This window comes from Podarcis pityusensis, assembly GCF_964106645.2.
Source record: "Podarcis pityusensis genome assembly, chromosome: 1".
NCBI classification, from domain to species: domain Eukaryota; kingdom Metazoa; phylum Chordata; class Lepidosauria; order Squamata; family Lacertidae; genus Podarcis; species Podarcis pityusensis.
In genome coordinates, this window is record NC_138028.1 from 4,116,626 (window position 1) to 4,257,724 (window position 141,099).

Sequence of the window (141,099 nt, forward strand, 5' to 3'; positions counted from 1 at the left end):
ACCGACTCTGGGGTTGCGGCGCTCATCTCGCTTTACTGGCCGAGGGAGCCGGCGTACAGCATCCGGGTCATGTGGCCAGCATGACTAAGCCGCTTCTGATGAAACCAGAGCAGTGCACGCAAACGCCATTTACCTTCCCGCCGGAGCAGTACCTATTTATCTACTTGCACTTTGACGTGCTTTTGAACTGCTAGGTTGGCAGGAGCTGGGACTGAGCAACGGGAGCTCACTCCGTTGTGGGGATTCGAACCGCCGACTTTCTGATCGGCAAGTCCTGATCGGCAAGCTCTGTGGTTTAACCCACAGCGCCACCCGCCTCCTGTTGTTTTGACTTACATTTCCTTAAAATAGCAACCAATTAACAACAACAACAACGTTGTTGGCCCCCTGGGTAACCCGAAGGAACATTTCAATGGTTTATCTTAGATTGAAACTAAACAGAGCCTTTGCATTTCACACGTACTTTTTAAAAAATTCAAATAGCAGCAGCTACTACTGGAGGGAGCCCCTTCCCCCACTAGAGCCCAGCCCTCAGATGCCATGGGAAATGAGACTTCCCCTCCAGATGCAAGCAGCAGCTTCACAGGAGCACCTTTCATCCAGATTGCAGCAGGGCTGGAAAGGGTTAAACTCTTTGCCCCACCCCTGCCTGTGACAATTACAATTAGCAGCCCTGCCAGCCCCCTGCTATCTGACTGTCTTAAAATATGCATATTAAATGCAGAGAAGAGGTTCAGCACCATGTCTTTAGAGAAGCCCACTTCCTAAAAGAGCTGCAAGCCTGAGCTCTAAATGTCACACACAACCTCTTTTATTCTATTAAAAACATGGACTTAATTGGGACTTGTGGGTTTATATTCCCACTATAGTTGATAGCCAAAAAATAGCAAGGAGAGACAAGAAGGCCTTCTTAAACAAGCAATGTAAAGAAATCGAGGAAAACAATAGAATGGGAAAAACCAGAGATCTGTTCAAGAAAATTGGAGATATGAAAGGAACATTTTGTACAAAGATTACCATAATAAAAGACAAAAGTGTAAAGGACCTAAAAGAAGCAGAATACATCAAGAAGAGGTGGCAAGAATACACAGAGGAATTATACCAGAAAGAACTGGATATGGAACAGCTGATTGGTTCAAAATTGGGAAAGGAGTACGGCAAGGCTGTATATTGTCTCCCTGCTTATTTAACTTATATGCAGAATTCATCATGCGAAAGGCTGGGCTGGATGAATCCCAAGCCGGAATTAAGATCGTCGGAAGAAATATCAACAACCTCAGATATGCAGATGACACAACCTTGATGGCAGAAAGTGAGGAGGAATTAAAGAACCTTTTAATGAGGGTGAAAGAGGAGAGCGCAAAATATGGTCTGAAGCTCAACATCAAAAAAACCAAGATCATGGCCACTGGGCCCATCACCTCCTGGCAAATAGAAGGGGAAGAAATGGAGGCAGTGAGAGATTTTACTTTCTTGGGCTCCATGATCACTGCAGATGGTGACAGCAGCCACGAAATTAAAAGACGCCTGCTCCTTGGGACAGAATCTTAAAAAGCAGAGACATGACCTTGCCAACAAAGGTCCGTATAGTTAAAGCCATGGTTTTCCCAGTAGTGATGTATGGAAGTGAGAGCTGGACCATCAAGAAGGCTGATCGCCGAAGAATTGATGCTTTGAATTCTGGTGCTGGAGGAGACTCTTGAGAGTCCCATGGACTGCAAGAAGATCAAACCTATCCATTCTGAAGGAAATCAGCCCTGAATGCTCACTGGAAGGACAGATCGTGAAGCTGAGGCTCCAAGACTTTGGCCACCTCATGAGAAGAGAAGACTCCCTGGAAAAGACCCTGAAGTTGGGAAAGATGGAGGGCACAAGGAGAAGGGGACAACAGAGGATGAGATGGTTGGACAGTGTTCTCGAAGCTACAAAAATGAGCCTGACCAAATTGTGGGAGGCAGTGGAAGACAGGAGTGCCTGACGTGCTCTGGTCCATGGGGTCACGAAGAGTCGGACACAACTAAACGACTAAACAACAACATGGTTGATAGCAGAGCATAATACAGCATAGAAAGAAATATAGTATTGCTTCCCACAATTACAACTGTTAATGGACCACTATTCTTCTTCTGTCAGCATCGCCCTAGAGCCAGTGCACCAACTGGACTCTTGCACCTCAACCCCGACTGGGCTAGGCGAGCTGGGTAGCACCGCCAGAGACCTCCTTCTCACAGGAAATGGTCACAGTGCTGTGGACTCACAGCTCAGAGCTGAGAGCACCGGATTCACTGTCTCAATAATACAGTCGTTGCGCAGCAGAGTTTTGCAGAGTCTTGCAGAGTATAAACCACTCGGAGAGCAGCTCTGTAGAATATCTTCCTTTTATTCTATAACTCCAACTATGATACAAAACTATATACAGAGCTGAATATTCTAAGCATAAATCAATGCTACACTGAGAGTCTGCAGCTGCTCTAACAGCAATCTTATCTCTAGGATCTCCAACACTCTCACTCTCTCCGATACACTGACTGACTGACTGACTCTCTCTCTCACACACAGACAGATATGTTGCTGGGCAGAATAAGTAGATAGGCAGGACACGCCTCCTTCTCTCTGGAGAGTCAGCAGAGACCATCAGGAGATGATCAGGAGATTCTTGTGTATGGGAGGGGTGAAATCTCCTCAGTACACATCAGTTGGGCTTTTCCATGGAAACCCCGAGGTTTTATTCTTTTAAATTTATTTTTATTAATTTTTACATAACGTATTTAAATTCAAACACATCATTCACCTCCTCATTTAGGATTATCGGAATCCCCTGACTTCCCTCCACCCTTCCATGGTTACCATTGTCATTCTTTTTTTCATCTGCTTATTTTCTTTTCTCTAATTTGGTTTTTTTTTTTAATAGTCTATTTTCCCATAGTTTTTCGTACATTGCAAGCATTACTCAAATCCTGCCAAAGTTTTTAGCTGTTTACAGTGTTCTCTTAGATACATTATATATTTCTCCCATTCCTTCTTAACCAAGGAGACAACATCCCCACCCCACCTTCCCACTATATATAAGGTCTGGTGACTTCTGTTTCAGTGTATCTGAAAAAGTGTGCATGCACACGAAAGCTTACACCTAGAACAAACTTAGTTGGTCTCTAAGGTGCTACTGGACAATTCTTTACCTTTTTTATATATTTCAACATTTCATCTGTCTGACCAAGTGCCCTCAAGTCCACGAAAGCCCCCCAGAAGGAATGGATCTGTTGCTCTTTAAGGTGCCACAAGGTGTGGGGAGCCACCAAATTTTTCTCTTTGCAGGCTGTGGAAGCAGCTCAGGAAGCCTGCAGAGTCACCCTGCAACCCATGGAGTGGAGCAAGGAGCCGCTCTAATGGCTCGGGGCCCAGCAAACAACAAAGCAAGGCAGGTCATGGGGTGTGTTTGATGTGCAAACAGATCCAGCTGTTGGCATCGGAGTCTTTAATGAGCCTGCTTATATGAAAGCCTTTCATACCCAAGGCCTCCTGTAAATGACTGTCAAAGCCACAGGAGTTCAGGCACTGTGGAAATAACCTTTTTTGTTACAGCCTCTTCCTCCAGGGTTCAAACAGCCCTACGCTTATGCTTACGCAGGGGTCAGCAAACTTTTTCAGCAGGGGGCCGGTCCACTGTCCCTCTGACCTTGTAGGGGGCCAGACTATATTGGGGGGGGTGAACGAATTCCTATGCCCCACAAATAACCCACAGATGCATTTTAAAGAAAAGGGCACATTCTACTCATGTAGAAACACACTGATTCCCAGACCATCCGCGGGCTGGATTTAGAAGGCGATTGGGCCAGATCCGGCCCCCAGGCCTTAGTTTGCCTACCCGTGGCTTAGCCCATGGGAACATTTTGCCTGCCAGCTTTCGCCATTCTTTTTTGTTTTTACTTTGCAAAGTTGTTGTTGTACTTCACCAGATCTTAAACCTGTTACAGTATTTGTAAGAAAGGATTCCAAATATCATTGAATTTGTCCATGGCAAGTCTGCGTTTATATGTAAGTTACAGGTATAAGTTGTTCATATGTTGAGAGTTTGTAGGTCTTCAATTCAATCGGAGAAGGGAATTGCAGTTTTATTTTTCCAGTTCATCAGTATCCGTCTTTTTGCCATGGTAAGGGTGCAGAGAGTCTACTCTTATTGTCTTTTTGTAAGGTTCCATGTGTTGGGTATATAATTCAAAATGATATTTTGCTCTGTAAATGTAAGCTTGTTCCGTATAGTTCTGTTGATAGTTTGTTACTTCTGCCAAAAATCTTTCAACATAGGTTTTAGAGAAGCATTATTCCTATTGCATCTCCAACAGTTAGATACCTTAGACAGCCCTTTTAAAAACAAATGTAATGGGATCCATTATAATCTAAATATTTTTTTGTTGTTGTATGAGCCTCAATTTAAGGTCCAGAGATGCCCCTGTTACAGCACATAAAACAGTTTCCCACTGTGTGGTCGAAACTGAGATCTCTAATTCTTTATTCCATTCCTCCCTCAATACCTGTATATCAAATTGGTTTGCTAGTAACAAATATTTATATATGTTGATGGTCACTTTTTTTGTTGCTTAAGAATTAATCAACTGCTTCAATATCTCTGGGGTCTCTGAGGCTGTAAAAGCTGCTGGTCCATAGATGCTGGTTAGCAAGTTTTTTCATCTGCCATTGAACATTTGTAGGTAATCTGTATTTGTGTCTTAAGATGGTATATGTACCTAACAGAACCTCAGCTTATTGTCTGCTATCTTCTCCGACCTTCAAACTTGAGACAGTGACCAGATGCAAAGTCCAAGACTCCACCATCAGCCAATTTTCCCCACCCCTGGCTCCCCATCTAGACCAGTCTCCATCAACCTGGTGCCTTCCAGTTGTTTTGAACTACAAGTCCCATAAAACCCTGATCAGAATGGCCATTGGTTGACCTAATATGGATTTTGGAATTTACCCCAAGGGCTAAAATAGCTACCTTTTAATGTCCATTTATCTTATACAAGTGTGGTTGACGTTGTTATTGGATTTACCTCTGCTCTTCTTTCCTAAGTGCAATTTTAAAATTTCAGTTTCTACAACAACGCAGCCTGAAAAACCACGGCAACAACCTGTGGATGATGAAATCGTGGAAAGAAATCGGACACCCATCCTTTAGTTTGCAAGAGGCATGGCAGACCCACGGCTGGCCATTCAGTCACCATCTTGGTGGGCAAATATATCTCAAGGTATAACATTTCACCGCACGCTTTCACAGAAGCCCTGAGTGGGTTGGCTTGACTCCATGCCCTGCAGAAATCTGTGGCAAAGCTAGGTACTGACAGACAAATCCGCATTTCCTGTTTCCGAGGTCTGTGGTCTAACCACAAGGTTCTTGTTCCCTTTTGAGTACTAAGGTGCCGCCCCTAGAACAAGTCATTGTTCCTATTACTTTCCCATCCATGCGGGCATCAAGGGCCATGCCAGCGGCTAAGCTTGCACAATTCTCCAGTTTCAATCAGATAATCATGCAATTCGCAAGATCCCAGCTGTTAAATCGGAAAACTGTGATATCGTGTGTGCAATCTGCTCAAAGAGCCATACATTCAAACTTCATTGATTCGTTTGGAGGTAGTTATGGAGCAAATGACTCCATCATTTATTTTTAACTGCTGGTTGCAGCTGATAGGAGTTGCAGCCCTATCATGTGGGGGACACCAGGTTGGCAAAAGCTGGTTTTTCAACTGTAACAGGATTTTCACACAAGGAATGTATCGATAACACAATGCTCCTTTGTTTCCTTGCTAGTTCATTTATTTGGATGTGAATCTGGCTGATCATATTGAGTGGAAAGCAGTTAAAGACCCTTTTGTGCACACAAAAAAATGCAGTTGAGGTGCATAACAGGGTTCCTTGTGTGCAAGGGCTCTGCACAGGATCTGGGTCGAATCTTGATTGAACTCCAGATTGAACCCACAGGACGCCAATGCTGCTAACCCCAACATACATAGAATAACAAAGTTGGAAGGGGTCCTGAGGGTCATCTCATCTGACCTGTGCAATGAGGGAATCTCAGCTAAAGCATCCATGACAGATGATCATTCAACCTCTGCTTAAAAACCTCCAATGTAGAAGAGCCCGCTATCTTCCAAGGGAGTCCATTCCATTGTCAAATAGCTCTTATTGGCAGAAAGATCTTCTGGATATTGAGTTGGAATCTCCTTTCTTGCAACTTGAAGCCATTGGTTGGAGTCCAATGAAAACCAAAGAGAAAACCAGGAGAAAGCAAGCTTGCTCTGTCTTTTATGTGACAGCCCTTTAGATATTTGATATCCTCTCACTCGCCTCTTTTCCAGGCTCAACATCCCCAACTCCTTCAACCGTTCCTCATAAGGAATCCATGGCAGACAACTGCAGTACCTAGAGACAGACTGTCAGGTCATGTGTCCATACTAGCGACCAGAGGAGGAGTCCAGAAAGAAGAAACACCATGGTACATCTGTATCAGCACAACTGGATGCCTTCATCTGCCCCAGATGCAACAAAACATGTCTCTCCCATATTAGTCTCTACAGCCACAGCAGGTGCTGCAACCTTCCAACAGTTTGACTTTACTCACAAAGGCACACTCCTCCATTGTATCCTGAGACAGACGTCAACAACAAAAATGTTTGTATCTTTGCATTTAGACATTTCTTAAAATATCATTACCAAATTTTCCATGATGATTCCTGAGATTGAAGATTCCTGAGTTTGAAGAACAGGTTTTATCTATGTTTGGATACAACTGGATGACATTTTGAAACAATATGGTAGACAGAACCTTTCAGCACTCCTCTCATTTTAACCAGGGATTTCTGATTTTTGGGGTTTCTTGGAATTCCCAAGCGACATAAGGCACTTTCTGCTGAAAATAAATGACATTAATGTTCCTAATGTGGAATCTCTTTCAGCCGGATGGGTGGCCCCATTCTGATGTGGGCAACGATACAGGTGGCCACATACTAGTGGTGGGCAGGACAAGAGGCAGAATTAGGTAGCGCAATGGATGCAGCTCTTACCTTTGTTCAGTAGGTCTTGGTCTAGCCATGCAAAAGTCAGACAAAAGTCAGACACAGATCTCCATCCTAGGAGAGATGTGGCATTATTACAGTTCAAAGACACATTGCAACCAAGCGTAAGCACTTGAGGAGGGCCCAGCGCAGGAGGGTCAGTGGGGGCTGTGGAGTGGGGAGAGTGCATCACCAAGGGAGAGTCTTGTGGGTCAAATTGAGAGGCCTGGAGAGCCACCTTCTGCCCATGTGCCTAAGGTTCATCACCCCGGTGTAGGAACAAAAGCACCATCAGCTGCCCCAAACCATGACAGAGGAAAGGTCCCATGTGGGGAGGGGTCTCTGTGATGGAGAGGAAGGTGGGCCACTGGCACCCTGGTGCCCAAGAGCCCACAAACCCCTGTATCTGATCCCCAAAGTAAGTGATAATTATGAAGGCTAATGCTTTGCATAAGCAATGCCTGTGTAATGAGGAATGAAAAATGATGAATCTGATTTTAAAACTGGCCATCTGTTACAAACTATTGAGCCAGGCTGTGACACTGAGGTGCTGAGCAGCAGAAAGGGAAAAAAGCTTTCTTATATCAAACTTGCAGAGAGAGAAAGGCAGAGAGCCATAAGACTGTCAGGTCCAGTAGCTAAACTGAAGCCAGGTCTGGCTGATGTAATTTATGTCAACTTCTGAGCCCTCTTGTTTCAGTACCTTATTTGGATACAGCTGCCTATAAAATCCGAGCAGTTCTTGCAAACAAATGGGAAGAGCTTACAGCTTCTTAACAGCTCATGACGCAAGTTGCCTGAATTCCCAACCTTGCCTTCAAATTCCAGGGTGCAATTTCCAATCTATCTGGAGTTGCTGCTGCAACTGCAGAAAACTGCAGCAAAATGTATTGTCCACACACTGCATTTCTTCACACGATCCACCTATTTGAGGATGGACAGAAAAATCATGTAGAGAAAGCAAGTGACAAACTAGCAGGAGTCAAGTGGGCATCAATCAGACAGGCCTGAAAATGACATGTTTGGCTTGGGCCTAATTTTATATTTGAACAGTGGTATTGAAGGCCTGTGGAAATACTCCCAGCCCCACTTGTGGTCCTTCTATAATCTAGGAGGCTATAAGGGGGAGAGGGCTGTTGTGCTCAGGTCCTGCTTTTGGGTTTCCTGTAGGCATCTGGCTGGCCAATGTGAGAACAGAATGCTGGAATAAATGGGCCACTGGTCTGATCCAGTGGGCAGGCTCGTCTTAAACCCTTAGATTTGTCTTGTAGGGGCTTGGGCAAGAAGACCTTTGGCATCCTTTCCAACAATTCTATGGCCCTAGGATGATTTACAATATAAAATTTAAAACCAACTATCATGAATGAATTAAAACATATTAAAATAGCACAACAAGCATAACATCAATTCAGTACATCAGGAGTCCATAAAGTGGAATTAGATTAATGCCTCCCCCTGCCATGTCAGCGCAAAAAGATATTTTTTTGCTGACATCAGAAGGAAGCCACCTCTGTGGATGGGGAAAGTTCCACAGCCTGGGAGCTGACGCTATACAACGCAATGGATGGGACAACCAGCCAGGCCTCCCCTGCAGAACACAAGTCCCAGACTGGTCGATATGGCAACCTGTTGCCTATTGAATTAAATTTAACATTTAATGTAACACATACTTTGTCCCACAGATGACCAATTTATAAAGCAATGTAATGCACAACAGGATAAACGCTACTTGGTAAATTATCAGCCCTTGGGAGCAAAGAGGGTTTCTTGCCAGTCTTCTGATTCTTCTGGGAGACTTTCACCAAGTCCAGAGCTCACTGAGAACTTGGAAGTAAAAGATTATAGAAGTTAAAACTTCAAACTGGCCTCCTTTGTTTTTGCATTCAAGCTGAGAGAAGTTATGCAAGTAACAAGCTTGAACTGTTATAATTCAGTTTTCTAGGTTTTAGGCACACACAGCAAGGCATATGTTAGTCATGCAAATCTTCTTTCCTCCAGTTGTGTGTGCTATTGGGCAAAAGCCTTTTTCACATGACAACTGTACAGCAGCCAATGAACACATGGAGGGAAAATCAGGTCGCACCTGCTCCCCTATTTCTGACCTTCATTATTCAACAGAAACTCTGAACAGAGCCAGGGATATACACACCTAGGCTCTGTGCACCTTTTGAAGGATTCCTGGTCACATGGGGAGCACCTATATTTGGCCATTGTACATCTATGCATATATGCTGGGAATGAGCACAGTGGTTGCAATCAAAATCCTCCCTCCACAGGTTCCCTGAACATGCAGAAAGAGCTAGATTCATACAAAAGTTTTAGCCCAAGTTGCCAGTTTGGCATTTGAAAGCCATTATTTCATCAGCTAGCTATGATTAGGTCTCACCACAACTGGGGAAACACAGATTCAGCCAGGATGTGGTCATCTGCTGTCTTGACACATACTGGGATGCTCACAAGATCCACCATGCTCTCAGCACTACCATTGCATGGCACTGGTTGTCTGAATCCATGCAATACAAAAGTTTTACGTGTGCAGAAATAATTATGCCTGTTGTTATAAATGCATTGTTTTCAACTCAAATACAACTGCCTCTGAAGTAGTTTGCAGTGTTGAGTTTATTTAATTATGTACAGCATTTATATGCAACCCAATAATAATGTTCTATGTCAATCAGCCCCTCCAATTCATCTAAGGTAAAGGACTCCTGGACGGTTAAGTCCAGACAAATTCGACTTTGGGATGAAGCACTCATCTCCGCTTTCAGCCTGAGGGAGCTAGTCAAATTGCTGACCTTACATTCGGCAAGCCCAAGAGGCTCGGTGGTTCAGACCACAGCGCCCCCCATGTCCCTACCACCACCACCATTGCCTCTCTTTCCCGCCTTCCAAGCAAGCAGGGCAGATCCAGAACTCTTTCACATTAACCTCTAAAACACACTGTGCTTTGATGAGTTATGCATTTTTCTGTAATATCTGTTACGTTGCTGCTTGGTCTAGATCTGTTGCAAAGCCACTCTGAGCATAAGGGTGGCAGGAAAGGGGCATATAAATAAACTTGACTGATACTTTCGGAAAACCGAGGCTATTTCAGGAGGATTCCACCACTGACCCCAAACTAGTAATAATGCAATTAGGGCCCTGCAATGATGTGATTACCCTCGGTTAAAAGAAAACAATCACAGGGTGGGATGGGGTCACGTCACTCCACTTCTCTCCCGGGGCAAGCTTGTTGAAGTGAAAACACCGAGAAAATGTGTGTGGAATTAAATCTTCAGGGTATCAGTGCTATGTGAGACTCTTTGAGACGTTATTTTGGGACAGATTGACTCCCTCGGGGGAATTTTTTCCATAGGACTCCTTGATCCCAGTCCCACCCTCGCTGACATAATGAGCTCTCTGTTCTTTCCTCGCTGCACTCTTGGTTCCTATCCAGTCTCTATATTGTTACAGCTGCTGGGTGACCCTTCTTTGCTAAGGTGATTGCTTATTAATAGTCACGAACAATAGGCTGATGTTCCCTCAAGAGGAACTAACCGTTGGAGATGTTTTCCCAGATGGGTAGCTTACCTGCAAGACGGCTTCTGCAGCCAGTTCTCAGCCAGCGTTGTCGTAGGGGAGGAAAAGGGCCTGCACATTGAGCCTGCGACAGAGAAGAGAGTTCTTATTTGGAGCCGACTTCAACCCCCCAAGTATGGTCTAAAACTAAAGGTACATCGCTGAAGCTAGGCAGGTGCAGGTGTGGTCCTTGCTTGGACAGGTGAGCACTGCAGAGAAGTCTCGAGGGCTTTGCAGTAGAAGTGCCTGTTTGCTTGCATAATTGCATATGTTTATTATAAAGGGGAAGGGACCCCTGACCATTAGGTCCAGTCGTGACCGACTCTGGAGTTGCGGCGCTCATCTCGCTTTATTGGCCGAGGGAGCCGGCGTACAGCTTCCGGGTCATGTGGCCAGCATGACAAAGCCGCTTCTGGCGAACCAGAGCAGAGCACGGAAACGCCGTTTACCTTCCCGCCGGAGCAGTACCTATTGATCTACTTGCACTTTGACGTGCTTTTGAACTGCTAGGTTGGCAGGAGCAGGGACCGAGCAACAGGAGCTTACCCCGTCGCGGGGATTCGAACAGCTGACCTTCTGATCGGCAAGTCCTAGGCTCTGTGGTTTAACCCACAGCGTCACCCGCATCCCTTATGTTTATTATATGGATGCCGTAAAGCCTCCTGCTGTCTCTTGTCCAAAGAAAACCAAATCATGTAGGGCTGCTTCTCCAGAAAGAGGGAACGATATTTCTGCCTTGATATCTTCAAGGCCTATGGGGCTGTCACACTGCATCCATACCATTCTCCCTCCAAGCCAGACTTACAGGTGAAACTTTAAAAATTAGAATATTGTGGGAAAGTTCATTTATTTCAGTAATTCAACTTAAAAGGTGAAACTAATATATGAGATAGACTCATGACATGCAAAGCGAGATATGTCAAGCCTTTATTTGTTATAATTGTGATGATTATGGCGTACAGCTGATGAAAACCCCAAATTAACAATCTCAGAAAATTAGAATATTGTGAAAATGCAGTAGCTATTCAATCCATAACACCTGCAATGGGTTCCTGAGCCTTGAAATGGTCTCTCAGTCTGGTTCAGTAGGAAGCACAAACATGAGGAAGGCTGCTGACCTGACAGTTGTGCAGAAAGCCATCATTGAGACCCTGCATAAGGAGGGAAAGCCTCAAAAGGTAATTGCAGAAGAAGTTGGATGTACCCAAAGTGCTGTATCGAAGCACGTTAATGGAAAGTTACGCGGAAGGGAAAAGTGTGGAAGAAAAAGGTGCACAAGTAGCAGAGATGACCGTAGCCTGGAGAGGATTGTCAGGAAAAGACCATTCAGACGTGTTGGGGACTTTCACAAGGAGTGACTGAGGCTGGAGTTAGTGCATCAAGAGCCATCACACACGGATCCTGGAGATGGGCTTCAAATGTCATAATCCTCTTGTCAAGCCGCTCCTGAACAAGAAATGTCAGAAGTGTCTTACCTGGGCTAAAGACAACTCTATGGCAGGCATCTTTTCCCTTACACTGGTTTCTCCCCTGCTTCTTTATCATTAACATCCTCACTACACGCCCCGTGTCTAAATTAACTTCCCATTCGTTTCTTGAGTCAAAGGCAGATGAAGATGATGGACTTTGGGGAGCTAGCTGACCTGACCAGAAGAGTCCGCAACCAGGAGGAGGAGTACCAGGAAGAATGGATGAAATTTAAAGAATATTTAGTTAAATATGCTAAGAGAATTTAAATAGAAACACTTGCAAATACCAGATTGGCTTAGGATATAAATATGTGATTTTATATAATAATATGTTTAAAGTTTATATGAAAAGTAAGAAAGAAGTTAAGTGACTAAGTAAATTTTATGAGAAATTAGTCTTGGAAAACTGTTACAATGATATACATTGAAATTCAGCCAGGGGGATTTGAGGAAGTCACCTAACAGTGTTAATAATTGTGGAATGATTACAGTTAGGATTTATGTGTGTTTGTTTATAAATTTGGAAAATCAATAAAAAAATTTGGGGAAAGAAGAGCTGGGAGTCAAGGGAAGAATAGGAACATTAGTAGGGATCGCTTTGAAAATCTATAGGTATCAGACAGTAGTCATAGCAGTGTAGAGTTGGAAAGGACTCTGAGGGGTCATCTAGTCCAACCCGCATCAGGACTCGAACCCACAACCGTGAGATTAAGAGTCTCACATTCTGACGACTTAGCTATGACCTGTTTATTGAGCATTCACCCTCATTTGTTTGCAGGGACCCGTGCCCCACACTTTCCCATGCATTTCCCTCTCACTTGTCATAAAAACAGTATTTTGGAGAAAGCGAGCTGTTTCTGCAAATTTCTGGTTATGACCTGAATTTCCCATTAAGCGATAGTGGTCGACCTGCAACAACTGGAGGGCACCAGGTCGGCAAAGGCTGAAACACACACACGTATCTATTTATACACACGTATATCTATGTATTTATTAAGAAACTGCCCTTCTTGCTCTCAGGGCTGCCAACCAGGTGTCTCTTCGGGCTGCTTTATTCTGTGGCTTTGTAATTGTTTTGTTTTATCGTGTATTTTGTATTCTCATTGCGCACCTTTCTCCTGTTAACCGCCCTGGGATCTTCGGGCGAAGGGCGGTTTGCAAAGGAGACGAAACGAAGGCGGGTCAGTTACGTTAAGTCGGCAAGATAAAGATTTTGTAAATGAAGAAAATCTTTCATTAAAAAAAAATAAAGAAAAAGAAAAAGGGGTTGCATTCCCCAGACCCCATCATTGGCCCCAGAGACCACAATAAAAATATAAAACGTTGACATCTCAAAAAAGAAAAAAGGGGGGAAAAGAAAAAGTTTCCCCAGCCAGGCAACCTGATATGAAAAAAAAGGATCACAAATGGGTAAAAGCTTAATGGTAAGGATTTGCTGAACTAACAAACTGAACTGGAATACAAAGAAAGGAGGTACGAGGAGGTCTGGGGAAATAAGTGTAAGGAGGATATGCTAGGGAAAATTGATGTGTTTTTAATTGTTTTTATTTTGTATGTTCCTTTTTATTTTTCATGTATTCTTTTTTCTGTATTTTGTATTTTCTTGTATTTTTACTTTCTGTTTTTGTGTAATTCTTGTATTCTCTGAAATTTTAATAAATATCATTTAAAAAAAAAGAAAGAAAAGAAAAAGTTTCCCCAGCCAGGCAGCCTGACTGGAACCCCTCGTTGAAGACCACACAGCCCGGCGAGGGTCTCCCCGCAAGCCCCCATTGCTGTGGGGCGGGAGAGCGACTGTGAGGTAAATCGCCTCAGAGCGGCGGCGTCCCGCGCTTTTCCCCTCCCTCCCTCCTGCTTCCCTCCGGAGTCCCGGCAGCCTCCTCCTCCTCCTCCTCCTCCTCCCCCCGCCTCCCCGCTCCTCCTTTCCCGCCCACGGGGGAGTCCCGGATGTTGGCCCCGCGCCCCCGCTCCTCCGCCGTCCGCTTCCATAAAAGGGCAGCGGCGCCTCCCTCCCTTCTCCCCCCCCCGCCCCGCCTCGGGCCTTTCTGGCCGCCGCCTCCTCCTCCTCCTCCTCCCTCCCCTCAGGCGGCGCCCCGGGGGGCGGGGAAGGCTCCCGTCCTGGCGGCGTCCGCGGCGGTGGCCAGAAGCGAGAAGCGCCCTCCGCCGCCTCCTCCTCGCAGCCCCCACGAAGGGACGCTCCCCGGCCGAGGAAGAAGAGGAGCCCAGCCCGGCAGGCGAGTCGGGGCGGCGGCGGCGACGGGGGGCGCGGAGAGTCTCTCTCTCTCTCTGTGTGCGGGAATTTGTGCGAACGTGTGAATGGTGCGTGTGAGGGAAGGCGCCGTGTTTCACGCGCGTGTGTGAATAGGACGGGGCTTTGTGTCTGCGAGGGGTTTTCGTATGTATGAACTCGTGGGGGGTGGGCTTTGCTTCCCCACCCTTTAAAGATAATGGGAAGCTGAGGGGGTTGCCTTTTTTTCTCTCCTCCCCGGCCCACTTGTAGGTCGAGGGGCGCATCCCTGCACATGCCCATCCTTAAGGCACCGCGTTGTGGGGCTGGGCTGGGTGTGGGTGCGAATGGGGGTCGGGGTTGTATATGGCTATGTCTGCCTGACCCCCCTTTCCCTCTCTCTCCCCTTCCTTCCCTCCCCCACCCACCCATTTCCCCCCGGGTTTCTTTTCCAGAGTCTCTTCCCTCTTTGCATGCGACCCTCCTCTGGATGGAGGTTATTGTGGGGCAAAGACGGGTCTTCCTCTCTTCCTTTTTCTCCTTTTCCCTCCATCTCCTCCACCCCTGCCTCCCCATCCCTCTTGCACAGCCGGAATAGAGCTTCCCTTGTTCCTTTCGGACTCTCACTCTCTCCGCCCAAGCGAAGTCTTGGCTGCTATATAGAGTTGCCCTTGACTCGCCTTTAAAATACCATTAATAATAATAGTAGTAGTAATAATATCTGTATTTTCTAGGAGGGAAGGGCTAAGGAGACCCTTTTATGGGTCAAGGGGTGGCGCTCTTTTTCCGGCGGAGGGGTACTATCCATTTCTAATTTTTCGCGCACCCCTTTTAGCACAGATGTTGGAGGGGATGTGCAGACTCAGGGTAATAAGGAGGGAGCATGTCACGCATCCGTGTTGAGTGCCCTGGTGAAAATTGATAGTATGGATGATGTGTGCCACACACAGAGAGAAAGAGAAGATGAACAGTAAACAAATAAGGAAAACATTGTGTTGTAGGTGTAGGTGAGAAGCTGAATAAGGGCATTGTAATCCCTCCTCTAAATATATTAGGCAGAGTTGGGGCTAAATAAGGTTTTGGTTTGCATTGCCTTCATGCTTGCGTTCTTCCAGCAAGTTTGCAGTCCGACTCTGCCCTCCCCCACCAATTGCCTCACTAAGTTCTTTGTAAATTGAGCCATGTGTTGGGAGCTCTCAGCCTTTTCTCCTCTTCTTCTTTCTTCTTCGCAGCTGACTTAGGGAAAGCTTGTTTGCCTTCCCTGGATTTGGCTCCTTCATGCTTTTCCTTCAGTAAATGGGAAGCAGGGAGAGGCGTATGAGCTGCGAGTGTGAGGCTTCTGCTTAGCTAATGAATGCCGTTTCCTCTGCTGCTTGCTTGCAGGAAGGAGGAACGATGGCTCTGGACGGTATACGGATGCCAGATGGCTGCTATGCGGATGGGACGTGGGAGTTAAACGTCCATGTCACAGACCTGAACAGAGATGTAACTCTGAGGGTCACAGGAGAGGTCCATATTGGCGGCGTCATGCTGAAATTGGTGGAAAAACTTGGTAAGTTGTAACTATTGGGGGAAAGGTGTGGCCTTTCTCCTTGCTTTGGTGGAAGCTGGAAGGCGAAGCGCTGGGTGTGGAAATGAAATTGCATATTTGCATCGCACATGGGACTGATTTCAGAAACCCATAACTATTTTTAAATGCCAGGTTTTTTTGTTAGAGAAACTTGATGTTGGATCTCTTTCTCTAGCAGGCAGAATACAGGCCACATCTGAGTCTAACCCTTCTGGTTAGCTACCATACCTTTCTCTAGTTTTTACAATGGCTGCTGGGTACTGTACAAAACTTGCACATAAATACAAGTGTGATAGTATTTACAGGGACATGTAATGACAAGTAGTAGAAAGTGCCATCCTGGGTCAGTGATGTGGCAGAGACAAAGGAGTCATTGGTCTAAGGATCTTGATTTGACCATACATGTGTTTAAATGTAAAGGCTGGTTTTTGCAGTCAGAAGAACTGCATATACTGCTTGTATGTTCAAGCTCCGCATAGAGGATTTACCCATAGATGGTGTGCCCCCCCTCCTCCAAAACTCCTGAGCTTCTGAGATGGGGATAGACTTCACATGTAATACCAGAAATGCACTGCACGTGACAGAAGGAATCTAGGCTAGCATTGTTTTCACTGCAAATTAGGGGAAGTTTCTCAGATATGATAGGTGGTTTCTAAATTCTAGATTAATGAATGCTCTATTGTATGTGGCTGTTCCTTTTCTTTGGACTCATTAAGTTCAGTTTCTAGGAGTTTAGACCAAGTGATAGGAAAGGAGGGTCTGTGCTAGTTATTACAAAAACTTTAAGATCGTTAAGCAGGGCGATGTTTACTATTGTAAACAGTTATTAAAATGCTCATTCCTCCACATGCCCCCCCAAAAAACTTCTGACTTTCTGAAAGAGTCATTGCAGTGTTATTACAGCTAGCTATCTCTCTTAGGCAAGTGTATGGTGTTATGGCTTAGTGCAGCCTCCTGCGTTAGAGAGTGTCCTAGGCTATGTCAGGCACCTGTTAATGAGACATGGTAGCTGTTGCTATACAGCAAGTTGTACACAGTACTGCCATTAGAACATTTCTGCTTGGCACATTATGCCTAGTGAGCTTTCATCAATGTGGTCTGCATTTTGTGGAGTGCACTGTGGTTCAGTGCTAAAGTTCCTGTGCTGGTAAAAGATGCTGAGGTTTATACAGTTGGTAATCTGATGCTTTCCTTCCTTAATAATGCATTTGAGTCTGAATAGTATACTAGTTTAAACACAACATCCTTATCAGCTCCGCAGCACACTTATGGTGCTATGTAAATACTTGATTTGCTGGCTAGTTATGTACACAAGTCGTAGCTGGTGCAGCTAAAAAGAAAGAGTTGTCCTGCACTGTACTAAAACTTTGTACTGATGTAATAAGGAAGGAAAAGCAGATATAAATACTTGGTTCAAAAGGAAGTTTGTGCGTGCGTGAAGGACTTTGTGGCTTGACATGGCTTGTGGGACTGTAGAAAATCAGTTTTAGAAATATATTTTTTGTCCTTGGGTTATGAAAAGAATGTTTCAAGGTGATTGCAGGCCTCAGCACTTAAAGTTGTTCAGCCTCTTCAAATATTAAGCGAAGAAGCACCACAGTCTCTTACATAATGAATAAGTCATGCCTTCTATTGGCTTTGCGTGTCATTGATGAGAATTATCCACATGTGTATAATTTGCTCAAAGTATAGGATGGAATTCAGTGGAGACAGCAAATTTTTAAGATGCTCTGTGGGATGAGTTTAATTGCCCTCCGCAGGATAAAAGCTTACTTGAAGTTCAATCATATACTTTGGGAGGCCATCCTCATTCTAACTCTTACGGTTCTGTGTAAATGTCTCATAATGAGGATCATGCGTGAATCTCTTTTGCAGTGGGCTTTATAAAGCTCCAGAAGCAGGTTGTGTAAGTGTGCTGTTTTGATAATGTGTAGATCATGAAGGAGATCGTGTTGGGGTCAAAGTCCCCTCTACAAGCCAGATGAAAATAGTGGAAACTTTTTTACAGTACCTTTGACCTTGGATGTAGGCCAGGTTGTAATATCTATCAAGTTAAAAGCTAACAGGACCATACAAGTAAAAACAGTTCTGAAACTTGGGATAGTTATGGCAGCTGTGTTTTTTTTAAAAAAAATAGAACTACATTTCTTTAAACTGGCCTTTAAAAGATAATGACTGTAAACTGAAACTATGAAAAAATGTTATATTTGCAGCGTTGTCTTTTTGTCCATCCTGTTTGTTCTGAAAAATCTTGGGATAGCAATGTGTTTGGAATAGAAGTACTTTGTATGCATCTTCTCATTAACTCTGTAAACAATGCAGCTTTCTGATTGCTTCCATTTAGCAGAAGAACATCTGTTTGTGGAGGATAAGTCTCTAATCAGAATGACAATAAATTTGTAGTGGTCACTTCTGTAGCTGTAGCTCAGTGGCTTTCCTTGCAGAAGGTCCCAGATTCCATCCCTGGCAACTCAGATAGGGCTGAGACTATCAACGCCAGTCTGTGAAGACCAGGGGTTCCCACACTGTGGCCCGTGAACTTTGTCAGGTATATTCATATATACATTTTAATTGTATTCTTGTTTTTATTTCTTACTGATTGTACTGTATTGTATTCCACGTTAATCGAACTGTAATACAATAAATTTTTATAAGAAATAAGCAGTATATACAATTAAAATCATACAGCATCTAGCACAGTGCAGTTCAACTGTTAAAAACAGCCAGAAAATTTATTAAGTGGTCAACCAAGGTGAAATGTTTGGGAACTACTCGTGTGGACAGTATTTAAATGGATGGTCCAGTGGTCTGACTCGTTATAAGGCTACTTTCTATATTCCTAACTAATTCACTGCAAATTAATGTTTGCTTTGTGGGATGGCTCAGGGGTAGAGCACATGCTTTGAATGCAGAAGTTCTCACATTCAATCCCAATCATCTCCAGGTAGGACTGGGAGAGATCCTTTCTGAAATCCTGGGAAGCCACTGCCAATCAGGTGGGACTGAGCTAGATGGAACAATGGTCTGACTCTGTATTAGGCACTTTCCTGTGTTCTCTCTCATTGTTCACCTGTTGCATATAACAATTTTGCACTGCAATCCTAAGCATGCTTCAAATCCCACTGAGTATGTTTCAGGTTACTGACAGTAAGAAGATGCCAAGTTATATGTATAATACGGTCCATCCTTTAAGATGAGGGTCAGAAACTTATACAGATGTAGCCTGTGGTGCTTTCTCATGCAGCTTCCATCCTCCCCGCCCCCAGTAGCAGTTAGGCTGGAAAACAGACTCCCATTGCAGCCATTGGCATTTGTGGAGAGGGGTTTAACTGGACAGGAAAGGCTTATTCCTCTCTGTGTCTCTGTGACTCACTCTCCCCTCTTGAACCCTCCCCATGTGGCATCTAGGCTTGAAAAGCAGCTTCCCTAGCTGCCAATGGAAAGCTGTTTTCAAGCCTAATTTTTTTGTGAATGAATGTGTTGTGTTCAGAGTTAGCTTTGTGCACATTGCACCTGGGAAGGGAAGGGCTAATGCTCCACTCCTCAACTGCTGTCTCCATGAAGACTGCCACCCTCTGGCATTTAGACTTGGGGGGAGGGAACTGAAATGTGTTTTTCAAGCCCAATTCACATGTGAGTGAATGAATATGTAGGTGTGAGTGCATTAATGGATGTGTACAACCTTTGCTGTCATATGGCCCCTGAAAAGTTAGGCACAAGGGAATATGGCCCTTAGGCTCCCCATCACTTCTTTTAAGAGATAAGGGGGGGGGGGAATGCCACAGGGTTCCTGCAAATGGGTGGAAGACATGGGCCTCCGTCGTTGTCATAGAAACAGGGATACCAAGACAAATCCTTTACATGACTAGCAATGCTGCTTTAATTTTGTGATATATTGTGTGGGCTTTCATATGTGGCTGTCTGCTTTGGTTATTTAAGCTACATGGTAAGCTAAGGTATCTTTGATTGTTGCTCTTTGCTTTCAATGAAACTGTTAATTGCATAAGTAACCGGCAGCTACAAAACTTAACAGAGATCACTTTAGCAAATGCTGTTGTAGTTGCTACAACTGTGGCACCCTGTGTAACTGGTAAGCCTTAGAAAATCACTTGAATTGCTTAACTGATGGGTTCAAGGACTCTTTCTGCTTATACTGTAGCTCTGTGTGTGAAACACACTGAGCCATCTTGCCATTTTCCTCAGTTCAGGGTCTGTGACATTAGCCATGGAGAAGGCGTCCTTGTGCAGAGGGATATTTGTCTTGAGATTGGAAGGATGTGGTGTTGATGAGCAAGAATAAGCCCTACCTTTACTCAGTAATCCTGTTGATTAAATACATTTTGCTTCTGGGATTAGGAAACTGGAGAGGTGGGACCAAGAACAGTGTAGGTGAAAGAGAAGAATCATTTCCCTTGCTCCTGCTCTCTTAATTCCCTGTTCCATCAGCGTACATACATACATAATTTTATTTGTATGCCGCCTTTCCACAGTTCAAACCATTCTCAAGGCAGCTTGCAACATTAAAAATATGTAACTATACAGCTTATAAAAGTAGTCCTAAAGAAGAAATAAAACATTAAAAAATACACAGTGAAATTTCCACATAAATCACAACAAGATCTAAAATAAATACGGTTTAGTGCAGCGCATGGGGATTTGCTGAGCGGGCAGCTCGGTTCGGGGGCTGCTCATGGGCCAGTTAAACAACCCCTGTGGGCCGCTTGTGGCCCATGGGCCTTAGGTTGTCTATTCCTGGAATAGCTCCTCCAAACTCGATTGAAATTCCAAGTTCAACCTAACCTGTAGTTAGGTTTTGTTCAGGTCTGGAGCCAAGTGGAAATAGCGGTATGGCAATAGAGACTACCACTGAAAAAATCACCATGCACACGACCAGTGTTAGAAACTGAGATATGAAAGCTAGGAGCTAAATGGCACCTTAAACCTAGGTTATGGGTGCAATAACGGAATGTAAGTGCACTTTTTCTATAACAAGAATACAAAGCTGAAAATGAATGCACTGCAGCTAAAATATTATGTTCATTTTTCACATGGTCTAGTCCTTCCCCTGCCCACCCCTCTAATATTCTTAAGAGGGTCTCTTCTCCAGTCTTCAGAGAGTGCCTGGAAGTGGGGAGGCAGAAAAAGGTCCCTCCTTTCCTCAGAAACTGCTCGCGCTAATGAAATTCCCTGCCTAGAACAATGGGAGTTTTGAACACTGCACATGACAAAACCACCCAGCCACCCCCAAATTTGATAATGAGCTTCCACACCAGCGATATCATATAACTAGTTATCTTTACTTCACAATTTTCCCACAGTAATTGGAAATCCAGATTAAATGTAAAAAATATGGGCCGGCATTTGATGATGATGTCATTTGGACAGTGCAAAAAAGTTGCATGCACAAGCAGCACCTATTTCACAGTAAACTGCTGTCTGGAAGCATTCTCAATGCGTTGCTAGTGATTTGTCACACAGCTATTGTACTAACTTCCTGCTCTGAATCTGACCAATGTGGAGAACAAACTTAAGTTACAATGCTATTTATAGAAGATTGGCTGTCCTATCTGGTGCACGTTTCGAATCATGAATAGAATCCAGTGGTAGCACAGATAATGTGCAATATTACCTTTTGCCACAGGCTGGTTCAGGAATACTTTCATTTTCTGATTAAGTAATTAATGATGGAAATGTGATGTTTAAATAGCCCAATATGCTGCTTGGGCATGGATGTTATTTTGGAATAAGGGAGACAGCTGTGGTTTATGATCTTTTCTTTCTTCATTGTCATTCTTCCATCCCTCGTTTTAGACATTTTTTAAATTTTTTATTTTGGTGGAGCTTTTCAATCTTTCAGCTGTTTTTCGTTGAACTTTTAATCCCTGCAAATCAGATAGATAGTCTGTTCCTTCAGTACCTTTCTGTTACTGGAAATCTGATGATAGCAAGCTCAAGTGTTTCTCTTAGGAATAAATGTGTAAATTCAGGGCACAAGCATTCATTTAGTGGTGGATTTCTCTCTTTCCCATTAATGTGGGGGTTGGTAAGAGAAGGAAGGTTTATGAATAAAACACAAAGAAAATGCAGTGTTATTGATTTACCAGTTTTGTGCGCACTTGAGGTTTTACTGTAATGGAGGGAATGCTTGCAGATTCATTGAGTTGAATCTGTAATGAACCTTCTGTAAGCAACAGAAATAAAAACAATTCAGTCCAAATGGTCAGTATCACAGTTTTTCCATTTAAAGTTGTTATAATTTCAATGAACAAGTCTTCAGTTTTCTCTGTTGCCTTTTATATAACTTCCTTTCATCACTCAGCCCTACCTTTCCCCCCCTCTTTAATTTGGGTTTTTGGCTCAAGTCCATAGATGGCTACAGGGAGATCTGCATGCAAATTGCAGTTTTCTTTAACATTTCCCCAAATTCCCCTCCATTCTTCCACCCCTTCTGCATTGCAAAAGGCTTTTAAAGCTCCCCTGGGTATAAAATAAACAATTTGCATTGTTGAATAGGGGACTGTAGTTTGGGAAACTGAAACAGAAACCCCCACTGTGATATCCCCTTGGGGGGTCTGCATGTAACTGGGCTCCTTGATTCGTATTTTGAATGAGGGGAAGCCAGCTTGATGGTCAGCAGAAAAGAAAATGTACTTTGAAAGCACATACCTAGGAGTAAGCCTCTCTCTAAATATCCTGAGATTTACTTCTGAATATGCATAGGATTGTGCTGTTGATGTGACTAAGAGTCTGGCACTTCTTGCTATTTAACAGAGCTTTTATTAAATCTCTTTGCTTGCTCTAAGCTAGCCTTCACCAGCCTGCTGCCTTCCAGACTGGACTTCAGCTCCCAAAACATTACACTGTAGTTTAAAATATATGGAGGGCACCAGGTTAGAAAAGGCTGCATTACACTAGTATAGTGTTCTTCCTGCAGCTTACTGTGTGTATGATTAGAATTTTATTACGAATTAGTCTTATCTATTTTAGGTGGACAAAAATATGCCCTTCAATGCCTGAGTTAAATCGAGTTCCAGATTCCTTGGTTTGTCAGCTGCTTGCTGGCATGGTTCTTTAGACTTGTGATTTAATATGTCTGCTCTGATGTAAGCATCCTCTTGAAGGAAAACCCCTCTTCTTAGGAAGTCACAGGCATGTGAATCTGGTTTGTCAAAGTAAAGGAGGAGGAACAAATGGGGACATGATAGCAAGCAGGCTTTAAATAAGGCAAATGACTCTGTGTGCTAAGCATCCATCAGCGTCTTTTCCGAAGAGGAAGTGACACACAAGCTTTGGCACTCTCGTTACTCAGTTGGCAGGACTTGCCGCAAAGCACAATATCTAGCTGTTGACTTGCCCTTGAGCATAAAGCATTTGCTATGCAGTGCCTATAGTGAAATGGATTCCCCCCCCCCCCCCCAGTGAAAGGTCGCTTTTAAATAACTGGTCAAAAACGTGCTGTTTGATTTCGGGTGTTAGAAGGCAGGATGGTAATATTGAGACTTGTCAATGCTCACAGCTTCCCCCAGCTGCCAACAGATGGGTTTGGTTTAACTGCTATAGATTTGTTTAGGAGATAGAAATGGCTTCTTCGGATCAGACCAGTGAATGGTCCAAATGCTTCAAATTAGATCTGAATGGCAATTTCAACAGCGTAAGATACTCAAGAGCTCTTCTCTGGCTCTTGGCTGTTTCTGTCTTCATTCCATTAATATTTATAAGTATTTTGATACCCAGAACATTGACTTTATTAGTATGTCATTGATATTTACTGCATGGGTTTTTATTAAAAAGTTTTGGATGTATATATTTATATCTTATATCCTGTCCACACACAATCCTTTGTGGTAGATTAGATTAAGAGAGTCTTGCCAAAGATTGGTTGGCATCCTTCTGTCTCAGGACACAGTGGAAAAGTGCACCTTTGGGATGAAGTCAAATTGTTGTAGATTTACAGCACCTTCTTCTACGGCTGTAGAGACTAAATACGGGAGAGGCATGTTTTGTTGCAGCTGGGGCAGATGAAGGCGTTCAGTTGTGCTGCTGCAGGTGTACCATGACATTTCTTTCTGCACTCCTCCCAGCAGTCATTCCTCTTCTGATCACTGTTATGCATATACAACCTGACAGTCTGTCTCCAGGCACTATGGTCATCTGCAGGGGATTCCCACATGGTGGGGTTAATGCTGCTAGCCTTTATGTCATGTTTGCAGACGTCTTTGTAACACAAGAGTTGGTCTGCCAAGGAACCTGGGGCCTGACGTCAGCTCCCTGTAGAACATGTCCTTGGGAATCCTGTCATCTTCCCTTCTGTGTACATGACCAAGCCAGTGTAGACGTCGCTGAGACAGGAGAGTGAACATCCTGGGAATGTGGACTTGGAAGAGCATATCTTTGTTTGAGACTCTTGTCTTGCCATGTGGTGCCCAAAATCTTCCTTATGCAGCACACGTGGAAGGTATTGAGGCATCACTCCTGGCCAGGTGTAAGTTGCCCACGTGTCTCTACCATAAAGCAAGCAGCGTGCCCAACATGCACATCTGGTAGACCATCATCTTGGTATTGGTTGTTAGCATCACATTCTCCCATAACTTTTTGGAGAGGCGAGCCATTACCGTAGCTGCGTGTTGTGCAAATGGAAGATCTTGTGCACAGCTTCCGCTGATAGGACTGGTTAGGTGAACCTTGCCCACGTAGTACAGTCGTACCTTGGTTCTCGAATGGAATCCATTCTGGAAGTCTGTTCGACTTTCGAAAGCCAAGGCGTAGCTTCTGATCGGCTGCAGGGGCTTCCTTCACTCAATCGGAAGCCACATTGGATGTTTGACTTCCAAAAAACGTTCACAAACTGGAACACTTACTTCTGGGTTTGCGGCATTCGGGAGCCAAAATGTTCGAGTCACAAGGCGTTCGAGAACCAAGGTTCTGTACAAGCTGTTAGAAAGAAAATATTCATTTTGCCTTAAATAGTTCATTATGTCATTTAAAATGTACATTCTGTTACCATAACCTTGGGACAATTTTTTTTACAATTAAATAAATAGTAACAGGAAACATTTATAACTGAATTAGTCATTCAGGGGCTACAAGTTTAAAGGAAATACTCAGGCAGGGGTCATAGAAGTAGGATTTTAAAAATATTTTTAAATTGCAGAAGTCATATGACAAATGCTCTTTTCCTAGCCCTTTCTGCTGCCAAAACTATTAGAGGGAATTCCTATAGATATCTGCTGTCTCTTGTTATCAGTTCATTTAGTTCTGTTTACTTCCAAGAGGACAGAACAGTTTATCTTGCTCCTTTCAAATTAACTGCATGCATAGAATAGAATAATCTTATACGTTTCCTTATAAGAAGACAGAAACAGCACTGAGAACTGGTTTGGTCTGAAAGATTGCAGTCTTCTTAGCAATCCTAAAGTACTGGTTTTGTTATACCGCAGGCAGGAAACAGTTGGGTTGTAGTTTAGACCCAGCCCAAATCAGTAGCTTCCTCTTAAGACTGTGACTTGGTTGTTTCTATTTCCAGAGTTCCAGAGTTATTTATCCATAACTTTCTAGGGAACTGAGCCTATATTTTTTAAAAGGCTAATTTAATTGTAATTTGTTGTGGTTTATAGAACAGTTTCTAAAGCAGGGTTGCTAAGCTGTTTGCGGGTTTCTGGCTTGGTTTGAGGGATCTTGAGGGCGGCTGCTGCCAGCAGCATCTTTTGGGTCCATTGCACGAAAAGTATACAGCCCACTCCCTTGGTGACTTTCGGCAATTCTTCTGAGCTATGAACTGGCCCTGGGGAACAGTATCTGCTCAAGTGAAAAGGGTGTTGCTTACCGTGAAAAACTGTCTGGCCTTCCTTTCAGCGACCATTGAAAAGCAAATTGAGGGATTTCTAAGTAAAGGTAAAGGTACCCCTGCCCATACGGGCCAGTCTTGCCAGACTCTAGGGTTGTGCGCTCATCTCACTCTATAGGCCGGGAGCCAGCGCTGTCCGCAGACACTTCCGGGTCACGTGGCCAGCGTGACAAGCTGCATCTGGCGAGCCAGCGCAGCACATGGAACGCCGTTTACCTTCCGGCTGGTAAGCGGTCCCTATTTATCTACTTGCACCCGGGGGTGCTTTCGAACTGCTAGGTTGGCAGGCGCTGGGACCGAACGATGGGAGCGCACCCCGCCGCGGGGATTCGAACCGCCGACCATGCGATCAGCAAGTCCTAGGCGCCGAGGTTTTACCCACAGCGCCACCCGCGTCCCAAGGAGGCAAAAGCCTACGGCACCCGGTATTCCCAGGCGGTCTCCCATCCAAGTACTAACCAGGCCTGACCCTGCTTAGCTTCCGAGATCAGACGAGATCGGGCGTGTTCAGGGTAGTATGGTCGTAGACATGGATTTCTACATCAGTATTATTAGGGGGAAATGAGCCCATGATGACCATTAATAAAGCAAATTCTTAGTTATTTGATTTATATCATCTGTTGGAAATCTGAGGTGAGATACCCACATAGCTGAAGTTGCCCTCAACTCAAGTCACCATGAAGCAAAGTCTGAAATAGTTTACTGCTGTGGAAGATTAGGCTGGAAAATGATCTATACATATAGCTTGTAGGCTTTGCAGATATTTATTCAGATAGATACAAGTAGAAAGTACCGCATTTTTCGCCCTATAGGACGCACTTTTCCCCCTCCAAAAATGAAGGGGAAATGTGTGTGCGTCCTATGGGGCGAATGCAGGCTTTCGCTGAAGCCTGGAGAGCGAGAGGGGCCGGTGTGCACCGACCCCTCTCGCTCTCCAGGCTTCAGGAAGCTCTGCGCAACCCTCGGGAGACCGGCTGCGATGGCTGCGCAGAGCTGCCTGCAGTCCCGGGCTCAGCGCACTTCTCCCCATCGCCAGCCCCACAAGCTCGGGGGACAGTGGGGAGGCGGAGCGCGCCTTCCCGCTGTTCCCCGACCTGGTTCTTCCAGCCCCACACCTGGGGGGGAAATAATTTTTTTCCCCTTTATTTCCCCCCCAAAAAACTGGGTGCGTCCTATGGGCCGGTGCGTCCTATGGGGCGCAAAATACGGTAGCTCTGTTGCTCCAGCTTCCAGATGTAACACAGACTCCAACTCATGGACAGACTCACTGATTGTGCCTTAATCATTTATATAGAAGGCACAGGACCCTTGCAGCTGGCTTGGCTGACCTTCCATCTCTCATACATGGGGTAATATGTGCCCATGGATGCAATCAACCCTTTCCTCTGTGTACAGTTCCTCCAACATATTCTTCTCTATACTCACTACAGGTTACAATAGTATAGAAATAAAATTGCCACATAAAATATTAGAAAAGCAATGTTGGGAAATTGTGTTTATTATCTTAAAAATGTTCTAATCTGACTTCCAAATGCTTGTTCAACAAAAGCTTCAAATTGTCCTCTGGAAGATTGTTGGGCATTGGTAGAGGCCAAGAAAGGAAGAATTCAAAAGCTGTGGAACAAGCATCAAATACAATGTTTGTTGCAAAGGCATGAATGACAGTGGCTGCATCAGACCTGTTAGAGGAGTCCTCAACCTTGTGTCACTGTGTAGAAAGCTTTTGTGGCAATCCTCCAGGAGCACTCAAGGTCTCTTGAGTCTGAGCCACTGAAGGGAAGGGGGCTGAGCCACATTGACGTTCCATTCCCAAATCCCAGGGCCTCTTGATGATGACTGCAGACAGAAGTTACTCTCATGAAAGGGTTAGCGGGGGGGGGCGGGCTTTGGGTAACCTCCCAGTCAAATCTCATATAATAACTTTTAATGCCTCCAGAAATGGCAGCATATGATTTTCAGGGCAACTATTCTTCAAGTTTGTCTGAATGTATCCCCATTCACTCTAAAATACGTACAAATGCAATGGTACCTCAGTTCTCAAACGAAATCCATTCTGGAAGTCCGTTCGGCTTCCAAAACGTTCGAAAACCGAGGCGCGGCTTCCCATTGGTTGCAAGAGCTTCTTGCAGCCAGTGGAAGCTGCGTTGCACATTCGGGTTCCGAAAAATGTTTGAAAACAGAAGCATTTACTTCCAAGTTTTCCGCATTCAGAATCGAAATGTACATTGACGGAGGCATTTGGGAACTGAGGTTCCACTGTACCTATCTGTATTTCTCTGCCTCTGAGAGAGGATCATACGGGGCTGGGGAAGAAGGCTGAAAGGTAGTGCAGTTAAGACTGTGCAAGAACATTAGCATATAATTCTCCGTTTTTAAATATGCTCTTCACCAAATGAGGGGGGAAATTCTGTGCTTATTTCTACTGCAGTAGTTTAAGATGCTGCTTAATTGAAATACTTTATTGTCACTTGTACAACTTGTATACAGTGAGATTACACAAATTAATTAACCAAATTAATGCCGAGTGACTACAAACAAACAATACCACCAACACTCTCTTCCAAAACAGAAGATGAAAAATGTAGTGGGGTGTGGAACTAGTGACTTTCCACATATTGTTGGGCTCTCAGCTCTCGTCAGTCTCAGCCAGCATGGTCAATAGTCAGGATATTGGGAGCTGGGAGTCCCAGCATCAACTGGAGCAGGGCAGTCAAACCTCTCAGACCAAGCGGGCTGCAAGAGTACTTTGACACATGCATGCCACTTAAATTTCCATATCATAAATTTAAGTGTTCACAATATAGGTAATAATTAATATAAAGATATGTAATTAAATATAATTAAGTGCACAATTAATAGATTTAATATCCTAAAATAGCATGACATACAAAGTAATGTCTGTTCCATGCTATCCCCAACCCCAAGCTACTACAGCTGGACAGAATCCTCCTACACTGCTTGCGTTTCATTTCATTTTCTCTTTCCTTCCCTTCTGTACTGTGGTAGGGGAAAGAGAGCATGCCCTGCTCTGTTATCTATTAGTAGCAGATGGAAGGGGCTGATCAGAGCGGTCTTGACAGAACACCCCCCCTACTCTAGGGTAAAGGGCTGAGAGGGCAGCTGTGCCATCATAATGTGTGTGCATAGACAGGACAGACTGTACCCACAGTAGCTCTACACCTCTTCGAGTGGAGAAGGAACCAAGCAGTGGTTCAAGAGGGGCTTAAGGCAAGCCCAAACCCTCTCAGGGCTCAGCCCTGGAACAACTTCTTTCCAGTGGCATACGATAGTGGGCTGCTTAAGCACACTGAGAACTCCTTTCCCTTACCACCTGATAAGTAACCCCACACAGAGGGGTGGAGGCTGCCAAGTTCACAGGGTGGGGCTTCCAGGGAGTCTTGTGCCTCCGAAGCCTTTGAGAGAAAACATGATAGCTCTGGACTGGCAAGCGAGTCCCATCCACAGAGAAGGAGCTCACACACTGCATTCTGTTGGCTCCTCGTCTTTGCTGAGAAGTGCATTCAGCAGGCGCACCAATTCACTGAAGAGAGAGACCCACCTTGCTTTTCCCTCCCTCATGTGGAAAATCCCTCCATGTTTTTTTGTTCCTTCCCTTGCCTCCAAGTTTGTCTGCCAATGCCGGAGACCCCGCGTTCCGCTGCATCAGATACCGTAGCTGCCACTGAGGCAGGGAACCAAGGCTTTGACTGAAATAGGCAGTGTGTGAACCGCCACAAGGTAGACTGTGGGTGGTGTTGGCGGCAAAGCAGCAGCAGGGGCTGAGAAGAAGAGAGACCTCCAGGACACATGCTTCAGTATGAAAAACACAGATATATAAACTAATCACCAAATGGCACCTTAAGCCTAGATTACAGTTGCCACAACAGACTGTCTAGTTGCCAGTCTCCTCACCTCCGAGAGGGTTGTTGTTCATTTCATTTCTATACTGCTTTATATTTTAAAGAAGAATCTCAACACAGTTTACAACACATTAAAACATCAAATAAAACAATCTAGAATAAAACTGACAAGAAATCTCCACAGATCGGCCAGCACGCTGTCGTGCACCAGTGTCTTGGTGCCGGGGCATATGGGGGTGTGCATGGCAGCAGAAAACGCAGCTGCACCCCAGCCAAATGGTGGAGATGTCAGTCGCCAATCCTGGCAACAAGACATATTCACTTGGCCGTAACTGGACATGCTCCTAGAGCCCAGGGAATTCGGAACACTGGCAGGCTTTATTACTGCAGTGGTTGCAAAATTTGCCTTGGCTGCAAGTAAGTTGAGAGCTAGGCACCAAGACAAGTATCATAAGGGGGTGTGTGAGAAGTGGAGTGCTTAACTTATGCGGGCTTTCTCCAACAACTTCTTCTGCTGTATATTTCTTCTAAGTATTGACATTGTTGTCAAGAGCCACCAAAAAAGGCCTCGCAAGTCACATGTAGCCCATAGGCCATGTGTTGGACCACCCTGACCATGCGATTGTGTGTCTGCCCTGCTAAATTTTGTATTCTCCAACCCACCCATTTTCAGGACCAAAGTACAAGCATTCTGAACTCTTAAAAAAATCCAAAGTTAATTCTTATCTCGTGTGTCTCCTATTTATGACTCTTCCATTTGCTGTGCTGATAACATTTTCTCTTAAGGAATGTGTGTCTCCTTCAAGTATCCCTACTTGGAACATTTTCTCCTAACTTCATTTGAGTCAGCATGACTACTTGTGATCAAGCTATGAGCTTTGGAGAGAGTAGAATGAAATGTAAATCAGCACTGTTTTGCTGGATGGGTGGCTGGATATCATAGAATGGAATGACTGGGGCTGCTACTTGCATTCCTAAAGACATAGTTAGCAGCTGTTATTATGGTCTGGAAATGCACCCATACTGCTTTGTGTGTCAAATGCCTCTTAAAATAAAAACCCATTGAACAAAAACTAGGCATTCTAATGCAATAAATTATGTTTGGTGTAAGGTATGTCAGTATTAGCTTCATATTGCAAATGGAAGGATGATAGGTTTGTTTATGGCCATCTAATGAACTCATTCCAAAGGCAAGATTAGAACTATAGACTTCCTGGTTCATGAACCAGCCTCTGCCACTATGCAACAGTTGAAGTTGGTTCTGTGCTCTTCAATGCCTTGAAATAAGGCATTCAGATGCCTCATTTAGGCATCCAGTTGAGACTTTCCGGTTCCCTTTTCCCACTGAAAATTTGCAGTCCTCTGGCTCAAAGAAAAGTTTATAAAGATCGCTTGCGCTTTTAAATGGCAGCATGGCATTAATGGTTTTTAAGTAGCAGAACTTAAAGGGAGCTTATGAGTGTTTTCTTTTGGGTTGAAATTCGGTTGCCCATGGGTACAGAAACGGGGGCGTTCTGTATTGCAGTTGGGCATTGGAAAAGCTAATGCACGAAAACTCCTCTAGATATGGAAGTCTACACTATCTTGAGCTGGAACTGGGAGAGACAAACCATGAAGCTTGGCTTGGAATTACATGTGAACCAACATTCACGGTTTGTTTATCTCCATGCAAGCTGATTAGTACAGTATAGGCATAGTACAGTACTTGTTTTTCATTTGGGACAAACTAGGAATGTTGACCTCATCTAAAGCTAGGTCCAATCTTGTGGTTTGTTTCTCCCAGCACTGGACAAGACAGAGTGAAGTGTAGTATACATTTGAGAAGTATGCACCAGCATTCAGCTCACTTACAGTAAGCAATGGTTTCCTTTCTACTGTGGCTTACTGTAAGATACGTTCCAGCCCAATGTCTGTTATGTCTGTACGTGGGCCATTGTATACCAATAGTCTTGGAAACAATTATCATAGAATGCTTGGAAATGGTGAATTTAGAAGTTTGTATTTGTTTTAGATCAAACTGCTCTTGAGGACAGCAATCTGGAATCTGCCACATACATCTAAACCTGAAGCAGCAGAAGTGCTGGTGATGCAGAAAGCTTGTTTCAGTGCCAAGACCATTCCTCCACCCTCAGTGTTTTTCAGAGAAGCAGAAGTTTGGCCCACAGTTCATCATAGTCATTTGACAGAATTCTCTGAGAGCAGCCAAGCCTCGTTGCAAGCTGCATGCTTTTCTATATTTGGTTTTGTTTAATTTGATGGTAGAGTATCCTGGCTGCCACTCCTGATGTCCAGCTATATTGCACCAACAGAACTTGCTTCTCTTTCTCTTTAAAGAATTTGTTGTTTTTATGATGTCAGTGCTTTGATGTCTTTAGAACCAACTGTGCCTTCCCTTTTCCTCTCTGCCCAAGTTAAGCTTTTCAGAAAGATCATGTGTTTCTCAATAATTTTCAAAATGTTTTCTTGTTAGGAAGTAGAATCTTAAGTGCTTTATATTCCTTATGACCTTTAATTTAGCTGCTGTGGTGGTGTAACGCCTTCACTGTGTCCCTTTAAACAGTTTCTTGTTCTGTGTGTAGATAAGCCCTTCCTCTCTTATCATAGAGCACTTCTTACTTTAAATTTGAAGAGGATTCTGATGTTCCTAAGCCAGAGGTTTTCGACCTTTTTGAGTCCAGGCGGGGCTTGTAGCCAGGGCTGCTGCAACAAACAGCCATGCAAGCCTTTGGGAGGCAGAGACATGAGAGGGCATCAGAGGAGGGAGGGAAGGAAAGAGGTACAGAGGCCAGTGTTGCCTGTGGCATCCCTGACCATCCTTCAAGGCACCCCAGGGTGCCACAGGACACAGGTTGAAAACCACTGTCCTAAGCCTTTAATTAGCTCTGAGCCAGGGTTGCATGCACTTGGTTAAAACTCATTGAAAGGTAATTCAAAATCTGCATTGGCCAAAGAAAGGTTCTGTGGGTTGTAGGGGCGGTTTTCATCCTTCGCCATAATTCCAATTTTGCTAACTAAGACAGGAGCAAGAAGCCTTGGAAGGCATCAACTACTAGAAATCCTGTTTGGCCAGCTTTCATCAAATGCTCCCATACATTTTCAAGTACCCATCATGGATAGAAACTTTTTATCCTAATGATAGCTGAAATTTTCAGGACGTTGGATTATGTGCCCAACGTGGAATTGTGGTATACACTCAGTGCTGCCCTTAGAATGCTACCATTACTAGCCAGTTCCCTGGTAGTTCCCTCACATAGCTCAGCTGTGCTCTGCAGTGCCCTGTCCTGCTGGATGGAATTTAAAAATTAAAAATAAATAATCAGTAGCATTTAATTATCACTGTAGAAGTAACAGCTTATGACTCTGTAGCCAAAGAAATATTTCAGTAAGCTGTATAGACTGGATTTGCTAGATTTTTCTGTTTGTTTCCTAATCTTTTTATCTTTGGTGTCCTAGACGTCAAGAAAGATTGGTCCGACCATGCCCTGTGGTGGGAAAAGAAGAGAACATGGCTCCTTAAAACTCACTGGACCTTGGATAAGTATGGAATACAGGCAGACGCCAAACTACAGTTTACTCCTCAGCACAAACTCCTCCGACTTCAGCTCCCCAACATGAAGTACGTGAAGGTGAAAGTGAACTTTTCTGATCGAGTCTTCAAAGCTGTGTCTGACATCTGCAAGACCTTCAGTGAGTATCTGCTGGTTATGGAGCCAAATGTTGCCTCTTCATGTGTCAAGCAGCTTGCGGCAGTCGTTCTTGATACCTGTTCCGTAATGCGATAGTTATCTGAAGCATCAGCTTTCTAGCAAATTAGCCTGCTTCCTCTGGATTGATTCTTCAACTTCCTAAGGGTTTATTATTGCACATGGCCCTTGTGAAAATAGGAAAGAAAAACTTTTGGCTGGTGGAACTAGTAAAATACCAGTCAGACAGTGGGAATCTGTCAGTTATGCACAAATATATTTACTACTTGAGGAATTTATACCACACAGATTAATAAAATTCCCAGAGCAGCATACAACACATTTAAAACATACAAATTAAAACCATGCAGAAATATAGCAAAGAAAAAAATAAAATCATTGGGAGCAGCACAAAAACAACAAATCCAGCCAAGGTCAGATATATATATATTTTAAAACTCCTTGCCTTTAACCAGTAGGCACCAGGTGAGGCTCCCTTGAGAGAGCATTCCACAGGGCAGTTCCACTAAGAAGGGCTTCTCCCAGGGTAGCCCCCTGGCAAACGTGTTTGCCTCGAGACACAGAAGGTTAACCCTTCACTACACCCAACACATATGAACATGGAACAGGAACCCTTGAGGATCTTGGTTGTGAGGGCAGGTACATGTGGAGACAGGTGGTGCATCAGGATCCTACAAAGATCTGAGATAGTGGAGTGAACTGATGTAATGGGTACTGCTGGTTCAAAGACACTAAAGAAGGGGAAAACAGTGTTGTTTCCCCTATGCAGCTTGTACAATGAAGGAACATTGTGGCAGGCGAACAGTTCTATGCTCTCCAGACATTCCTCTTCCTCTTGGCTTCCTTATGGTACAGCCCCAGACACTTGGAGATTGTTATACAATTTAAAATAGAGTTTACTGGGGGTTTGTGTCCTTGAAATTGTGGTTTAATATGTGGATTTTTCATTGGCTTGGTAAAAGAATGTTCATCCTGTCAGCATCCCATTGAAATCTGGCAAACACGTCTGGTTTCTTGTTTTGTTTAAATGGTTTTGATATACTTGTGGATGATATCTCCCATCGGCTGGAGCTCAGTTGGCGCCTTAGTTTCCAAGGAGTTGGAGGAGCTTAAATGGAATGGCAGAGGCTTGAGGAAAACTCCTGTGTAGAGGCTAAATCGACCTCCACAAGGAACAGGGCCTTCTCGGTGGCCATTCCTAGACCTTTCTCACAAGAGAGTTGCGTTAGGCTTTGTCCAGAAAGATTGCAGCGATGGGGTGGAAGATCATTCTTTTTTAGAAAGGTGTCTTATAAAAAATATTCCATGATTTGGAGTATAAAAGTTGCTGTAAGTTCTTTGAAAGACATAAAACATGCTAATAGTTTTATGTTAATAGATGATAATAGTACATTTCAGAATGGACTTGCCTTCATTGGAGGTTTTTAAACAGAGGTTGGATGACCAGCTGTCAGGGATTATTTAGTGTGATCTTCATTGCAGGGGGTTGGATTAGATGACCTGCTGGCGATCCCTTCCAATGCTACCATTCTAGGATTCTCTGTAAGTTGGAACGGTGTTATATTAGGCACATAATTATGTGTATGAGGCATTAGGAGAGTGGTACATGCTGTACTCCTTCTGGGGTAGTTTGTAGAGTGACTGTGGCAACCCAGGCAGATGGACAGGGTTGGTTAGAGCATGATGATGATAATGCCAAAATTGCAGGTTCGATCCCTGTATGAAACAGCTGCATAGTCCTGCATTGCAGGGGTTGGACTAGATGATCCTCAGGGTCCCTTCCAATTCTGTGATTCTATGGTAATGATGATTTGTCCACCTTTGGTCCCCACCCTGCACTCCGCTCTCACCTGTGGCTCCAAGAAGCTGTCAGTGGGCTGTCAGTGGGAAACTGCTGGCCAGCTAAACCAGGTGAGGATCGCCGATGGATCTCAAATCCTCAGTGAGTTAGGGACTTCTGCTGCATGCGAAGACAGGCTTTAGTGGATGAGACCAATAGTGGGATCAGTGGTCAAGAAGGTGCCTTCTGTACATGCTGTAGAGGGGAGGGGGAGCACATGGGGCTCATCAGCCTGAGAAGGTAGCCCATCAAGGAGAAGGTCAACTCTGATCCTAAACCTACAGTGGCTTGCTGTTATCTTCGGAAGAAGAAAAAAGCTAAGGTAGATAATCCCGAGTGGAGCCCATAAGACAAGTTGGTGCCAAACATATTGCTCTGCTTTGCTTTGGACCACATCATCAAGGCTGAGCGTGGGGTCTTGATGTCTGGGCAGCCCAGGACATCCATACACACTTTGGTGCTGTTAACACAGTGGTTTGACTTCACCTCCGGAGGTGCACTCCATTGTCTCAGTACAGACGGTTGCCAGCAACAATTATATAAATTGAAAGTGAATCAATAGGGCACTTTTCCCTAAACTAATAGTAGTCATTGTGGTTCCCGCCATGCTGGCTGGGGCTGTTGGAAGTCCAACAACATCTGGAGGACACTGTGTTAACTACCACTGTTTTAGTTTGAACCCTGCCCGATTTGAACTATAAAATTGTGGTTTTCTTGAGTCAAAATGAGAGTATCCCTAAACTTTTTTTTTTTAGATAAAAAGCACTGCCTGTATCCTTTGCATTTTAGACTGAAAAAAATCCCCTTATTTGAAGGTACTGGAAGATTGGGAGCTGGTCATAAGATGTGCTGACACTAAAGGCAGATTATGAGGATGCTGTGTTTATAAGAAAAATGGCTATCAAAAGGCCATTCTTTTCCCATAGATCAAAGCTGCCCAACTTGTTGTCCAAGTTCAAATCTTTTTGACTCAGAGTTCAAGCTAAAGCTGCCTTAGCTCTTTAATGTTGCTTGCCTTTGTTCTTTTTTGTTGTGCTGGTTTTGGTGACATCTTTGTTGATTTGATTTGTCTCTTTTATTGGATGGTGTGTGTGTGTTTAAATTATTATGAATATTGGTGAATATAAATATTACAAGTTTAATTTAAAAGATTTATACCCTGCCTTTAACTGGAATGATAAGGCAGTTTACAACAGATGTTAATAATATAATAGGAAATCTGATTCATAACACACATGTGCATGCACACATAAGAAAATGTAATAAGAAGAGGCTCACTGGATCAGACCAAAGGTCCAGCTAGTTGAGGCCAGTTTGTGTTCTTAACACTGTGCTAAATATGTGGGTGTTTAGGTCGGTCACACACTTCCTCAGCTACAATTTATTCTAAAAGATCCTGCCCTTCATCCAGGTTTTGCTTTTTAAAAAGCTATTGAGAGTGCCTTAGTACCAAACTAGATGTGAATTAGACAGCATGCAAGGGTGAACTTTTAATCAGGATTGCAGTATGTGAGATTGAGAGTGGAATCCTTCCTTCCCCAGTTGCAATCTCATTGAAAATCTCCTGCCCCGCCTCACCAGGAAAAGAGCTCCCATTGATACCAGTGAAAATCTCACAGCCCTCCCTGCTTTTAAATTAACAACAACAACAACAATGGCTATAAATACTCACTAATTATGTGTTTCACATCCTTGCATCTAGTTTGGCCCTCTGTCTTGCTACAGAAGCTGTGCTGATCAATGTAAAGTTACATACTGTTGAATTCTTCTTTTACTATGTCAAATTTCTACTTTGGGTTACTTGTCAAAAGCAAAACACCATTTGTGCCTCATGTCTAATAACCTTTACTAACATGCCCATCCATGCTGAGTGCTAGGATCTCTGTTGAACCATAAAGTGGGAGCATCCTTAATCAAACAAACTTCTGTTTATATGTTGAGAGAGAGAATCCTTAGCTACTCAGTGCTGCAGGGAAAAGAAGGGCATGGGGAAGAGAGCATGAATACAAGTGGGCAACCTGTGGCCCACATGCAGCCCTGAGGCTTTATTTGTAGCCGATGGATTCTTGTTAAAATTGGCTATTAGAATTTGATCCCCCTCTACTTTATTAGTAAGATAAGAGTTGCAGATAAGAGTTTGAATATGTGAAGGGAAAGATTTCTGAGTGCCCAACCCTGCCCCATAGCATTGTTTTTCAGTCAAACATTTTGATTTAGTGTTAACAGACCACAGCAACACTTAACTTTGTTTCATCTGCGTAATTCTGTGTATAGCGTCTTCTGAGAGATGTTGGTGTCAGTATTGTCCAGCCTTATTTAAATAAAGGCCAGTTCTGAAGTGAAAACTAAGTCAGAGTTTGCAACCGGAATCTTGCAACTTGAGCTTTGTTATAATCAATCTTGTTTTGCTTTTAAAATAAAAATGGATAACTCTTGGCTGACCTATTTCTGTCAAGAGGCAGGAAGTGAGCCACTATAAGCAAACGTATTATAGCATCAAAGTGATAGCCACAAATTGGAGAATTAATTTAAAAGCATGTAGTATTATTGATGATTGATTTTAAAATATCCTTCCAGTTCACGTTAGATCATTTCCCCTACTGATTCTGAAGGCTGGGGCAGAAAAAGAGCATAAACCCATTGATGTACAACAAAATTGCACTTTATTAAAATGCTTCCTTTAAAAACTACAACAACCCTAGCCACACTGAGTCTAGAAAGCCGGATCAAAAGGAGGTCTTACTACTCTTCCAAAAAGTGTGTGTGCAGATTTAGCAGGTGGGAATCCACAAATTTCTTTCGGGGAGGAGGGAGAAATAGAGGGGAGCAGTCAACAAGATTTTTCTTTGTTGTTCTGAATTAGGCACAGCAGTATCATTAAGAAGACTGCCTCAAAAGTATGTTGGGCCTAACCCTGTCCACATGCTGAGATAATATTATGAGGCTGTTCTCTGGATATCCTGTCTTTGGGAATGAGGCAGGTGGTGACTGAAGAGCTTTGGCTTTTTAATTGGTGTTTGATTGGAACTGCTTTAGGCTACTCTGGTGTGTTTGGTCATTTGTGTTTGCGATACAGTGAACCCTCCGGATACGAATTAAATTTGTTCCGGGGGTCTGTACTTAACCTGAAAAGTTTGTAATTGGAAGCGTCGCTGCTGCGCGCACACGTGGCGCAATAGAGCGCTTCTGCGCATGCGTGCGCAGCAAAACCCAGAAGTATACACTTCTGGGTTTGCCGCGTTCACAACCCAAAAGTTACGCATCCAGAGCGGTACGTAACTCGAGGGTTCACTGTATGTGTTGTGATACTTGTGGAAGTCTTGACTGAGTGTTTTTAAATTGCTTAATGTGCTATGTGCCTTAAGATCATCATGTTATAATTGCCATACAGTACAGTGGTACCTTGGGTTACAAACGCTTTGGGTTACAAACTCCGCAAACCTGGAAGAAGTACCTCGGGTTGAGAACTTTGCCCCAGGATGAGAACAGAAATCACGCGGCGGTGGCGGAAGGCCCCATTAGCAAAAGCGCGCCTCAGGTTAAGAACGGTTTCAGGTTAAGAACGGACCTCCGGAACGAATTAAGTTTGTAACCCAAGGTACCAGTGTACTTAAATTTGAGCAGAGGTAGGGAGCCTTCATCTCCCCACCCCTGATGTAAATACAGAAAGAGAATTTCATTCTCAAGGGAAAAGTGAAGTATGTGTCTGTGGCATTTTGTGCGATCTTAAACATTTTAGACTTCTCTTGAGCTTAGCATATTATTTCTCCAGCAATCCTTACAGCAGCCATGAGAATATGTATTGAACTCTCATTCAAAAGTGTGTGCTTGGTGTAATTATTGCAGTGTTAATGGATTTGGATGATGGGACTGAGGCAGGGAGCTAGGGGCTTGCCTCAAGACATCTAGCAAATTTTACAGCCGAAGCAAGAATTGATCCAGGACTTTCTGTTTCACAACTCGGCCTCTTAGCCCCTGCCGGACAGTAGCTCTTCTGTAAGTGAGAGTTAATTTCCTGTATGCTCTGATATACAACTTTGCTGAACTTTGTAATGTCTTTTTCCAGATGTGATCTGTCTTTCCCTCCCCCACTCAAAAAGAAACCCTGTGGTGATTCTCTCCCCCCCCCCCCCTCAATGCAGCTTGCATAGAAAAGAACTAGAGGAAACACTGGCTAGTAGTTTCCCACTGGGATTAAATTTCTCTGTGCTCCCACCCCTTCACAGGATAGGCTCTTCCCCACCCCCACTCCTCCCCTCTCCCCTCGGGAGCAGAAGAAAAACAGAAAACTTAAAATTCTCAGCATGTTCCTTTATAATGGGGCTGTGATAGCCGTGTCGTAAATAGTGTTTATTTTCATTATCGTCTTGTTTGTCTGACTACTTAATACTTGTGGTAGAATGTCTTGTGTACAATTTTCCTTTTAATTCTGATGGCAGGGAAAACGCAACCTAAATTTGATGAAACTTAATGAAAGGAGAGACTTTCTATTTTTAACAACTACATTACTGGATGAATCATGCCGAGGGGGTGGTGTGTACATGTCACGTCTTCCATGTTTGTCTCTGTGTGCTTTTCTGCTCTCCCTTTTACTATTAGAGTAAAAGAGCGTCCCTCTTCAGCTGAATTCTTAAATAAATTTCTTAACGTTTGCTAGATGAGTGGATTTTTTCATAATGGGCAGTGTAGCAGCTATTTAACAAAATATTTTTGTTCGTTCTTTGATTCTTACAAGTAGATTTATTGGGATTCCGTGATAAAGTGTTGTTTAGTCCTTTAGTTGTGTCCGACTCTTCGTGACCCCCTGGACCAGAGCACGCCAGGCACTTCTGTCTTCCACTGCCTCCCGCAGTTTGGTCAAACTCATGCTGGTAGCTTCGAGAACACTGTCCCCCCATCTTGTCCTCTGCCGTCCCCTTCTCCTTGTGCCCTCCATCTTTCCCAACATCAGGGTCTTTCCCAGGGAGTCTTCTCTTCTCCTGAGGGGGCCAAAGTATTGGAGCCTCAGCTTCAGGATCTGTCCTTCCAGTGAGCACTCAGGGCTGGTTTCCTTCAGAATGGAGAGGTTGGATCTTCTTGCAGTCCATGGGACTCTCCAGATTCTCCTCCAGCACCATAATTCAAAAGCATCAATTCTTTGGCGATTAGCTTTCTTTATGGTCCAGCTCTCACTTCCATACATCACTAAGCCACTCCAGTATCCCTGCCAAGAAAACTCCATGGACAAAGACAACAGGTTTTCCATGGCAAAGTACATGCTCCTAACAAAATGCCTGAAGCTGTGTGTGCAAATATACAACTATCATTGTCTTTCTCTCTACCCCCATCACTGTTACCTTGTGAACTTTTGTTTTCCAGAATCCTCCTGTTTGAGAGGGAAAAGCTGTGTGTAGCCCCTATCCCCCTAGCTCTTTTTTGTTACAAATCCTGTCACTAAACTCTTCTGGTTACGCTTTCCCCCTCTGGAAATAACTCTTCTACTCTCCTCACCCTCCTGGTTGTGAAAAGGCCTGGATAATGATAGTCTTTAAGACAGCAGCCTGAGCCACAGTTTCCCCTTGTGCCAGAAGGGAAAGGATGTTTATTCTTAGATAGCTGTGAGAGTTGAAGGACTTCAGAGAATCTGAGTAACTGTGGGACACATGGCTCTTTGGAACCCGTGAGTGAAGAGCTGGGTAAAAATAGGCTGTTAAAATGCTTGACTTTGTGGTGGAAGAGAAATGACTTTCATAGCACTAATAAAGGGAGTGTGTCCATGTCCTCCTTTAATGGATCACGGCTGTGGTAAAATAGGGATGGGTCGGCACAATTATTCTGGCAACAGCTGCCAATGCCATGCATCATTTGGCTCCCAGTGCACTGCGCAAGGGGGCAGAGAGGGAGAGGCTCATGTATGCACCATCCTCAAGGCATTTTGGGCACCTTGGAACCAGTCTCCCTTGGCATAAAGCAAGATATCACTTTGCTTGTCATCTGTTATTACTAGGCATAGGGCTCCTGTTTGGCCCAGGCAGCATATCACGCTCTTGGCCTGGGCAGCATGTTGCTCTTAAGTGTCAGCACACCCTACTTCCGTCACTGTTTTTGTGTGTAGCGCAGAACGGAGGAAGTCACATGTTGTGCTAGTGCTACTTGAGGCTTATTCTTGAAGACGCAGAACACATAGGGAAATAGAGGATTTGAAAAGCTATGATGGTGTTTATTTAGATTTTTCACACCACCTTAAGAGAGACCTTACTTTGCCTAATATACTGAAATCAATTTATATTTAGTGTTCAAGATAAATGTCTTAAGGAACAACAGTATATAAGGCAATTTCAGAGGGGAGACCTTAAAGAAAAATATTAAGTGAGCCGCCACTTGCAAATTTTCTTCTGAAACTGAGGTAATACATGGCTTTGGGGTGTGTGTGTTAGAAACTGTATTTTGTGCCCATTAGGATTTCCTGGTGTCTGATTAAGAACAGCGGTAAAATGATGCAAAGTAGAAAAAGAATTTGATATGAAACATAGCTGAGTAATCTTGCTCGCAGTGAATTGGGCAGTACTGACCAGGCTGAATTTTGCCACCATACTATCTTTCTTTTAAATGCTTAGGTTTTTGGAAATTCTTGCCTTCTCACACTTCTGTTAAGTGAGCGTGTTATGAACGTGTACAATTACAGCTCTTTTTTATGCTCTGTGTTTCTTGAAGGGTAGAGTACAGCATTTTCCTTGTAGCACAGAAGGCTCATATACCAGAACACTGATTGCTTTGTTCATCAATGAAGACTGAAAGTCCAGCTTATCAAGCCTAGACAAAAGCCATTGGGAGCAGTGTTTTTATTAGCAAAGCTCTAGAACCCAGATGTTGGGAAAGATTGGGGGAACAAGGAGAAGGGGATGACAGAGGACGAGATGGTTAGACAGTGTTCTCGAAGTTACCAACATGAGTTTGACCAAGCTGCGGGAGGCAGTGGAAGACAGGAGGGCCTGGCGTGCTCTGGTCCATGGGGTCACGAAGAGTCGGACACGACTAAACAACAACAAAGAACCTGAGCATCTGAGACTTAATACTTCTCGGTGTATACAAATTAATGGAGTGGGTGGGGGAGGGGTGGGGAAGAGTAGGGATATAATCATTTGATTTCCTCACAAGTCAATCTGTTGACAACATACTAACTGTCCTGTCGCTGTATACATTGTGTTGGTTTGGGCCCAGTTCTCCAATCTGTTAAGGTCATTTTGAATCCCGATTCTGTCTTCCGTGGCATTAGCTATGCCCTCCCAGTTTGGTGTCAACTGCAGATTTGATGGGCACCCCCTCAATTGCTCTGTCCAAGTCGTTTATAAAGACATTGAACAACAGCGGGCCCAGGACAGACCCCTGTGGCACCCTACCAATGTAACCTTACTGTACAAAGTACCGTATTTTTCGCTCTATAACACACACCGGACCATAACACGCACGTAGTTTTTAGAGGAGGAAAACAAGAAAAAAAATATTCTAAATGAAACAGTGGATGTATGATTTTTTGTGGTTCATGCTGTGGCCACAGACATGTGATCTGACAGTGAGTTTGGAGTAGCTCAATGCAAAAATGCTGAGGATCCATGTGGATCCATGCTTTGTAACCACGTTTTTGCACCACTGCGACCCCAGGCAACAGTGGGTGCATGATTTTTTTGGTGCAAGATGTAGCCATGGACATGCTATGTGATCTGATGGTGAATTTGGGGTGACCCAGTGCAAAAATCCTGAGGATCCATGTGGATCCGTGCTTTGTAACCACGTTTTAAGTGGGGAGGGAAGGAAAAGCACTCAAGGGACAAGGAGCACGCATGGGGTGTGTGGAGAAGGATGCTGCTAATCATGCTATTTAGCAAGCTGAGTGGGGAGGAGAGAGGGACAGAGAGCCTGCTTGCTTTAAAGGAGCCAACCGGACAGGAGCCGGTTACACTTACACTTACTCGTGTAAGCGGCTCCTCTCCTCTCCCGCTTTGCTCCTTTAAAGCAAGCAGGCTCTCTGTCCCTCTCTCCTCCCCACTCAGTGGCTCTTCTCCCACTTTGCTGTTTCAAAGCGAGCCACGGAGGAGGGAAGGAAGGGGAACCATGGATCCTCTGCTCACAACTGCAGCAGATCCCCCCTGCCACCCGTAGGCATTCGCTCCATAACACGCACAGACATTTCCCCTTACTTTCTAGGAGGAAAAAAGTGAGTGTTATGGTGCAAAAAATACGGTAAGTCTTCTTTTGCTCCATTCCCTTTTGCATCTGGCCCCACCCACCACTGGCTTGCAGCTCGCAGAAGGATATTTTACGTTACACATTCCAGATGCTGGCCACAGATTTTTTTTAAAGGTTATTAAAGCAGAAGGGATGTTCTGGAGAACGGGGATTGCACCAGGGGAGCATTGACTGTAAAGGATGTTGCCCCCTTTGACTGAGGGTCGTTGGCTTTCAGCACGCTTTAGTCAGCTCCTGCTTCCTTGCAGTGGCTTTCCAAAATGCACAGCTTATGTCTACACACAGTGCACACAAATGGCAAAGGAGAATGGTGGAATCGAAACATTAAGGGCTAGGGAGACCATAATGGTTTGGATCAGTCTCTGGTTTGGATGTTACTCGAAACTGCATACACAGGTTTCTACCTATGTTTGGGAGCAAGTTTATCTGCAACAGAAATAATAGCATTTGGGTTCAGACTTTAGTGACTGTTTCAAAAGCGTGGTCAGTCATGGAGTAAATTTGCACCAACACTTCGCCTAATTCAAGGGTCATCAACATGGTGCCCTTCAAACATTGTTGGACCAACTCTCACCATGTGTGTGCTCACCAAATAACTTGTGCCTCACAGCTTCTGCAAAGCATTTTGGTATGCCTTTTATCTATACAGATAAATTCAGCAACTGTTCTTGGTGAAGATGAAAGTGGCTGCGTGACTAAGGTGTGTGTTCTTGTAAAGGATGTTCTGTCTCTTCAGGTGTTGAAACATAATCTCATTGTGTATCATTGGTATTTTGAATGGGTGGCAGCGAAAGAAAGCTAGGCAGTGAGGTAGAAATCATCTCCCAAAGTTGCTATGCACTAGCCTATATGTATGATTGGTGTATGTCCCCCCCCCCTTTTTTTTTTCTTCAGGGAGAGGGTCTCAGTCAGGACAGAATGTCCTCTGGCATTCAGAAATGCTATTTAAAATTTCCACTCCTATGACTGCCAATAAAATTCTATAAAGAGCTGCTTGGTGCTTCCAGTTGCACATGTTAGGTGACAACTGGCTACATCTTGATAGGCATAAAAAAGCAAGCCTGGGAGGAACAAAAACTCTGCAGAATGGCATAATGCCTGAGCTTTTATATGTGCTGTTAAGTAAAGGGAGGTAATATGAAACTGACTAGGAGATAATTTGAAACAGATATTGTTTCTGCAAAAATCTTTTCAGATTTGGAATATTTTAAAGTAAGGGCAAAGAAGGAGAAAGGTGGGGTTTGCCTGTAAAGTCTACAACATTCATAAACTCTCAACTTCTGACTTGGCTATAGAACAGTTTCTGCTGCCTGTGTAGCCAGGTTTTAACTGCCAGTTATTTTGAAATATTGGTAAGTGCAATGCTGTTGAACAGAACAGTTAGATTGCTTGCAAATTGATAGTCCCTCTGTGAGGCTAAAACCCCATTAACTGTCAGGGGTTCTGTATGGCCAGCATGACATTTAAACTGGATCACTGGTCTGCTACATTGCAGTACTGGCCAGGACATAGCCAAAAGTTCCCTTAAAGTGAAAACAATTCTGTTGGCAGCCATGTCCTGTTCCTGTCTGCTTCCTGGAGACAAAAGCGTAATTATCTGTTGCCTTTGTTTTAAAACCTTTGCAGATCAGATTAAAGTATCCATTGCAAAGTGGAAAAGATTTGGACAGGGCATGAGTGTAGTTGGTTGCATACTCGTATCGTTACTAGTGAGGACTAAGTGTATCTCTCATTAGTCATGGCTATTAATAAGGATATAGGTGCATTGGTCCCAGAAAAAATAACCTGATATCTATCAGATTAGATGGAATAACTTGTAGCAGCAGCACCTGCTTTATTCTTCTGGCCTGGACAGTACTATATCACCTATTCTCCAAGATCTGATGGGAGGAAATTTTCCGGGGAGGGCATTCTCCCAGTACAGCCAGAAACTTGAGTCCTCGATTGTCATGTCTCTTAGATTGTAAGCCATTTTGGGAACCTTTTTGGCTTAGAGAGCAGGGAATCAATGCTTTAAATAAAGTGAGAAGGAGATGGCCTTCATCTGAAAATAACACCTTGAAAGTGTCCTAATGGAATGTTTAAAGAGAGTCCCCTTGTAGCCTAGTATTCAGTCTTCCCAAAGTTGTGTTGCAAAGCTCAATTCTAGCTCCAAAATCTGGAGGCTTTTAAATTATGAGAATGAGTTCTCATCGTCTTTTAGTAGGCTTCTGGATAATGAGAAATATGAAACCTGTGGCTAATTGTTGTTAAGGCCTCAGACTTACAGAGGATCCCAGTGGGATTTTCCTGGCAAGTAATCCACACACCTTTCTGTTCCCTGTAGCTCCCCCCTCTCTTTACTTTAGCATGTCTTTTGCTGTGTTCCTCAGATAAAAACTTCAAACAGAGGAAAGATAAATCATCAGCCAGTATGGGAAGGAAGTAAAGTTTTATGATATGTCAGTTGGCCTAACTTGCTACTGAAACATACCTCCAATGATCCTTCGAATGGTTTGGCATTTGCAACTGGAAAGAGTAGGTAATGGAGACTGTTGCCTGCAATTAGCCTTCTGAAGAGGTAGTTCAAGGTGGAGGTGTGTAAATGTGCACTACTTTGGAAGTACAGGAAGGTTAAAACACCTCTATTGGCATCCTATTTAGGAATGAATGACACAAGCATGTATTTCAAACCACTTTTTGTGAGAGAGGCAGGAGTAGATGCAGCTCTCTAGCAAAGTGTGTCTTTGCTGGAAAATCTGTATTTGCTGTTAATGTGTAATGTGTGAAATGGCCTTCAGATCCCCAGGATTTTTCGGTATGTCAAAGGCAAAGTATGTCGTTGTTGGCATCCATCTGTCTCAAGAGACAGTGGAGCAGTGCACCTTTGGAGATGAAGTCAAACCATCAGAGAGTTACAGTGCCTGCTGTGGCTGAAGAGACCAATACGGGAGAGACCTGTTTTGTTGTGGCTGGGGCAGATAAAGACAAAAATGAAGGCACTAAAATTAATAAAACATACTAATTTTAGCATGTATAACAGAGCCCTGTGTAGAAATGTACTTTCTACGGATAGTCATCTGAAAAAAGTTAATTACAGCTTTGATTTAAGATTTCACTGGTACTGGTATCCACTCCACTTGCCCAAATTGACTTGTGTTAATTCACAGTGTTAATTCTTTCTTTCTTCCTTCTGTTTTGTTTTCTCTTTTCTTCTTTATTTTTATTTATATTAGTTTGATTTTTAGTGTATTGTATGGTGAAAAGTTTCAATAAAAATATACCAAGAATTGGAATGTTTCCCATTAAAAATCATTAATTTTAGAACATTTTCCAGCCTCCACATATTGAAAGTAACCTTTTTGTCAACAAAAACCTACATCTGATAGTTATACAGTACATTGCCATTCTTTTGTGACTCATAAGCTTTTTCTTAATCTGATTTCCCCCCCCCCCATGTGTTTCAATTGTTTTAAAATCCATGTAGAAAATTCCTAAAATGTAGCGAGAGCCTTCTCATGTAGATGATCGGGGAGATTATTTTGGCAGGAAACAATTCCACTGCTTGCAAGTCTCTCTTCCCTCTTTTCTCTCTCTCTTACTGTTTTATATTTTTATGTCTTCAGTATGTTGGGACACTTCCAATTAGCCTTGCTTCCCGAAAGCTCATTGGCACTGCAGCAGACCCTCCCCAGAAAAAGAGCATTCACAAAGTGCTGTTTCAGCTTTGGAGAGAATGGAAACGCTTGACCTTCATTCAAGTGAATATTTTAAGCATAGGCCAAATGCATAAATCGACAATAAAACATCCTAAACATGCTTTCTTTCTATATACAGTATATAATGATCTTGGTAAAACTGATGAAGGACAAATTAACTTCCAGTTCTGATCCAGTTGCACTCTTCACATTATGTCTAGTCTTCATTTGTGTGCACACAGATTTTATGCACTTTGTGTATAAAATCACATCCTTTTGCATTTGTTAGCCAACTCCCACCCCACTATTCATTTCTCCTGTGTATCTTAACGAATTCACCAAATAATTACTAAGCAGTAGCTCAATGGCAAAAGGCTGAACTATGGTCCATAAAGATCCCACTTAAAATCTCACTTCTGATATGAACTCTGTTAATGTCCATAGCTTCTGTCTCCAAGTTGGACTCAAGATTTAAAGTCCAAGAAGACCAGGTCAGTGCAGTGGGGTGAGGCCCTATTACTGAATATCTGATAATAGTTAAAATTATCCAGATCTTAAGAGTAGAATTATCCATGCATTCAGTTGAGTAGAATACATGGATAATTCAGTGAAATGTTACCCTTGCTTTTGTGGTAATGTTTGGTATGTGGCTTGTTTGAAATCACCTCTCTCCCTTCAAAGACAGCCTTATTATTGTTAGTTAAATTGCATAAAACTCTAACTCTGGTGGAAGATCATCTCTCAGATTCCCATAGCAATAAAAATCTAGCGGCAAGTCCTGTCTGAGGTTTCTTTGTTCTTAATGTCGATGTGTGACATCAATATCATTAATGATTCACTGGAGCCAGACAGTGCAGAGAAATATCCCCACATTCAGTTGCATTTCCTTTTTTAAGGGAATTTCTCCAGCCCTAAAGTGGATTTTCCCAACTTTTCAGCTTACATGCTGTCTCTTTCCACCCCCTTTTCATTTCTCTGAAACCACAGGCTTTAGTGTACTGACATGTCACAAAAGTTTTAAACACTGAAACAGTGGGGGGGGGGTTGTTTGTTTTTTAAAGAAGTGTTCCATCTTAGAGAATTGTATTTTGTCCTTTGTGTAGCTTCATCTGTAATCACTTGGGTTTGATAAATCTAAATAGTCATAATTTGGATGGTTCAGTTTGTCTCTTGTGCTCTTCATTTCTCCATGTCCTGATGTAACTTATTAAGCATGTTAAAAATGTGCCAAGAAAATCTTTAAATCACTTGGGTTGTGCTTTTGTGTATGTATGTTTTTGCTTATGCTCGGGCAGGAGTCATGATCACAAAGCCTTGTTCTTTAAAAAAACCTCAGGAACCATCCTTTGTTCACAAGATCAGTAGCACAATATTTACCGTAGGTTGTGAGTTTCTTTAGCGAAAGACTTATTTCTCTCTCTCCAGGAAAGTGCCACATAACTTTAGGTATGAATAGATTCAGATCAACAAAGCATGGTTTCCTGGGAGCTGTTGTACCTTATGTCCTGTAGACTGCGTGGTCTTCCCCATATAGGGTAAACCAGAGTCCATTGTCAAGATAGCTGCATGAGTTTGAATCACACATCTTTTTGCAGTCTTGAAATGCACATACAGTGGTACCTCAGGTTAAGTACTTAATTTGTTCCGGAGGTCCGTACTTAACCTGAAACTGTTCTTAACCTGAAGTACCACTTTAGCTAATGGGGCCTCCTGCTGCTGCCGCACTGCCGGAGCACAATTTCTGTTCTCATCCTGAAGCAAAATTCTTAACCTGAAGCACTATTTCTGGGTTAGCAGAGTCTGTAACCTGAAGCGTATGTAACCTGAAGTACCACTGTACTCTCTAGTGACTTCAGTAGGACATCTGTGCCCATTGCAACAGAGTTCCCTCCCCTCCTTGCAAGGAGGTAGGAGAGACCCAGAACAATGGTGTGCAGAAATTTGGGAGTGTTGCTTCTCTCCTGTCTGCCAGGATACTTGATAATGCCTTACTTGAGTGCATTTTCTGGGTAGCCTGGCTATTCCTTTGAAATGTGTTAGTTCCCGAATCTCTTACACATATTGAAAGTTTGCTCAGCTTAACAGATACTTGCCAGACTGTATTTGCAGGGAGGTGTAAGCCCCTACAGTCCAAAGACAATTGGAAAGCTTTCCCAGTTTCCTTCTTCCTTGCAGAGAAATATGAAGTCCATTTGGGAGAGTCAAAATGGCTTCAGGATTGCTCTCCTGTACTATTTCAGATACATGGTTTATATACTTATGCATGTGTGTTTGCCTTTATGTTTATGAACATTTATTCTATATTTGAGACCTTAGAATTCTTATAACAGTATGTTTCTGTGAAAATTGGCACAGCATTTTCTTAGCTGTGTGTTCTGCAACGAGAATCAATGAAACACGACCATACCCCTTAATGATCAAGCACAGCAGTCGTTTGACCAACCCTGAGGCTTTGAGACTACTTTATTCTGTTTCATTTTTTAAAAGAACATTTAAGTAGAAGGGGTTTACTTTCCCCTCCAGGGGAAAAACTAGTGAAAATGAGATAATATCAATGAAGAAAAACTCTCTAGGAATCGCTCGGCCTGCCCTGCTTTGGTTTCCCTTGTTTTCAACTTTAGGTGGCTTTCTGAAACATGCATAGTTATTGAGGCATACAACCATGGGGGAAAAGGTTTCAGAAATTGTTTTCTATCAAAATGAAATCCTTTCCTTTCTGTGTCATTTCAGAATAATTGGAAAGAAGGATAAACTTTTTTTAAAGCTGGGAAAAATGGGGCAGGAAGGAACAGGAAGAAAGGAACTCTGGTGGGATAGAAGAATAAGGCAGTTTCAGAGGGTGTCAGGGCCATGTAAATCAAGATCAAGGTCAGCAGGTTTCCCACCTGTGTGTTACGTGTTCATTTTGCATCCAAAGACAGGCCAGGGTAAAGGGGAAAGCAGAGTGACAATCATGTTGCGTGAGCATCGGACATGTAAGGTTCCTCTGTTACTAGACGGTACCACTTCAGCCTGCCGGGTGGGGCAGGAGTTGTGTATTTAACTCCTTTGTCCCACATTAAGGGTTTGCATGTATGTTGTGGATAAAACTAGAACTCATCTCTCTGAAATCCATGCTGACCTTGTCATACTAGTTTCATAGGTGCAGGGATGGCTTACCTGTGGGAACAGCCAGTCTTTCCCTTACAGTTGAGCATCAGCCATGCAAGACAGTTGCTTGCATGTTCCAGCTCTTAACTAGGGTCATTTCCACATTTACTGTGTTTTCTCTGTTGGCTGAGAGAAGGGTTTGTGGGGAAAACTTGTAGAGGGAGGAGAGAGATGGAGAAAAGTGGGGAGTACAGTGGTGCCTCGCAAGACAAAATTAATCCGTTCCGCGAGTGTCTTCGTCTAGCGGTTTTTTCGTCTTGCGAAGCAACCCAATTAGCGGATTAGCGCTATTAGCGGTTTAGCGGCTATTAAAGGCTTATCGGCTTAGCGGATTAGCTGCTAAAAGGCTATTAAAGGCTTAGCGGCTTAGATAAAGGGGGGGAGGGAGTGAAAAAAAAATCCTCAAGACTCGCAAGACATTTTCGTCTTGCGAAGCAAGCCCATAGGGAAATTCGTCCTGTGAAGCAACTCAAAAACAGAAAACCCTTTCGTCTAGCGGGTTTTCCGTCTTGCGAGGCATTCGTCTTGCGGGGCACCACTGTAGCTTGATGACTAGAGAAAGGGAAACTATTTAAAGGCCTTGAGAAGAGCGCTTGGGAAGAACCCTCCATTGCACACAATGTTAAGAAATACAGTGGTACCTCGGGTTACGTACACTTCAGGTTACAGACTCCGCTAACCTAGAAATAGTGCTTCAGGTTAAGAACTTTGCTTCAGGATGAGAACAGAAATCGTGCTCCGGCGGAAGCAGGAGGCCCCATTAGCTAAAGTGGTGCTTCAGGTTAAGAACAGACCTCCGGAACGAATTAAGTACTTAACCCGAGGTACCACTGCAATAGATTTTTTAAAAAGTAGAAAAGCCGTCTTTATATTGCATAGTCTTATGATGTTGGCAGTGGATAGTTGGTATTTGGTACTGTGCTAGGAGGAGGAGCTCATTGTAACAGTGAAGTTCTTGATTGGTGCAGCAAATGGGGCTGGTCCTAGCATCATCCAAGCAGAGGGAAATTCCCTTCAGAAGCTTGTCCTAAGTCTGAAAGCTCTGGCCGTCTGATTAAAGGGCAAGAAACAATAAATGGCATTCATACAAGGGAATGCAGTACACAAGTGAATTCCACCACACCAACTCCCACCGAAATGATTTTTTCCTACTATCATGCAATGGCTGTCTGTGTGTGAGAGATGGAATTGACAGATTTAGTTAATTTACACTGACATAGAAAGTCAGTTGCCTTCTCTGAAGTACGGAAAGTTTCTGGAGTATTACACCAAGTTAATCCTCAGTAAAATAAGTACAATGTAATAGTGTGCTTTGACAGCGGGAAGTTGCAGGAGGAAACTTAAAAGTTAATGTTTCTCTCCTCCCCCCCCCCCCACTTTTTTTTGTTACTTCTCTTCAGTTGCAGAGAACAAACTGGGAAAGCTGTCAGTTTCGAAGCAGTGTTTTGCTTCTGGCAAAATGTGCTTTCTCAGTTATATTCAGCAAGGCTAATTTTGCAAATTCCCTTAAGACCTCAGCTATTTACTTTTATGCACCCAGGTGTAGTTGCTGGAAGATCATTCCAGCATACCAGACAACAAAGGTTTTTAGTCTAGAGATTTTGTGAGTTGATTAAAACGGCAAACCCTATCTTCAGGCTTTCTTTCCCCCCCCCCTTTTCTTTTTACTGTTGCATATGATTCTGAATGTAACCTGTATACCTTTGCGCCCTGCCTTTGCAATCCAGCTTCTGCAGTAATTGGAAAACGGGACAAACGTTGCCATCTGGCAGTCCTTAAGCCCATGGAATTTCTTTGCTTCAGCTACAGAAACTAAACAGCACAATTGCCAAGACCATCTCTTTATTCAAAACATGTTTTAAAACCCTTTTTTTTTGGAAAGCTTTCATTTCATTCTGTGAAGGAAAGGTGGGGGGTAGACTCCTCACGATACACTTAGTGGGCGATTAAAAAGGGCTCTAGTAAAACACCCAAAATGGCAGCTTCTTCATCCCCATGCATCCACTTCATGTGTGTACCATTAGGAAGCTGAACTCTTACCAGGGAATTCAGGCCTTGAACTGAGAACTTGTCCAGTGTTGGGACCTAACCTATTACAGTGGTACCTCGGGTTACAGATGCTTCAGGTTACAGACTCCGCTAACCCAGAAATAGTACCTTGGGTTAAGAACTTTGCTTCAGGATGAGAACAGAAATCACGGACTGGTGGGGCAGCGGGAGGCCCCATTAGCTAAAGTGATGCTTCAGGTTAAGAACAGTTTCAGGTTAAGAACGGACCTCCGGAACGAATTAAGTACTTAACCCGAGGTACCACTGTAGTGTGCGTTCAACCCCCAGAGCCCTCTTCCAGCGCACAAAGAATAGAGAGGACACACCACCAGCCCAGGCAGTTTGAGGCCTCTGTGTTATTCTGGTTCGAAATAAATACTGGAGCCAGGCTTTGTGCCCTTCTGACCAAGCAGAACCAACATGGATGGGAAACTGCACAGACTCAAGGTCTGGGTCCTGGTTTTAGCCCCCTCTCATTGTTTGACTCTTCTACTCTGCCTGAAGCATGCTCTCGGTAGTTGGGTTCATTCCCAGTGGTCAAACCATACCTCACTCAGCCTCACACCTTCCTTCTTCAGCTCCTGCCAGTGCACTGGATGTAGCCTAAAGAGGCTTCCCCCGGCATACAAGTTGTCTTGTTCCAGTTATCCTACACTTCCATTGGTCTACCAAGAAGTACTTAGGGTTGTTTTCACTCTGTACTGAATGTTTTTGATAATGAGCAGCAGGGCATAGTATGGGAACAGAGGTGCATGTTGGTTCACATGATCTATTTTCTCAAATCCTGGGAGCTCAGACCTGCTAGCACTTTCCTGATCAAGCCTAACTTGGGATACAGATCATTCAAATGTAACCAGTCACACACACACACCCCGCCCATAAATTTGCATCCTGTCATTTTGGCCTGAAGTGGGCGGCAGGCCCTCAAGGGGGTTTGCAATAACAACATACAGAAAGTGGTTTTAAAGCACTCAGTGTTCCAGTTTAAAAAAAAAACAAACAGTAACATTTCAAGAACTTCAGCAATAGCACTGCAGAATTTAAATACAGATCTAAACAAAGCTAGCTGGCTAATTATTCTTTTGCAACAGAAAAACTTTAGCCTTGTTGACAGCCATGCATAAGCTGGCTTGTTCAGATAACCTAAAGTAGGTATCGCGACTGGGAATGAGGATATTTGGCAAATGTGTGGAACCCCCCAGTGGTTGCTGTAACCTTCCAACAATTTAGCTCCACCCCCAAAGGTGCATTCCTCCATTGTATCCCGAGACAGACGGGTGCCAACAAAAGTGGCCAACCAGATGTCCTTAGAACTCTTGCAAGCAAGATTTGAAGGCACCACCTGTCCTTTGTTTTGCCCCAGCTCTTGGTATTTAGAGGTGTATCCTAAAAGTTCCATTAAGCTAAGATGACAAATAATTAAGCATATTGCCCATGCTATTCACAGGATACTACTATGCAACTGAAAATAGTTCATTAAATATATGTAACACCTTAAGACCTCTTGGAAGCATAGAAGACTCTAAGAATGGTTATTACACTGAGACAAATATTGTTGAAAGAAAATGAGAACATTTGTTTTTATTTGTGGAGGGAGTTCAATCCTGAGATTGCAGGGCAGCGGCTGAAGAAGGAGCAAAAAGGGTTTTCTTGTGTGTGTGTGTTTCTTTGTGGCTGATTGGCTGCTCTCCCTGTGCAAAGGTCGGAGGGGGCAGGGTTTCTGTTGAGGCAGGTGATTAGCTGTGGGAGGAGCTTATCAGAGATTGCAGGGCAGCGGCTGAAGAAGGAGCAAAAAGGGTTTTCTTGTGTGTGTGTGTTTCTTTGTGGCTGATTGGCTGCTCTCCCTGTGCAAAGGTCGGAGGGGGCAGGGTTTCTGTTGAGGCAGGTGATTAGCTGTGGGAGGAGCTTATCAGAGATTGCAGGGCAGCGGCGCGCGCAGTTTGATCCATCTTGTAGATTTTCGGGAGCTAGTCTCAAACGTTTGTGGGGGGAGACCTAGGTTTTTTTGTGGGGGGAGTTATTTTTCCTGTCTACACGCTTTTTATGATGGAGGACTGCTGTAGCCACCCCCAACGACACGTTAACAAGATGGAGGGGGAGGGAACAGCTGCAGTCGCCTGCGGTTCCTGCGCAATGTTTGCCATCTTGCCAAAGGTTGCAGGCAGCTTTACCTGCAGCAATTGCATGTTGATTGCCCTCTTAAAAGACAAGGTCCAGCAACTGGAGGAACGTGTAGCTACGCTACAAAGAATTAGAGAGCTGGAGCTGTTCTTGGAAGCAACAGAGCACAACGTATCCACCAAGGAGGAGACGGGGGACTCCCCTGAGAAGGACGCTAGTTCACCAACACAGGAGCCAGATATATGGAGAAACGTGACTCAAAGAAGTAGGAGGCCCAGGGTTCGCTCTGATTGTTTAGAAATACACAATCGCTTTGAGGTCCTCTCCCCTAGCATGGAAGACGAAGAGCAGACTCCATTTGAGGATCTCTCCCTCATTACAGTCGATCAGGTATATGAAGACGAGCAGCAAAGTCAGTCCTCAGGGAATGTGCAGGCGACCTTGGAGCGGACAGCTCACGGAAGAACCCCGACCAAACCTAAGAGGAGGCGTGTAGTGGTGATAGGGGATTCCCTACTGAGGGGAACAGAAGCAGTGATCTGTGGGCCTGACAAGATGTCTCGGGAAGTGTGCTGTCTCCCCGGGGCTAAGATCCAAGATGTAACTGAACGACTGCAAGGAATCATAAAACCCACTGACAAATACCCCTTCCTCTTGGTTCATGTGGGAACCAATGACACTGCAAGCAATAGCCTCCAGAAGATCAAAAGAGACTACGAGGCTCTGGGCAGGAAATTGAAGCAATTAAATGCACAAATTGTCATCTCATCTGTCCTCCCAGTTGAACGACGTGGTCCAGGGAGAGAGGGGAAAATAGTGGAAGTGAACAGCTGGCTTCGCAAATGGTGTAAACAGGAACGGTTTGGATTCTTAGATCACGGATTGCAGTTTCTTGAAGATGGACTTCTGGCAAGCGATGGGCTGCACCTCACAACGGTTGGGAGAAATGTTTTTGCCAAAAATCTCAGAAACCTCATCAGGAGGGCTTTAAACTGACTAATGTGGGGGAGGGAGACAGTGCTCCTGAAGGTAGGAGTCTATCAATTGATGAAGATGATCATCCAAATGTCATAGACCAAATGGAGCAAACAGCACACAGACCTAGTGGTGGGAGGAAAAAATCCTTAAATAAGAGTCACGGGGGAATGATTAATGGACTTCAATGTCTGTACACTAATGCGCAAAGCATGGGAAATAAACAAGATGAGCTTGAGCTCTTGGTACAGCAAACTAAATATGACATAATAGGCATCACTGAAACCTGGTGGGATAAGTCCCACGATTGGAATGTAATAATGGGGGGATACAATCTATTTCAGAGAAACAGACCAGACAAGAAAGGAGGAGGAGTGGCGTTATATGTCAGGGATGTGTATACCTGTGAAGAGATCCAAGATTTAGAACCTCAAAACCAAAGTGAGAGCATTTGGGTCAAAATTAAGGGAGAGAAGAATAACAGTGACCTCATTGTGGGAGTTTACTACAGATCCCCAAGCCAAACGGCGGACCTAGATGATGCCTTCCTGGAACAGATGGCCAAGCATGCAAAAGGAAGGGAGATAGTAGTAATGGGGGACTTCAATTACCCGGATATTTGTTGGATGTCCAACTCAGCCAAGAGCATAAGGTCAAACCGATTCCTCACTGGCCTTGCAGACAACTTCATTGTCCAGAAAGTGGGAGAAGCAACAAGAGGAACAGCCATTTTAGATCTGGTCCTAACCAATGTTGATGACCTGGTTAGTGGGGTAGAAGTGGAAGGATCATTAGGCGCAAGTGATCATGCTCTTCTGAAGTTTACTATACAGCGGAAAGGAGCAGCCAAGCATACTAGGACTCAATTTCTTGACTTTAAGAAAGCTGACTTCATAAAACTTAGGGAAGTGCTGGGTGAGATCCCATGGACAGTAATACTAAAAGGAAAGGGAGTTCATGATGGCTGGGAGTTTGTTAAGAGGGAGATACTAAAAGCACAACGTCAGGCAATACCAATGAGACAGAAACATGGAAGGTGCCTAAAGAAGCCAGGGTGGCTATCTAAAGAACTTTTAACTGAGTTAAGATTAAAAAAGGATGTGTACAAAAAATGGAAAAGGGGGGAAACCACCAAAGAGGAATTCAAACAAATAGCCAGCACGTGTAGACACAAAGTCAGAAAAGCTAAAGCACAGAATGAACTCAGGCTTGCTAGAGAGGTTAAAAGCAACAAAAAAGGCTTTTATGGGTATGTCCGTAGCAAAAGGAAGAACAAAGAAACAGTGGGGTCACTCAGAGGAGAAGATGGTGAAATGCAAACAGGGGACACAGAAAGGGCTGAACTCCTCAATGCCTTCTTTGCCTCAGTCTTCTCCGATAAAGAAAACAATGCCCGACCTGAAGAATTTGGAGCAAATGATTCAGCAAAGGAAACACAGCCCAGAATAACTAAGGACATAGTACAAGAATACTTGGCTAGTTTAGATGTATTCAAGTCTCAAGGGCCAGATGAACTGCATCCAAGAGTATTAAAAGAACTGGGAGATGTGATCTCAGAACCACTGGCAGTCATCTTTGAGAATTCCTGGAGAACAGGCGAAGTCCCGGCAGACTGGAGGAGGGCAAATGTTGTCCCTATTTTCAAAAAGGGGAAAAGAGAGGACCCAAATAATTACCGCCCAGTCAGTCTGACATCAATACCAGGGAAGATTCTGGAGCAGATCATTAAGCAAACAGTCTGTGAGCACCTAGAAAGGAATGCTGTGATCACCAACAGTCAGCATGGATTTCTGAAAAATAAGTCATGTCAGACTAACCTGATCTCGTTTTTTGACAGAATTACAAGCCTGGTAGATGAAGGGAACGCAGTGGATGTAGCCTACCTTGATTTCAGCAAGGCATTTGACAAGGTGCCTCATGATATTCTTGTAAAGAAGCTGGTAAAATGCGGTCTTGACTATGCTACCACTCAGTGGATTTGTAACTGGCTGACTGACCGAACCCAAAGGGTGCTCATCAATGGTTCCTCTTCATCCTGGAGAAGAGTGACTAGTGGGGTGCCACAGGGTTCTGTCTTGGGCCCGGTCTTATTCAACATCTTTATCAACGACTTGGATGATGGACTCAAGGGCATCCTGATCAAATTTGCAGATGACACCAAATTGGGAGGGGTGGCTAACACCCCAGAGGACAGGATCACACTTCAAAACGACCTTGACAGATTAGAGAACTGGGCCAAAACAAACAAGATGAATTTTAACAGGGAGAAATGTAAAGTATTGCACTTGGGCAAAAAAAATGAGAGGCACAAATACAAGATGGGGGACACCTGGCTTGAGAGCAGTACATGTGAAAAGGATCTAGGAGTCTTGGTTGACCACAAACTTGACATGAGCCAACAGTGTGACGCGGCAGCTAAAAAAGCCAATGCAATTCTGGGCTGCATCAATAGGAGTATAGCATCTAGATCAAGGGAAGTAATAGTGCCACTGTATTCTGCTCTGGTCAGACCTCACCTGGAGTACTGTGTCCAGTTCTGGGCACCACAGTTCAAGAAGGACATTGACAAACTGGAACGTGTCCAGAGGAGGGCAACCAAAATGGTCAAAGGCCTGGAAATGATGCCTTATGAGGAACGGCTAAGAGAGCTGGGCATGTTTAGCCTGGAGAAGAGGAGGTTAAGGGGTGATATGATAGCCATGTTCAAATATATAAAAGGATGTCACATAGAGGAGGGAGAAAGGTTGTTTTCTGCTGCTCCAGAGAAGCGGACACGGAGCAATGGATCCAAACTACAAGAAAGAAGATTCCACCTAAACATTAGGAAGAACTTCCTGACAGTAAGAGCTGTTCAACAGTGGAATTTGCTGCCAAGGAGTGTGGTGGAGTCTCCTTCTTTGGAGGTCTTTAAGCAGAGGCTTGACAACCATATGTCAGGAGTGCTCTGATGGTGTTCCTGCTTGGCAGGGGGTTGGACTCGATGGCCCTTGTGGTCTCTTCCAACTCTATGATTCTATGATTCTATGATTCTATGTTGGGATTCTTCACATTTTCTTTTTCTTAGGCAAGTGAAGGAGTTGATTGATTTTTCCAAGAAGCTGTCCTTTCAGAAGCCTGATTTGGCTTCTAGCCCACAACTTGGAAACCTCATTCTGTCACTTTAATCATAATTGAATGCCTTACTGCCCTAGAAATAAGCACTGTCTGCCCCATAGTAACAGCTACTGACTGCTGATGAACTATAAATAAAATCTACCCCATGAGTATGGCAAGCCAAAAGTCAAGGTAATGGCAGTATATGTATCATTGTCTCAACCGAAAGACCTTGAATGCTTTACTTCTCGTGGTACTTAAACATAATAAGTGGTTGGCTGGCATCTCTCTATCTTGGGAGACAATGTGCCTTTGAGAGTGAAATCAAACAGTTGGAAGGTTACGACGCCTGCTGCAACTGTAGAGACCGATATGGAAGAGACAGGTTTTGTTGTAATTGGGACAGGTGAAGGCACTAGGTTTTGCTTTTCCAGATGCACCATGGCATTTCTTCTCTTTCCTGGCACGGCCCCCTGCCAGCTTTTAAAGTTGAGATTCGGCTTGCTCATTTCCAAGACTCTCTACAAGACTGGTTTACTTGGAGGCATGGGCTTCCCTGAGGGAACATGGGTCTTTCCCATTTGTGGCAGTGCTGCTGCTGTGTTCTTTGTGATAAGATGGAGATCAGCCCCATGGGCTTCTCCAGCTGTTTAGCCTTGACTCCTGGCTGGTTGACAACATACCCTGCTGCTAGGGAATCTCTCCACTCTGTGTATGGGGCAGGACAGGGAGCCAGCAGAACTGCCTCCCCTTCCCTGATCTCTGCAGACAAAGGGTTGGTGGCCTCCCATCGATTGACTTGGGCTGCTCCCTGCCAAAGGCGTCCTCCATACCCTGCCAGCTCTTCCTCCTCAGACAGTTCATCCCTTAGCAACAGCCACCCCAGACCCAAGTCAATCAGTATCACGAGGCCCATACCACCACCACCCCTCCCAGGGTAGCCTCCCACCCTAGTCCTTGGGTGCTGGCTTTTAAGATAGTACAGTATATGTGGAAGCAATTATGGAGCATGCACGTTGGTAGTGGCTCCCCATCACACACACACACACACACACACACACACACACACACACACACTATTACAGATCAGATCCAGAAGGTGCTGCTTTCTAACTTCCAGCTTCACTGGTTGTTGGTTGTTTAGTCGTTTAGTCGTGTCCGACTCTTCGTGACCTCCTGGACCAGAGCACGCCAGGCACTCCTGTCTTCCACTGCCTCCCGCAGTTTGGTCAAACTCATGCTGGTAGCTTCGAGAACACTGTCCAACCATCTCGTCCTCTGTCGTCCCCTTCTCCTTGTGCCCTCAATCTTTCCCAACATCAGGGTCTTTTCCAGGGAGTCTTCTCTTCTCATGAGGTGGCCAAAGTATTGGAGCCTCAGCTTCAGGATCTGTCCTTCCAGTGAGCACTCAGGGCTGATTTCCTTCAGAATGGAGAGGTTGGATCTTCTTGCAGTCCATGGGACTCTCAAGAGTCTCCTCCAGCACCAGAATTCAAAAGCATCAATTCTTCGGTGATCAGCCTTTATGGTCCAGCTCTCACTTCCATACATCACTACTGGGAAAACCATAGCTTTAAATATATGGACCTTTGTTGGCAAGGTGCTGTCTCTGCTTTTTAAGATGCTGTCTAGGTTTCACTGGTAGAGATCCCTACCAAGCAGAAATCTGTTTCTAAGTCAAGGGACATCTTAGCATAACCAAGCACTAACACGTTTTATCACAGCATTATAAGGGAACACCGTGTGACTATGGAGGGGATTAATCCACATCGTCTTTGCTTGGGTTGAGATGACATAGCAAATGGAACTAATGTTTAAAGGGCATTAAAGTAAGAAGAACGGATGAATGAACAAGCTCAGTGAACATCAGAGGACAAAATGTCTTTAAGGAAGTTTAAAGACTAAAAATGCATTTAACACTACTAAAACAACTCTCTAATAATGCCTGAGCCATTTGTGCTTCTTTACATAGGGGTTACAGTGACCTAAAATATGCTGTTTGAAAAACGGCTATCTGGTGCCACCTGTGGACCTGCCTAAATTGACCTCTGAATAGTAATAACCATTAAGCATATAGATTCAGGTAGGTAGCCGTGTTGGCCTGACACAGTCGAAATATATAAAAAAATTGTTCAGTAGCACCTTAGAGACCAACTAAGTTTGTTCTTGGTATAAGCTCTTGTGTGCATGCACACTTCTTCAGATACCATATAATTTGTAAAGAAAGGCTGTGGCTTACTGTAGAAGGAGGAGGGGTTCCCCCTATAAGGAAGCAGGATATAAATGTAAATCATTGTGGGCCTGCCTTTGTAGTGTAGAAGACTGAGTAAGAGCTATTGTTGTGTTATCAGATAAGCAATCCAAGTGCTGTTAATCCTTTAAGAGTGATACTTGGCTCCCCCCCACACACCACACCACCTTGTTCCATTGTACTGGCACCCAGTTCAAAGGTATGGGCACCAAGCTTCAGAAGGTCAAGCAAATAAAGCTGTTGATACGGCACTCTTGACAGAGAGAGAGAGCTTAGAATTGTGTGGAAAAGCTTTTAGGCTGTTCCTCTGCTAGTGTCATCTGATACCGTAAAAGATTTTGTGCACTTGTCTAATCTTTATGTAAAATAGCACAGACATAACTTGGCTGCAGTTAAAGATATGACCTACACATATTACAAGTACATATTACTTGTGACTGCTAGATCACAGTAAGAGTGTAGGATTGGGAAACTGTGGACAATTGCTCCTTCCACAGGTTCCAATAGAGCCACCTGAGCATGCCCTCTGCACATCAGGAACAGCAAGAGAAACATGGTGCTCTGTGATCACTCCTGCTTCTCTAGAAATCCCTCCTCTTGAGGGTTGCCAAAAGCACAGCTGCTGTAGACCCTAAAGGCTGGGAGTAGGATCTACTCCATATAATTAACTGACTGGAGGAGCACTTGCCTACCCTTAAAGCCTGTTTATTGTAATGATGAGAGCTATAGTAGCAAGTTGGAACACACCAGTTTCCCCAAGTAGGTTAAATCTCTTTGCCAATTAACTCTCATCATAGCAGCATTTTCTTACATCATGAATTTGGTCTAGACCTGCGGTTCTCAACCTGTGGGTCCCCAGATGTTGTTGGACTACAGCTCCCATCACCCCTGACCTCTGGCTTTGCTAGCTAGGGGTGATGGGAGTTATAGTTTAACAACATCTGGGGACCCACAAGTTGAGAAAGGCTGGTCTAGACCATGGGTAGGCAAACTAAGGCCTGGGGGCCGGATCTGGCACAATCTTCTAAATCTGGCCCGCAGACAGTCTGGGAATCAGCGTTTTTTACATGAGTAGAATGTGTCCTTTTATTTAAAATGCATCTCTGTGTTATTTGTAGGGCCTGCCTGGTGTTTTTACATGAGTAGAATGCGTGCTTTTATTTCAAATGCACCTCTGGGTTGTTGGTGGGGCATAGGAATTTGTCATTTTTCCTCCAAAAATATAGTCCAGCCCCCCACAAGGTCTGAGGGACAGTGGACCAGCCCCCTGCTGAAAAAGTTTGCTGCCCCTGGTCTAGACTTGCGTGACTCTACTGGTACAGGCCAGGGAACATTTTGTAAATGTGTGGATTCAAATCTCCCTGTCAGCACCACCTCCAGTTTGAGGTCTCACCACCACTAACTTCATACAGCCGTTTCCTCAAAACGCTGGAGTAAAACCTGACGTTTTCACGCAGCCTTGCCTTTCTTAAATGTTTCTAATTAGCGTGCAACAGCAAGTAGAATAGATCCTACTCCCACCCTTTAGAAACTAAAGCAGTCTTCCCTAGTCTGGTGCCTTCCAGATCTTTTGGACTACAACTCACATCAGCTCCTATCCAGCATGGCAACTGTCCCAAACATTAAGTGGACACTAGGTTGGAGAAGGTTGGTCTAGAGCAGTGGTTTCCAACTTTTTTGTTTGTTTGTTTGTTTGTTTGTTTGTTTTTGGGCCATGCCCCGCCTAAAGGTAAAGGGACCCCTGACCATTAGGTCCAGTCGTGATTGACTCTGGTGTTGCGGCACTCATTTCACTTTATTGGCTGGCATGCAGCTTCTGGGCCATGTGGCCAGCATGACTAAGCCGCTTCTGGGGAACCAGAGCAGCACACGGAAATGCCGTTTACCTTCCCGCCGGAGCAGTACCTATTTATCTACTTGCACTTTGACGTGCTTTTGAACTGCTAGGTTGGCAGGAGCAGGGACCGAGCAACGGGAGCTCACCCCGTCGCGGGGATTCAAACCACTGAACTTCTGATCAGGAAGTCCTAGGCTCTGTGGTTTAACCCACAGCGCCACCCACGTCCCATGCCCCACCTAAGCACCTCTAAAATCCTGATGTCCCCCCCCCCCGTGACATATAATTCTTATTATTCAAAAAGTGAACTCCTATTCACGTGGAGGAAGCCTAAAAGGCCATTCACTGTTAATAACCCATTCTCAAATTGCCCCCCTTAAAAATCAAATTTTCCCCTTGTGGGGCGTGTGCCCCACGTTGGGAGCCCATGGGTCTAGAGCCTTGCTGGAGAGGATGAAAAGTTCATTTTTCACTTGATATTTACTGCACTAAGTGAGCAAATCTACCCCTCTCGCACAGCCAAGTGACCAAGGTTTCTGCAGGCCTTTTAGAAGCACTGAGCAATAATGATACATAAGATTATGTGGTGGTGTAAAGAAAGTAGATAGAGAGAGGTTTCCCCTCGTCCCTCATAAACCTAGGGCCATGCAGTGAAGCTGAATGTTGGGAGATTCAGGACCAACAGAAGGAACAGTGTAGTTAAGCTGTGGAATTCAGTCCATAAGAGACAGTGATGGCCACCAACTTGGATGGCTTTAAAATATGATTTAAACCTATTCATGGAGGGTAAGGCTATCTGTGGCTGCTAGTCACAAGGGCTGTTTCTTTCTCCATTCTCAAAATAAATTATTTTTTAAAAATGCCCAGTAGCACCGTAGAGACCAACTTAAGTTTGTTCTGGGTATAAGCTTTCGTGTGCATGCGCACTTCTTCAGATACCTTTCCATTCTCAAAGGTAGCGTTCCTCTGTATGCCAGTTGCCGAAACTCACAAGTGGTAGAAGATGCAAGCCCTGCTTGCAGCCTTCCCATAGGTATCTGGTTGGCCACTGTGTGAATAGGGTCATGATCCAAATTCCCATGTTCCTAAGAAGCGAAGAACTTAGTTCACTACCAAAAATGCTGATGACTCCAGAAAATGTTCTTGTGTGCATATGCTGTATATCTAACTGTACCGTGTGTGAGAGGCTGCATATTTACAAGAGATAAAGGTAAAGGGATCCCTGACCATTAGGTCCAGTCGTGGCCGACTCTGGGGTTGCGGCGCTCGTCTCGCTTTGCTGGCCGAGGGAGCCGGCGTAACAGCTTCCGGGTCATGGTAGATGAAGGGAACGCAGTGGATGTAGCCTACCTTGATTTCAGCAAGGCATTTGACAAGGTGCCCCATGATATTCTTGTAAAGAAGTTGGTAAAATGCGGTCTTGACTATGCTACCACTCAGTGGATTTGTAACTGGCTGACTGACCGAACCCAAAGGGTGCTCATCAATGGTTCCTCTTCATCCTGGAGAAGAGTGACTAGTGGGGCACCACAGGGTTCTGTCTTGGGCCCGGTCTTATTCAACATCTTTATCAACAACTTGGATGATGGACTCAAGGGCATCCTGATCAAATTTGCAGATGACACCAAACTGGGAGGGGTGGCTAACACCCCAGAGGACAGGATCACACTTCAAAACGACCTTGACAGATTAGAGAACTGGGCCAAAACAAACAAGATGAATTTTAACAGGGAGAAATGTAAAGTATTGCACTTGGGCAAAAAAAAATGAGAGGCACAAATACAAGATGGGTGACACCTGGCTTGAGAGCAGTACATGTGAAAAGGATCTAGGAGTCTTGGTTGACCACAAACTTGACATGAGCCAACAGTGTGACGCGGCAGCTAAAAAAGCCATTGCAATTCTGGGCTGCATCAATAGGAGTATAGCATCTAGATCAAGGGAAGTAATAGTGCCACTGTATTCTGCTCTGGTCAGACCTCACCTGGAGTACTGTGTCCAGTTCTGGGCACCACAGTTCAAGAAGGACACTGACAAACTGGAACGTGTCCAGAGGAGGGCAACCAAAATGGTCAAAGGCCTGGAAACGATGCCTTATGAGGAACGGCTAAGGGAGCTGGGCATGTTTAGCCTGGAGAAGAGGAGGTTAAGGGGTGATATGATAGCCATGTTCAAATATATAAAAGGATGTCACATAGAGGAGGGAGAAAGGTTGTTTTCTGCTGCTCCAGAGAAGCGGACACGGAGCAATGGATCCAAACTACAAGAAAGAAGATTCCACCTAAACATTAGGAAGAACTTCCTGACAGTAAGAGCTGTTTGACAGTGGAATTTGCTGCCAAGGAGTGTGGTGGAGTCTCCTTCTTTGGAGGTCTTTAAGCAGAGGCTTGACAACCATATGTCAGGAGTGCTCTGATGGTGTTTCCTGCTTGGCAGGGGGTTGGACTCGATGGCCCTTGTGGTCTCTTCCAACTCTATGATTCTATGATTCTATGTGGCCAGCATGACTAAGCCGCTTCTGGCGAACCAAAGCAGCGCACAGAAACACCGTTTACCTTTCCGCCGGAGCGGTACCTATTTATCTACTTGCACTTTGACTTGCTTTCAAACTGCTAGGTGGGCAGGAGCAGGGACCGAGCAACAGGAGCTCACCCCGTCACGGGGATTCGAACCGCGACCTTCTGATCGGCAAGTCCTAGGCTCTGTGGTTTAAACCACAGCGCCACCCGCATCCCACAAGAGATACTCTCTTCCTAATAATAATAATAATAATAATAATAAATAATTTATTTATACCCCACCCATCTGACTGGGTTTCCCCAGCCACCCTAGGTTGCTTGCAACAGAATAATATTAATAAGAATAAGAATAAGCAGCAATAAAACATCAAACATTAAAAACTTCTCTAAACAGGGCTGCCTTCAGATGTCTTCTAAAAGTCATAATACTTTCACTTGTGGTGCATTTGCACAAAGGCTGGTTTTGTGCAATGTGAGATCTGCATTTCCAGGGTGGGGGAGGTGCAAGATTGGCGCTGCCCTCAAAACCTTGTGTAATGGAACATCCTTTTTTAAAATTTGTGGAAAAGTTCCACTGTTGGGAACATAATTTGCTATGAGATGTAACTACACTGAAAATCAAGCAGATTTAATTACTTCTGCAGATGCCATAAGAATGCATTCCTGGGTATTATCTCACCCCAACTCCCTCAAGGTTTGAGCAAGCTTATTAACAGTTGGGTGACTCTGTTTGCTACAACATTCAGTTTTTTGTTTCTGGTTCTTTTTAATAAGTAACCCCTGCAGGTGTAAAATAAATAAAAAATCTAGTTACGAACCTCGAGAAATAATACTAATTGCTGGAGGATTCTGCTAAAAGTGTGGGCTTTGTTTTTGTTACAAAACACTTGACACTTGGAGTAAGTGAATCATAAAATACTTGACCAGATGTATTTAATAACATTTGTATTATAGGTCCTAGGAGAAAGTATAAACTCTGTTTCCATTTTCCCACACCAAAACAAGGTGTAGTAGCAAGCATGTGGAACATATTATTACTATTCAACAATTATTTAATGCCATTAATATATGATATGTGTGTGTATGTGTATGTGTGTGTAATTATCTATCTATTTTTCTTCATTCATAGAAGTGACTAGTTGTTCTGGGGCTGGAGGGAAGGAGACCAATAGAATCAAGGTCATGTAGCTTAGTAATTAATGAAAGGGACAATAATAGAGTTGCAAAGGACTTTAAAGTTCAGTGGAAAATTAGGCTATCTTGTTCATAAAACACTTGCGTTGAAGAAGTGGAGTTGGGGAGGGAGACTCGGAGGTGGAGTTAAAAAAAATGTTTTGACAGAAAGCTCAGGTGAAACTGTTCCAGATGGACATATTCCAAATTAATTGTGCCTCTGGCAGGTAGCTGGCACTTCTTTCAAAACAAAAAACAGAATAAGTAGAAAGCCAAACAGCTCTTCTCCTTTCTCTCCTGTTGCCAGTGGGATGCTGGATTCCTTTTTCAAATCCCTTCTGAGATGCATTAAAACTAGCAAAAACAAAGTGTCACGGCATACTTAAGCCTAACAGATTTATTGTGGCAAAAGCTTCTGTGGAGTAGTTCTTATTTATTTACAATATTTGCATGCCATCCAATGACAAAGTTCTTCGGGTGGCTTACAGTATCAATAAAACAATAAATCACGACTGTAAACAACATAGGAGGGGATTAGAGCTCTTGTCATCCATGAAAGCTTATGCTGTAATAAATCCATTAGGACTATTTAGTTTTGCTGCAACAAACACTACTGCCTGTCTAGAATGTAAAAGCATTCTAGACTTACCATTGAATGGAAAACTAGAAGCTCAGTGTACATCATTTAATTCAGGGGTTCTTACCCTGTGATCCATGGACCCCTTTAGCGTCCTTGGATGGGCTTCAGGGGGTTTGTGAACTGGGTGCAGAAAATGCTATTTACAATTCTTTGATTCTATGAAAGGGGCCAGTGACTCAAAAAAGGTTAAGAACCACTGGTTTAACTGGTGTTACAGTTTTTATCTGATTCAACAAAAAACTCAAAACAAATATTGCATAAGATTAAAATAAACAAGGGTGTTATACAAATTGCCTTGTTTGGTAATAAAGAGGGAGGGTAGGCTAAGCTAACCTAACCAGTGTTGTACTCAAAGATTTTGGAGCATGGCTCCCTGTGTAAATATATCTGAAAGATGCTATAATACTGCAACTAAGAGAACCAAATCAAATCAACTCCCCACTGTTCGTGGTGGGTCAGAATTCCTCTGGGGGCAGATGTCATTTCAGCTGAGGTTCTGGAATTGCCTGGTGAGAATGTTCTCAAAATCATATGCAGTTTGTATGACCTGTTGGCATGTAGATGTTGGCTATGTATTGAAGTGGCATAACAACACACACACACACACACACACACACACACACACACAGCTAGATTGTTTTCCCTACCCAATTTTGTGTGAGTACGAAGTGGTTCAGTTTTACTTTAAAGTTTTTACAAATGTTTCAAACAGCTGCTGAGGTCCACAACAATCCTGTTCGCTTGCAAGGATTAAACTATCATCTCCTATTCTTCTTTCTTAGACATCAGACATCCAGAGGAACTCTCCCTTTTGAGGAAGCCCAGAGATCCCACAAAGAAGAAAAAGAAAAAACTGGATGACCAGTATGAAGATGAGACACTTGAGCTGGAAGGACCATTAATCACCCCTGGATCAGGTGGAGCCTATATTTTGCTTTAGAGGAACAAGAGGAATAATAAGAGGTTGGGGAAGGAGAGAAGTATGGCGAGCGATGTAAACATGTCACTGGGTGGGTGGGAATGTTAAGGAAGAGAAAGTTTAGAACTGAAACTGGAGCAGGTGCTAAATGGAAAGATGCAGTCACACCTAATCTCTTGATGGCCTTGCAGGAAATGGCCTTGCAGCTAAAATCTACAGAATTCATTGAGGAGCTGTATGCTGCTTGGTAATGAGACTCACCCTGTTCCACAATTAAGACAGTGGCACTGTGACAACTGCTAATCTGAGTATTGTGCCTGACTCACTGAGCCATTTGGCCATGCGCATGGGTAACAGTCCATTAGGTGCAGCGTCAAATCTGGGGACATGTCTTTGTATGTTCCCAGATCCCCCCCCCCCCACACCTGCTCATCATTTCTGCACCCAATACGGTGGATAATAACTTAGCTTTGTGTCAATAGAAGTGCTAACTGTTTTCTGTAATAAGAAGCAGTAGTAGTTCTCCTTTCACCTGCCAGTGGATAATGGGAAGCTTAAAAACTTTTGTTTTTATCTGTATTTGTTGGTTTAATAGCACAGCCTGCAGATATATTAAAAAGTAGCCCTATGTTCTTTGCTGGCTGTCTAATAATGGATTCTTCCTACATACAAGCTATGACTTGGCTTGTTTATAGAGTTGGATAGGGTGCTTCTGAATGGAAGTTGTGAATTTGAAGACGATGGGACGTTTCCAGGCATTGCAGATATTTTGAGAAATAGCCCTGGATTGAACAGCCCTGTTGTATGGATGTGACATTCTGAACACCCACATAGTGTGGGTGATGGTGATACTGACAAAAAATAGTAGTGATGTTTGCCTATATCCCAGCCACCAAATGGAGCCCTGGGTGTTTAGCATTAAAATGTGAAACTGCAACAACAAAATGTGTTTGAAATATTTTTAAAGGGGGACAATAGTTATTTTATCATTAAAATTGTATAGTACTCTGCTTTTAAAAATAAATTTCCAAACCAGATACGTGGGAAAAGGAAAGAATGCCCTAATGAGAAACATGCAGTGGATTCTCTGCAGTCTTCCTCATGTTTGAAAGGCCTCTGACAAAACACTGACATCTGGAAGGAACAAATTCCGCACTGAAAATTGCTCTGTTCTAAAAAGCTTTCAGATGCAACGCTGGGATCCGTCAACGTGGGGGTGGGGTTTGGTCAGATTGAGATTCTTGGAGGAATCTCCTAGGACATGTACCTTTCAGGGCCTTGAATACCAACACTAAACTTCAAATTTAACGCTAGGTTAAGTTTAATATACTGCTTTATAGGCAGCCAGTGTCACAGGGGTGTGTTGGTGCAGTAATTGTGTCTTACCAGTTTCCAGCAGAGTGACTGCTAGGGTCATGGGTGCACCTGCTATAAGCAACCCCATGAGGAATTGGTTCTTTGCATATCTCTAGCTTCTGGAGCCTTCTGTCCTGCCAAAAGCTACCATCTAATTTTAATTGTGAGGCAGTGTGTGCTGGCTTGAGGACCAGCACCCCCTTCTTAGTTGGCAGCAGGAAGTACTGACATCAGACACTCTGAGGTGTGAAGAGGGCATGCTGGGGCCAGTCCCAAGGAACCCCTGTGGAGAAATGTCTAACAGATCATTTTACTGATGTAAACACAAGTAGTAACTTAATGCCTGAAACATCTTTCCTGTCTGGCTCCATTTAAAATGCCAGCCTCCTCATCTTAAGGGGCAGCTAGAGGTGTCATGTCCCTGTGAATGACTTCAAGTCAAACTTACTCTTGATTGCTGCTTTACTGCAGGATCATCTTCAAGTGAGTAAGGCTCCGCATGCTTGCTAGGAAGTCAGAAATCAATAGGACAGACTCCTGCCATTGTGTCACCAACCACAATTAGGTTTTTACATCTCGATATTCTTCCTTTGTCCCCATGCTTCTGAGCGTGCATACATAATTAAAGATAGCATCATAGAGCTTTCCAGCGTGCATTGATCCTTCCAAGAAATAATTAAAACTAAAAAAATTCTTAAAATTACAAGAGATCCAGTCCCTACATGCTGTTGTGAGAATTTAAAACATATGCCTTGCATAGTTTCCTGAAATTCACCCTATTTTGAGAGAATGGGAGTGCTTTGGAAGGGGAATTGCAAAACTAGTCTGTGTATTAGAACAGTGATTAGTTTGTTTTCTTTCTGAAAAGTTCTCCTTTCATGTCTTCCCCCTTTTGCTTCATTTTCCTCATGTTCCCCTGTGCACATTTTTACTATTAGACAAGTAAAAAAACCCAAACCAACCCTACCTGTTAATCTAGAATTGCTCTTACCTGCCTCAAGTCCATTGAGTAGGTTACCAGTGTAATTAAAACTGGCTATTGATTGTTTAGACATCATTGTTTAGAATGATTGGTTCTCTCCTTGGTTTTTAAAACCTATTTCTGTATATAGTATTCTCCATAGGGAAGGGCTGTACCTCAGCTGTAGAGCATGTGCTTTGCATTCAGAAGGTCCCAGGTACAATCCCCAGCAGGCTAGGAATGTCCCTGTCTGAAACCTTAGAGAGCCACTACCAGTCAGTGCAGTCAACCTGGAGGCTGAACTATTTTCTGTGTGCAAATCTTGTACCACGAAGCTGCAGCTCTGGGTAATCACCTCATCCATGATCTCCCATCACAGCTGTTCCAATTTCTGGATGGAAGATTGCCTGGCTGGAAACCTGGTGGTGAGCAGCAGTGGGTTTTGTTCTGTTTTTAAATTATTATTTTTTCAAGCATTAGGCAAATTCATGGAGGAAGCGAGCCATGTGAGTAAAACATGCTTGAGTCCCTCACTAACGCTGCATAGGTAAAGGTAAAGGGACCCCTGACCATTAGGTCCAGTCGTGGCCGACTCTGGGGTTGCGGCACTCATCTCACTTTATTGGCCGAGGGAGCCGGCGTACAGCTTCCGGGTCATGTGGCCAGCATGACTAAGCCGCTTCTGGCGAACCAGAGCAGCGCACGGAAACGCCGTTTACCTTCCTGCTGTAGCGGTACCTATTTATCTACTTGCACTTTGATGTGCTTTTGAACTGCTAGGTTGGCAGGAGCAGGGACCGAGCAACGGGAGCTCACCCCATTGCGGGGATTTGAACCGCCGACCTTCTGATCAGTCCTAGGCTGATTTTTCACCACCCCCACCTGTGGACAAGGGATGAGGAGGTGTTCTGCATGCAGTAATCATGCCAGGGTTGTGCGGAAGAGCAGGGGGTAAATGCGCAAGCGCAACACCTGCTCGCAGTTGCTATGCAGATAGGAGAATGTCAACTTGTTGCACACCCCAAGGCATTATGTAAGATTCAGTTCCTTTTGCAGCAGCGCACTGTGGATTACTTTAAAAAAATCTGCTCATGCCACATAATTTTGGTTCAGGGACATGATGTTTTGTTAAGTTGCCATGCCGTAGACAACGGTACATTCCACTCCACATACGTTACAGCAAGTCTTAGAATTGGATTCTGAGAAACATTAAAGATTTGGCCGGGGGATAATGAATGGTTTGCTACAACTTACCTTTGCAGCACTCCCTTCTTGCACACCTTGTTAGCCTGAGGATTTAATATACACTCGTATTCATACACAGTTCATTTAAAGGTAGTAATTTGGCCCTTGGCATTAAGCCACAAGCCCGACAGTCACTCATTTCCAAAGAGCATTCTTCGCTGTTGCTTATTAGAATGAATAACAAATACATTCTTGCCAGTTACATACCTTCTTGCCGCCCACTGCAACCCAGTTTAAGGCCACGAACTTTTACCTGCCATGACTTCATTAAAATGAGTTGTTGATCTAGAATGAAATCCCACGCAGTCCCAATTCCCTACGTGCCACAGTTGGTAACAGAGAGGGAGCTACTTTTTCACGACTGGCTATCAGGTCAGAAATGCACTGTGACCAGGGGCCTCCATGTGTGTGCTGTGTATTCATTCGTACATTTGGGTTTCATGCAGCTTACTGAATTGCATAACTGTTTTGGTTTGAATTATTTAGTGGCTGGAGACTTTGCACGTAACCTTGGGATAGAGATGTTATGTAGACGACAACCCTCAACTGTGGGGGGTAGGATATGGGTCATTCCTGGGAGAGGGGGAAATCCTGATCATGGAAAGAAATCATTATTTTTGTAAGAGTTGAAAAAAATGATTTCAGTTAATGGGAACTCTATAAAATTACTTAAGCATCAGAATGAATCTTGGGTTCTGGCCATGTCTCTGCAGACCACACAAGAATTCTGGAGAATGTTGTCCATCCCTATCTTAAAATGTGAAAGTTCAGATGTTATGAATTTTGTTTTCTAAGTTGCGCTGTGTGTCTGTGTGTGTTTGTTTTCCTGCTTCTGTTGCTAATGGCTTGGATTCTTTGACCTGCTTAATGATAAGGGGGGGGGTGTCTCAGGATTTCTCAACACTAGGTCTTCAGTCCTTGGGAGGATATTGCTCTCCAAGGATCACACCCTGGCTCCCCTCCCCTCCCCTCTTCACCATTGTGGCTTTTTTGTTTTGTTTTATCACAGTGCTTCAAAGATCAGATAAACTGAAGGGAGCAATTTAGCAATCCTGCTTTGTAGTCTGTCCTCTCCTGCCCTTGGCATTCCTCCACAAAACCCAGAATTGTAAATAAATTGGTTAGTTGCTTTGTAAAGAGTGCTTTTGCTCAAAATATGAGAGAGAAGCAAGATTTAAAAAAACAAAAAACAAAAAACAAAATCCATTAATAGGGAGGAGAGAACACACACACACACACACACACACACACAGAGAGAGAGAGAGAGAGAGAGAGAGAGAGATTGTGGCACTTGGCTAAGTGTCATGACAAACACAGTTGAGTTCAGCATGAGACCTGCTATGCAAAGTGTCATTAAGGGCCAAACTAGATATCATACAGAAAACAAAGGAAAACAAGTCTCCCAGCATTGTTAAATGAAAGCATTGTGTGAGGCCACTGTCAGGACTGTAGGATACCTAACCAGAGGAGAGAAGGTTGTATTTCTGTCCGGAATTGCATACATGTAACCCCAGCTGCTTTTCTACTCAGGAGAAGAGAAAGGAGTAACTTTTCCCATGTTGGTGGAAAATAAGTTAGGTCTGTGGGGAGAAGCTTTTGAGTGAGGAAAATGGCTGGAGGAGGGAAGGTTTTTTAAGCAGCGAGTCTCTCCTTACTTCCCTCACTTCCTGATTGTAGCAGCTTCAGATTTAAGAGAGAGAGTTAAAACCACTGGGATATGGTAACATACCTCCAGTGACAGATGGGTAGCCGTGTTGGTCTGCCATAGTCGAAATAAAAAAATTCCTTCCTGTAGCACCTTAAAGACCAACTAAGTTAGTTCTTGGTATAAGCTTTCGTGTGCATGCACACTTCTTCAGATACACTGAAACAGAAGTTACCAGATCCTTCTATATATTGAGAAGGTGGGGAGGGGTATTACTTAGAAGGGTGGTGGGAATCGGAGATTGGCAGATAGCTGAGATGAGCCTGTTGACGACTCTTAACGACTGTAATAGGTCTTACAGGAAAAGGCAAGGGGTGAGAAGGTGAGAAATGGCTTAGTCATGTATAATGAGATAAGAATCCGATGTCTCTGTTCAGACCAGGTTTCTCTATTGTTTTAAGTTTGGTAATGAGTTGTAATTCAGCAGCTTCTCTTTCCAGTCTATTTCTGAAATTCCTTTGTAGTAAAACAGCTACTTTGAGATCTTGTATAGAATGTCCTGGGAGATTGAAGTGTTCTCCTACTGGTTTCTCTGTTTTGTGATTCTTGATGTCAGATTTATGTCCGTTTATTCTTTGGCGTAAGGTTTGGCCTGTTTGTCCAATATAGAGAGCTGAAGGACACTGTTGGCATTTGATGGCATACACAATGTTAGACGATGAGCAATTAAATAGTCCCGAGATGGTATGTGTGATGTTGTTGGGGCCAGTAATGGTGTTGTCCGGGTGTATGTGGCAGCAAAGTTGGCATCTGGGTTTATTGCAGGCTCTGGTGCCAGTGTCCGTGTTAAGTCTGGTTGTAGTATTATTGTGGGTTAGGAGTTGTTTAAGATTGGGTGGCTGTCTGTAGGCAATGAAAGGTCTTCCTCCCAGAGCTTGAGAAAGAGAACTGTCATTGTCCAGGAGAGGTTGTAGATCTCTGATGATGCGTTGAACTGTTTTAACTTGGGAGCTGTATGTGATGACTAGTGGAGTTCTGTTATTTTCTTTTTTGGGTCTGTCTTGCAGCAAGTTCTCTCTGGGTATCAGTCTGGCTGATCAACAGATCAACAGAGCCAGACTGATACCCAGAGAGAACTTGCTGCAAGACAGACCCAAAAAAGAAAATAACAGAACTCCACTAGTCATCACATACAGCTCCCAAGTTAAAACAGTTCAACGCATCATCAGAGATCTACAACCTCTCCTGGACAATGACAGTTCTCTTTCTCAAGCTCTGGGAGGAAGACCTTTCATTGCCTACAGACAGCCACCCAATCTTAAACAACTCCTAACCCACAATAATACTACAACCAGACTTAACACGGACACTGGCACCAGAGCCTGCAATAAACCCAGATGCCAACTTTGCTGCCACATACACCCGGACAACACCATTACTGGCCCCAACAACATCACACATACCATCTCGGGACTATTTAATTGCTCATCGTCTAACATTGTGTATGCCATCAAATGCCAACAGTGTCCTTCAGCTCTCTATATTGGACAAACAGGCCAAACCTTATGCCAAAGAATAAACGGACATAAATCTGACATCAAGAATCACAAAACAGAGAAACCAGTAGGAGAACACTTCAATCTCCCAGGACATTCTATACAAGATCTCAAAGCAGCTGTTTTACTACAAAGGAATTTCAGAAATGGACTGGAAAGAGAAGCTGCTGAATTACAACTCATTACCAAACTTGAAACAATGGAGAAACCTGGTCTGAACAGAGACATCGGATTCTTATCTCATTATACATGACTAAGCCATTTCTCACCTTCTCACCCCTTGCCTTTTCCTGTAAGACCTATTACAGTCGTTAAGAGTCGTCAACAGGCTCATCTCAGCTATCTGCCAATCTCCGATTCCCACCACCCTTCTAAGTAATACCCCTCCCCACCTTCTCAATATATAGAAGGATCTGGTAACTTCTGTTTCAGTGTATCTGAAGAAGTGTGCATGCACACGAAAGCTTATACCAAGAACTAACTTAGTTGGTCTTTAAGGTGCTACAGGAAGGAATTTTTTTATACCTCCAGTGCAATGTCTAGTTTTCCCCCCAAGAGAGAAAAATGGATGACTTTCCTATAGATCCAAACAAACCTGTAGAAGAAAAAGCCTTCCCCCTAAGTGTCAGTCTACTGAGAGATTCTAAATTCACTGGCTGTTGCTTTTCCACTGCAAAGCAGAGCATAGATAGAAGAACAGGGGAGTGTGATTTGCAAGCGAAGGGCAGCTGTGGTGGGGTTGGTGGCTCATTTGCTCTCCCCTGCAAATTCTCAGTATCCCTTCTTTGCAGTGAAGTGGAAGCCAAGATTCCGTGACCCGCTTTTGCTCAAATTGCAGGTCAGCCCTCTGTTCTGGAATGCTGTTGATTCTACAGTTTCACCAACTAAGAACCCCTAGGCACTATACTTTTAAAGCAGAATCACAAATTTGTGTAAGGAGAATCCATTTGCCTCTTAGAGCTACAGTTCTCAAGAGTGGGTTATTAATTCTTCTTCCAGGGGAACTCCAAGAATTGTAGCTCTCTGATGGGAATAGGGGGGCTCCTAAGCACTGTCAGACCTGTAACAAGCTGCAGCTCCCAGGACTCTTTGCTTAAAGTTGTGTGACACAATTTTAGATGTACAGTGGACGCTCAGGTTGTGAAAGTGATCCGTGCGGGAGGCACGTTCGCAACCCGCAGCATCGCGTCTGCACATGCATGGATCGCGATCCGGCACTTATGCGCAAAGCGTGATTTAGTATTTCTGCGCGAGCGCCGAAACCCAGAAGTAACCTGTCCCAGTACTTCTGGGTTCGGCGCGGTGCACAAACTGAAAACGCGCAACCTGAAGCATTTGAAACCCAAGGTATGACTGTATTGTGCAGATGGGGGTCTAATTCTCCAAATGGTTAATAAAGGACATAGAATTGCCACCAAATGAAATGCGGTAGCAGCAAGGGCAAAGTCCTAAACTGTTGAGGGTATTGCTTTAAAAGCTGCAAGAGAAAAAGGATACGGAAGAACCTCTATCGGTTTCAAGTAGCGTGTGATTGCATTTGCTCTCATGTCTGTCTTAACTTGCCTGCTTTTGAAAGACTTGTTTTGACAAAGACTGTTCTATTTTGTTTTGTTTACCTTTTTTTTTTTACTCTAGAAAGTGCAGTGTACATTGATAGCATTGTGGGTTTTTTAGAAAAACAATTTGTCAAGGAGGAATGCCTCTTAATTTCCAAGTGGGAACATTTCTAAAGCAAAAATGGGAAGAAATGGAATACCTGGGAGGTGGGTTGTTGTGCATAGGCATCTCATTTTGCAGCCGCAAGCTATTAAGCACTGCTTCTTTACAGCCTTCCTTGAAATAAATGCAGATTGGAATAATCAGTTGCACAGTGAATTGACTCCTGTGTGAGCTGCAGGATGGTTGTGCAGAAGCAGCTGGCTTCCTTAGAATCCCAGCAGCCTTTCTCGGTGGCGGTTGGATTCCAGTTGTCGTCGTCCTTCAGGCTCCAGTGCTATCACACACCTGTTCCAGGCTACAGGCCTTTGCCTGGGTTTTTAGTTTAGAGGAAAGGCAAGTACGAGGCAACATGATAGAAGCTTATAAAAGAATGTGTGGCGTGGAGAAAAGGAATAGAGAAAAGATGTTCTCCTCTCATAACAGTAGAACTCGTGGACATTCAGAGAAGCTGTAAGTTACTGGAAGACTTAGGACAGATCAAAGAAAGGGCTTTTTCACGCAGCACATAGTCAAACTGCAGAACTCACTCGTCTAGGAGGTGGTGATGACCACCACCCTTTAAAAGAGGAGGGCACAAATTCATGGAGGAGAGGGATCTCAATGGCTACTAGCCAGGATAGCTATTCTCTGCCTCCACAGTTGGAGACAGCCTTGCTTCTGAATGCCCGTTACTGGAAACCACAGAAGGGGAGAGGGCTGCTTTGCTGGGAGCCTCCTTGTGAGTTCCCACAGGCATATGATTGGTTATTGTGAGAACCAGATGCTGGAATAAATGGGCCATTGGCCTGATCCAGCAGGCTATTCTTACGTACTTATGTGTTCTGCATAAAAACCCTCTTCGTGCTGTAATAGAGCAATTTATGTTCCAATTTAAAATTCTTATACTGTACAGTTTCGTCCTAAGGCAGGGATGGCGTGTGTGTGTGTGTGTGTGTGTGTGTGTGTGTGTTCACTAAAATCCAAAGCTCTATAAAACACGGACAAGTGCCAAACATATGTAGAATTAAATAGCAGCCTGCCTCTGAGCCCATTCTAAGCCTAGGAATTTGTTTTCAGTAACGCAACGGAACTAAGCTCAAAGTCCTTTCATAGAATCCAACCAGGTAAAACACTCAGAGGGTGTGGACCAGTGATTCTAGGGGGAGAGTCCAGGATCTATCTAGAGAGGCTTGGAGGGCTGTATTCTGCGCCCAAGGCATGAGATTCCTCACCTCTGGTGTCTATAAGCTGAACAAGTCTCTCCCACTCCCAGCTTGTATTCTCCATCTGTAAAATAAAAGTAATGGCGACTTTCCTCACAGTATTGTTAGAAAAAATAGTTTACAATCCTTATATGTTATTAGATTTACAGCAGTGAATGAGAACTATGCTTCAGAGGAAACATTGTTGCAGGTGGGTATGGGATTTTGGCTGTCCAGGTGTTGCTAAATTACAACTCCCAGCAACCCCAGCATACATGGCTAATAGCCAGGGGTGATGGGAGTTGTAGTTCAGCAAAGGCTTTCCACACACCTACACTAGTGTGTTCTTCTAGTGGTAGTTAAATTCAGTTTCAGCTTCTTAAAATCCACCCCTGCTGCTGCCTATTTACTCCACAGCTGAACAAATACTGAACTTAAGTCCTCAGCCACTGCTGCTCTCATATTCTAAATATATTTTGGGGTTCTTTTAGATCAAGCCAGAGGTGGCTTCGCAGTTTGCAGCTCTTTACAGAAACGTATATGTTACAAGGCCACCAGGTGTTGGGTGTGAAAGCGGGTGTTTCTGAGCCCCTTACACAACACAGAAGGGTTGTTAGAGGTCAAACTAAACATGGCCATATTGGTAAGGTATGGTCCCTATATCTCAACTATGTCTATAGAAATTATGTTAATATAAGATCTCCAGCCACTCAAGTTTACTTATGGAGAAACCACATCACAGATAGCTGAGACTTCGAAGACGCTTCCAGTGATTCAGTATTAGACAGTGGCCCTGCTTGACTTTTCTTTTAATATGTGATTAATATAAGCATTCAATAATCTACAGGTTTTGTTGGAATTGATTGGTGTTATTTTACTACAAATTAGTAAAATATTATGTTGAGAGAGAGAGAGAATATTTCCCCCTGCTGCTTCTGTACTATTAAATACTTTTGGCACAAAATTGGCTCTTTGGGGGCTAATCTTGACTCAAGTTCTGCTTGTTGAGAGTGTATAGTACAAGTTCCTTTAAAAAACAATAGACTGGAGTTGCAAAATTTCCAAATGATCAGAAGCTAATCTGGACACCCAGAAATTAAATAGATTTAAACTGATTGGAGCAGTGGCAGCACCATCTTAATGATGCACATGGGAAGCCAGCTCTTTGAATTTCTACTTCTGCTGTTAATAAGACCCTGGATCCTCTACTGCAAACAGAATCATTTTCTTTATTTAAGGAAGGTTTAATGTTAATGTTAGTGTTGGACTAGACTATCCAAGCAAACTCTAGCGAAAGTCTAGTGAAGCTTTCAGTTCTGTTGAGTGGGAGCAAAATGAACTTAGAGAATTCCAACCCTTAAGGGTCTCAAGAGGCAAAATTTCTCACTCCCACCTTGTAGAAGAAGTATCACAATCTACCGTCTGCCTACCCCTATCCTAAGGTGCATACCGTATTTTTTGCTCTATAAGACACACTTTCCCCCCTCCAAAAATTAAGGGGAAATGTGTGTGCGTCTTATGGAGCGAATGCAGGCTCCATGGCTTCAGTGAAAGCAACATGAAGCCTCCTACAGGAGAGCAAGAGGGATCGGTGCGCACCGATCCCTCTTGCTCTCTTGGCTTCGCTTCGCTGGAGAGGCGCTGCGCAGCTTTCCCTCTCCGCAGCGCCCCTTCAACGAAGCAGGAGGAGAAATGGAAGGGGCTCCGTTTCTCCTGCCGCTTCGCTGAAGGGGCGCTGCGCAGAGAGGGAGAGAATTTTTCTTGTTCTCCCCCTCTAAAACTAGGTGCGTCCTATGGTCGGATGCGTCTTATAGAGCGAAAAATGTGGTACTTTTATTGATCTCCCTAATAGCAGGAGGTGGGTCGCTGCATAAAGGAGGCTTAAACCAGGCTTTTAAATTTAACACAGAATAATGGCAAATATTCTAAAACTCTGAAGAATGAGCTTTGCAACACATGTATAGCAAGCGGTTATAAGAAGCTCACCACAAAGAGATTGTGCAGCTTAGACACTCGAGAACTATTTTAAGAAGAGTTGGTTTTGAGCCTGGGGAGCCGCATGCTGAAATCCAGGCAGCCGTGTTTGTTTCTCAGAGTTCAGCCAAGAAAAGGGAAACTCTTTACTGCCTTCAGCGAGGGCTGCTTCAGATACTCGTTTCTGAAGTGGTAAAGTCCTTATGCCGTGACTTCATCATCTTCATTTCCCATGGAGAGTTTCTGTGCAATGTACAGCTTTTACGTGAAAAAGTGAAAACTCAGCCTGTTTTTCAAGAGTTCTGCTATCCTGTGTATTAACTCAGTTGGTTGTGTGTTAGGTGAAAACTAACTGCTACAAATGGCTCCCTAAACAAAGCTGTATTGACATATAAGGATTTTTATACATTTACAAATAAGCATCTTACCATACTCTCCTTTCTCCCCCCCCCCCCCAACCAAAAGATGCAGAGTCCTTTTCTTTGGTATTTATAAAGAGTAGCAGTCAGGCAGAATTCTTACCCAGTTGCTCAGTAAAAAAAGAAGAAGAAGGAAAGGCAAAACTATTTCCACTTTCCAGTGTTCTGGATAATGTTTGCAAAAGCACTGAGATAATTGCCAAGCAAGGGAAGTAATGAACAGACTACTTCATTTCCTTCCATTGCGTGTATAGGCAAAAGATGACGAAGCAGGAGTTTTGTATTTCCTCCCTTGTCAGATAGAAGTAATACTGCTCATCTTGGCCAAGTCCTCATTTTCCTGGAGGACTGGGTGGAAATGGACTTACCCAGCCTGACAACAGTCTGCTCTAATTTCACAGCACTGATTTTCCAACATGGGCGCTTGGTGCTAAAAACACTGTTACAGGCGTATACTATTGATCTTTTAGATTTCTGCTGTTTTGCATTGTCACTTGATACACATTGCCATAATAAAATTACTGCCTGTAGGCTTTATTTTACTGTTTCACCTGCCATCCGGTGTACAGTTCAGACCTCTTCACATGTGTCATGTGCTCAGTTGCACCCTTGAACATCTCTGCCTGTTTTTCACCCCTGCCTGTTTTTCACCCCTGCTATTCTTATTTCTGCTTCTTTCTGCGTCTTCATCTTACCTTCTGACTTCCTTTCTTTCCTTCTCTATAGGCTCTGATGTTCTTTACATCGGCCCAGTGAAAGGTGAGCCCCATGTGGGTAGGACTTCATCTCCTGTGACTTTTCTTTTGACTGTTTTCCTACCTCTCATCTACACGAGTCTGAAAATCCTCACGCTACGGGATGTTCTTAGTTTTTTGCTCTACTTACAAAGCATGGAAATGCAATTCTGGGTCGTCTTTTCCCATTGAACAATTATTTAGGATATTGATATTGTTGGGGGATGCTTTGAGTTTGACCATGTTGTTGGAAAAGTGGCTTAGTAATATTAAATCAAAATATAGTTTTGATTTTAACATTATATCAGAAGCAGAGCCCTAGAAGCATCAGTTACTTACTCTCCTGCAAGCAGTATCTGCTTTATGATAATGTAAAGTACAGATTCACAGATCATGGGGAAATGTATGAACTCCAGTGAGCATCTTGAGATGCAAGTTCTTGCTTTTTGTGATATGATGGAAATGGGAGCCAAATTTGCCTGTCACTCAAACTCCTGTGCTCCCTGCTCCTTGCACACTTAAATTTCTTTGCGGAACGCTTCGCTTGTCTATTTGTTCTTCATTCAGTGAAACAAAATGCTGTCTTTTATTCTAATGATAACTTTGTTCCAATTCTCTTCTCTCAAATTAGGAAGCATTTATTCAAGCCCAGGGCTTTATAGCAAAACCATGACGCCAACTTACGATTCACATGATGGGAGTCCTTTGTCGCCAACTTCAGCTTGGTTTGGAGATAGTGCTTTATCAGAAGGGAATCCAGGCATACTTGCCGTCAGCCAGCCCATCACCTCCCCAGAAATCTTAGCCAAAATGTATAAACCACAGGCGCTTCTGGATAAGGCCAAGATCAACCAGGGGTAGGTTTTGAAAGCTTATTTAAGCAGCTTATATTTTGAAGAAGAAGAGGGGAAAAACATCATTTGAAATGACTAAGCCAGCACTTTCTTTGTGTGTTGGCAGGTGGCTGGATTCTTCAAGGTCACTTATGGAGCAGGATGTGAAGGAGAATGAAGCCTTACTTCTTCGGTTTAAGTACTACAGCTTCTTTGATTTGAATCCTAAGGTATAATGCTATGTGTGCTGGGATATCTTCTGCAGGATTTTCAGTGTCTGTGATGGAGAGACAGAAAAGGGCATGCACGACACACGTGTACTGTAAGGAGGGGAAAGGAGCCAAAGTGTTCTAAACCCAGTAATACTGCACAGGCTTGACGGCTCTGCAATTCTTGCCTGCTTAGAAGCGGAATCCATACCAATAGCACGGTTGCGCTTCAGGTTCTAGAGAGGAAACGCTGATTCTGCATATGGATTTAATTAAGCTAGTGGAATAATTTGGTATGTGTCTTGTGAAAATTAAATGTTTATTTTTCCAATATTCAGGCTAGCAATGAATTTTGACCCTTTGGGGGGTATAACTGAAGTGACAGAAGGCAAGGCGGGGGGAAACAGAGAGTGCTTCTGAATTAGACAAACAAAAACTTGTGGCTTCCGGAAGGTATTATCTGCTGGGCTCCCTCTCCTTATGGCATTGGTGTCCAAACTTTTTTCAAAGAGGGCCAGATTTGATGAAGCGAAGGGCCGACCAAAGTTGTTGCCCTTTTTTTAGGATTGACGTTGTTGAGCTTTTTAAAAGGATTTTACCCCGGGAAATAAACTGCCACAGGGGCCGGATTAAACCGACCGGCGGGCCAGATTAGGCCCCTGAAATGGATTTTGGACATGCCTGCCTTTTGGGTTGGAAATTGGAACAGTCATAATCTGATGGGCAACCCAGCCCAAACTTTTGCAGAACTGTTAGGTAATGAATGACTGTTTGGTGACACTACTTCATCCTACTTATATCTAGAAGCACCACTAGTTAAGCAGTGTTGATAGAACAAAGACAAAAGGCTTAATTGCAAATGAGGCTGGAAAATGTGTAGGATTGGGCAAACAATTTGAGCAGATTTAGGATAGCTGGTTTCTTTGTGATGACTTTCCTTTATAGCAGTGAGAGTGACTAATGGCTGGATATATACTAGCTCCCTAGTGGGCTGGAAGTTTTCATCTGCCATATGCAAGCTCTGGTATTTCAGACTGACACAGCAAATAGAAACGAAGGCATTCAAAAGCCTTAATGATTTGACAGGATTTTATTACTTGACTACAAAAAGCTATGTGCTATAATCCTTAAGCAGGGTCCTGTACAAATGATATGGTCATGTCCCCATAGTATGATGCAATCAGAATCAACCAACTCTATGAGCAGTCGAAATGGGCTATTCTTTTGGAAGAAATAGAGTGCACAGAGGAGGAAATGATGATGTTTGCAGCATTGCAGGTGAGTGGAGATGCTGTAGGTCCAAATCTCTGAACATTTAATTTTTGCCATCTTAACGATACCTTTCTCTAGAAAGTATTAGTGCCTCTGACATGCTGACTGAGCTTTGTGTCTTGCCCTATATTTTTTCAGTGGCTAGAATGGTTTGTTCTGACAGATCTTGGCTTCTTCCCCATTTTTTAGGGTTTACTTGAACCTTTTTAGGTGATTTCAAAATAATTTTCCTCCTTGTTATGTCTCAAGCAAAGGAATTTGGATTCTTTTTCTCAAACATGTTTGTATCCATTTTTCCTTTTTTTGTTGGCTTTTAAGCAAATAACAAGTACATTAGGTTACTGAACCGCAGGGTTCTGGCACTGAGCCTCTCAAACAGCTGGTGATAATCCCTGGGTTTCCCAAAAATACATTCTACCCTCCTTCTCTAGAATAGGACACAATTTGCCATTTTTGGCACACACAATGCAGCACATATAAACAGATTTAATGCCAACTCAAGTCCCCTTCATACTTTATTCCCTTGAAGGGGGCATCACATCATAATTATTTCAAGTGGGGGCATTCTCCTATAACTGTCCTTTGTATCTGATATGCTGCCTGACTCTTTCAAAGATGTTTCCAGAGTGGTTTAACAATCCATCTCTTTCCCCAGGAAACTCTGGAAACTGTAGTTCTGTGTGGTAAATAGACCACAGCTATTGTGCAGGAAAAAACCTAAGGTTGTAAGGCCGAACATTTATGTTTGAGACCTTCAGGTAACTTGTTAAGAGATACCTATAATACTCACGGAGCTACAGTTCCCAGACATCCCTGGGAAATAGGGATTACTAAACCACACTGAGATTCTTATCTCTGTGAGGGGGTCTCCTAACAACTCTCAGCTCCCTTAACAATCTACATTCCCCAGAACTCCTGGGGGTGGGGGAAGCCATTACTTTTTGTAGTGTTTTGATACTTGATCATATTTGTACTGCAGACGAGACCCTGGGCATGTCCATTAACTTCAGGGGGTTTACTCTGAGTAGGACTAGTGTTAAATACCTCTGTAAATTGGTAGTTGGAATTAACATGACGGTAAAGAGATGCACCACATTTGCCATCTTCTGGAAGTAGAATTGGTCTTTTAAATGACACACACTTATAAGATCACCAAGCTCTGAACAGGTCACAAAGGTTTTGGTACCTTTTGGTCTTGCCAATATAAATTGGAGAACTTCAAGTGGAGAAGAAGTTCAGCACCACCCAGTAAGCTCCACACCCTTAATATACTACACAGTAGCTTCACAGGAAAATGTCAGGCATGAATGTTACCTTGCAGAAACAGCTACTCCTCCCCACCCGCCCTGGGAGTTCTTTTGAGGATTTGGTTACGGTAATCTTCTCTTAGCCGAAGTGCGGTTTCATTTACAGTCGTCTTTATTTGGCTCTTTACTCCTTTCTTGCAGTACCACATCAATAAGCTGTCCATCATGTCATCTGAAAATCACTTGAACAACAGTGACAAAGAGGTTGATGAAGTTGACGCTGCCCTTTCTGACCTGGAGATTACTCTGGAAGGTGGGAAGACATCCACAATTCTGGTAAGGGCAGGAAGTGGGAGCTTCAATCTTGACCTAAAGAGCACATCTCTGCCAAAGCATTTGAGGTTGGCAATCTGGAAGAAAACGTGCAATTGAGTGGATAGACCTAAATGAACATTTTGAGAGCAGCTCTATCTGTAAATGAGAAGCAGACTTCCCACAGTGAAGAAACAGGCTAAACACTATGCGGATTTATAACTCTAATTCAGAGATGGGAACATGTGTTCCTCCAAATATTGCTGCATCATCCCTGACATCTGGAGGGCCACAGGCTCCATACCCCTGCTGTAATGTCACTGATCATCTACAGTGGATGGGCTGACTCAACAGAGAGCAGGCCAGCAGCTCCCTCTAGCAAACTGTCAGAATGGAACAGGAAGCGAAACCCCTGGATCCCCTTGCAAGAGTCTCCATTGAAGCAGTCATCTCCTGCTATTTTCGTTCTCTTGCAGACCTGTTGTTGTGATGCAATAAGCCAGAAATGCATTCCATGCGAAATTTTCTCTGGCACAAGTGTTGTTGCAATGGGTGGGAGCTCTGCACCAGTCGTGCTTTTGCACAACTCCATTTGTTTCAGCGAAACTTGGGCAGGAGACTTTTGCACTTAGGAGTTATGTTGCTCACAGTAAACACTGCAGATCAGAAACTTGATGCAAGAGCACGAGTCTCTTTTGGGTTCATTTATACAGCCCAGCGTCATTAAAGAGTGCTTATTCTGAGAGACCCAGCACTGCCAAGGAATTCCAAGCACGTCGTTCTGCCAAGCACATCCCTTGTGGACCAACTTGGATTGCTCATAGGTTGCAGAGTCTCTGGAACTGCAGATTTCACCCTCCAGATATAAGCATCCTGCTCTCATATATAATTTTTTACATGATTGCTTATGCTGGGATGCAACACAAGTCTTTGATGTTGCCTATCTTTCAACTTGGTTCAGTCTCTCATCTCAGCCTTTTAAAATGTGTAAATAAATCAGAGGAAGGATATCAAGATTACTGTGTAAAACAGGAGAATCTGCAGAAGTTTTAATGGAAGTTACCCATTTAGCCCTGCTGCCTGTGATGTAAGGATTTCATCCTCTTTAGATTATGGAGCATACCTGTTAAACTTTCCTGTCCTAGCACAGGGGTTCTTTCCTTTTCCCCATATCTTTCCAGCAAGCAACTTAAATGCCAACTGAGCAGTGTTAAGTGGGACTCATTCTTGTCTCGGGCATTGGGCCAGACGTATCAGTGCAAAGTGCTGGGGTCTCTTAGAGAAGCCCAGGCAAGGAGAAACAAGCAAAGTGCAGCGGAAATCAAGTCATTACCTATTGACTTGCAGCAGAGTTAATCAAAAGAAAAATAACAGAGAGCTGCAGAGACATCAACATAAAACCTAAATAATGTGGGGTATGGGGAGCCCACCATATAGTGTTCCTCTCATTGAGTAATCTGAGGCAGAAAAACTGGATGATGTGGCAAGATGATAAGGAATTCCAGGCATCCATGGGCAGACCTTGGTAATATAGCACCCTGAGCGAAGCCAAAATGTGATGCCCCCCCCCCCCAAGCCCTTGCACTGTCTTCCCCAAGCTGGGTAAGCGAGCTTTGGGAAGAAAGCGCAAGGGCTCTGGCAGAATCCTAGAGCCCTCCCACCTCCTTCCCAAAGCAGGGCAAGCACTTACCAGGCTTTGAGAAGGCGGGCACCCCTTTGACTTGGCACCCAGTGGGGGGAGGGACTAGTTGTGCTGCCCTAAATCAGGCACTGAATCATTCACCCAGTTCATCGGTTCGCTGCTGAGTTTCAATAGTTTGTTCTTTATCAGAGGATACAATTTAAATTCAGGCACATGCTTTCCTGAAGACTCATTCAAAATGATCCCTGCTCTTCCTGTTGCTGTAAAGTTACTGCCTCTACTGGGAAGACTCATCTCAGAGACTAAGAACTCTTCCTACAGAAGCATGTGCATATTTGGACAGATGGGGAAAGGAAATTAGCTGTTGGCTAAGCAAAGCTCTGCATGCAACTCTGGAATGCCTTTGTCTTGAAATGCAAGAGCCATTGGAATCTGTGTCCATTCAGTTCTGCAAGTTTGAGGAATGCCCATTCCAGTAAAGGCAGGATTCTATTGGCCTGAGCTTCTGATTCCTCAGCAGCTGAAAGAGAAGGAGCTGTGTATGGTGCCCAAGGGCAGAGGAGTGGATTGGAAGTCATTTATAGCTTTGGAGGCACAGCTGCCATTCTCTGTTGCAAAGCAAGGTTCACTCTATTACAGACAGTCATCAGCTGTGGGGGGCTGACCTCAGTCTAGAATGGTCTACGTTTTTTTGCTAGATTCCCACATGAGTCCTTCTCAGGCGTTAATGCCTGAAGAGGAAATATCAGTGTGTTGGGGGCATGGAGTGGAACATGCTAGCCTCACCCCCAAGGTTTGCATCCCTGCCCACTTATCCCAGACATTTCCATGCTGAGCAGAGAAGTTCCAAAGGGGCTCCCAGTTGAGCAGAGACTTCTACAGCTGCAGGCAGAAGGCCCACTTCAAACCCTCCTTGCTCCAATAAAGAAGGACTGGGGCTAAATTAGTAGGCCTGGGCCACATGGGACCACCACATGCAACCCTAGACCTTCTACACACAATGAGATTTTCCCCTTAGGCACATCACCTGAACAGGCCATGATCTTGTTTTAAAAGGCAAGAGAGAATATTTTAACATGGACTCGGTATGGATAAATAAAATTATTCTGAGCCTATGCAGTTCCCCCGGGTCATGTGGCCAGCATGACTAAGCCACTTCTGGCGAAACCAGAGCAGCGCACGGAAACGCCGTTTACCTTCCCGCTGGAGTGGTACCGATTTATCTACTTGCACGTGCTTTCGAACTGCTAGATTGGCAGGAGCTGGGACCAAACAGGAGCTCACCCCATTGCGGGGATTTGAACCGCCGACCTTCTGATCGGCAAGCCCTAGGCTCAGTGGTATGAATATAATACTGTACTGCACTGGAAAGTTAAATAGGAGCCTGTCTTTCTTGTTTGAAAGCATCTGAAAAATATTAGACCATTTAGCCTCTCCAAAGATCTAAAACAACACTGTTTTCTAGCTGGCCATCCATAGCCAGAAAGTCCTTGAAGTTTTGTTGCTATAATTGTTTTTTTTAATTGAATCAGGTCTTTTCTTGTTCTTCCTACTCAAGCAAGGATGCTGTCTTTTTGAAGCAACCCTGCAAGCATTTTAATAAGCTGAATTGCTTTCCCCAAAGCATTTCCCCTCCCAGTACTGATTCTTGTTTCTGGCACATGAAACACACAATGGCTGATGTCTTGTTTTCAGGGTGACATCACTTCGATCCCGGAGCTTGCCGACTTCATTAAAGTCTTCAAGTAAGTATTGGCTGGAAATCCTAGGAGTGCAGCAAAGATCAGCGAACCTTAATGATAAAAGTTGCAATGAATCTCTAGGGGCTCCCTCTGCTTGGCTTTGAAACCTGAAGCAGCCTCTACCACATATACTTAGGAAGTAGATTTTTTTTAATGTTACAGATGGCTTAAACATCTTATGCACTCAGCCCCTGGATTTATTTTCACTGCCAGGGCTTGACAACTAAGAGTATCTTAAGTATGTTTATTATCCATCTATGTGCTCATGAAGTCCAAGACAGGCACAGTGGTACCTCGGGTTACATACGCTTCAGGTTACATACGTTTCAGGTTACAGACTACGCTAACCCAGAAATAGTGCTTCAAGTTAAGAACTTTGCTTCAGGATGAGGACAAAAATCATGCTCTGGCAGCGCGGTGGCAGCAGGAGGCCCCATTAGCTAAAGTGGTGCTTCAGGTTAAGAACAGTTTCAGGTTAAGAACGGACCTCCGGAACAAATTAAGTACTTAACCTGAGGTACCACTGTACTGGAGTAATATTTCAAGCTATGCAATTATAACTGCAGCTAATCTCTGCACACTGATCAGGTTCATATACTGCGCTTGTGTGTGATTTGAAGTGTATGAAAACATCAGTTGTGGTGATTGATTTGGTACCTGCAATCCATCCCTCAGTGCTAAATAAATAATGCCAGAATTGTACATACGTCTGTGCGTGAAGTGACCCATTGTTCAAATTTATGGGTTGGATCCAATGCTGGTCCTACTCAGAGTAGACCCATTTGAATTAATGACCCTCAATGAGTCATTTCCATTCATTTCAGTGGTCCTGCTCTAAATTGGGAATAGCACTGGATGCAGCCAATGGCTTCCATCTTGGAGGATAAGAACTGCAGAATGGTTTGAGACCCAGCATCTTACGTTTTAGATATTAAAACTGGTTCAGGTCCTTTACTACTCCTTAGATCAGTAGCTGGTGCTGAAATGTTTTCAGTGATGGAGTTCACCCTGGCAGCCATCCCAGCTGTCCTAAAATTAGGGACTGTTGCGTAGCTTGAAATATCACTCCAGTACCTTCCTTGGACTTCATGAGCACATAGATGGATAATAAACAAGCTTGATTCTGGCCAGTTTGCTCTATTTAAGCTGCCAGAAAACACCAGCTTTAGGCTAGCTGTGCTATTCTTTAGTCAGATTTATTTTGATTTTTAAATAAGGCTTTTTATTTGGAGGGGGAGAGGAAGAGTATTATCTTGGATCAGGGCATGTGGAAACTGGAAACAGTTGTGTCTGGACTTTGACTAATGTCTTGGCAGCCTTAGTCGTCTATTGCAAGCTAATACCCACCATACTCTGGACATGACAGGAATTCAGGAATTGGTTGTATGTGTAATATAGCGAGGTATGTAGAGGAAGTGGAGAACAGTTGTTTGCAAGGCAACACATTAAAACGTGGGCTGCTTTCTGGGTTATCGGCGGTCCCTAGGAAGTCCTAGTCATCCTTGCAGTTGGTTATAGGTAGCTGCTTCTCCATCCCCACCCCGATTCTTTTCATATTGTGGGGTGGGGAGACGCTGAACTGCCTTTCCCTTTCGTTTCCTGGGCATTTCCTTTCGTTGTAAACACCATCTCTGAGACGTATCAGAGAGCTGCAGTTTTAAAGTGGAAGCCAGCGTGGTGCTGGCAGAATGTTGGATTTAGATGACGAGGGGAACCCGGCTTCAAACGGCCCCTTCTCTGTGAAACTTGCTGGGTGATGTGGCAAGTTGCATGCTGTCTGCTAAACTTAGCCCTCAGGGTTGTCGCAAGGATATAACAGGCTATACACTTTTGAGTACAATGCCCTAGAAAAAGAGTGCGCTTAAAATCTGGCTTTTTGTTGTTGTTTTTTTAAGTGAGCAGCAAGATTCAGAAGAAAAAATATCAGGCTGGGCCCACTGTAGATTTCTCCAAAGACCAGGAAGTGTGTATTTGGGGCATGTGGAATGGGTAATCCTTCTTGCAAATGGCCAAAAGGCCAGCATGGGGATGAAGTAGGACCTTGTTTGGTGCTAAAACGAAAAGCTGCACTGGAGAGCAGGAACTGGAGGCAAATGCCTAGGCCTCTGTTGAATCACAAGCGCAATAAGAATAAACAGCAGCAACAGCAGCTGGCAAACATCCTGCCTTCCAAGAAACCTATCCACGTTGATTTATTACTCAAGCAGTTTCTGCACAACTGCAGCAGGGTTCTGGAATCTGCTGCTACTTTGCCTAGAGTGCTTTGGTTTGTGAGGGGCCTAGTCATTGCCAGCCCATGCGGATTACAAAAAACCCACAGCTGAGTTGCACCACATATTACAGGGTAGGATTCATCAACCTGGCGCTCCTCTGCTCTTTTTGGACTACAACTCCCATTTGCCCCAGCCAGCATGGCTGTTGGGATTTGCAGTCCAAAATAGCTGAGGGGTATCCGGTTGATGGAGCCTGGAAAATGCAGTTCAACACCTGACTATAGCTATGCGTTGCAGGGGAAGTTCAGTAACTGCAGATATAGAGGTATTTGCTTGCTTGCTTGCCCCAGTCACTCTGGGCAGCTGCCAACAAAAAATAGTAAAAACACAACACAACATCACACCACACACTATGACTTAGAATCGCAGAGACTTAGAATTGTAGAGTTGGAAGCGACCCCAATGGTCATCTCGTCGTCTTCTGTGTGAGCTGGTACTTTCACACATGCACACTGAGGCTTATGCTGATGCGTTCCCCTCCAAAAAATAAAATAAAGAAGGTGGGTAGAAAAGAATATCAAGTCAATGGGGCAGCTGCATGGTTGACCATTCATATGGAAGCCCCAGTTGGCATGGGATGGTTATCTGTATGTAAGCAGGCAAGCTCATACCATTCCTCTATCACATAATTCAGCATTGGTTCCTGATGAAAATATGAGCCATGGCAATGTGTCCCTTTTGTATACATTAAGCCTGCAACTTAGCCAGGGGTTCCATTCTGGGGATTGCGCCTAAAACCAAAAATTGCTTGTACTCAAAATATATTGGGTTCAGTGGTGGGTGGCCAAAGTTGTTTTTTTCTGAGACCCTCCTCCATTTTTTGTTCTTGTTTTTTGCTGCGTGCATAAAGCTGAATAAAGCACATAAAGTGAAATGCGGGCTTTCTGTAATCTTCACAGGAATGGTGGGAGCCATCATACACAGTTAGGCGGAGGTTATCATTCTGCCACCATTTCAGATTTAGTTTCTGGAGATCGCTCTTGAACTTGAGTTGCATGTGATACATGCTGGGTGCAAACATGGTTTTTCCTCATATTCATATTAATTGCTAACAGGCCAAAGAAGCTGACGCTGAAGGGTTACAAGCAGTACTGGTGCACCTTCAAAGACACATCTATTTCCTGTTACAAGAGCAAGGAAGAATCCAATGGGACTCCGGCTCACCAGATGAATTTGAGAGGTAAGAAAAGGCAAGCAGGGTTTTTCTAAAATAGTTTTTCGATTGGGTTTTTTCAGAGAATTGAGGAATATAGTCAAACAAAACAGAAAACACCATAATAAAACAAAGCAATACTTTCCGTGTGTACATTTATAGCGGGGTGGGGCGGAGATGGGGGGAACGTGGCTGGCAGTCAGGGAATACATGCAATTTTGGTATACCTTCCCATTTCACCTCTAGTGCTGCATTTGTGGTTCGTTTGTTTGTTTTTAAATTCTGCAGCACTTAAATAAAAGTGATCAAGGTGTCTTTGCTTGCTACCTAGATGGGCAGAAGAACCCTGGTCCGAGCAAGGGCATAAACATTCCTTTTTGCTTGTCATGCAATATCATCCCACTGGGAGATCCGTTCAGCAGCTACTTCACCCCTCTGTCATGTCATACTGTTTTGTTGGAGGCAGGGAAGAGGCCGTCCTGAAGGCTGTCAGAATTGATGAAAGCTACGTTGGCCATTGTGCCACATTAATGACTTTTAGAGGGTTTAGTTGGCTCATGGCGTAGAATAGCATGGCCGTGTCCCCATTTCCCAAGCAGATGATGCTACTGCTTTATCTGCCACAAACAAACGCTTGTATGTGTGGCTGTAACAAGCAGAGTCCCTACAGAATGTTCTGCTGCTGGTCTGAAAGCAAGACTTCATTCTGCATAAGTAAATTAGAGAGAGAGAGAGAGAGAGAGAGAGACTTTATCTGTTCTTATTTCTATCTCTGTCAGGAAAAGGGGGAATCATAATCATAATGCAATATGTATGCTCCCAAATTAACTACGTAAAGGGTAAAGCAAATTGCAACGAGGAGCTTTTAGAAGACATGAGAAAAAACAAATTTTTGAGAAACAAAATCAGTGCTACTTTGTCTAATCAAAACTAAGCTATTTTATTATCTAATAGCATTTCCTGGTTTTAAGCACCCCCCCATCCCTTTAAGTATGCAGAGACATTTATTCAGATACCATTTGCAAGGAATTTCTGCTGCATCTGACATTCCTAAGACTACCAGCTCTGCTTGTATTCAGCAGTAAAGTATTCCAGCTTGGAGGGTTGTGAAACAGGCATGGCTGACATCCTTTAAAAAAAAAAAGCCTTTGAGGCAGAAACGGAGAGAGGCTGCCAAATGACCTCAGACTATAGCTACGAGGATGTGTTCTGGGGAAGGGAAGCCTGGAATACCTTTTTGGGAGCTTTTGAACAAAGCTGCTGCTGCTGACTGAATTTTAAAAGAATTCTTTAGGAGGAGCTGAAAAAGGACTAAAATTGCATTCACTGCTTCCAAGAAAAGCGATTCCTTTTAAGAATCACACTGCTTCCATCTCTAGAGGAGGGTTGTGTTAAAAGCTGCAGCCCTGAAGGTGGTGCCCACATTCATCAAGATCCACCTGCACATTGGGGTATTCTCACCATTTCAGATAAGGGACATGGGTGGCGCTGTGGGTTAAACCACAAAGCCTAGGACTTGCCGATCAGAAGGTCGGCGGTTCAAAACCCCGTGACAGGGTGGGCTCCCGTTGCTCGGTCCCTGCTCCTGCCAACCTAGCAGTTCGAAAGCACGTCAAAGTGCTAGTAGATAAATAGGTACCGCTCCAGTGGGAAGGTAAACGGTGTTTCCGTGCACAGCTCTGGTTTGCCAGAAGTGGCTTAGTCATGCTGGCCACATGACCCGGAAGCTGTACACCGGCTCCCTTGGCCAATAAAGCAAGATGAGCGCTGCAACTCCAGAGTCAGCCACGACTGGACCTAATGGTCAGGGGTACCTTTACCTTTACCTTTACACCATTTCAGTAGTGTTCGCCCCACCCCTCCAGCACTGATTAAAACAGTGTTTTAAGTTCTCAAATTTGAACATTAGCAATAGCAGAGAAAATTGCACATAAAATCCAGGGTATGCAAGAAAAACTACAAGCATTTTACGCCACCTGGCAGAACTTTATTCCATATGCATCCAGCAAAGACTTACGAAAAGGACACAACAGCTGTGGACATTTGGCAACTTTAATGTATGCAGCTGGAACTTTTTGTGGCTTGAAGAAGTCATGCTGTACCTTGTATATATATTGCATTGGTCCTTTTGCTGTATTTCTCCCCTTCCCTTTCCTGTGTTTTTGTACTGCATTCTTTTTCTTTTGGATAAATAAAATTAAAAATAAGCAAACCTCACTTTTGAGATCAAAAGGTGGGGGTAGGGCATCCACGTCAGAGACTGGAGTGTCCAAGCAGGTTCACCTGCCCGCCCCCCTTTTCCTTCACAAGTGGTCGAATAATAGTCCATTCTTACGAACATTAGGCCATTATTATGAATAAAGGTTAAAGGTACTCCTGACCATTAAGTCCAGTCGCGGACGACTCTAGGGTTGCGGCGCTCATCTCGCTTTACTGGCTGAGGGAGCCGGCGTTTGTCCGCAGACAGTTTTTCCGAGTCATGTGGCTAGCATGACTAAACTGCTTCTGGCAAAACCAGAGCAGCACGCAGAAACGCCGTTTACTTTCCCGCTGGAGCGGTACCTATTTATCTACTTGCACTTTGACGTGCTTTCGAACTGCTGGGTGTGCAGGAGCTGGGACCGAACAACAGGAACTCACCCCATCACAGGGATTTGAACCACTGGCCTTCTGATCGGCAAGCCCTAGGCTCTGTGGTTTAGACCACAACGCCAGCCGCGTCCCATACTATTATGAACAGTAGGCCATTATTATTTTGCTCTGTGCTTTCCACCCTGCCTCAGTTTCATTCACAGCTGCCTCTGTGTCCAAATGGGAATCCAGGAACGAGTTGTTCCATCCCTTCCCATGATCGTTATCTGCTAATAGCGAACCCAAAACCAGACTTCTTCCTGCGTCGTGTAGTGTAACACATTTTATCTACCCCCACATCCTTATGCAGAGTATAAAACCTTGCTCTTTTTTATTGTAGGGTGTGAGGTGACTCCTGATGTCAACATCTCCGGCCAGAAGTTCAACATCAAACTTCTGATCCCCGTGGCTGAAGGCATGAATGAAATTTGGCTCCGTTGTGATAACGTAAGTTTTTGCATCATGGGGATTTGTCACAAGGTAGCTACTGCACGTGCTTATTTGTGAAGAGTGAGTAGGGGGTGAGCGCTGCAGGGCTCTCCTGAGAACCACAAAATTATGGGACTGGCTGGCCCTGCATATGGAGCCTTATGGACTTGGAGGCAGTGTTAACTAGGGTACTGTAGCACCCAGTTTATTTTATGTGCAGTTTGCTTGCAGGTGCATTTGTTTCTTTGAACCAACTGAAAACAGGCAGCTGAAACACCAAAACAACAGTGCCCTTGAGAGTCAGTATCCAAGGCCTATCTGAACAGAGTGGTTTTGTCTGTAGGCCTTTGAGGGAAGGGGTTAAGCAGGCCTCCTCAAGAGAGGGAATTCCAGAACCTGGACACCACCAACAGTGAGGCCTTGTCCTCAGTGGCAGGCCACAAGATCAGAGCCTCCCACAGAAGTTTTTAACAGGTGGGAAGAATCATAGGGAACAGGCGGTCCTTTAGATAGCCTGGGTCCAAGCCCTGTAAGGTGTTTAAGGTGACAAATGTTCACTGTGTGGCTGCCAGCAAAAACCTGAGGACATTTCTCAGTGCTGACCCCATCCCTGGCAGGAAGAGCTAGTGAAGTGAAACAGTGGCAAAAGCATTTTTTTCGCAATTTAGCAGAAGGAAGGGAAGTAACTAAAGGTGGCTTATTTTCAGCTGCACATTTAGTGGGTCTCTTTATTCCATATCCCGTAGTAGTTTGCAAATCGTGTACTAAAGGATTCATATTTAACTATATACCTCAGGATAGTTGCACCAGCCCCCAGTTACAATTTCACCTCAGCCATGAACTGTGCTGGATGGCCATAAACAAGCCACCAATTTTATATACGTTTCTCTCCCACCCACAATATGGAGGTGAAAATAAAGGGTTGCAAAGGTGCACAGATGCGGTGTTCGAATTCAGCATTCATTGGGACTTAATTCCAGCACAACTTTACGAAACAGAATGCCACAATATTTCTGCAAGATGAGCCCTTTTGTCTCCTTTCTTATGGTTGGTTATCCTGCAAATGCATTTGGTGTTAAGTTTGGCTTACCGTGAATGTACCGAGAATTTCAGGCCTGGAATTGTCAGAACCAGAATGAAATGAAGCGAAGGCTGCAGCCTAATGAGCACCTCCTTTTCCTTTCAAACTGCAGGAGAAGCAGTATGCACACTGGATGGCAGCTTGCCGGCTAGCCTCCAAGGGCAAAACCATGGCCGACAGTTCATACAACTTGGAAGTTCAGAACATCCTGTCTTTTCTGAAAATGCAGCATCTGAACCCAGACCCACAGATAATTGCTGAGCAGGTCACCACGGACATCAACCCTGAATGCCTGGTTTCCCCTCGATACCTGAAGAAGTATAAAAACAAGCAGGTACTTAACTTTGGAGTCTTATTTTGCTGGAGCCTTTGTCCAGAAAACAAGGTGGGTGGAGTTCCAAATACGCCCAAAGGATCGTTTCCTCCACTTTGGACCCGCTTCCTTATGCTGGCCAGCTCAATATTGGACATAAGATTGTAAGGTCATTGGGGGAAAGACTCTCCTTCGCTGTGTTATGGTGAAGCCAAGCATTGTGTGCACTGATGACACTGAAAAATCTAGGTGGTTTTTTAAAAAATGGTTTAAAAAGACTGTTTCCTATCTGCTGTTTCCTTAATGCACCTTTAAAGATGGAGTGGGGAGTCTGCCTTGTGTTCATAATTACAATACTGATGGTCGTTCCAGATTCATTAACATGGTGTACAGAGGTGTGTGATCTGTTGTGTCAACTTCCCTGTGCTTTGGAGAGTGGTTGTGCCTGTTTCCACTAGTAGGAATTGTTCAGTTGCTTGAGAAGTGGTGGGTGGTGAGCATGTAACTTCACACGTTCAGTTCAGGCTGTCTGCCTCTGATGTGTTTTTCTCTTGTTCCTGCCCACTCCAAACCAGAATTTAAGAAATCTCTCCACCTGTAGTGTCTGTCCTACCAGTTTCAGGTAGGTAGCCGTATTGGTCTGATGCAGTTGAAATAAAAAAAATAGAAATAAAAAAATTGTCCAGTAGCACCTTACAGACCAACTACGTTGTTCTAGGTATAGTGCATGCACACGAAAGCTTATACCTAGAACAAACTTAGTTGGTCTGTAATGTGCTACTGGACAAAAAGATTTTGTCCTACCAGTGGAAAAAGTAGTATTTTTTGCATTTCCCTTTAAGGAGGCTCTTTGAACACTCCCCTCCCCCTGCCCCAGAAAAAGCAGTTCACCCTCCCTCTTTCTACTCCCACTCCCTCGTGACTTTTTACAGAGTACCTCTTAATTATTTTATGGCTTTTTTATTGGTTTTCTACAAAATATGAACAGAACATTAAGTTTACCCCATTTCCCCCACTCCCCCCAGAACAGAAGATTTAGTGTGCCTGATTTTGCCATAAACCTATGTGCGTAGTTGGTGGGCGCCAGTTCATTCAAATGTTTTATATTATAAATGGGCGCTGTATTTCAGGGGAATCATCGGATGAGGTGTTCAAGGCACGAACTCTTCTCGTCCGTTTTTCAGATAAGGCCAAACATTCTGTCCCCATCTTGTGATATGCAATAGGTGTTCAAGTCCTCTCCAGTTCTGTGCTAGGAGTAGTCGTGCTGCCACCAGGAAAAGAAAGTGATGAGCTCCTTATAACGTAAATTGAGCTGATCTTCCTTAAATATTCTTAGTAAACCCAGACTTGGATTCTATTGCGCATTCTGATTTGTATGGAATTGTCCTACCAACTGCCTTGCATCCTCTCCAACACCGTGGTGAAGATGTTTTGTCTATGTAACTGATTCTTAAAGCAGTTAATTGCCATCTATAAATTTACTTAAAAGCTACCTCTTAATATTTGATGGCTTTAAAAACAATTAGGATGTTTCATTAATGCTGCTTAATTGTGGCTTTGATCTGGGATTAATCATTTAAATCTGCAAAGCAAACAATCTTAATTTGTTTTGTTCAGGCTGTTATTAAAAAGTGACCAAACTTGGGAATTTGCTGAATGAAGGATTTGGTTATCTTGAGCAGCGCTACCTGGAAATTTTATTCAGCCAGCACAGTAAAACAAAACAAAACAAAAAATAATTTTTTGCAATATATTTCCACTTAAACAAGTTTGACCCCATGGAGGTTGATAGAATCAAGTGATCTGAAGTGGAAATAAGTAGTTCATAACTGGCATAGTCAGGTCTAGAATGAAAGCTATGGCTGGCAGAATAAATCAGCACTAGGATTTGGCTTAGCTCAGTTTACAAAGTTGCCTTCTGAACATGCTTGGGCTGCCTTACAAACTCTGTTTTTCAAAGGCTTGGTGGGGAAAACACAGGAATTGAATGAATTCAACAAAACGTTTTTGTTGAATTCGTATATTCAATTCCTGTGTTTTCCGCAACAAAGCCAAACTGGCTTCGGAGTGTTTAGTAGCATTATAAGTTGTGTCCTGCGATAACTGAAACGAGCACCAAAACATGTGACTCAGTGCTGCTGCAGTCACGTGTAAGTTTTGGTGTAACTCCTTGATTGACACTTGTGACTGTTAATGTTTGTGTGCCACCAGACAATTGCTCTTTGGTGCCCTAGCAAAACGGGGGGCGTTGAGCAGTGTATCCATTTACTCATTTATTTAGACCATTTCCATACCACTTAATACCTCTATAAGTGGTGCACAGAAAATTAAAACATGCTGTGGTCCTCGTACATCTTCTGTGGTGGGTTATTTCCCCATTTCAACTTTAAATGCTTGACATTCCTACCACTGGAAGGGAACACTTCCAAGAAGTGTGTTGTGCTTTTGGAGCTCTCAGCTATGCATGATTCAGAACAGGGTGTACAGGGCAGCTTCCCTTTCCCCAACCTGCTGCCCTCCAGATGTTTTCAACTACAACTCCCATCAATCTTAGCTGGCACAGTTACGCTGATGGGAATTGTAGTACAAAACATCTGGAAGACACCAGGTTGGAGGTGGTTAGGATTAAGGTAACAGAAAGCATGGGGGTGGGTTGCAGACAGCCTGTTTATTACCTGGGCAGTGCAGCAGAAGTTTTTATAATGTTCACTTGGAGGATTTTTTTGAAATTTAATTACAGAGGAAAGTTGCTTACTGTTCTTGAATTGCAGGGTAGCCTGTGTGTGTCAAAGAGGGGAGATACCATCCAGAAAAACTGGGGGTGGGCAGATCCCTTCCTTTGGCACAGTGCTGACAACCTGTATAACTTTCATTTATTCTCTGAAAGAGCCATTATACCCAGCATGGCGAGAGCGCATGTAATGAAATTATGATTTATTTGTTTTTAAAAATGATCTTTGAAGCATGCAAGAGGGCACAGACCGGGGCGGGGGGAGGAGAAACAACTCTTGCATTGATGTAGCTTGTGCATTAAGAAGTGATGTTGTGGGTAGCAGGAGAGGTGGGGGGCAGGATAAAGTGTACCCATTCTGACCATCAAAGGTTCCCTTGATGTGGAAATGGATTGAGTGGAGAAGCAGGAGGGGCTTTGGTTAAGGAAAACTGGCTAGAGGTGTGGACTTGTATTTTGTTAGCATTGCCTTCCTTGGATTGCTTAGATCTGGGAGGCTGCACAGGGATGTCGTGTGATGTGTTCTTGGTGGAACGAAGGAAATGCTGCCCTTGTGGAATTTGTAGAATGCAGGGAGTAAGTGGAGAGCAGGGAGAGCTGCTGCTTCTGAAGTAGCAATCTGTTGATCTATGAATTCACAGCAGCCGTGGACTCGTCACATGCCAGGTCTCTTTCCACTGCTCTGAGCAGGACTGGTTTCCACTACGGAGCTCCACGCTTTACAGTGCGAAGTTCAGCTGCCACACTTGAAATAGACAGCAAGCTCTAGGAATCAAATTCTTAACAGGAATGTAGGAATCTGCCTTATATTGATTCAGACCATTGATCCATCTCACACAGTATTGCTGTCTGCACTGACTGGCAGCAGCTCTCCAGCATCTTAGGCAGGAAATCTGCCCTGCCCTGCCCTGAGATGCTGGGGCCAAGGCTCTGCTACTGAACTGTGTCTCTTCTAGCATTGTGCTGTCTGCTCTGACTGGCAACAGTTCTCCACACAGGACTCTCCCTGCCTGCCTGACTCTACCTGAGATTGCATTTCAACTGGCGATGCTGCCAGGTGTTGGGCCTCGGAAAGGGAGCCTTTTTCCCACGAGCCCTTTTGCAAAATGGAGGTAAGGTAAAGGTAAAGGGACCCCTGACCATTAGGTCCAGTCATGGCCGACTCTGGGGTTGCGGCACTCATCTCGCTTTATTGGCCAAGGGAACCTGCGTACAGCTTCCGGGTCATGTGGCCAGCATGACTAAGCCGCTTCTGGCAAACCAGAGCAGCGCACGGAAACGCCGTTTACCTTCCTGCATTACCTATTTATCTACTAGCACTTTGACGTGCTTTTGAACTGCTAGGTTGGCAGGAGCAGGGACCGAGCAATGGGAGCTCACCCCATCGCGGGATTTGAACCGCCGACCTTCTGATCGGCAAGTCCTAGGCTCTGTGGTTTAACCCACAGCGCCACCCGCATCCCTACAAAATAGAGGTAGTTCTTGGCAAAAAGACATCTGGTGAAAAGTGCCAACGGGGGTGCAGAGTTTCTCCCATATTTAGTTGAAATAGGATCTCTTCCTCTTACCTATAGAAGTTGTTGTTGCCATTCAGAATTCATATTGTGTGCCAGCTCATTGCTTCTGAGTGCTCAGTCAGGTGCAGTCCTCTGCCCTGGCCAACCACAGCAGAATATACAGACAGACTTGGTTGGGGGAAATGGAAGGGCTCCTTTTTGTGTGTGATGTTAGATCTGTGGTGGTTCAGTCAAACATTCAAATCATTCCATGATGCTGCAGCAATCCAGTGGTTAGCACTTGATGTTCTGGTGGCACTGCACTGCTTAAGTACTTCTAGGTTTCTTGGTAGTTTGCAAGCAATTTTTCACTGTCTGCCAAATATAAGCTGTGCCTGAGTATTCCTGACTGCAGAAGAGGAGTGGAAACAGGAAACCCTCTTCCCATTTTACCTTTCCTTTCACATTTGCTAGAGGAGAGGAGCTGGTGCTCTCAAACTGCAGGTGGCCTCTTATTTCACTACAGCCGCCACGTCAGAAACATGCTGGAGATTGCTGCTTGTTTGCATGTGATTCGGATAACTTGCATACATTCAGCAACTGAGCTGTACACACTCAAAGCAACAGTTCGTTATGCTGCAGTACGTGATTCTTTTTGCTCAGAAAACAAAAGTTCATTCCATGGATCTGGAGATCAGGAGCTGCAGAAAACACAGTTTAACTTGCGCTTCTTTTTTTCTCGCTCTCCAGTCCGAGATGATAATCCTGCATTTTTATTTTGGTTTGCTGACTTGTTTGCCATTCCATTTTTCATCAACTCGGTCAGCTAAAAGTTTGCCTTAGAAGACAGGGTGAAAATCTTCCAAGATTCTGTGGGCTGTGGAAGGTCGTCCCATGGCTGAGTCTCCATTCTCTAAAACAGCCTTCTGCAACCTGCCGCCCTCCAGGTGCTTTGGACTGCCACCTGCCCCAGCCAGCCCTGGGTTGCTGCAGTCCAAAGTACCTGGGGAACCCCTGGTCTCGCTGCACTCCTTTTTGCTCCCTTCTTCATGCTTGTGCTCATTTCCTGCTGCTTTTCACCCCAGGACAGTTGTTCGTGGTGAAAGGTTTTGAGTTTTTGTTTTGTTTTAATTGATTTGAACGACAATTGTTGATAATTTGCACATTTTCCTCCCTTTGCTTTGTTGCCATATTTCTGATTTGCCTCTTTTTTTTCTGCTTCCTTTCCTTTTCTTCGCATTTGCCTTCTGCAGCCAGGCTATATAAGAGACTTGGTAAGTGACAGTAAACATAAAATAAATAAGCACTTAAAAGACTTTGCTGTGTTGTGAATATATGCTTAAAAGCAGGGAAGGGGCTCTCAGAGATGTGCTATAAGAAACGTAGCGTGTGTTGACTTGCAAGCGCTTCCGTGTGGTGTTATGCTATGTCACGGCATACGAGTAAACGAGAAGCAACAGGCGGAGATTCCCCACCCTTCCATCTCTCCTTCTGCCTGCTTTCCTCTGGGACAAGGGTGTGCTGTGTTTTGTACGTGGCTACTCTTGTGTCTCCTCCTTTGCTTTCTGGCACTAACACCAGGAAATGCACTAGTAATGGCAGATCAATAAAGGGCTTAGATACCAGCAATAGTGAAATAGAGCCTCCACATTCAGAGAAAGTGTAGCCCTAAAATAAGCAGTCGACCGGAAGACAAAACAGGGAATGGTGGGCTTTCTGAAAGCATCTGGCTTTCCATCATTGGAAACAGGGCACTGGGCTGGATAGAAATTCTGATCTGGCAAGGATGCTCTAATGGTCACGCATTCTAGCTTAGGGGTGAGCACCTGCCAAGTCAATGAGCCGTGGAAAAAAGGAGACCTCTTAATGCAGCTGCTCTCGCTGATCCCTCTCGTGACTTCTGGCTTCCAGGAGACAGGGAGAGAGTTATGGATAGGCAGCAACCCTGATGGTGCACTCTGTTCCCATAGCCCATTGCTTGCACAGTGCTCCTGCTGTCCCTTCTCTTCCTTAATAGTAGCAATAAATAAATCAAGTGTTTAAACAGCTAGGTGCTGCACGGCCATTAAGAACAACGAAGCAGATGGCCAGGCCTACAGGCTTCTGATCAAACACATAAAATAAGAAACAAGGAAAATGCGAGACCGCGGAGGTGATGGAAAGTTAGCACTTCCTGGCCAGACATTCATGCCGTGCAGCTACCCATGGCGTTGCCAAGTGCGGGGACTAAATGTGCATGTGCTCCCTTTTGGCTCTTGGCCCTTGCCAGCCCAGCTCTGAGCGAAGCCGTCAAGCACCTGTAATAGCTCTGTGGTGGCAGGCGGGTTGTATGCGGAGAAAGCACTTTGCCAGTTGCCGCTGGTCACTCGAAGGCCTTCTTTGCAAGTGAGCAGAAGATTTCACTGCTGCATTTAATGCCCCTCTGGATGAATGAAGAATGCATATTCCAGAATGGGGGAGGAAGAATGAGCAGCCTTGTTTCCTTTGCTCAGCATCCTCCCCCACCAGCTTCTTCGGCAGCGCATTTGTGACCTTTGCTTTTGCTAACATGCTTGGTTTTTAAAAACTGCAAATCCTTCCAACGAAGACTTAACCGGGGGGGGGGGGGGCGGACAAGGAAGGGAAAGGGACCAAGAACCTCAGTGCAGGAGAGACAGAGCAGCTGAGAACTCTGGTTCCTGGAAGTGTTGCCTGTTTTTTTAAATCCAGAGACGTCTGCAGAGGCTGCCTACTTTATCCTCACTCTTTTTCCACATTCAAAAGGATTAGAAAAAATGTTTAATCATAAAAAAATAAAAGGTAGCTGAGACAGCCAGGGTATACTTGTCATTTTTCACTAGCTAATTAATTTGGGGGCATTTTTTTCTTACTTGCATGTAACTGATATTGCCCATCACCCATTTGCGGGTACGTATCAGTGCACATGAAACCATCCCTGGCCCATTTCTTCCTTTTTGGGGGAGGAAGAGAATCCGGCCGTACACAATCTCAGACGCCTTTGCGTCTCCCAAGGTGCGCTCCCTTTCCCACCACTTGATAAATGGGTGCACAGCTGTTTCTGTGAATGTGCAGGGTTGTTAAAAATAATGATAATCAGAGCAGCTCACATTTTCAAGATACACATCACGCAGAAAAACATCCTCAGAGATCAGTATTTACAATATATTTGCAGGAGCACAGTTGCAAGTTTAAGTGCAGGTGAGAAACTGTGCAGGGGCATGTTGGGGTCATTTTAATAAACCTTCTCCTCTGTCCCCCCTCCCTTTGTACAGCTCTCTGCATTTTGTTCCCTTCTTGCCACTGTCAATGCGGAGTATCAACTCTCTGTGTTGCTGCCCTACAGATCACGGCCCGGATCTTGGAGGCCCATCAGAACGTCGCCCAGATGAGTCTTATTGAAGCCAAAATGAGATTTATACAAGCTTGGCAGTCCCTCCCAGAGTTCGGCATCACACACTTCATTGCAAGGTCTGTGCAGTTATCCACCAAAAACATCAGTGTGCAGGTGTGAGAGATGGGGGGTGGCAAGTTGGGTATATGGGCTTCTTCAGTTACCGGGTTATGCCTACTCATTGCCCATAAGAACGTGGGAGCATAACAATATAAACCTTCTGCTCTTGAGTTGTCTTACTGGGATTTAGGCAGAGGGAAAGAGTGCTTTGCACAATCACAAGTAAAGGTTTTCCCTACCCTGAAACTTATTCTTCTACACTGCCTTTCCAAAGTAAGTCACCGAAACCCAATTCCTGGCAACAAAAACAGCTGAATAAAAAGCAATACAGAGCAGTAAAAAATCTGTTAGACTGAATGTAAACATAGGACAGTATTTCCAAAGTGCTGGTGGGGGGAGGGGGGGTTGTACTGAGCCACATGAAAACTGCTAGTGTACACAAGATCCAAATCTACAGATGAAACTGCTCCCAAAGTTCCCACTCCTTACAGGTATCCTTGCCTGCTGCATCTTGCCATTATTTTACTTCTCCAGATTTACCACCTTCGTGGCCTCTTGTGGGCCACCTGATTCCGCCCTGCTTCTGCGTTGGCTATAACAGGGCCATTCAGTTGTTCCTCATACAGCGATGCTGAGTAGTGTCCACCTCTTGGAGGAGGTTACCCGTTGTGCTCATGCATGAGTCAGTGCAGAAGGCTTGCTTTGTTGCCTTCAGGAGCCATGCTTCATATAGTCGTAACTCATGGCACAGTAAGTGCAGCAAACAGCCCAAGGAGCGGGCTTCTCAAGGAGAAGCAGTTAGTACTTTATCACTGTTAGACACTTTTGGAAAGAATGAGATGTTGATGTAAAAGTGTTTATTTATACAACTTGGACCCCTCAGGTTCCAAGGGGGCAAGAAGGAAGAACTTATTGGGATCGCCTACAACCGGCTGATACGGATGGATGCAAGCACCAGCGACGCTATCAAGACATGGCGGTTCAGCAACATGAAACAGTGGAACGTGAACTGGGAAATAAAAATGGTAAGCAAGGCGTAGAGTTCTCTAGGCATGCTGAAGGTCAGCAAGAGACACTGTCTCCATTCAGTGACACATGGCAGTCAGGCCAATAAACTTGCGATCTGAAGCAGAACCGGTGAGGGATGTGGCCTTAGAACAGAGGGTGTGGGACCCTGGGAAAATTCTGAGGGCCAAAATATATCCTAAAGAACTTCAGATTGTTTACACACTTTGATTATACATTGAAGACGTTAAAAATGGTGGCTCATGTGACCAACTGAATTAGCAATCGATGATCTCAGCATTTGACTAGGTTGTCTTATTGAAGGATATGACATTCACTTGATAAGGAAACACTGGCTGGTGAAAGACTGTGGCTATCTAAGATCTTTCCATTCTGTCAGTCAGATGGGAAATGTAGCCATATGAATGGCACTAACCATAGTTCCTCGATTCAGTCGTCAGGGCAAACTCTGGTTAGAGAAGTGGTGGCTAGCCTTTAGCTTCCTACATGTTGTTTGGCTACAGATCCCATCATCCCTGGAAGCTAGTCATGCCACCTGGGGCTTCTAAGAACTGAAGTCCAGCAACATTGTCAGAGCCACAAATTAAACCTCCTGGCTTTGACAAAGCTGAGGAAGGAAATGGCATGTAAGAGGGGAGGGATCACATGTGTTTTCCCCGTATTCTTAGTCCTCTCAGCCTTGGTTGGGAGAATCATCTGGATTGTTCTGCAGCGGATAAAATATTGGACCTTGGACAGGGAGGTCGGGGTTCAAATTCCTGCTAGCCATGGAGCTGTGTGATTTTGAGTCAGTCAGTCTTTGCCTAGCCTACTTTATGGGGATGTTGTGGTGACAGAACGGAATAATTCCTGTGTACACTCAGGGGCGGAGGAAGGGGGGTGCAGTGGGCTGCCCCAGGTGTCACCACTGAGGGGGGGTGGTGACAAAATGCCAGGCAGCACTCACCGCGGGGCCTGCAGTGCGTCCAAGCCACCACATCTGAGAGATATGGTGGCTTGGGTGCACATAGGCTCCGCACTGCCCAAACTGCCCGCTGTCTCCCCACCAGCTGTAGGGCAGATGAGTGGGAGGAGGCAGGCAGACTCGTTGAAGGCCCCGCGAAACGCCCCGCCCCAGGCGCCTGAGCAGCTTCCTCCACTGTTGTATGCACTCCTCTGGGCTCTTCGGAGGAATTTGGATAAGAATTTGGATAGGTGTGAGTTAAGTGGCAGTGTTGTCATGAAGGGCCCTTGGGCACAACCATTTAGGCTGGCACAAAGTTTTGTGTTTGCCTTGCACTTTCAGGTAACAGTAGAATTTGCCGATGACGTCCGAGTGTCCTTCATCTGCACCGAAGTGGATTGCAAAGTGGTGCACGAGTTCATTGGCGGCTACATTTTCTTGTCAACGCGTGCGAAAGACCAGAACGAAAGCTTAGACGAAGAGATGTTCTACAAACTGACCAGTGGCTGGGTGTGAGTCGGATGAGACCTCCCGTTGTACTGACAGAAACTCAACGGCCATATTAATATTTAACTTCAACAGCTGTTATCTGAAATATGCTGCTTAATCAAGTTAAGCTTGAAGTGTATCTTTACTCTTTAATATCATGGAAACTTTTGCATTAGCAGACCAGTTTGTATGTGCACTAAACAGCACTTCCGTTAATCTGCTAGAGCAAGACAATAACACGAACCGTGTAATGCTGACGCTTGTGCCTCTCGCCCCCACGCCCCTCCCCTGCCCCACCTCAGCCAGACAGTGGGGCCTGGTCAGGTTAATTTCTGACAGATGTAAGCTAACCAAATCAATAAACACCTCTAAGCCATCTTAACTATAAAGATACCCAGGGCCTAATCTATATGAAGTCTATTTATCATGGTTAATGCATGTTTTGTGAGTTTTTAATAAATAAATATATATATATATATATATTGTAAAAATTGACATCCATGTGTCAACACCCCTCCTACTTTTAGAAGTAGCATTTATTTTTTTTGGTGTGCAATCCAGGAAGCCCTCTTTGCTGCCCCTCTTTCCCCATTCGTTTCGTTGGGGTTTTGCGCATGGGTGCCTCATGTGCAGCAGTGGTGCTTGGCGGACTCTGTCCTTTGGCCCCTTATTTTTCGCACTACGTAAATCAGGTCCATTGCAAGGATCTGGAGCTTTTTACAAAAACAATCATGCGTGGCCTTGAAAAATACTCCCTTCGTTAGGTTTTAAAGCATATCTGTTATAACTTCGTTTCCTTTTGATAATCATTTATATATATATTGTGTGTGTGTGTGTCTCTTTCATCTTTCCCTTTATCTTTTTTTTTTTTACACCGTATTGTATTACGAACACCTTTAGTATTCACCAGCATAGTCACTGTCTACCTAAGATGATATGCAAAAAGGAAGACATCATTACAATATGAAGTAAAGGTCTATGAAGTATAAGGATTTGTGTGTGTGCGCGTGCGTGTAACTAATGTAAAAAGAAAAACACAAATTTTATAAAATTGTACAGGTTTTTCTTCCTTTTTCTTTTCTTTTTTTTTTTTAAACTAGTCTCACAAGCCAAAGTAGGAATCGCAATAGTACCAAGCGAATTGGCCTTATGGTATGTTTTTAATCTAAGTTAAAATCCTGACTTCCTTATAGCTATGCCACAAAGCCCTTAACAAGACTCAGTTGCCTTGGCTTGAGGGTCCCCGCTATGAAATTAACACTAACAGCCAGGGAGGCCCCCAACTTGCCCTGCCTATGCCAAGGGGAGAAACCAGTATTGTGCTTATTAGTCCCGTGACATAAAACACTATGTACAAATGCCTTGTATTTTAAATAAAGGTCAAATCTTTTATTTAACCTCCAGTCTCTGTGTGTCCATTTAGTATGTGTGGTTGTATTTCTCTGGAAAACTAAAAATACATTTTTTTGGGGGGGGGGAGTCTAGTGCATGACAGAGGTAATTTCTTGACCTATAATAGTATTTCCCAGAGCTGCTCAGTCATAAGTGTTCCAGAGTCAATGCTAATTACATTTGGGGGGAATAAATCATGAAGTTCTACAAGCCAGGCTGAATTTGTTTAGGGCTAAACATCGCCTCTGTACCCTTTCAATTGGTAGTATAATGTAATCTGAAGGCAATTTTATATAGACAGCGTGCAGAGGTTGCTTCTAGTGGAAAATAATCACAAAGTGGGCTTCCTTCCTGTTGGAGATGAAATGTAACTTCCAAAGCTAATAAAGGCAATCTGGCCAAACCCTCTTCATTAAACGCATCAGTTTTGCAAGCCTCAATAACGGAGACGTACAATGTCAAACTTGCTTCATGTTGCTCTTTCCGTCTCTGTGCAACTGGTTTTCTCGATGAAGCTTGAGCAGGAGAGTTGCATAACTTACTTTAGCTAAGCCATTTGTGTTAAGGATCTCTTGACCGCTGGATACGGGAGGGAACTGTGGGAGAAAGGGCAGGGTGTTTGATTGTCTGAGCCCCAGGGAGGGGGTCCATCCTCTCCACCCCATCCCAGCACATAAGCTTTCAGCTGAGCTTGGAGGCACGCATAGGTGGGTTAGGGCATGAGGGTGCTCTGCCAGAGGCACTTGGACGTTTGCCGTTAAACATTCTGGAAGAGCGGGTGCTCATCGAGGTGAGATGAGGAAATCTAAAAGACACAGGGATTTGGACAGAGATGTGAATGTTGCAGTGTCGCCAAACACCAAACAGACTGAATCGGAGAAATGTTTTTCTCGTCCAAAAATTAGTTCAGGTCTACATCTACGGCTTCTCTGGTAGTAGTGACAATTCCTCTTGTCAAAGTCACCTTCCAAAAAAGCCACAGGTTAAGCTTATTTATTTCCTTGTGTGGGAAAAGTTCAGTTCCTATGAGGCTAGAAGCTCTTCCTCAGACCGTTTTATGCCAGCTAAGAATTTACTGGAGGAGCTTAATCAACAAGTCAGCTGTGGCTGGAACAGGAAAGAGAAAGAGAGACACAGTCTGGCTTATAAGCAGGACGCAGGAATGACCCTCTGCTGCACAACGCAGGTGTAGATTTGCATCTTGCTTCATAGAATTGTAGGGCTGGAAGGTACCCCAACAGTCATCAGTGTCACCATCCTAAGATTTTCAAACACACCACAAACACACACAATCAGGTTTCTAGCCCTCATGACGGTGAAGGGGTATTTTGAAACAAGGTGGGAAGACCCCATGAGTTTTCATTCGTCAGGGAGTGGGATTTTATTGCTCAGCAGATTTTCTTGCCTCTCCGTGACTGCTAAAAGCAGAGTAAGTTGAGCAAAATAAGCAAATACTTGCAAAATCTCTTAATTAGATGGCTGTTCGCAGCTGGATTCAGTTTCCCTTGGCACGGAAATTAGGTCACAAACTTGGCACAGACCTGCCCTTTGCCCTTTCCTCCCCTCCCATTTCCTCTTCACTTCTGGTCCACACTTTTTCCCCTGCCAAAACAATAATAATAATCAGCAATATGTTGCTTTCATTCCAGTATTCTCTGGGGAGGGGCTGGTGCCTGCATAGAAGACCTCTCCTCAATAAGCACATAGGCAGCAGTGGCTGGAGAGCTTCTCCTGTGACTGTCAAGCTGCTTTGTAAGGGCTTCATTTACTTCTCCCTCCTCCTCCCTCATTCCTCTTCAAACCACACATAAAAATACTGAGGTTTGCTCAGCGCTTGTTAACCCTTTTGGAGGGACCGTGTGATCATGCTTCAATGAGGATGAGTGGGACAATTTTGGCAATACTGTCCAAATAAGACGCTTATTAACACTCAATTTCCAACTTGGAGAGGATTACAAGCCACGTGAGAAGGAGACCTTTTGTGAGATAAGAGCCTCCAAAATGCTAAGTAATGGATACTAGTTAATAAGTCAGTTAATAAGTCTTTTTGTGTTGTTAAAGCCCCTGAGCAGTAGGTCTGTTCTGTTCTGCTGTCTGCCTCAGAGTGTGAGTTCGTAAAAGTTTAGTGATAAATCTATGTAACACATTCATAACATAAGTAATACCTACCTACTTTGTGCATGTATATTTAATCTAACAAGTGCAAGGACACCGTGAGTAAAAGCTATTGCTATTTAAAAGAGTAGTTTTTCTAGCAGACCTTCATGAGATACGAACATCCATCTCTTACATCTTATGAGCCATATGCAAGACGCTCAGTTTCCGACTTGGGGAAGGTTACAAGCCACTTGGGAGGCAGAGCTTAATATTCAGTTAACAGACTTGGAATGGCAAAGTATGTGGGCTGAGACTCATTTAAAACTACTTTTGCAAAAATCAGAGAAGCCAACCGAAAACGGTCACTGGACCATGCTAAGATTGAAATACACAAAGCCAAGTTGTTCACCTCTGCTGGAGGAGTTGTTCTTCCTTTGTGGTGGGTGTCATGATTTTTGTACCCATCAACTCTGTTGTCCAAAAATACATATTCCCTAATTCCACTATTGCACTCCATTTTCAAGTAGAGCAGAAATATGTAGACATTCAAGGATCCAATATTTAGTGCCCCCCCCCAAAAAAGCTAGATATCTCCTATCCCTGGAAAGGTCCTGTCAGTTCACAGTTGGTATGTCGGGATCTGGCAATTGGCCCCTGATGAGAAATTGACTCAGCATTGCAAGAAAGCCTGAAGAGAATTTTGCACGTACAAATTCTCAGAAACGTTCCAATTTATTATCTCTGCAAAAGATAAAACGTTCCCGTTCTGGAGTGAGTCTTTAGTTCCTGTTTTGTAATCTCGTACAGCAGCATTTGAGGTTCTGTATCTTGAAGACCTTTTCTGTGTTCCTATCGCACTGGGACACACTTGCTATTTTGTAGGGTTTCGTGAGTTCTCCTGTTGTTTTACATAAGAGGAAGAAACCACAACCCGAACAGAGGGCAGCTTATCGACTCCCTCTAATCTGGTCATACGGTGACATGTCCCTTGTTGCCAGTGTGTGGACTGGGCAAGAGTGGGTCAGAAAGAGCATGTACCATGAATTCACAGTGAATTTTGCATGAATTTTGTGAACGGAGTGTGTGTGTGTGTGTGTGTGAGAGAGAGAGAGAGAGAGAGAGAGAGCGAATGAAACAACACAGCCACATGCATTCCTTGCCGGCCACTGGAACAAAGATTATTATTTCTTCAAAGAGCTGTCCTCCTTCCCATGGCCCTTAGCTGACCCTCCTTCCTCTCTGGATCTCATTCCCAGCATTGACTTCAGCTCCTTCAGTCATCCTTTCGCTGCACTCGTGGGTCGTGTCAACCTTTTTGGTGCAGGCAGGCTGCCGAAATGGCTAGCCCACTGTTCCGCTGACCCAGGGCAGAGGAGACTTTATCTGTGTAGTCATCCTGCGAAGGGCTGAGAGCAGCATTCTGAATTTGGAACAGACCCCTGTGTGGAAGTTCATGTAAAGCCACTGTATACAGAGTCAGGCCATTGGTCTCTTGAGTGGCAGCTGTCCTTCGAAACCTGAGGAGGAAGAAGAGGCAGCACTTTCTGTTTTGCCTCAGGCACTAAAATGTCCTCAACCAGCCCTGGCCACGAAAGAGATTTAGGTTGCAGTGGAGAGAGCCTGTGGTCCTCTAGATATTGATGGACCCATTTCTCCTCTAAGCCACACATAGCTGTCAACTTACAGATTTGAAAATAAGGGACCAGCAGCCTCAAAAATAAGGGATCAGCAGCCAAAATAAGGGATTTTCCAAGCACAGGTATGTTCGACTTCTGAGCCCCTCCGAGCCAAAGGCAGAAAGCCCAGCCAGCAGCCAAACGAAGCCTCAAGCGGTGGTTCCCACAGCCCAGCAACCCAGCAAAGGGGATGCAGCAAGGAAAACCACTGTCACCTCTCCGCTGGGAAGCGCTGAGCAAAGGCGAGTCCCCGATTTGATCGGCACAAGGCATGCAAGCTCCACCCCCCAGTCGTTCTTAGACTCCTTATTGGGTGAGCAACGCAGCCAAGCAACACAGTTGGAGCCTCCCTCCTCCCTGGCCGGCAGGGAGGGAGGGAGAGGAGCTGCTTCCTTTGAAACCCAGGAAATTTAAGGGACATCATCATTAAGGGACAGCAGCGGGACAGCACTGGGATAAGGGACTTTCCCGCCAAATAAGGGACAGTTGACAGCTATGAAGCCACGGCCAGCATGACCAACATCCAGAGCTCATGCGAGTTGTAATCTGACCTGTTGGCAGACCAACTCTGTGTTATAAAGATGTCTGCAAACGTAGTATGAAGACTGGCAACATCACCCCCGCTGTGTGGGAATCCTTTGCGGAAAGCTTCAATGCCAGGAGACAGACAGGTTCTGTATCCACAGTAGTGACCAGAGGAGGAATGACTGCTGGGAGGAGCAGAGAGAGAAGAAATGCCAGGGCACATCTGCAGCAGCACAGCCTTCATCTGCCCCAGCTGCAACAAAATATGTCTCTCCCATATTGGTTGTTAAAGACACAGCAGATGCTGTGTGATGGCCTGGGAATCCGATTCAGAGGCCAAACCGGAGGAATCCCAGCCTGCACAGGAGTCCCCGCCTCCAGGGCCGGCTGAGCTGGGGCAGGGCCTTGACTCTGAGGCACCTGCACCTGTGCTGGATCCTCAGGAGCAGGCACCAGGTGAATCCACTCTGGCTCCGGAGGTGGTTGAGGACTCAGTGCCTACAGGTGAGTCTCCCCCTGGGTCCAGTAACCCTTCAGCCTCTCCTGAACTGCAGAGGCTCAGGGCAGAGAGGCGAAGGGAACTGGTTTCTCCCAGGAGGAGTGCTCACCTTAAGGCCAGGAGAGGCGGGTCTCCTGGGGGCCGGGACCGCCCCTGGCCTCAGAGAAGTTAAAGGCCAGTCAGCCCGGTCCCAGGTTGCGGGAGCAATGTCGTTGATGAGCTGTTTCGGCCAGCATCCAGTCCTGTTCCCCCAGAGTTCCTGTCCTTGCCTGGCTTCTCGCTGTGGACCCCGCTTTGCCCGAGGAGGACTGTCTGGCGACCCTCAACTCAGGTCCTGGACCTCGCCCCACGGTAACCTCCTCCCTGGACCAGCACAGTTTGCTCCCGCCACACCCGCACTCCCCCTTCGTTGGGGTGCGTTCGGGAAAAGCCAGAAGCCATGGCCGACCAGGCAGCTGCGCTGGTGGCATTGGCCCAGGAGAACCAGGCCTTGACTCACACCGTGCAGCAGCTCAGCGATGCGGTTACGGCACTTCAGCAGCGGTTGGACACCCTACCAGCTCCTGTGGCTGACGCCCCAGCTCCAGGCAAGTACCCAGTGGCCTTGCCAGAGAAATTTGATGGGGCCCCGGCCAGCTTTCCCATGTTCCTCGCCCAGGCCAAGTTGTATATTCAGGGGCGAGCCCGGAACTTCCCTGACGACCGCACCAAGGTGCACTTTTTGATCAGTTTGTTAAAGGACCAGGCGGCCAAGTGGGCTTTGCCGCTGCTCAGGCAAGACTCCCCCTTGCTGACAGACTATATGGGGTTTTGCAACCATTTGGAGGCCGCATTCGGCAACCCCCAGAAGGAGAGTCAAGCCAACCGGGCAATTAGGCGTTTGAAACAGGGCAAGTCCACTGCGGCCGCCTACACCATGGAATTTCGGCTGTTGGCGCAAGACTTGTCTTGGAATGACTCTGCACTTCGGGACCAGTATCTTGAGGGACTGTCGGATGAGGTACTGGGCCAGCTGGCCATGATGGATCGTCCCACCACGCTGGACGCCCTTATTCAGCGGAGCCTGCAGATAGACGATCGGTTGGAGGACCGTCGCCAGACCCGGGACCGCCAGCACCCCCGGCTCCTGGCTCCAGTCCTTCCCAGCAGGTCCACGCCCACGCTGTAACTCTCCAACAGTTTGACTTCTGACAGTGAGGTCTCCCTTGGGAAGTGATGGACTGCCCTTCCTTGGAGGTTTTTAAGCAGATGTTGGATGGCCATCTGACTTGGTTGGTTGCATGGCAGGGGTTGGACTACTAGACCATGGGTAGGCAAACTAAGGCCCGGGGGCCGGATCCGGCTCAATCGCCTTCTCAATCAGGCCCGCAGACAGTCCGGGAATCAGCGTGTTTTTACATGAGTAGAATGTGTCCTTTTACAGTGGTGCCTCGCAAGACGAAAAGAATCCGTTCCGCGAGTCTCTTCGTCTTGCGGTTTTTTCGTCTTGCGAAGCAAGCCCATTAGCGGTTTAGCGGATTAGCGCTATTAGCGACTTAGCGGGCTTAGCGGATCAGCTGATAAGCGGCTTAGTGGCTTAACGGATCAGCTGTTAAGCGGCTTAGCGGATCAGCTGATAAGCGGCTTAGTGGCTTAACGGGTCAGCTGTTAAGCGGCTTAGCGGATCAGCTGATAAGCGGCCTAGCGATCAGCTGTTAAGCGGCTTAGGGCTTAGCGGACCAGCTGATAAGCGGCTTAGCGGCTTGGGAAAAGGGGGGGGGGAACCCTGCAGGAACTCGCAAGACATTTTCGTCTTGCGAAGCAAGCCCATAGGAAATTCGTTTTGCGAAGCACCTCCAAAACGGAAAACCTTTTCGTCTAGCGGGTTTTCCGTCTTGCGAGGCATTCGTCTTGTGGGGCACCACTGTATTTAAAATGCATCTCTGGGTTGTTTGTGGGGCATAGGAATTTGTTCATTTTCTTCTTCTTCAAAATATAGTCCGGCCCCCCACAAGGTCTGAGGGACAGTGGACCGGACCCCTGCTCAAAAAGTTTGCTGACCCCTGGACTAAATGACCCTCGGGGTCACTTCTAACTCTACAAATCTATGATTGTCTCCCGATGCCATCCTATTCCTGATTTAAGAGAGAACCAGTTTTGGGCCAAAGTATACAATTTCTAAGGGATGCAGGTGGCGCTGTGGGTTAAATCACAGAGCCTAGGACTTGCCGATCAGAAGGTCGGCGGTTCGAATCCCCGCAATGGTGTGAACTCCCGTTGCTCGGTCCCTGCTCCTGCCAACCTAGCAGTTCGAAAGCACACCTGTGCAAGTAGATAAATAGGTACCGCTCCAGCGGGAAGGTAAACGGTGTTTCCGTGCGCTGCTCTGACTTAGTCATGCTGGCCACATGACCCGGAAGCTGTACGCCCGCTCTCTCGGCCAATAAAGCGAGATGAGCGCCACAACCCCAGAATCGGTCACGACTGGACCTAATGGTCAGGGGTCCCTTTACCTTTATACAATTTCTATGTAGGCTTGGGCCCTAGAGACTTCAGAAATTAAGCTCTGGTGCTTGGGTGTGTGTGTGTGTGTGTGTGTGTGAGAGAGAGAGAGAGAGAGAGAGAGAGAGAGAGAGAGTTTGCTTGTGTGTGGTGGCTCTGCTCCCAGCACCCCCTTTGGCCAGGGACCATGCGCAGGAAGCACATCTCTCATATCTGATGCTTAATGCCCATGGAAGCCAAGCTATGCCGTCCCTGGCAAGGGACCAAGGAGAGAGCTTCACCCGTCAGCTGTCAGAGCAGCCTGGCCGAGATCTTTCGGTGGCGTAAGGACACTGATGAAGGACCTCCCGCAAGTGGTGAAAGGTTTTAATGGCTGCGGTATGTTGCGGGCTATAAACACAGGATTCCATGCCACAAGGTCAGTCTGCTGCTCCCACCTGCTCCCTGGGGTTAATGTGCGGCCTGCTCCGCCTTTTCCTATACCGTGAATTCGGGGGGTGCATCTGTTGCACTGGAACCACTAACCAGAATCTGCTCGTGCCACAGGTACCGTGGGAAAGGCGGGTCGCGTGCGTTCTTTGTGGGCAGGCCTGTAAAAAGCGGATGGTGCAAAACTGCCTGTGCATCTTCTCTGTAAAACCGCACTATGGATTCCTGCTTCAAAGGCTAGCTGAATGGACCATCTGTGGGCTATTACATTACCACCAACGTTTTCCAAAGCAGCCCGGGTTGCCACGACACCGCCAGACACCGTCTTTACCCAGCTAACCCAAATCCTGTTTAAAAAGTTGATTTTTTAATATATACAGTGGTACCTCGGATTACATACGCTTCAGGTTACATACGCTTCAGGTTACAGACTCCGCTAACCCAGAAATAGTGCTTCGGGATAAGAACTTTGCTTCAGGATGAGAACAGAAATTGTGCTCCAGTGGCGCGGCAGCAGCAGGAGGCCCCATTAGCTAAAGTGGTGCTTCAGGTTAAGAACAGTTTCAGGTTAAGAACGGATCTCCGGAACGAATTAAGTACTTAACCCGAGGTACCACTGTATCCCTATAAGGGTTTAGAACAGGCACATAGGGTAGCAAGGGTGTGCATCTCGAATGATGCAAAGTTTAGAATCACAGGACAGAAATCGCTTGGTACCTGCTTAGCGGCTAAACAGGAGAAAGGCAATTGCTTTTGAGAATTATCAAAAGAGAGAGAAATTTTGGGTGAAATTTTCACAGGCGGGGTACAGGTTTTGCATTGGGTTCCACTTATTTTCAGAGATCTGAAGGGTTTTTGGAAGTGTCCTTTCCTTCCATTCTTTTTTAAAAAGTCTTTTTTAAAAATGTTTTATTAAATTATTTTAATGTAAAACCACATTGTACAGTTAATGAAATATCCCACCCTCAGAAGCTGATGTTCAGGCAGTACATGCAGAATAACAGCCAAATAACATAAGCTTTTGTTCCAGACTGCTGTTTGTATAGATGGCAATAAACAGATTAAGTTAACCGAAAAGTTTTATAATGTGCAGGGAGTCCTCTATTTTCCTTTTTAGCCATGTATGCAATAAAGCTGCATCATTCAATTACAAATAAGTCTTTGTGCTTCAAGTTCTACATCAGTTTTATTTTATCATTTTTTCCAGTAGTGCTATTTGCCTTACTTTTGGTATAAATAATAAGATTATTATTATTATTCCAGTAATCTCATTATTATGAGCCCGGCTGCTAGTAGAAGAGAATTTATGGAAGGTGTCTGTCTGTTAATATTATCTCCCTTGAAAAGAATGACGAGAGCAGCTGCAGACATTTAGAGACGTTTTGTCCAATAATTAGCTGTAAGTCACTTTGGGTTGCCCTGGGCTATATAAAGTGCTAATTTTAATAAATACTGTAAAAGAGTAATAAATAATTTATTTTACTGGGCAAATACTTCCTTGGAGAATGGAGAATCATCTCAGCACCAGAAGTCTGCGCTCCGCAGCCTTCCTCGATCCCATGTGTCGATTAAAACCCAGGGAAGACACCATCAGGTAACTCGTCCCAAGGTTTCTTTTCCCAAATCAGGAAGTAGAGGTTGCCAGGGAGGCTGCAGAGCAAGGGAAAAGGTTAAACAGGGTAGCCAGAGGTGATGAACGATGGCCCGTAAAAACATAATGGACCGGAGGCAGCCAAAAGGCATTGTCAGATGCAAGTCTCCATCCACAGAGAACAACCCTGTCTCTGCAAGACCCCACAACAGAATACAGTGGTACTTTGGTTCTCAAACTTAATCCATTGCAGAAGTCAGTTCCAAAATCAAAGCGTTCCAAAACCAAGGCACGCTTTCCCATAGAAAGTAATGCAAAACGGATTAATCCGTTCCAGAATTTAAAAAACTACCCCTAAAACAGCAATATGGATTTTACTATCTAACGAGACCATTGATCCATAAAATGATAGCAATAAACAATGTACTGTACTATAAAATAAATAAGACGGTATTGTAGATGATAAAAATTAATTTTTTTTCTTACCTGCACTGATGATAGTCATTGTTTGGATGGGGGGGCTTTTATCCATTTCCACAATCACACAATCCATCAATCAGTAGCTGAACTGGGTTCCACACAGTCACAAAAGCAAATTAACCGAAAAAGCCTCAAAAACAAAAACACAAAATAAATAGCAAATACAAAAGCGCCAAACTTAATCTGTTCCGGAAGTCTGTTTGACTTCTGAAATGTTTGAAAACCAAGGCACAGCTTCTGATTGGTGCAAGTGCCCCGGAAACAATAGCCAACAGCCGCATCGGGTGTTCGGCTTCCAAAAAGCGTCCAAAAACCAGAACATTTACTTCCGGGTTTTCGGCGTTTGAGAACCAAGGTGTTTGAGAACCAAGGTACCACTGTACAGGAATCTTCCGGGAATGGTTTTCGGTCTGTGTGGCTCGATGTTGAAGCCAAAGCGGCCTGCCTGGATTGATGACTACTGTCCGTTCATCAGCTTCATCAACTCTCAGAGCTCAGAAGGTACCAAACAGGTGATGAGCAGCTTCATGTCTATCTCAGCTCTAGTGATGCCCTACCTGCAAAACCCACAACCTGTGTCCTGTCCTTAGTGAAAGGATCTGAAGTGCCAACTTGGCCCTGCAACTGTGGGCGCCCGGGGCTGTGGGTGCTATGCACCGAAATTTGTGGGTGCCCAGCCCCTTCATGGGGAATTTTGTTGGTGCTCGAACACCCAGGTCCCCAGGGAGTTTGCACCTATGGAAACGACATTGCCTCTCCCCACCCACTGCAATTGCAAAGCAGAGGGGCACACACCCCAGAGAGAGAGAGAGAGAGAGAGAGAGAGAGAGAGAGAGAGAGAGAGGACTGTTTTCTTTGGCAATGCAGACCCATTTGCACAAGTATAGCACGAAATTAAAAGACGCCTGGGAGAAAAGCAGTGACAAACCTAGACAGCATCTTAAAAAGCAGAGACATCACCTTGCCAACAAAGGTCTGTATAGTTCAAGCTCTGGTTTTCCCAGTAGTGATGTATGGAAGTGAGAGCTGGACCATCAAGAAGGCTGATCGCTGAAGAATGGATGCTTTTGAATTATGGTGCTGGAGGAGACTCTTGAGAGTCCCATGGAGTGCAAGAAGATCCAACCTCTCCATTCTTAAGGAAATCAGCCCTGAGTGCTCACTGGAAGGACAGATCGTGAGGCTGAGGCTCCAATACTTTGGCCACCTCATGAGAAGAGAAGACTCCCTGGAAAACACCCTGATGTTGAGAAAGATGGAGGGCACAAGGAGAAGGGGACGACAGAGGACGAGATGGTTGGACAGTGTTCTCGAAGCGACCAGCATGAGTTTGACCAAACTGTGGGAGGCAGTGGAAGACAGGAGTGTCTGGCGTGCTCTGGTCCAGGGGGCCACGAAGAGTCGGACACGACTAAACGACTAAACAACAACAACAAAGCATTGCAAAAATCCATTTGCTGCATTGATAAAGCGATGGCTATTTTATTTTATTTTTAAAAGGTTAAATGGGAAGAAAATGCATATGCACGCTATCCTTGGCCACTTGCGCATGGCTTGCGCATGACATGGACTTTGCAGAGGCATCTGCTTGGCCACTGTGGGGAAAAGGATGCCAGATACGACAGAGGCCTTTGTCTGATCCAGCAGCCAGGCTTTCCTGATGTTCTTGTGGAATGCCTTTAGGATTGGAAGAGTTGATTGGAAACAAATGCAGTTCTGTCTGGATTTACTCAAAGATGTTATTCCTGGGGAAAGGGGAAACACATGATGAATGGATGAAGATGGGTGGCGAAGAGGAGAGGGGGGTGCCTGCATATTTTGGATGGTGTCAGTCCGTTCCCAAACTGTGCATCAGGGCACGAGAATGTATCACGCAAGGATGGCTCGTGCGCTTCCATGAACGATAAGAAAAAACAGCAGGGCCTGCAACAGAGTGTTGCAGCACGAGTGCATCTGTTCAGCATTGCATGCTTTCTTCTAGAATGTTCCATGCCACCTCCATCCCCACCCCACCCCTTTGGCTGCAGAGCCATCATAGCATAGCACCTGAGTCTGCTAGTGGGATTACGTATGAGGGATATTACCTGCGGGTGTCATTATTCTGGGTTATTGTTCAATGGCTTCAGGGTGTTTTGCAGGAAGCAATTAACAAATGAAATCTGCATTTATTTATTTCATGAAATAAATAAGCACCGCTTGATTGTTGTTGTTTTAAAAAAAGAACCTCAAAGCGGTTTACAAAAAGAAGGAAAATAAGATGGCCAATAAGAAAAATCAACAACAATAATTTAAGACTTGTGAAAAGTTAAAGTAACAATAGACTTAAAAAAACAGATTAAAACTCGTATCAACTTTCTAAACATCTGTGTAGGTTTTTCTAAACAAGAATGTTTTTATCAGGCACCAGAAAAATTGCAGTGAAGGCCCTTGCATGATATCAATAGGCAGGGAGGAGAGAGAATATGTATACGTGTGTGGATAACTAGAGAGATCTGGGATAGCTCAATTGGTAGAGCATGAGACCCTTAATTTTAGGGTCATGGGGTTTGAGCCCCACGTTGGGCAAAAGATTCCCACTTTGCAGTGGGCTGGACTAGATGTGGCCTAGAACCCTCGTACCTACGGGACTGCCTCTCCTGGTATGCCCCGCGGAGGACCTTAAGGTCCACAAATGACAACATTTTGGAGGTTCCCAAGTCGGAAGGTGGTTAGATTGGTCTCAACTAGGGCCAGGGCCTTTTGAGTACTGGCCCCGACTTGGTGGAACACTCTTTCACAAGAGACCAGGGCCCTGCGGGACTTGACATCTTTCCGCAGGGCCTGCAAGACAGAGCTGTTCCGCCTGGCCTTTGGTTTGGACTCAGTCTGACTCTTAGGTTTCCCTCCCCTTATGATCTTGATCGATGGGCTACTTTTAAAATGAGGCTGCATTTTAAATTGCATTTTAACCTGTATCTTAAATTGGTGGTTTTTTCCCCCTATTATGTTTTTACTGTAATTTTACTGGTGTTAGCCGCCCTGAGCCCAGCTCTGGCCGGGGAGGGTGGGGTACACAGTGGTACCTCAGGTTACATACGCTTCAGGTTACATACGCTTCACGTTACAGACTCCGCTAACCCAGAAATAGTGCTTCAGGTTAAGAACTTTGCTTCAGGATGAGAACAGAAATCGGGCTCCGGCCGCGCGGCATCAGCAGGAGGCCCCATTAGCTAAAGTGGTGCTTCAGGTTAAGAACAGTTTCAGGTTAAGAACGGACCTCCAGAACAAATTAAGTACTTAACCCGAGGTACCACTGTAATTAAAATTTATTATTATTATCTGATGACCCTTGTGGTCTTTTCCAGTTCTTAGATAGATGATAGATAGATAGATAACATAAAAGTGCCCTCTCACAAGTTTGGAAACTTCTACTCTCCACTTACTCACATACCCCCCTCCCCACTGCAGACAGTGTTTGTATAGACCAGCCATACCCAATTCTACTACCCTCCAGATGTCTTCAGCTGGTCTGGCCTAGAACTAAGCCTTAAAAAAAAAAAAGCAATGTACAGTGGTACCTCAGGTTACATACGCTTCAGGTTACGGACTCTGCTAACCCAGAAATAGTGCTTCAGGTTAAGACCTTTGCTTCAGGATGAGAACAGAAATCGTGCTCCGGTTGTGCGGCAGCAGTGGGAGGCCCCATTAGCTAAAGTGGTACCTCAGGTTAAGAACAGGTTAAGAACAGTTTCAGGACCTCTGGAACGAATTAAGTACCGTATTTTTCGCTCTATAAGACGCACCAGACCATAAGACGCACCTAGTTTTTGGAGGAGGAAAACAAGGAAAATAAATATTCTGAATCCCAGAAGCCAGTGCAGCAAGAGGGATCGCTGTGCAGTGAAAGCAGCAATCCCTCTTGCTGTTCTGGCTTCTGGGATAGCTGCGCAGCCTGCATTCGCTCCATAAGACGCACACACATTTCCCCTTACTTTTTAGGAGGGAAAAAGTGAGTCTTATAGAGCAAAAAATACGGTACTTAACCCAAGGTAGCACTGTAAGACTTTCCTCGTCAAGCTTCTGTAGAACATGATCTGCACGTCGGATGTTCGTGGGGGCTGTTCATAAGCCTTTTTGCTCCTTCCCAGTCTGCCTGGGTGGGGCTGGATATACAGTTAAGGCTGCCAAATAGGAGAGCACAGCGAAAGAGTCAAGCTGCCCTTCTTTGCGAGAGTGAGGGGAGGCCAGATGGAGATGGGCTAAAAATAGAAAAGGTTCCAACAACATGGGTCAGAAACCACACACACACACACACGCCAAACATCTCGAAAGTGACTCACTCTCCTGCCACAGAGCAAGCTGACCATGAGCATCAGGCTGCTGACTCACTGGTGTTGAGTCAGCCCCCTGGCCGCAGTCACACCCCACACTGAGAGCATGAGGATACTGCTTTAAATGGCCGTGGCTTCCCCCCAAAGAATCCTGGGAGCTCTAGTTCGCTGAGACATGTTGGGAGACCCATTTATTCCCCGACAGCTCCCAGGATTCCCTGGGAAAACGGACGGATTGTTGAAGCACTCTGAGAGGTCTGGAATGTTTCCATTTCAGTGGTAGCTCTGGTTACGTGCTTAATTCGTTCCGTAGGTCCGTTCTTAACCTGAAACTGTTCTTAACCTGAATACCACGTTAGCTAGTGGGGCCTCCCACTGCCGTCATGCCGCCAGTGCACGATTTTTGTTCTCATCCTGAAGCAAAGTTCTTAACCCGAGGTACTATTTCTGGGTTAGCGGAGTCTGTAACCTGAAGAGTCTGTAAGCTGAAGTGTATGTAACCCGAGGTACCACTGTATTTTTCAAGAGGAGTGCCATAGCTCCGTGGCAGAGCAGCTGCCTTGAATTCAGAAAGTTCCATGTTCAGTCCCTGCTGGAATCTCCACGTAGGGTTGAGAGAGACTCAGAGACAAGACTAAGTGAGATGGAGCAATGGCCTGTGAAATATACTCGGAGTTGAGTGTGAATTTCATGCTCTTTATTCAGCTCATAGTAGCAATGAATGAAACTTTCCCCAAAACATCTAGCTATATATACATTAGGAACGCGGGTGGTGCTGTGGGTTAAACCACAGAGCCTAGGACTTGCCGATCAGAAGGTCGGCGGTTTGAATCCCCGCGACGGGGTGAGCTCCCGTTGCTCGGTCCCTGCTCCTGCCAACCTAGCAGTTCGAAAGCACGTCAAAGTGCAAGTAGATAAATAGGTACCACTCCGGCGGGAAGGTAAACGACGTTTCCGTGCGCTGCTCTGGTTTGCCAGAAGCAGCTTAGTCATGCTGGCCACATGACGCGGAAGCTGTACACCGGCTCCCTCGGCCAGTAAAGCGAGATGAGCGCCGCAACCCCAGAGTCGTCCGCGACTGGACCTAACGGTCAGGGGTCTCTTTACCTTTATATATACACATGTTATTTACACAATGGGCCCCGCGTGATTGGCTAATTCCGGAGGCTGCTCCTGCAGGCCAATCAGGTTGCTGGTTCACTTCATCCAGGAGCCAGATTGGCTGCTCCTGCAGGCCAATCAGGTCGCTGATTCACTTCTGCCTAGAGCTGGATTGGGTGGCTCCTGCGGACCAATCAGACTGCTGCATTCTGGATCCTATTGTTCTAGAATTCAGCTCAGTACATAACAGTCTGGCTCTGTATGTTTCCAGGAGGACAGTCTGCCTTCTGCCCATCTCGTTCACAAGGGGGATAAGAGTTTGGCTTTGATATCCCACTTTATCACTCCCTTTAAGGAGTCTCAAAGCGGCTAACATTCTCCTTTCCCTTCCTCCCCCACAACAAACACTCTGTGAGGTGAGTGGGGCTGAGAGACTTCAGAGAAGTGTGACTGGCCCAAGGTCACCCAGCAGCTGCATGTGGAGGAGCGGAGACGCGAACCCGGTTCCCCAGATTATGAGTCTGTTGCTCTTAACCACTACACCACACTGGCTCTCCATGTGTGATGCCTCCAAGTGGAGCATTTGGAATTCTCCCCAAAGGCCAAGTTCCAGGTTCCACTCTTGCATACAAAGCTCCCACTGCTGTCTGAAGGATGTAGACGCCAACAAGCACTTCCTGTCTTCTTTAGCAAGTAATGTGCAAAACCTCAAGTAGAGAGATTTTTCCAAGGCAGCCCTGTTCCTTGGCAGGTCAAGTCTGTGATTGGCTGTGGATCCTGCCTTTGCAGGGGGTTGGACTAGATGACCCCCTGGTTCCCTTCCAACTCCACGATTCTGTGATTTTTATGGTTTCTATTTTCCACACCTCCCACCCACTCCAGTTTCTCATTTTTCCAGTCTGCCCCATTTCCACATCTCTTGGCGTCTTTCTATCCAATTCCTCACGTAAAAATTGATCAGGGCTTTCGTCTGCGTGTCTCCTAAAATATGCATTTTTGTATACCATTTTGCAAATCTCCATGGGAGTTGGGAGTCCAGCTTGCAGAAGGTCCCTCTAAAGTCCTGTTTTTCTTTCTTTGGTTGAACACACACACAAACACACGTGCCGTTTTTAGAAAAGAGCTCTATCATAGTGCAGAATTGAACCATCTCGCCACAAAATTGACCCGTTCGGAGCTTTCCGCACCCCCTGAATTTCAACCGGTTCTTTTCATTGCTTAAAAAGTGGCCCCTTTGCGCTGCCCCTGGGAGAGGACCTTTGTGGTCGGTCGGATCTAAGAGGACCTTTCCTGGCCCCGGACTGACGATGGGAAAGTTAGAGGCATAAACATTCTCACTCCCCCTCAGCTTAAAAAATGAGCATCTTTATCAGGTCGGTGCCAGAAGCAAAAGGAGGGTCTGGGAGGCTCCTCCTTTTTTGTCTCTGTCAGCAGATGATCGAGACTCACTAGAAAATTGTGGTTTAAAGGCAGCAAACGAGATGGAAGGATCCTTTGCTTTCAATAAGTAAAAGCTTTTCCCCAGCCCAGTAATGTCCTGTAAAATCCAAGCGTAATATGGCAGCCCTAGGGGAGATGGAAGAAAGTCTCTTGCCTTGCCAAAGAAATATTCTTCTTCTTCTTTGGCGATCACTCATAGCTGAGTAAGATTGTCTTCCATAAACACGGTTTTAACAATGAGTCCGTAGGTGACTGTGGAGGCCAATTCTGGATCCACACATCCTTCCACAGTGGCGACGTGGGTTTCCGGGTGGGAGTTGATGACGGTGTGGATTTGCCAAGCGTGCCTTCCTCCTAGCACATTTCTCCCTTGCGTCCTGAGTTTGAGTGTCTTCAAAGCCCAGGACACCTTTGGTCAAGGCTGTTCTCTTGGAGGTCATTTCCTTGAAGTGTCACGGGGATGGTGCAATTCCAACAACTGCAAAACTTGATGTTCCTGGTCTTTTCTGGTGCAAAGATCAACGCAGACCCTGCCTGAGGGTCTCCCATGGGCATCTATCTGGGTGGTCATTGCGAGAACAGAATGCTGGACTAGATGGGCCAGCAGGCTCTTCTTACATGCTTCAGGGCACCATATGGGATCATCACGGCTCTCGTTTGCAGTGCCCTGGTTAAAATGAACCAGGGCCTGATTCATGGATGGGCAAGTGCTTGAACCACGAAGGACAGGGCTGGGACACCATTGCCAAGTTCTCTAAGATGCTGTCTAGGTTTGTTATTGCTTTTCTCCCAAGAAGCAGGCGTCTTTTAATTTCATGGCTGCTGTCACCGTCTGCAGTGATCATGGAGCCCAAGAAAGTAAAATCTCTCACTGCCTCCATTTCTTCCCCTTCTATTTGCCAGGAGGTGATGGGCCCAGTGGCCATGATCTTGGTTTTTTTGATGCTGAGCTTCAGACCATATTTTGCGCTCTCCTCTTTCACCCTCATTAAAAGGTTCTTTAATTCCTCCTCACTTTCTGCCATCAAGGTTGTGTCATCTGCATATCTGAGGCTGTTGATATTTCTTCCGGCAATCTTAATTCTTGCCTATCACTCTGTAAATAAAGTTTAAACACAGTGTTCTCCAGTGGTTTGCAAAGGGGGGAAATAGTGCCCCCTAGGGGTCAGTGGGAATACCTGGCAGGTGGCCTCTAGGAGGCTACGAGGTGGAAATGACAGCGAGACCTCAGAAAGCTGGTATTCCAGTTTTGTTGAATTAATTAATTAAACTACATAGCTTTGATTGGCGTTTGAATGAGTGTGAAATTAAGTGCTACAGCTTTGAATTTTATTGTGCTATCATCTTCCTATAAAAAAAAGCTTTTATTTGATTTTACAGATATAAAGTTATAACAATACCAAATGCATATCTATATATAGAGATTTATCTGAATTTTGAGACTTCCCACCATCCCCTCCTATTGTCAACATTTTCAACTGCATATTATTTTATAATCTCTATTTTGTATCTGTCCATATTGTCCACATTATTTTTTACGTTACAAGTGTTATTAAAACCCTGCTAATGTTTCCATCTGCTTGCAGTGGTATCCTAAATAAATTATAATTTTTCCCATTCTTTCTTGAAGTTTTTGTCTTCTTGGTCCCTGAGCTTTCCGGTCAATTTTGCCATTTCGACTTAATCCAACATCTTGGTTTGCCATTACAGGTAGGTAGCTGTGTTGGTCTGCTGTAGTCAAAACAAAATAAAAAAAATTCCTTCCACTAGCACCTTAGAGACCAACTAAGTTTGTTATTGGTATGAGCTTTTGTGTGCATGCACACGAAAGCTCATACCAATAACAAACTTAGTTGGTCTCTAAGGTGCTAGTGGAAGGAATTTTTAAATTTTATCTTGGTTTGCCATTCCTCTCTGGTAGGGACTCCTTCTTTCCTAAAAATAATAATAATAATAAATTTATTATTTATACCCTGCCCATCTGGCTGGGCTTCCCCAGCCACTCTGGGCGGCTTCCAACATAATATTAAAATACAGTAATGTATCAAACATTAAAAGCTTCCCTAAACAGATGTCTTCTGATGTCTTCTAAAAGTCTGGTAGTTGTTGTTCTCTTTGACATCTGGTGGGAGGGCGTTCCACAGGGCGGGTGCCACTACCGAGAAGGCCCTCTGCCTGGTTCCCTGTAACCTCACTTCTCGCAACGAGGGAACCGCCAGAAGGCCCTCTGCGCTGGACCTCATCCGTGCTGCTGTTGTAGCATACATAAAAAGTATTTTCTGCTCCTTTGGGATGTTGGTACCTACGGTTCCTAATAAAAAAGTTTCTGGGTTGTTGTTGTTTTCACAAAAGTTATTTTCAACATTTTTTTCATTTCATTATATATCATCTCCCAGAAAGCTTTTATTACCTTGCACAGCCACCACATGTGATAAAAGGTACCTTCTTTCTTTTTACATTTCCAGCAGGTATTTGTACTTGTTTTGTTGATGATAGCCCATGTTTTATATTCATTTTATATGTGCTATCATCTTCCTTAGTGGGCCATGTATACCGCTATTCTGAATAATGCTCCCTCTCTGCAGGCAGAGGCGCTGCATGCAAAGGGGAGAAGCTAACGTATGCTTCCCCAACCTGGTGCCCTCCAGATTTTTGGACTACAGTTCCCAGCAGCCTCGGCATCGTACGGCTGTGCTGCCTGGGGCTTATGGGAGCTGCAGGCCAAGACTTCCGGAGAGCACAAGGTTGGGGAAGGCTGAGTTTAGCACAGTGCCTTGGGGCCAGACTGAGCCTCCCTCTGAAGTCTAATGAATATATTTCTTTATCTGCTGGGAGGATACTGTTGCCATAACCCATCACGGAATGCGTATTACTGTACAATAATAAATAACAGGAAACGTCCCACAACAACCCAAGTTAAACTGCTGCTGGTTCCATGGCAATGGCGGATTTGTGGAACTAACAAATAAAAAACAAATAAGTGTTAGGAGCTGAGCGGCAGGCAGTCGTATATCCTTCTGCTCCCCCTTCTGCCAATTTTCTGTCAGTCATAGAATCACAGAATCATAGAATTGTAGAGGTGGGAGGGATCTTCAAGTGTCAACTTGTTGTTGTTTAGTTGTTTAGTCGTGTCCGACTCTTCGTGACCCCCTGGACCAGAGCACGCCAGGAACTCCTGTCTTCCACTGCCTCCCGCAGTTTGGTCAAGCTCATGTTGGCACCTTCGAGAAGTGTCCCACCATCTTGTCCTCTGTCGTCCCCTTCTCCTTGTACCCTCCATCTTTCCCAGCATCAGGGTCTTTTCCAGGGAGCCTTCTCTTCTCATGAGGTGGCCAAAGTCTTGGAGTCTCAGCTTCAGGATCTGTCCTTCCAGTGAGCACTCAGGGCTGATTTCCTTAAGAATGGAGAGGTTGGATCTTCTTGCAGTCCATGGGACGCTCCAGAGTCTCCTCCAGCACCATAATTCAAAAGCATCAATTCTTCGGTGATCAGCCTTCTTTATGGTCCAGCTCTCACTTCCATACATCACTACTGGGATAACCATAGCTTTAACTATACGGACCTTTGTTGGCAAGGTGATGTCTCTGCTTTTTAAGATGCTGTCTAGGTTTGTCATTGCTTTTCTCCCAAGAAGCAGGCGTCTTTTAGTTCAAAATAATAATAATAATGATAATGATAATAATAATAATAATAATAATAATAATAATAATTTATTTATACCCTGCCTATCTGGCTGGGTTTCCCCAGCCACTCTGGGCGGCTCCCAACAGAATATTAAAAACACAATAAAACACCAAACATAAAAAACCTCCCTAAACAGGGCTGCCTTCAGATGTCTTCTAAAAGTCAGACAGTTGTTTATTTCCTTGACAGCTGATGAGGAATCACAGCTAAAGAGATCCTTGACAGGTGGCTATCCAACCTCTGCTTTAAAACTTCCAAGAACGGAGATCCCACTACCTTCTGAAGGAGACTGTCTTCATTCTAAGGGAGCCCCAACCCCAAGGAATAGTCAGCTCCCCATCACTTCTTGAATGGAGTATGCATAACAGTATTATAACTCTGGTGAGCGCACAACTTGCACTGAATTGCCTCTTCATATATATCAAGTTGGTGGAATGTGCCATGTAACAATATTCTGTCCTCCAGGTGCTGTTTGGGCATATATTAGGAGGCCTTGGACTGTCCCCTCTCCAGGAAACGTTTCCTGGCTCAACTGTCACAACATTTCCCCCGCCAGATGACACACTGGAAGCAGCTTCCAGGGGTCTGGAGGGAGCCCTGTGGCCGCAAAGCCCTTCCCAACATGGGGCTTGTCTTCTTGCCTTCCCAGTTGCACTGAAATAACAAAACGGGGTGAACCGAAAAGCAAACTAATCCCCCTATCCCTCTAGAAAAAAACTTTTCAGACAAACTGCCCTGGTGAAATTCATTGAAAAACACACCTCTTTATCCTTAGCAGAGAACAGTACAGTCGTACCTTGGGTTACAGATGCTTCAGGTTGTGTTTTTCCAAAACCTGGAAGTACTGGAACAGGTTACTTCTGGGTTTCAGGGGTCACGCATGCGAACACTGCGGGTTGTGAACGTGCATCCCACAAGGATCATGTTTGCAACCCGAGCATCCACTGTACAGAGGTTTCTTCCTATATACATAAAACGTAAGGGTGTCGTCAAGCTGCAGTTGGCATGATTGCCAGCAGGCAGCCATGCCAACTCCAGGGGGATGACAGAATAGCAGGCACGCAGGTGAGAGAACGCACGGGGCAAGTGGCCGTTGGTCGCAGAATTGTACATTTGGAAGGGATCCCAAGGGCATAGCTGTCAACGTTTCCCTTTTTAAAAGGGAAATTCCCTTATTCCAAATAGGACTCCTCGCAAGAAAAGGGAAACGTTGACAGCTATGTCCAAGGGTGCCATCATCATAGCTGTCAACTTACAGATTTGAAAATAAGGGACCAGCAGCCTCGAAAATAAGGGATCAGCAGCCAAAATAAGGGATTTTCGAACACAGGTATGTTCAACTTCTGAGCCCCTCTGAGCCCGAGGCAGAAAGCCCAGCCAGCAGCCAAACGAAGCCTCAAGCGGTGGTTCCCACAGCGCAGCAACCCGGCAAAGGGGATGCAGCAAGGAAAACCACCGTCACTTCTCCGCTGGGAAGCGCTGAGCAAAGGCGAGTCCCCAGGCTAAGTCGTGGGTTGACATAGCAGCCGGCACAGCGATTTCTTCAAGTAGCTCTTTATTATGGTAAGCTGGAATAGAACTGACTGCGAACAGCTCAACCGGCCTGTATTTATAGGCAGCCGGCTGTCAACATTGTAACCACAACAGCCCAGAGTTCCCGCCTAAAATAACTGCCGCGGACCTGAGTGAAAACTATCTACAGACCTGAGTGAAAACTATATACAGTATCCCCCTGTTGGCCCAGGGTGAAACTACACTACATAACACCCCTCCCCACCGAGATAAGGCGTTAGTTACAATCGTAATGGTTTCCTTATATACAGCACTACGCGTAATGGTTCAATTAAGCACAAAAGCATATCGGTTACATTTCCCATACTTAGACCAACAGTGATACCTGTCCAACAACATAGTCCTTTAAATAAGTTGGGCGCTTGGAAACTCTGCCAGACCGCCGGGGACTGGTAGCCAAGTCCGGAGGGCCACACAGTTCTCGCTGAGGCTGTGGTGCGACCCTAGGTGGCGTTGGAACCAACTCCCCTGGATCCGCTGCTGTGGGTGGAGCCTCCGCAAGTGGAGTGGTCTGAGCCTGTTCTGAAACGGCTTGGTTCGGCTCCACGCTGGCAGTTCGCGAGGGAGGTGTAGGTGGGGCCTCGCCATCTGTACGTGTCTCTTCTGGAGCCGCAAGCGCAGTTGGGGGCACCTCGGTAGTGTCCAAGTCCCCAACCCTGCGCCTAAGCTGGTCTATGTGCCGTCGCCACAAGCGTCCGTCTTCGAGTGCCACCTGGTACGAGCGAGGTCCAGTGACTCCCACTACTGTGGCTGGCACCCAAGGGATGTCCCCCACATAGTTCCGGGCAAAGACCTGGTCTCCTGGGACAAATGACCGTGGTGCGTTGGCACAGCCTGGGGGTTCAGCCACGGCAAAGTCTGGGTGTAGCCGGTCGAGCGGTGACCTGAGGCGGCGGCCCATAAGCAGTTCAGCAGGACTCCTCCCTGTGGCCGCATGAGGGGTGATGTGTTGCACGAACAAGTATTCGGCGACCCGCTCATGCCAGTCTCCCCGGTCCAGGCGCGCCAGTGCCTCTTTTGTCGAGCGCACCATTCTTTCCGCTTGCCCGTTGCTGGATGGATGAAAGGGTGCCGTTAGGGCATGGCGGATGCCCAGTCCCAAAAGATACCGCTCAAACGTGCCTGACGTGAACTGCGGTCCGTTGTCAGAGACAAGAACATCAGGACACCCATGCGTTGCAAACAGGCCTCGCAGCACCCGGATGACAGCTTCGGTAGTGGTGGAGGGCATCAGGGCGACCTCCAGCCATTTGGAATAGGCGTCCACCACTACCATAAAGGTCCGGCCGTGAAAGGGGCCAGCCAGATCGATGTGCACCCTCGACCAGGGTGTCTTTGGCGTCTCCCAGGTGTGTCCCTTAGCTGCCGGTGGTGCAGGCCTCGACTCCTGGCACGCTTGACAGGCGGACACCCAGGCAGTGATGGCATCGTCCATATTAGGCCACCAGACGTAACACCGAGCCAACGCCTTCATTTTGACAATTCCCGGGTGGCCAACGTGCAGAGCCTCCAGGACGCGCTGACGGAGTCCCTGGGGAATCACGACGCGGTCTCCCCACAGCAGGCAGCCGCGATGAGCTGAGAGTTCATGTTGTCTGGTTGCGAAGGGCTGGAACTCCGATGCAAAAGGCCCTTGTGGCCACCCCCTCCACACCCAGTTGAGCACCCGGCTGATGGTGCGATCCTGGGCAGATGCGGAGGCCACAGTGGCAGCCGATACAGGCGCTGCCGGAAGATCCTCAATCAGAAGGAGCGATGAAGCTGGAGCCGGGTCTTCCACAAATGCTGGAAGAGGGCAACGGCTGAGGGCGTCGGCATGGCCCATCGATTTCCCCGGGCGATGGATGAGCCGGTAGTGGTAGGCAGCCAGGAAAACAGTCCATCGCAGCATGCGTGGTGAGAGGACCGGTGGAGTTGGACGATCACCGGCGAGGAGGCCCAGGAGTGGCTTGTGGTCAGTGATGAGGTCAAAAGTCCTGCCATAGAGGTATTCATGGAACCTCTTCACTCCAGCCACAAGTGCCAATGCCTCCTTGTCGAGCTGGCTGTAATTCCGTTCCGTCGGAGATAGTGTCCTGGAAAAGTAGGCGAGCGGTGCTTCTCTTCCATCTGGAAAACGGTGACTAAGGACAGCACCGATGCCAAAAGGTGAGGCGTCGCAGGCAAGGACCAGCGGCCTGGATTCACTGTACTGTACCAGCACACTGTCTGAAGAAAGGAGAGCCTTGACCGCGTTGAAGGCCGCCGTCTCCCGATGACCCCAGGCCCAAGGCGTCTTAGTGCTAAGGAGTCGGTGAAGAGGCTCAGCCACTGTGGCTTTGTGGGGCAGGAACATGTTATAAAAGTTCAGCAGCCCCAGGAATGCCTGCAACTCCGTTTTGTTCTTTGGGGTGGGGGCCTGCTGGATAGCGCGGATCTTGGATGTGGTTGGATGAAGACCGGAGGCATCGATAAGATAGCCCAGGAACTCTACCTGTGGAATGGCGATCTGGCACTTCTCCCTCTTTACCTTGAGCCCGGCCTCCTGGAACCTGGTCAGCACGGCACGGAGGCGCTCGAACAGCTGCTGGTGTGAGTCTGCAGACACCAAGACGTCATCAAAATATGGTACCACGCCCGGAAGCCCTTGCAGGAGACGCTCCATAAGGCTTTGGAAGATGCCAGGAGCCACACTCACCCCGAACTGCAACCGGCGGCAACGGAATGCCCCCCGGTGGGTGACGATCGTCTGGGCTTCAACAGTGGCATCATCGACTGGCAGTTGTTGATAGGCTTGGGCAAGGTCCAGCTTAGCGAAGACCTTACCCTCACCCAGGGAATGCAGCAGGTGTTGGACAACAGGAACCGGATAAGCGTGCTGCTGAAGTGCCTTGTTGATCGTGCACTTGTAGTCAGCGCAGATTCTCACCGACCCATCTGGCTTGACAGGCGTGACGATGGGGGTTTCCCACTTTGCGTGGTCAACCGGCTCCAAAACTCCTTGGGCGATCAGTTTGTCCAGTTGTTCGTCCACCTTAGCCTTGAGAGCAAAGGGAACCCGGCGTGGCTTTAGCTTGATGGGGGCGACTTGTGGATCAAGGCTAAAGGAGATGGGCGTACCTGTATATTGGCCCAAGGTGCCGTCAAAAACCTCGGCAAAGTCTTTGACCAGACCCTCAGTCTCTGCGTTAGAGATGCAGTTGATGCCGGTGACTTCCAGGCCGAGGGCATCAAACCAGTCTAGCCCTAGGAGGCTTGGCCGCTGACCTTCGACCACCACCAACCGGAGCAGGCCCGAAAAATCCTTGAAGGCGATCCGGAACCGGCCAACGCCTACCACGGGAATGTCGTTTCCCTGGTAGTCTCTCAGGTGTACGCGGTGAGAGTCGAGTTGCCTTTTGGACACTCTGGGTACCAGTCTTTTGATGGTGCTCCATGACACGATGGACAGGGCAGACCCGGTGTCGATCTCCATGTCACATGGAGCTCCTTCAATGAGCACCGTGACGTTCAGCTTGCGTCGCGTAGGCGAGTCGGTTTGGCCAATCGTGGTTCCAGACGGGCAGCGGCAGTTGGTGAGAGCGAAACAACTTTCCTTGGCAGACTGGAGTGAAGACTTGGACTTGCGAGTCGATGAAGGGGGGGTGTCAGACGGAGCCGATCGGCAGACCTTAGCGATGTGGCCCCTTCTGGAACACTTCCTACAGATGGCGTCTCTGAATCGACACTTGGCACGGGAATGGTTGCCTCCGCAGCCAGCACATTCCGGTTGGCCCTTGGACTTCTGTTGGAACTTCCTGCGCTCCCGCTTTGTCTGGTGCACGTCCTCGTCTTCACTGGAGGATGCCTCCTCACTGCTGGCCTCTTCATGATGCACCGGAACTGGCGCCCTAGCAAGACGCGGGCTGCTGGACTTGCGGATCTCCTGGGCGGAGCGTTCAGCAGCTTCTGAGGCCACAGCCTCCTCAATGGCTTTCTGTAGCGTGAGGTCTGGCTTGGCTAGGAGGCGCCGTTGCAGATGGATGTCCCGGACCCCGCAGACGATTCGATCCATCAGGGCATCGTCTAAGTCTCGGAACTCACAGTGCATTGCAGCCTGTCGCAGGGCGGTGGTGTAGTTGTTGATTGACTCCCCCTCTGCCTGGTTCCGGTGGTAGAACGCATGGCGGGCAGCAATCTTGGACGGCTTTGGTGCGTAGTGGTTGCGGAGCTTCTCTTGGATCGTGTCCCATGGTGTTGCCTGGACTGCTTCAGGCGCAACCAACGCTCGGGCCGTCTCAAACACCTCAGGCCCACAGAGGCTGAGGAATAGGCCCCGCTTCCGATCCTTTGATACTGCTGTCAGCTCGTTGGCTTGGAGGTAGCAGTCGAACCGAGCGAGGTAGGAGTCCCATGATTCAGAGGCTGGCGCAAACGGCGGTAGAGGCACAAGTGAAGCCATGATTCCGATGCCGGCGTGAAGGGCGATGGATGGAACACAGTGCTCTAGCCAGAACAGTCAGCTCTGAATTGGTTCTGCCCAGTGATTTCGCTCAGTGATTTCGCTCTGTGATTCAGCTCAGTGATTCAGCTCAGTTCAGAGGCTGGCCGCATCTGGCTGTGCTCTGATGTCCATCTATCCCACCTTCGTTGCCAGAGTTAAGTCGTGGGTTGACATAGCAGCCGGCACAGCGATTTCTTCAAGTAGCTCTTTATTATGGTAAGCTGGAATAGAACTGACTGCGAACAGCTCAGCCGGCCTGTATTTATAGGCAGCCGGCTGTCAACATTGTAACCACAACAGCCCAGAGTTCCCGCCTAAAATAACTGCCGCGGACCTGAGTGAAAACTATCTACAGACCTGAGTGAAAACTATATACAGTATCCCCCTGTTGGCCCAGGGTGAAACTACACTACATAACAAGCAGCCAAACGAAGCCTCAAGCGGTGGTTCCCACAGCGCAGCAACCCGGCAAAGGGGATGCAGCAAGGAAAACCACCGTCACTTCTCCGCTGGGAAGCGCTGAGCAAAGGCGAGTCCCCAGGCAAGGCGGCCGATTTGAACGGCACAAGGCATGCAAGCTCCACCCCCCAGTCGTTCTTAGACTCCTTATTGGGTGAGCAACGCAGCCAATCAACACAGTTGGAGCCTCCCTCCTCCCTGGCCGGCAGGGAGGGAGGGAGGGAGAGGAGCTGCTTCCTTTGAAACCTGGGAAATTTAAGGGACACCATCAATAAGGGACAGCAGCGGGACACAGCGCTGGAATAAGGGACTGTCCCGCCAAATAAGGGACGCTTGACAGCTATGGCCATCATCATCATCATCTAAATGAGCTGGACTAAAAGAGCCATTGGCTTGTCCCAGCAAGCTCTTTGTATGTTCTTATGAAATGTCTGAAGGGCACCAGGTTAACAAAGTCTGCACTAACGGATCTGCTATTGAATTTATTCATTTGATGAATTCTTCCTGGTTTAGAGGGTTGGGTGTGGTTCTTTTCTTTTCCTTGTTGCTGCTGACATTGCATTTAATTGACACTTGTGCCATAGCCAGTCCCGAGAGCAAACGGTTAGCATTTTGCATGACAATATCACTAGAGTGTAAACAGCACCACCTAGAGATGGGCTGATCTCCATGTCACCAAGCCAGTTCTGAGAAAGGAGATGGAGGCACAGATTGTAGACGTGGATAGCGAATGGAAGCATGTGCTGGGCTGTGACCCAGGGGGGCAAAGGTAAAGGGGCCCCTGACCATTAGGTCCAGTTGTGGCCGACTCTGGGGTTGCGGCGCTCATCTCGCTTTACTGGCCGAGGGAGCCGGCGTACAGCTTCCGGGTCATGTGGCCAGCATGACTAAGCCGCTTCTGGCGAACCAGAGCAGCGCACGGAAACGCCGTTTACCTTCCCGCCGGAGTGGTACCTATTTATCTACTTGCACTTTGACGTACTTTCGACCTGCTAGGTGGGCAGGAGCAGGGACTGAGCAATGGGAGCTCACCCCGTCACGGGGATTCGAACCGCCGACCTTCTGATCAGCAAGTCCTAGGCTCTGTGGTTTAACCCACAGCGCCACCCACGTCCCGTGACCCAGGGAGACCCAGGTTCAAATCCTTGTTCGCCCATGAAGCTACTCTGCAGAGCTTTTGTCAGGATGTCGTGGGATTTCCCCCAGAGGTCCTTGGAAAGACAAGCGCAAAGGCATCTTTCTGGACAATTTCAAGATGAATGGGGAGATGACGTTCTTCTCACCGTTTGAGGGAGCTTCTCAAGGAGCGTAGCCTTGAAACGCAAAGGATGGTCAATGCAGCCTGACATCAAAGGCCATTTCCTGCAATCCGGAAGAGGCAGAAAGTTGCAACAGACGCATTTGGGCCCGATGTGGTTTGAGTTAATGTAAACTTCCTTCCCTACAGAATCTCATGGTATTTCCTGATTCCTACACAGACCCACGCTCACCCCACCCAACCCTGGTGTGATTCTCACAGTTTATTTTCCCCTAAGGGAATTTTGCTTTATGGAAAATCCTGGCACGTCAAATTCCATCCTGGATTTTTGCATGATTGTTATCTTTTAAATACTTGCTGTTGCAGATTGAATCTCACCACTTCCTCTCAGAAATAATCACTTGGTCCTTTTTCCTTCCAATCCACCCCCCCCCCCCATCAAAAAGGTAACCTAAGATGAGGAATGAACCGGGTAGTTTTGTTGGAATAGAGCAGTTTTATTTATTTTTATTTCACTACATTTATATACTGCTTGACTGAAATAAAACATCTACGTGCTTAAAAAAAATCAAAAATCAAAACATCAGAAATATCAATAAAAGATAGTTAAAACATATTTTAAAACATTAAATATATACAGGTGAAACTTGGAAAATTAGAACATCGTGGAAAAGTTAATTTATTTCAGTAATTCAACTTAAAAGGTGAAACTAATATATGAGATAGACTCATGACATGGAAAGCGAGATAGATCAAGCCTTTATTTGTTATAATTGTGATGATCATGGTGTACAGCTGATGAAAACCCCAAATTAACAATCTCAGAAAATTAGAATATTAAATGAAATCAGCGAAACAAGGGCTGCAAATAGAGCAATATTGGACCTCTGAGAAGTAGAAGCATACCCAAACCAAGTACTGAGCACATATGCATTTTCTGAGATGGTTAATTTGGGGTTTTCATCAGCTGTATGCCATGATCATCACAATTATAAGGCTTGACATATCTCACTTTGCATGTCGTGAGTCTATCTCATATATTAGTTTCACCTTTTAAGTTGAATTACTGAAATAAATGAACTTTTCCACTATATTCTAATTTTGCGTGGACAGGTGGAGTCCCCAGATCCCGCGCGGTCCCTCTGGAGCCAAGTGAGGATTCCCAGGTAAGATCCTCCCTCTATTGTGTGGGCAGGTAATCCCTCCCCTACCTGGCCTGGTCTCCTTGGCAACGCTTCCCCCAGGTGGGATTGGACAACTGACTGAGGTAGGCGGAGACCTCCAGGTATCCCACCTGAGGGAAGGCAAACCAAGCCTATGCTGTTGGAGCCGCTCCAGATCTAGGGGCTGCGCGCATCCACGCAAAGGGCGCCCCCCGTTTTCAGCGGGGAGCGGTCATTCCGAGTTTCACCTGTATATTTTTTAAATGAAGCAGTACAAGGAGTCATCCAACCGCCGTAGGGACTCTGCTCCAGATTTGTGGAGGGTTTACTCTCCCGAAAATATCCCACAAGGTAGCAGAGGTTTCGGATCAGCGTGTTCCTTCTCCTAGATGGGCTCCCTTCCCAGGTGGACAAGCCCCATCTGCCCCTCATTTCCTTCTACAGCATTAAAAGATAGATTTATTAGAAGTTTTATTAGAAGCGGGTATTATGTGGCATAATAGACAGCATCTTAAAAAGCAGAGACATCACCTTGCTGACAAAGGTCCGTATAGTAAAAGCTATGGTTTTCCCAGTAGTGATGTATGGAAGTGAGAGCTGGACCATCAAGAAGGCTGATCGCCGAAGAATGGATGCTTTTGAATTGAATGGTGCTGGAGGAGACTCTTGAGAGTCCCATGGACTGCAAGAAGATCAAACCTATCCATTCTGAAGGAAATCAGGCCTGAGTGCTCACTGGAAGGACAGATCCTGAAGCTGAGGCTCCAAGACTTTGGCCCCCTCAGGAGAAGAGAAGACTCCCTGGAAAAGACCCTGATGTTGGGAAAGATGGAGGGCTCAAGGAGAAGGGGACAACAGAGGACGAGATGGTTGGACAGTGTTCTCGAAGCTACCAGCATGAGTTTGACCAAACTGTGGGAGGGAGTGGAAGACAGGAGGGCCTGGCGTGCTCTGGTCCAGGGGGTCACAAAAAAGCCGACACGACTAAACAACAACAACAAATTATGTGGCACCTCTAGCTGTGCCAGTTCTGCAGATCAAAGTGCCCAGGTGATGCCACGCAGGGTCAGATGATCTGCAAGCAAACCGGTCCCAAGGTGCTAAGGGCTTTATACAGTGGTGCCTCGCAAGACGAAATTAATTCGTTCCGCGAGTTTTGTCGTCTTGCGATTTTTTTCGTCTTGCGAAGCACGGTGTCGGGAAAGTTTTGGAAAAGCTTCAAAAATCACCAAAGTCTTTAAAAACCTCAAAAAAGGCTACCACACCGCGTGCTATGAGTTGCTCCTCGAAGTCAAGTCGCAACTGTATTAACGGTGTTAAGAAAAAGGAAACAAACTTGCAAGACGTTTCCGTCTTGCGAAGCAAGCCCATAGGGGAAATCGTCTTGCGAAGCAGCTCAAAAAACAAAAAACCCTTTCGTCTAGCGAGTTTTTTGTCTTGCGAGGCATTCGTCTTGCGAGGTACCACTGTATACGAAGAGCATCATCAGGGATGATGGGAGCTGGCTTGATCCAGCAGCCTCCTTTTACATCCTGCGTTCTTTGGATTTCCCCGGAGGCTCGCAGAAGGCTTTCGCATTGAAGGAAATGAGTTGCAGGGGGGAAATATGTGACAGATGAAGTTAGACAAAGCCGCAGAGTATCCGAGTTCCAGACGCCCGTCTCCAAAACAGAACACAAACAGAGTTGAACATTTCCGCCAAAACCAAACTTGCAAAATTGGGTGTGCTTCGTATGTCCAAAAGACTGGTTTCCAGAACGTCCAAGAGTCATTCCTCCTCTTCTGCTTCTGGTGGCTATCCTGGCCGGTGCTAAAGACTCTGACTCAGAAGGGAGCATTGCGATGGGTGGGGTACCAGCGACTAGGCTGTCTCTGTTGTAAACAAAATCTGCCCTTCTTCCCTTATGGGGAATCCAAGAGCCCATATAGAGTCCTTACGTAGGTTCCCTATCGGTAATAACAGAGACCAACCAGAGAATATTGAGAAGCAAAGCAGCTAGTAAGCCTGATCTTTATTGATCTGTTGCAACAGGGTGCTCCCCTCACACACAGGAAAGGAGGAGGAACCCAGAATAATGGTGCACAAGGCCTTATATAGACATTTTAAATTCCCTGCCCCGGAGCTCAAGACCACCTCTCCATACATCATACATACATCACAGAAAAGGCGGTCTACAGCAGAAATCTGAGTGCGTTGTTTATCTCGTCTGACAGGTTGCCTGTTAATGCTCACTTGACTGGATACCCTGGGGAGCCTGGCCAGTCTTTTGTAATGATCTGTTCTGGAGCCCTGTTCGCATCCTGAAACGAATGCAACCCGCGTCTGTGCGTCTGCGTGTGTGCGGGTCGCGATTTGCCGCTTCTGCGCAGGCATGTGACATCATTTTGAGCGTCTGTGCGTGCGCAAGTGGCGAAGCCCGGAAGTAATGGATTCCGTTACCTCTGGGTCGCCGCGGAGCGCAACTCGAAAACGCTCAACCTGAAGCAACTTCAACCTGAGGTATGACTGTATAGCATATATTCAACACAAAAAAACAGTGACAATTTGTTGTTGACAAAGGACAGCTGGACATCGAAAGGGCCCCATTACCTTCAGTAGCTTAGGGCCGCACTGAACCTAAATCCGGCCCTGGATAGGGACCATATTTAAGTCACCTGGGGCCGGAAGTCATTTTGGCTTGAATAGCAGGGTAGGTAAAGGTAAAGGGACCCCTGACCATTAGGTCCAGTCATGACCGATTCTGGGGTTGCGGCGCTCATCTTGCTTTATTGGCCGAGGGAGCCGGCGTACAGCTTCCGGGTCATGTGGCCAGCATGACTAAGCCGCTTCTGGCGAACCAGAGCAGCACACGGAAACACCGTTTACCTTCCCGCCGGAGCGGTACCTATTTATCTACTTCCACTTCGTGCTTTCGAACTGCTAGGTTGGCAGGAGCAGGGACCGAGCAACAGGAGCTCACCCCGTCGCGGGGATTTGAACCGGCGACCTTCTGACCGGCAAGTCCTAGGCTCTGTGGTTTAACCCACAGCACCACCCATGTCCCTGGACAGCTGGACATCGATGGACAGCTGGACATTGAAAGGGCCCCATTACCTTCAGTAGATTAGGGCCGCACTGAACTGAAATCCGGCCCTGGATAGGGACCATATTAAGTCACCTGGGTCTGGAAGTCATTTTGGCTTGAATAGCAGGGTAGAAATGCTCTAAATCAGTGGCTTTCAACCAGTGGGCCGTGGCACCCTGGGGTGCCTTGAAGGATGGCCAGGGGTTATGCAGCCTTTGTCCCTCTTTCCCTCCCTACTCGGATGCCCTCCTGCGTCTCTGCCCCCCAAAGGCTTGCATGGATGTTCGTTGCTGCAGGTTCTCCATCCTTGGGCTATTGGTTTCTGGAATGTCTTGAGAACTCCATAATATGAATTCTTTCCTCTTGCCTAGGGGGAAGCAGAGGAGGGAGCTATGGTGACGCTGGTCATGGAAGTGATTCCCTGGGTGTGTCCCTCATAGGCAAATGTGTGTCTGGGGGTTCCCCACGCCAGAAGCTGAGTCACCAAAGCACTGGAAGATGACTCACCAATACGGAGGAATTGTGAAAAACACCCAAATGACACGCTGGGGCTCAAGAAGGGGGAAAGTGTTTTCATTTTGAGTTTAGCGATGGCTCTTCTCCCACAAACAAGAAAGATGCCAATATTGGAGAAGGGAAATACTTTAAGCAGTTTTTTTTTAAACTGTAACAGCCAGATGGGTGGGGTATAAATAAATAATAATTATTATTATTATTTGGGGCAGAGCTACTTGATTTTGGTTCCTCTGTAAAGTATCAGACACAATCATATTCATTACTATGACTTATTATTTTTAGTAGTAGTGGTAGTAGTTGTAGTAATAATAAAAAAATAATAATAATTTATTATTTATATCCCGCCCATCTGGCTGAGTTTCCCCAGCCACTCTGGGCAGCTCCCAATCAAGTGTTAAAAACAATACAGCATTAAATATTAAAAACTTCCCTAAACAGGGCTGCCTTCAGATGTCTTTTAAAGATAGGATAGGTAAAGGTAAAAGGACCCCTGATCATTAGGTCCAGTCGTGGCCGACTCTGGGGTTGCGGCGCTCATCTCGCTTTATTGGACGAGGGAGCCGGTGTACAGCTTCCGGGTCATGTGGCCAGCACGACTAAGCCGCTTCTGGCGAACCAGAGCAGCGCACGGAAACGCCGTTTACCTTCCCACAGGAGCAGTACCTATTTATCTACTTGCACTTTGATGTGCTTTCGAACTGCTAGGTTGGCAGGAGCAGGGACCGAGCAACGGGAGCTCACCCCGTCGCAGGGATTCGAACCGCCGACCTTCTGATCGGCAAGTTCTAGGCTTTGTGGTTTAACCCACAGCGCCACCCGCATCCCAAAGATAGGATAGCTGCTAATAAATAATAATAATATAATATTTATTCATTCCAAAAAATGTGTAAAAACCCCATTCGAAGCACTTTACAAAAAGAACAATACAATTATTAGTAAAAACAATTAAAAACATTCAGAAAATTAAAATTAGTGTTTCACACCACCCCATTATCCAAGAAGTATGAGATTTCAGGGGTTCCAGGCACTTGCCCAAGGTTCTGTGTCCTTGGGATGAGACAGAGCCGAGACTGCGGTGTCTC

The 141,099-nt window shown here is 45.2% G+C and overlaps 1 protein-coding gene and 3 long non-coding RNA genes across 7 annotated transcripts; 2 read left to right on the plus strand and 2 right to left on the minus strand.

The window, feature by feature from the left end:
- Nucleotides 1-2,691: 2,691 nt before the first annotated feature.
- Nucleotides 2,692-6,933, plus strand: LOC308470379. Its single transcript, XR_013982399.1, has 2 exons — nt 2,692-5,246; nt 5,806-6,933. It is a non-coding gene; the product is annotated as an uncharacterized lncRNA (long non-coding RNA).
- A 913-nt stretch (nt 6,934-7,846) lies between these two features.
- LOC308470366 lies at nt 7,847-13,928 on the minus strand. The gene is made up of 3 exons (XR_013982394.1): nt 13,188-13,928; nt 10,620-10,692; nt 7,847-7,973 (listed from the first exon to the last, which is right to left on the minus strand). It is a non-coding gene; the product is annotated as an uncharacterized lncRNA (long non-coding RNA).
- A 212-nt stretch (nt 13,929-14,140) lies between these two features.
- Nucleotides 14,141-107,214, plus strand: FERMT2 (FERM domain containing kindlin 2). Of its 4 annotated transcripts, XM_080974270.1 has the most exons (17): nt 14,141-14,314; nt 15,691-15,855; nt 33,031-33,264; nt 67,615-67,749; nt 80,534-80,566; nt 81,173-81,398; nt 81,502-81,604; nt 82,754-82,861; nt 84,304-84,438; nt 87,752-87,801; nt 91,127-91,251; nt 94,196-94,302; nt 95,478-95,699; nt 101,162-101,182; nt 103,252-103,376; nt 104,243-104,384; nt 105,671-107,214. In XM_080974270.1, exons 2-17 carry the CDS (start codon nt 15,699-15,701, stop codon nt 105,842-105,844), a joined length of 2,097 nt encoding a protein of 698 aa, XP_080830396.1. In that variant the 5' UTR covers nt 14,141-14,314; nt 15,691-15,698; the 3' UTR covers nt 105,845-107,214. The 4 variants fall into 4 exon arrangements, with proteins under 4 accessions (XP_080830396.1, XP_080830397.1, XP_080830398.1 ...); XM_080974271.1 differs by lacking the exon at nt 101,162-101,182; XM_080974272.1 differs by lacking the exon at nt 80,534-80,566.
- LOC308470412 lies at nt 96,472-97,810 on the minus strand. The gene is made up of 2 exons (XR_013982416.1): nt 97,729-97,810; nt 96,472-97,642 (listed from the first exon to the last, which is right to left on the minus strand). It is a non-coding gene; the product is annotated as an uncharacterized lncRNA (long non-coding RNA).
- Nucleotides 107,215-141,099: the final 33,885 nt, after the last annotated feature.

Excerpts from the sequence above, each read along its gene's own strand:
- FERMT2 (XM_080974270.1), top strand. The coding sequence starts at position 15,699 with ATGGCTCTGGACGGTATACGGATGCCAGATGGCTGCTATGCGGATGGG. Across the intron at positions 82,862-84,303 it reads TGATGTTTGCAGCATTGCAG|TACCACATCAATAAGCTGTC; the intron begins GTGAGTGGAGAT and ends CCTTTCTTGCAG. Across the intron at positions 103,377-104,242 it reads ATCACACACTTCATTGCAAG|GTTCCAAGGGGGCAAGAAGG; the intron begins GTCTGTGCAGTT and ends TGGACCCCTCAG.